General features: G+C 38.9%; 7 protein-coding genes and 2 pseudogenes across 8 annotated transcripts in view; 6 read left to right on the plus strand and 3 right to left on the minus strand.

Annotated features, from left to right (window-relative positions):
• Positions 1-17,150: 17,150 nt before the first annotated feature.
• Positions 17,151-26,011, plus strand: LOC111319693 (uncharacterized). Its single transcript, XM_088761305.1, has 3 exons — positions 17,151-17,279; positions 24,374-24,778; positions 24,997-26,011. The coding sequence occupies exons 1-3, from the start codon at positions 17,151-17,153 to the stop codon at positions 25,351-25,353; spliced, it is 891 nt and encodes a 296-aa protein (XP_088617431.1). The 3' UTR covers positions 25,354-26,011.
• LOC148730555 (uncharacterized) lies at positions 21,062-23,230 on the minus strand (annotated as a pseudogene).
• A 20,424-nt stretch (positions 26,012-46,435) lies between the features above and the next one.
• LOC148730556 (uncharacterized) lies at positions 46,436-53,292 on the plus strand (annotated as a pseudogene).
• A 20,341-nt stretch (positions 53,293-73,633) lies between these two features.
• On the plus strand, positions 73,634-74,281 carry LOC148730557 (uncharacterized). Its single transcript, XM_088761818.1, has one exon. It carries the CDS (start codon positions 73,634-73,636, stop codon positions 74,279-74,281), a length of 648 nt encoding a protein of 215 aa, XP_088617944.1.
• An 8,015-nt stretch (positions 74,282-82,296) lies between these two features.
• LOC148730558 (uncharacterized) lies at positions 82,297-83,806 on the minus strand. The gene is made up of 2 exons (XM_088762137.1): positions 83,559-83,806; positions 82,297-83,419 (listed from the first exon to the last, which is right to left on the minus strand). The coding sequence occupies exons 1-2, from the start codon at positions 83,730-83,732 to the stop codon at positions 82,343-82,345; spliced, it is 1,251 nt and encodes a 416-aa protein (XP_088618263.1). The 5' UTR covers positions 83,733-83,806; the 3' UTR covers positions 82,297-82,342.
• Positions 83,807-85,927: 2,121 nt separating this feature from the next.
• Positions 85,928-86,889, plus strand: LOC148730559 (collagen triple helix repeat-containing protein 1-like). The gene is made up of 2 exons (XM_088761819.1): positions 85,928-86,309; positions 86,533-86,889. Exons 1-2 carry the CDS (start codon positions 85,962-85,964, stop codon positions 86,887-86,889), a joined length of 705 nt encoding a protein of 234 aa, XP_088617945.1. The 5' UTR covers positions 85,928-85,961.
• Positions 86,890-87,445: 556 nt separating this feature from the next.
• Positions 87,446-90,440, minus strand: LOC148730560 (ubiquinol-cytochrome-c reductase complex assembly factor 6-like). Of its 2 annotated transcripts, XM_088761311.1 has the most exons (4): positions 90,300-90,440; positions 89,020-89,231; positions 88,585-88,627; positions 87,446-87,892 (listed from the first exon to the last, which is right to left on the minus strand). In XM_088761311.1, the coding sequence occupies exons 2-4, from the start codon at positions 89,125-89,127 to the stop codon at positions 87,852-87,854; spliced, it is 192 nt and encodes a 63-aa protein (XP_088617437.1). In that variant the 5' UTR covers positions 89,128-89,231; positions 90,300-90,440; the 3' UTR covers positions 87,446-87,851. The 2 variants fall into 2 exon arrangements, with proteins under 2 accessions (XP_088617437.1, XP_088617438.1); XM_088761312.1 differs by lacking the exon at positions 88,585-88,627.
• Positions 90,441-90,547: 107 nt separating this feature from the next.
• Positions 90,548-95,727, plus strand: LOC111325133 (G/T mismatch-specific thymine DNA glycosylase). Its single transcript, XM_088761307.1, has 7 exons — positions 90,548-90,703; positions 90,853-91,039; positions 91,246-91,315; positions 91,744-91,876; positions 92,436-92,518; positions 92,749-92,822; positions 94,181-95,727. The coding sequence occupies exons 1-7, from the start codon at positions 90,588-90,590 to the stop codon at positions 94,325-94,327; spliced, it is 810 nt and encodes a 269-aa protein (XP_088617433.1). The 5' UTR covers positions 90,548-90,587; the 3' UTR covers positions 94,328-95,727.
• Positions 95,728-98,936: 3,209 nt separating this feature from the next.
• Positions 98,937-107,500, plus strand: part of LOC111325125 (unconventional myosin-If-like) — a 13,109-nt gene continuing 4,545 nt past the window's right edge. Inside the window, exons 1-21 of the mRNA XM_088761471.1 lie at positions 98,937-99,425; positions 99,628-99,765; positions 100,169-100,402; positions 101,598-101,686; positions 102,271-102,361; positions 102,455-102,544; positions 103,173-103,250; positions 103,357-103,441; positions 103,782-103,888; positions 104,147-104,279; positions 104,709-104,772; positions 104,884-104,950; positions 105,030-105,095; positions 105,210-105,290; positions 105,733-105,819; positions 105,956-106,039; positions 106,144-106,230; positions 106,348-106,440; positions 106,540-106,625; positions 107,025-107,112; positions 107,296-107,402. Of these exons, the coding sequence (XP_088617597.1) occupies positions 99,658-99,765; positions 100,169-100,402; positions 101,598-101,686; positions 102,271-102,361; positions 102,455-102,544; positions 103,173-103,250; positions 103,357-103,441; positions 103,782-103,888; positions 104,147-104,279; positions 104,709-104,772; positions 104,884-104,950; positions 105,030-105,095; positions 105,210-105,290; positions 105,733-105,819; positions 105,956-106,039; positions 106,144-106,230; positions 106,348-106,440; positions 106,540-106,625; positions 107,025-107,112; positions 107,296-107,402 (1,925 nt within the window). The 5' untranslated portion in view covers positions 98,937-99,425; positions 99,628-99,657. The remainder of the gene's footprint in view (positions 99,426-99,627; positions 99,766-100,168; positions 100,403-101,597; positions 101,687-102,270; positions 102,362-102,454; positions 102,545-103,172; positions 103,251-103,356; positions 103,442-103,781; positions 103,889-104,146; positions 104,280-104,708; positions 104,773-104,883; positions 104,951-105,029; positions 105,096-105,209; positions 105,291-105,732; positions 105,820-105,955; positions 106,040-106,143; positions 106,231-106,347; positions 106,441-106,539; positions 106,626-107,024; positions 107,113-107,295; positions 107,403-107,500) is intronic.

Here is a 107,500-nt window from a genome sequence, read left to right on the forward strand (position 1 = left end):
ATGCGTAGAGGACAATTCCTTTGCACGATGAACCATTGTTTTGATAAGACACTTCTTGTAGCGCAAATCGGTGTGACTTTGAAAGTGAAGTAAAAGGCCCGTGTTCGTAGGTTTACGATAGACCTGAGTCTCCAGCTTGTTGCCGTTCTTTGTTATCAACGTTCCAATAAAAGGAATTGAATCGTTGTTGGAAAGTTCCATAGTGAAATGAATACTAGGGTGGAGTCCATTGAGTACATTGAGGAAACTTACAGCTACATCGAGTCCAGGCATTATTGCAAGCGTATCGTCTTCCTTGTGCACCGATAATTGGTTCAATTCAACGTACGATCTCAACTTACAGAAGGATCAGCTCACTCAACTTCTCAGAATGGCTTCCACTGACCAACTTTTCCAATTTGATGGTCAACTTTACGAACAGTGTGAAGGAGTTGCTATGGGGTCCCCCCTTGGTCCTTTGTTGGCGAACGTGTTTATGTGCCATCTGGAAGAAAGACTATCTGACGATGATTTAATTCCTTCTTATTACAAGCGTTATGTCGACGATACGCTTGCAATAATGCCTGGACTCGATGTAGCTGTAAGTTTCCTCAATGTACTCAATGGACTCCACCCTAGTATTCATTTCACTATGGAACTTTCCAACAACGATTCAATTCCTTTTATTGGAACGTTGATAACAAAGAACGGCAACAAGCTGGAGACTCAGGTCTATCGTAAACCTACGAACACGGGCCTTTTACTTCACTTTCAAAGTCACACCGATTTGCGCTACAAGAAGTGTCTTATCAAAACAATGGTTCATCGTACAAAGGAATTGTCCTCTACGCATCAAGCATTCGTCGATGAGTGTAGGCATCTAAAATCTATGTTTCATCGCCTTGGTTACCCTAGTTCTTTGGTGAACTTTATTATCGACAAATGGGATTATTCCTCTACACCAGATACTAAGACAAAATCTGTTGAAACTTTGAGAGTCAGTATTCCTTTCAAAGATCAAATCTCAGTGAACATTGCCAAAAGACAAATGCGCGATCTCAGTTCAAAAATTGGCATTGATGTACAACCAGTCTACACCAGTAAGAAACTTGAGCAGGACCTAAAGCTTAAAGAAATCAAGCCACGCATCTTAAATCAGCATAGTGTTGTTTACTGTTTTAAATGTGATTTGTGTGATTCAAATTACGTCGGATATACGACGCGTCATCTGTTTCAACGCATTGCTGATCATCGATACTCTGCCATTGGTCGCCACCTGAGAGATCCCCATGGGAACATTGACTTACTCAATGAGAGCCAGTTTAGAATGCTTAAAAAATGCGGCACGAAATGGGATTGTCTTGTTTATGAAATGTTGTACATAAGAACAATAAGGCCCAATTTAAACACCCAGAGCGATTCCATTAGGGCTAAACTCTTTGTTTAACTTTTAACGTTTTGTAATTTATTCACCGCTTCATTATATATATACTCTATTTTACTATTTTAGTTTACTTGATAATGACGTTCTGGAAACGTCGAAACGTCGTGTCATGCTTTATAATATTTTATCGCAGTTTTTCATTGTCAAATGTTTTACCAAATCTTTACTTATTCAAAATATGTAATATGGTGATTTTTTCACGAATCCTTATATCACCATCGTGCTTGGCAAAATAATATATTGTAAAACAGTTTTTGAACGGCTCCGGCCTATATCGGAGAAGCTTTTCAACTGCTGTAATTCTCCATCAAACTAGAAAGTGTGTCGATAGGAAATTAGACATGATTCTAAAATTTTTCTCCGTGGGAGCCCAATCGAATGCTAAGCTGAAAGATTTTAGACTGTGCCGGGAAAAATAGAGATATATTTCATGCATCCTGTTTGTTCCTGTAAGTCCTTTGGATTTAGCGGTACATCTGGGATTTCCGGTTGATCAAAAGTAAATACAAAATACTAAGGACCAGCAAGCACAGATAGCCCAAACTTGTAATCAACAAGAGCATTTTCTTTAGTCAAAACATGGGATGTGAAAAGGCAGTCTCATTAAGAAAAACATAACAACTTGATTTGAAGAAGGAGGCTTCGATCCAGAATACAGTGCATTAATACCGTAGGGGAAGACTAGCTTAAGCAAACTTGCTAAGCGGAAGGGACAAAGAGTCTTGAATCACAAGAGCTTCTTCCTTGATGTATCATGCCTTGTTGCTAGAACGTCTTCGGTATTTTCCCTCTGGTTAATTCCATCTCTAACTCCAAAATTAGACTATAACTCCACCTACAACTTATTTATATAAAAAAACGCTCCGTACTTTTGTTCTCATTTGCTTCTATTCTTCACCTTGTAAGGGGACACCACATCTAACAAATAGCAGCACATATGACCGTGTGATAGGCAATCTGAAACACTAAAAGTTAAAGTTAGTGATAACCTTTAAAATCTGAATAAACTCACAGATGTAAACCTTACGTTCATCAAAATGCTTCAAGTCTTCTGCAAATCTTTAAAACACTTAAAATAATGATGATCTGATAGAAATAACATATTAAACAACGGATCACATGAACCACAAAAAAATCGCTCTTCATTTTATAAACTACACAACACAAGTCTGCAATTTGTACCACCAAAACACATCGACTGCCTCGTGATAAGCGTGGACCAAACACACGGTGTTCAAAACGTTACGTGCTATTTTAGAATCGCTCTAGAATACATGAATACTGTAATCGACCAGAGTATAAAACAATGTTAGGACGCTAGGGGGAAACTACCTTAAGCAAACTCGTTAAGCGAAAGGCATGAAGAGTCTTGGATCACAAAGCACAAAGCTTTTCGTAATGTATCATGCTTGCTGCTTCATCGTCTAGTTTCTCTGATTAACTCAAACTCTAAACTCTTACTCCAATTCAACCTCAACTACGTTCGACTTCATTTGACTACTGACAGCTCCAACTACAACTTATCACCATCAACCTGCAAAAGCTAGGAACTATGTGAAAATAATTGGTCAAAATATTTAATACCCTAGGACATATAGGGTCCCCCTGGGAAAACCCCCATTTCCTGCTTTTTTTGCATAATTAATTTGCTAACTTTGCATTGCTGCTGACAAACTGAAAGTCCATCTGCAAATTCAATCAACTGGGTTGTATTCTATATCTATCAGGCTTAAAGAAAATTGAATTTTTTTTAACTTTTTCTTTTCATTTCTTCCCTTACCTCTCGGTAATAAGTAAACGACTTTTTCCAGTTTTGACAAAGTCCAAAAATTAAGGTATTTTAAAGCTCAATATCTCCGATGATCAACCACTTCTGATATTTATTCTTGTATGGGCAGTGAAAGCCATCACTGGACTTCCAAAATCGGTAATAACATTTTTGGGCAATCTATTTCATAACCCGTGCTGACGTGAAATCCACATCTACCTCCAGCTTTTTAGTCTAATCATCAAAATTCCGTACCCCACATCTCTGTTTTACTAACTTCAAATAACTTGAAATTTCCAAGAAAATTTGATGGATCAAGTATTACATCACTCGCAGTGCCTGTGGGCAAGATGAAGCAGATCCTCTGTTCTGATTGGCTACTCGAGTGGGCAAGATGGGCCCATCTTGCCCACTTAGGATTGCCAGCATTGAACCCACGCATGAAAAAAAAAATTGAATCAGAACTACGTTCATAATTCTTCAATTTCGGCGATGTAAACGCAAAAAAGTGGCAGAAGTTAGTTAAAACAAAGAAAACAGAAACGACTCTCTTGAGTTTGTTGTGCTACAAACATAGTTGGTTTTCTTTCCTGGCTATCTAAGTGAACAAGTCAATCTTAATTCGTAATAAAGTGAAATCTTTTTGCAATATAAAAAATCCTTTATCAACCAAGCTTGTTCAGTCACGATGGCTGGATATTAGCCTCATTCTTTTTCCACATTTTTATGGACCTTGACTTCGTCCCGGTTCATAAAAATGCAAAAAAGGAACTTGGCCAATATCCAGCCATCTTTACCTCGCGCTTCGATGTTAACAATGCATATATATTGGACAGTACACTCAAAGCAACCTTTAATAATATATTGAAGTTAATTATTCTTAAATGAGAGCTGCAAACATTTTATTTGATAACTTTCGTATTCATCTATGATGGTCAGGATCTGTTGGAAAAATAAACTGGATGTGTCAAAGAATTTTGAGAGATGTCTGATGTGAAGTTTTTCCGTTGCTTTGTATTTCTCTATGTGTCTGGGCGCTCGGTAATTTTGCTGCGTAAGTTTCCCTAACAGTAGCTCTCGCAGGGGCTTTTTTAATTTCAGTTCAGTAGTTTATGAACTGCTATTATCATCTGTTATGTCTGGATAGATGATGGACTTCATTGAGGGTGAGTTCCTTAAGGAGCAGGTGGAATCCATCGAGCAGTTCTCTGACTTCGTCACCAACTTGAAACGTGTTGGTCCAGGACTGGGTGAATTCCAGTTCGATAAGCTGACGCTGGGTGATGATGACTAAGGGTTGTCAGCAACGTCCCTCCTCAGACAGATGGGCTCTAGACAGTAATTCACTTAAACTGGATTTGCCGTTATGTCACCTTTTATTTCGTTGACTTTTTTTTTCTGTTTTGTATTTAGTATTATTTTTGTTTCATTTTTTTTTTCACAGTAAACATGTACATGTACTGGTCATGAAAGTTCCTGTCAATGAGAAGATTTTCGCCCATACGTTTGTCAAAGGTTGAACATCAAAGAAAAGAGGAGAGAAATCGTATGTGTTTGTCTACTGTATTCCCTTCACAAGCCGTACCTCTACAAGCAGAGTAATTTTTTTCCTTGTTCAAAAGGAAATCTGACAAGAAGAAATAGAGCGTTTTCACTCACGTAACCAAATGTCTTTATCGTCGTGGTAACCGACTTCATCCGCCATGTTGGTGTTCCATGATAATCAGCTGTGAGTATTGTGAGAGGAAACATTTGAAGCACATTTTACGGTTTTGAGAAGACAATAGTGTAATATTTAAATATTCTTTATCACGGTCCTTTGCCTTGTCATTAGCTGTGGGAACAAAACAGAGAAGAAGTGGTCTAACGTCGAAAAAGTAATGTTTTTTCGTGTCCCACGTGTTCAGTATATTCAAGGAGAGTACACCGAAGAACTTACTTCTGAGCGAAGAAGAATGTGGATCTGTGCGATAAGTAGAGATGGACTTAACGGATGATATTTAAGAACGCGATAGGGTCTGCAGCCAGCACTTCGTTTCGGGAGAAGCTGCGAGAGATTGAGATTTATTCAACGTAGACTGGGTCCCTACCCTCCATCTTGGGCATTCAAATATGCAGGTCCATTGCATCGGGCAACTATTTTATTTTCACTATAATAAAGTGGGTATTCTTTCTCTCCAAAAGGTTTTTTAACTGTAGATGTACCTTAAGCAGTCTAAAATTTAGGAAACATTTTCAATACACCAGATTTGAAAGACTGATATAAATGGTTTTTCATTTTAGGGACATCAAATTGCATTGTTTCAGGGTATATACCATGAGCAAGGCATGCAGCAAAGGTGGCAGCAAATACTCCACAGTCACTGCTATTTGTCTGTTGTTGCACAGGGACAACTTGAATGCTAGTAAAATTTGAACGTCCAACAAGATTGAGTACCTGCTATTGTACTTCATTTAGAATAATGTTATGATACAAACTGTCATACAAGTTGACAGTACCCTCTTCACACCCTACTGAGCTTACACATACCCAGTGGGCATTACCAGTATGCAGAATCTGAATAAATTCCCCAATAACCTGATTGAAGTTTCTAACAGGGCCCAAAGTTGGTCTCTGAAAGCCCTCCACATCTGGATTAATGTTTCTTAGACAAAAATGTACTTCATGGATAATATCACAGTCAAGCCAGCCATTGGGTGACGAAATCAATTGGTAATGCCCATCATTCAGCTTTGCAAGTGATGCTGACTTTTCTGAAGAGCACTTTGAAACACCAGTTATCACAACACTATCATCAGATGTATTGAAAGAGTCATAACACAGGGGCGTAGCCAGGATTTTTCAAAGGGGGGGGTTACAGAGGCTACTCACCATTTACACCGCTGCCCTCCCGCGTGTATCAGCTGGCTCAGTCGTATTATCGAGGCATGAAGGCCCATATTAACTAAGTACAGGAGCCGTTGACGAAAATACTTTACAAAAAAAACATTTTAAAAAAGTGGGCTTTTCAACAATGGCTTTTACGGCCAAGATATTGTGGCGTTTTCGCCACCTGAATATTGTAGGTTGTTTGCTCTAAAGAAGGCCTACCAAGGGGGGGTCACGGGCACCCCAGGACCCCCCTGCCCTGGCTACCCCCTTGTAATAACCTTTGTTCAGTTTTTTCTCCTGATTTACACACCATACATTCCCAAGTTTTCATTGCATTGTTCAGCATCTGCTTGAAGTATAAGCAGGGCAAATGAAAAAACTTTCTACCTCGACAAAATGGGTTGTGGCATTTCAGTAGTTTATCTGAACACAGTGGCTTCTGTTTGCATGTGCAGATAACATCTAATTTGAGAGCTTCATCCAAAATATCTCTCGTCTGTTTGCATTTTGATTTTTCATTTTTGGCTGCTGGTGTTTTTAGACACAGGGGACAAATCCACTTGTTAGGTATTTTTGTAATTTTCAAACAAGATAAATGAAAAGTAGAGATAGGACATGCTTGGTTTGTACATGTTACCACGGGCCCTCTAGTTCCCAGTCTGCAAAAACAAGCAGAATTGGCATCAGGAGATGAATGAGACAAACTTCACTTTTGAGTATACCACCTTCCCAAAATTTCTGGTAGCATACAGTATCTCCAGAAGTGATTAAGTTTGGAAACAACACAGTGCCAGTAGCTGACATCAGGAAAAATTCTTTCACAGAAGAGATCAATTTTCTCACGAAGACCACAAACAACAAAGTCACAATAAAGCTTTTCAGCAGTGAATATTTACTGCTGGATTTGGTAAAAGTAGGCATGCTCCCTTTTCAGACTTGAATCTCCATTTCTGACTTCAAACAAGAGTTGTATTTGTTAATATACTGCTCCAAGTCTGTATCCTTTAAACAATAGCGGCATTTGACCTCCCCACATCCATTCCCACAGCAATCACATCTACACAAAAAGTCAGGTGTGGCATGTAACCATGGATATTGTTTATTGATAAACGTGCCACATTTCGTTACCTGAAAGTTGATGTGCTTCTCCTTCATGATCTTTTCAAAAGTTTCAATAGCAACACTTTCATGTTTACAACCATGTTCTGTAGACTTCTATACGCCTTAAAATGGTCCTTACTGTAATAACTCGTGTCAAGCACCAAAAACAACAATAAATCCATCGATTCGACCAGAGGCAGGCACTCTGATCGTATTTTTTGTCTGATAACAAGAGAGGATCGATTCCAACACAAGAAATCTTCTCTAAATAACGTATTTTCACGTGGGGATCGAGCCTGTTCGCATAATCTGAGAGAGGATATCCCGCCATGTTGAAAAATGTGGAACACCAACACGGCGACTCAACTTTCCCGCGAAAAATGTGAGGTCACGTGAAAACGTTCCATAGAAACTTAGCAACTTTCTCCTTAGGCTTCACTTTTGCAAAGGGAATCTGATATTGCAAATAGTATTGACCCAGTATACCTGATGTTAACATCAGTATGCATATTCTCCATACTGTTCTCTGTAAGTTACAAAACGTTTCCCGTGTTCAGTCCGCGCGGGACTGGTAATTTACGTCATGTATTGTTCATATTATGGTATAAACCATGTGCTCGGACCTCCAGAAGTCAAAGTTCGGTCCTAAATGTCTGTTTGTTTTTCTCATGAATGTTTTCTTTACGTTTCCTTCGAGTCCACAAATCTTGTAAGTATGTTGTCACTGTAGTATTTTCATTCCGCTTCGTTTTGTTTACGTTTGTTTCCTTTTGTACAGTCAAACCAGATTTTCGTGAAATTAAAAACTTATTCGAGCATTCAAGTCTACATTCTCTATAAATTTCCTAAGGTCCTGTCAATTAGAATTTAGAAGGGATAAACAACAGGTTATTAGATAACAAGCCAACAACTCCTACATCGCTATATCATGTTACACCTGATTTCCACTATCAGTTCTTTCTTCAGGAGTATATTTCCTTGTTTTAGTCACATTAAGAGTCTTTACAGGAGGAATTTGTTTTTCTGAAGGTGGATGTGACAATGCCTTCAGTAAACTAAAGCGCCCTTGAGTCCCACTTAAGTACATTTGGTAGGACGACTGCTTGAGTATGCAACATAAATTGTCCTCTGTATATGTAGTTAAATCTAATATACATACTAAAAACCATCTCTTTGTCACGTGCATCTTCCGGAAAGCATGACCTTGAAACATGAGGATAACTTTATTTAAGGAGGGTAACGCATGACAGTAATTCAATTGATGAATTAGGGACCCTCAATCCTAAAAATACCATAATTAGAGTGTATATGAATTAATTTGAGGATTATAAACAGGTCTAAATAGAATGCAAGCTGAAAACTATAGAAAATAAACTATGCCACATGGGTTGGGTTAAAATACATTATGCTGCCTGGGTTGCCTCGGTTTAACGATTCAAACGAGGGCAGGTGAGATTTAATTTACAATCTCATTCCGACGGGTGTGGACAAAACCTGGCCTAGGCCATCGCCTACCCTGTGGCCTACCCTGTGGCCTACCCTATGGCCAACCCTATGGCCTACCGGTGGTCAGATTTTTAAGAACATGAAAATAACTCAGTAAGAGTTGAACGAATACGCTGGTGTACAATTATCTGTCTCTGAAAAGGGTATACTAAGAGGTCGCTAACACGATTTTCAACGTCCGAGGGAACGAAACGCTGCAAATATCACAGCACTCAACCATAACGGTAGGTTAAGGGGGAGGGGAGAGGAGGGGCCAATATTGCGTGGTCGCTAGGATATACAAAATGGCGGCTTTATGATGCAGACTGTCAGTCGGTAACATATAGTGGAGTGCTGGCGTAAAAATGTAATGAACGGCGTTGTATTGGAGGACATACATCTCCAGGTAAGAAAACGCAAACATTACGTGCCAGCCCAATTTTTTAAGTGCCCTCAGGTGCTGTAGAGTATTGAATTTGCAACGAGCATCCCCGGACACGCACGCATCGCCGTTGTAAACATTTCCCAAACTTTACTTGCTTTTCCAAAGAAAGGGCCAGTATTGCACTAATTTGAAAGGAGAGCTGATATGATGATGTTAGCCCAAAAGTTGCGTTTAACCGGCTTCTGTTCCTCGATTTCCTTATTCTATCAGAAGGTTAAGAAATTTTGATCAGAATGTGGCCGCCAAAACAGCAGAAGAAAGTCGTTGGTTAGACAGTACTCAGGAAAACGTTGAAAGGTTTCCAGCAATGCTATCCTTTTAAAAATCTGACCACCGGTAGGCCACAGGGTAGGCCACAGGGTAGGCCATGGCCTAGGCCAGGTTTTCGCCACGCCCCATTCCGACTAAAATGTTCTACTTCATCATAGCATTTTAGGAAATGTCTGTACAGGGCCTTTCTTTACGCAGCAACTGCTGTTGCCTCTTTCTAGGTTAGTAGGTATCTGGTTCCACAGCGTTATCTCGGATATGCTGAAGGTCCTCCCTCCCTTGGTTTTGCAATTGAAGTGAGGGCAGGCGAGGTTTAATGTACTAAAATGACCAGTTTGTGAGTGTGGCTCTGCATTAAATTTAATTATGTGATTGTGAGTGAATAAAATTGTTATTATGTACCATCACCCCTGTGTGTGAGGATTGTTTTACTTAAAATACCCCCCCACAACCAGAGATTTAAGGGGTGCCCACAAGTAACTCAAAACATTCTTAAAGGAGACACATTTCACAACACCAATTCTGTCTCCAATGAGACTGTCAAAAGTGGACAGTCAGCTAGCCCATTAAACCATAGCTAAACTAATCATTCAGCCACAAAACTAAAACTTCGACCAAAACATTGAGAATCTAAGACACAAATGAAATGTTAAGTGTCACGAAAATGAATATAAAACAACTTTAATGAAACATCCCAACTTGACTCTTACAATAACCTCTCCTCAGTTGTTAAAATCTTCCCCCGCTTCCCAATAACAGCGGTACCATCCAGCAGTACCTCAATTCCAACAGATGCAAGCCAACAGTAATATTTCTTTCATTAACACAAATGAAATGATAAACAATTTTTAATTAATCATATCAATATCATTTTTCTGTCCTTGCAGTCTCAGACGTTCTTTTTGGTAGCCTTGCAGTCAAACATATCAACTAGGATAGCCCTTCCATGGGAAATGACAAGGGTGTCTCAAAAACTCAGACCTAGAAAACTTAGACCCCAGACCCGAAAAACTCAGACCCTCTGGGTGTCTCGAAAACTCAGACCCGAAAAATAAAACATATTTACACCGCGTGAATGCCGCGAGCCGACTTGTTTACTGTTCGTCGATACAATGGCATTACATTAAAGACAACATGAACTTATTACTACCTCTTATCAGCAAAATCGTTAGAAAATCCATTGAAACTGGAGTCTTCCCAACTTCTTTGAAAACCTCACTGGTTCGTCTCACTGGTTCGAAGAAACCTAATCTCGAGCCTGATTTGTTTGCCAATTATAGACCCATAGCCAATATTCCATTTGTCTCTAAGATAATTGAAAAGTCTGAACTACCATGGACTATTTCCTTCCTTACAATCTGTATACAGGAAACATCACTCAACAGAATCTGCTCTACTTAGAGTTAGTAATGATATTTTTAGGATACTTGACTCTCAAGGCGAAGCAATTCTGGTTCTACTTGATCTATCAGCAGCGTTCGATACCATAGACCATCATCTTCTGCTCACGAGACTTAGGAAATACTTTAGCTTCACTGGAACTGTTCTTCAATGGTTCTCCTCGTACCTACTTGATCGCTTCCAGCAAGTGACTATTAGTGATTCTACATCCTCACCGCGATGCTTTGAATATGGAGTACCTCAGGGCTCGATACTTGGCCCATTACTCTTTACTCTCTACCTGGCACCTCTTCAAGAAGTTATACTTACTCGCGACTTAAATTGTATGTTCTACGCCGACGATACCCAAATCTACATCACTATTAAAGATCCTGAGCATTCTGCCGAGTCTGTAAATATTCTTCAAGCATGTGTAAATGATGTTTTTGCATGGTACACTCAGAACATGCTGAAGAGCAATCCAGACGAAACTGAAATTCTGCATTTCACCTCCCGGTTCAAGAAGCAACCGTCATTGTTGGAGACCGTAACATTAGCAAATAGTGAAATAGGAATCAAAGGAAAAGCTACGAATCTAGGCATTGTAATGGATAAAAATCTATCTTTTAACGATCATATCAATTAAACATGTAAAAAAGCCATTTTTGCTATAAGATCCACTGGACGCATCCGTCGATACCTTCCCAATGATGCGTTGAAGATGCTAGTCAACTCCCTTGTAATTTCTAGACTAGACTATTGTAATAGCATTCTATATGGAATACCAAAGTATCAAAGGGACAAACTACAGAGGATCCAGAATATCGCTGCTCGTATGATAACCGGAACACGAAACACTGACCATATCACACCTATTTTAAAGAATCTACATTGGCTGCCAATCAAAGCAAGAACTAATTTTAGGATATCACTTATAACTTATAAGATCTTATATGAGCAATCTACTAGTTATTTAGAACCTCTTATACAAGAATACCACCCATCAAGAACACTGAGATCATCAACTCGCTTACAGTTATGCAATCCCACCTATTAAATCCAATTCCTATGGTGGACGCGCTTTTTCAGTATCTGCACCGAAACTATGGAACTCAATTCCCGAATATATAAAAGAGCGGAAACAGTAGAAACATTCAAAACTAAACTTAAGATATTTTTGTTTAAAAAACATTACTGTTAATTAATTACTTCTTATAATAATCTGTTGTTAGGCGCATTCAGATTAGAATTGCGCCCAATAAGCATCTACTTATTATTATTATTATTATTATTATTATTATTATTATTACGTGCACTGATCATGAAAATTATCTGCCGAGAAAAGAAAAAACAGCTTGCAGTGTTAGATACGTGCAACGATCATGAAAATTATACTCAACATTCGTATAGATTATTCTTTTCTTTATCGTATAAGCCAAGTTTATATCCACAACGTGTCTTGTCGTTAGAAGCCATTCGCGAGGTGTGTTGCATGAGGGTTTCCTGTACAAATACAGGACCGGCGTCACGCGACAGTAGCGGAGATAACCTTTCGCGGTCCTTATACTTCGAGAAATTCTCGCGATTGAGTCTCCTGCATTGAATTTTGAGCAGAATAGACCATTAATGGTTGAGGAGAAGTCGTTTTTGTTAAACGTAAAATTTTCCGTTGTTTTCCCAAAAAAAAAAAACACTCTTTCTATTCGTTAATCATTAAAGTTCTGGTGACGTGTTTTCCCGCCACTCTCTCATTTTACATTTGATCATGAATGGCGGTCAAAGGTTTCAGGTAAATAATTCATAATCTCCGATTTAAAGATGGCTTTTAAGTCGCCTTATTTTACCAAGAAGGAAATTGTAAATAAGGTGACTGATTTACCGCAATTTCGGAATGAAGATTTTAAGGAAATTGGAATCGTCGGACGCGGTTCGTTTGGAGTTGTCGTCAAAGCTAAATTCCTTGAATTTGAATTCCTTTACCTCGTTGAATTCCTTTACCTGTGGTGAGTAGTCGTCCTTTTGCCTCAACAATGTTTTTTTTTTGAGCGATTTTGAATATGTCTGATTTCGACGTTAATGTAATGCATTAAAGGAAGACAAGGGTGGAAGCCTTGTTTTGAAAGGGTTCAAGCGCCCGAGCGATTTTGAACCCGAAAATCGCATCGCTCCGCTTTCAAACTTCGCTGCATCAAGGTCTCTGCGATACTAGTGCAGCGCTCTACTTTTTCAGGTCTGATTTTCGCTCTTGCTTAAATAGCGCTATCTACTGCGAGGATCGTGCATCATATGTATCTAATACCGCAGTACAAAATATATGAACTTCATATATTTCATTGTATCTCATTTATCACTTTCACGGGTTTATTACGAATCAACTTAACGGCCTGCTCACAGTTGGCTTGTTAGCTCAATTGGTAGAGCGCTGCACTAGTATCGCAGAGGTCAGTAGTTCGAATCCCGTACAGGCCTGATTTTTTTTTTTTTTTTTTTTTTTCAGGTTTGATTTTCGCTATTGCTTAAATAGCGCTATCTACTGCGAGGATCGTGCATCATATGTATGTTGGAATATGTATGTTTTGATTTTTCGCCGTTCGGTGATGACATCGATAAAAAAGGGCATAGCCTTCAAGAATTTCTGGGTTTCGTGGATAAACAAGATGCATTGGAAAGCTTTAATGAGTGTGGATTCGTCGCTAAGATTGCCAAAGATGTGGCCAGTGGCTTGCGTTACCTCCACAGTAAGGACATTACTGACATTGTGCATAGAGACCTGAAAACTGCTAATGTGTTGGTGAGTAACCAACATTATAGCAACATTACAAGCGAAGAAGATCTCTCCAAAGAACTGCAGGAAAACCCCAACATGTGCAAAGAAACAGACTTTGGGGAAAAATCTGATAGATTACCAGTAGTCAGTGGTGTACCGCAAGGGAGTGTACTAGGGGCATTATTATTTAGCATAATTTATGTAAACGACCTTCCAAACATGTCAGAATTGTTCAACTCAATGCTATGTGGACGACACAAAACTTCTATTATCCTTTAGTGCGAATGATTCTGCCAAACCTATAGAAAGAGTGAACTCTGATCTACAACGTATACGCGATTGGTGTTTCGACAATTGCTTAATGCTTAATCCTGAGAAGACTAAACTGATGGTCTCTGGCAGTCGAAGAATGTCTCGTAAAGTTCCAGACTTTAAGTTGTCCCTGCTCGGAAAGGAAATCATCCCACCTCAAACAGTCAAGGATCTTGGTGTTATTTTCGATCGCACACTATCCTTTGACAATCATATCTCTGCGACTGTCTCATCTTGCATGTCGAAACTATCCCAACTAGGTCCCATTAGATTCGCCTTTAACAAAGATCTGCTTGAAACTATAATTAACGCCCTCGTTTTTAGTAAGATGTACTACTGTTCGTCAGTATGGTCTTCCACATTAGCTTGTAATGTTCATAAGCTACAATATGTTCAAAATTTTGCCGCCCGAATTATTTGCAATGTAAAGAAGTACGATCATATTTCTTCCACATTAGGGTATCTATGCTGGCTACCGGTAAAAACAATTATCCTGTACAATCGTGACGCTACCTTATCATTCAAATATAAAACAAGCTAGCTAGGTCCCATTTTGATACCCATGGCTATTGGGACCTAGCTATGCCAATCTTTTTGTAGGTTTTGTCGAACACCAATTTTTCAGCCAATACAACGGCTCCAAACCTGAACTCTACCGGGTCGCTACATCGACGACTGTATCGGCGCCACCTTCTCTACCAGAGAGGAGCTGACTCAATTCATAACCGCAGTCAATTCTTTTCACCCGGCTCTTAAATATACCTGGGGAATTTCTGACAATTCTTTATCCTTTTTAGACATCAAAGTTTCAATTGAAGGCAACGGTTTATGCACTAGTGTGTATTACAAACCTACAGACTCGCATAATTACTTGTTGTATTCGTCTTCGCCGCATCCATCTCACGTTAAGAATCTATTCCTTTTTCTCAGTTTCTAAGACTTCGTCGTTTATGTTGTGATGACTCCGATTTCCACCACAAATCAGAGTCAATGTGCCAGTTTTTCGATAAACGTGGTTACCCTGATTCTGTCGTTCAAGCGGTTTACCACCGCGCCCAACTTATTGATCGACATTCAGCACTACAAACGTCACAAAAGGAAGATTCCGACCGCATTCCATTCACTCTCACGTTTCACCCTCATAACCACTCAGTTAAGTCCATCATTCTTAAAAACTTTAAATTACTTCAAAACGATCCAGAGACAAACACTATCTTTTCGCATCCTCCGCTCATTTCATTCAAACGCGACAAAAACATAGGCAATTTTTTGGTCAGAAGTTCTTTTCAGACTAATGACCAACCAGGCACTTTTAAATGCGCTCGTACACGATGCAAAACGTGTCCTTTCATTCACAACACTGAGAAAATATCGGGACCCAAACGATCCATTAAGATCACCGATCGCTTCACGTGCACCTCCGCCAATGTAATCTATTGCATAACTTGCACTTATTACAAAAAGATTTACATCGGCGAAACAGGCAGAAGACTAGGTGACCGATTCCGAGAACACCTTCGCGACGTGGAGAGGAATGACAAGGACACATCGAAACCAGTCGCTTGACATTTTAATTTACCTAACCATTCTAAGCAACACATGGCAATCTGCGGTCTTTCCTTACACTTAGGTAGCACGGAAAGCCGGAAAACTCTTGAACAAAAGCTCATCTTTCAAACCGGCAGTCTAAATTCCACAGGTATCAACGAACGCTTTTCATTCCACTAATTTATTCGTGTTTTTTCTCGTTGCCATGTTCCCACCAATCACGTAGCTCCTTTTTCTGCCTTTAAAAGCACACACAATCCACAGTTCCCCTATTCGCTCCGACGAAGGGCTAACGCTCGAAACGTCAGCTTTTATAATCGTAACGGTGGCCAATTTACCATTTCAACTTTGTTGATATATTCAAATTATTTCGTTACCCCCACCGACGCAACCCCAAACAGTTTCTTTAGAAACTATCAGCCTTTATTCACTTTCATAAATGGCTGCCGGATTATTATTCTTTTGTTTAAATTATACTAGCCCTTCTGGCCTCGCTTGAGATAATGTATTCTTTAGAATTTTGTACTGGAGAACGAGGCAAGAAGGGCTAATATAATTTAAACAAATTTAAACAAAAGAATATTAATCCAGCAGCCATTTATGAAAGTGGTCTATAAATCGTGCCAACAACTAATCACTGATCGTTGATAAAATAATTATGAAAACTTTTAAGTTAAAACTATTGATGAGCGTAATTATTGTTATCATCACTAGAAATTTCAAGAAAATTTTGTGTTTTAACTTCTCGGAATTAAGTTAGATTTTTAAATAAAAGCGGGTTAACTATGGAATATATTTAATTCCCTACTGTACCAGCCAGATCTGTGATTATCAATCTGCTAAATTCATTGTTTTCGAAGCACTTGGGACTGCTCTATATATTTAACTAGAAGGCAGTTATAGGCCATTGCAATAGTTTTCGAGAAAACGACCACCAGCCCCTTCTGGTGAGCACTGGCTACAAACAAAATGTCGCCAATTTTTAATGCGCATACGTTAGCGTGAAATTATATCTAGGAAGAGGTGAAAATAGAGCACTTTTCGCTAAAATGCGCTTCAGGTCTCCAGGAACACCAAAATTTACATCCGAAGGCTTTCCCGCTTTTTTCCTCCCACATTTTTCGAATTACAACACGGTTATCTGTGATATTAATAACGAGCTAGGTCAAACTAACTTAATCACCTATAGCTATTTCCTCATTCAGACACATTATTGTTTCAGTTAAACAAGATACTTGGTAAGACACGTCTGCAATGTGCACCTGATGATCAAAACACATTCATGAACGGAGTTTAAGGATTAAAACTATGATCTCGCCTCAGAGTGAATCTAACGCCAGCACGGCGTTTAAAACGTTTAAATATTGATGCAGACTACTTGAAACCGTCCAAAGACCAAACTAAGATCATGTCACACAGCATATCAAATGTCTCTTCCTCCTTAATATGTCACGTTTGATAAGAAGTGGAAACTTAACCACGTGGTCCAGATGTTGAGAGTAGTTTCTCTAAACTTATGGGGATTACTTGTCAATACGTGCTTGACCAATGAACGTGACAAGGATATCAGAATTAAGTTGTTTACCCGTGTGTGATTTCAAGTCGTTTCAGACTTCCCGTTATCATTAGCTCTGTCGCTTCCTTAAGTTCTAGATTTAGCGTGGTAACTAACAGTTTCCATTTCAAGGAAATTCTGTAGGATATAAAAATGCACACACGTTGGAAGATATTTCATAGCGAACATAAAGTATTCAAGCAAAGTAACCATCCGGGCCTAGTATGACGAAGCTTCTGATAGTCGCAGCTTTGTTATTTTTCTTACCCAAACCAGGAGTAAGTTCAATGGGAACAACTACCAGTCCTCAACAACAGAATCCTCAGGCTGACGCTGACAAAGAGCCATGTCAGGTAAACTTTGTGCTTTATTCTAGTAGCTCTCAAGAGCGGTTGAGACTCACGCGAATTAATTAAATCTTATGCTCTTCCGCTGAAACTATTATTTCTCACGCATTTAAGGTTTCTGATTAAATTCTGATTACATATAACGAACTCCTTGTTTCCTTTGTGCTCGCTTCGAACATTTTCTAATAGTGGGAAGTCTCGTTCAGAATAATGAAATGTACGTCTTAGCAACTAATTTATTTTTATTTATTCGTGTTTTTCTCGTTGCCATGTTCCCACCATTAACGTAACTCCATTTTCTGCCTGTAAAAGCAAACACAACCCACAATTCCTCAATTCGCTCCGACGAAGGGCTAACGCTCGAAACGTCAGCTTTTGTAATCGTCACGGTGGCCAATTTACCATGTCAACATTTTTAATATATCCAAATTATTTCTTTACTCCCACCGACGCTGCCCCCAACAGTTTCTTTCGAAACTATCAGCCTTTATTCATTTGTAATTTATTTTTTACTAAAAAATTTTACAGGGGAGCATGGCCCCATATCCCCACCTTCAGGTAAGTAATCCCTGCGGTGTCGCAATCGAATGCTATGCGGTCCAAATCCTCACTCTTTACCACCAACTCAACTTTAGAGCTCCTGAAAATAAAAAACCAACCAGGAACTAAAAAAAAATTACCACTCATGTCTGCCAAGCTGAGTGCAAGAAAAATCGTTCATCCATCATTAGCTTTGGAAAATTTGTTGATAGTCTCATAAACATTTGCATTTTTGTCACAGTGAGTTGCCTCGCCATTGAAAACTAAACAGGGGTAAATCTTCGTAGATTAATCCTCGATGGAAAGAAACAGTACACAAAAGATCGTAGTGAAAGTCATTTTACTAGAGTCTGTGTGCCAAACCAGCACTGTTGTTCATTTAAAAGTTTCATGCGCTTTTTTTCATCTGCGTTCTCTGACAAGCATCAGATGGTGACATATAGCAGTTTCATTCAAAAAATGTTTCAAAGTTTGCTTGAAAATCTTTTAAATTACATTTTTCATTATACGCAAATAAAGTAATATTCGGTGAAGCCTCTTTCTTTAATTAACAGTACCCTGTTTTCTATACTACCAATTCCCTGAATGATCGTTCTGTTTATGGAGGATTTTGCCGGACAGTGCCTGCTATTGCCACTGCGCACTCCATCTGCGCATATGCCATTGTCGTGCATGCTCAGGTGTAAAAACTCGTCTCCCCTAATGATCACGCAAGAGACTAACCGCAATGAAAGGGATGTTTAACCCTATAATTTACGGGTCAAATTGGTTTAATCGTGCTGCCTTTCGTTAAAACCGGAAAAGAAAATTTATTGGACCATTGGTCCCCATAAAAAAAAAGAGGAAAATGAGAAATACGGACATACCATAGAGTAGTCATGATATTTACTGGGCTGTGGAAAGGTCAAATTTTCACTAGGCCTTACTTGAAGTAATATAGTTCGGGTTTCACTTTATAGCCATAATTCGCATCGCACCTAAGAATCGGAATGTCGTTGATTCAAAATCTATTCCGTCGCTTCTAAGACTTTGATATCCATTATTTTCCGAACAGAGTATTCGATGGCATATTCACTCTTCATTTTGAGTCCCAGAAGTCAGAAAGGAACGAAAAATCCTATCTGAAAATTTTTTAAAGTCGGCTGCGTGGACTTCAGTTTAATCATTTTCCGGTTGTGATCGCATTAGTACTACTTACCCAGGGAAGGTAGGGGGAAAGTCTCTCTCACACGAGACAATCGCACTGCATGGGTGTCAATGTGTTTACTCATAGGGGAAGTGTTAGGAAAGCTTGAGCAAAATGTGAAGACAAACGAATGAGTTGCCAGTAATCGATCCTTGTGTTTGCGCAATGATTTCTGGGACCGCCACGGGGCAAACATGGCATTCATTCTTTATTCACACTTATTCTACTAAAAAATACAACAACGAGAAAGAGAAAAAGTAGAAAAAAAAAAAGAGAGTTCTAACCATACACGAGTTTACACAAAGCAGTGGAAAGAGTGTGTAGTAGCCAAAGGAGTCAAGCTTTCAAGTTGGCTACTACGAGCATCCCGCTAGAAAGAAATTATAGGAGAGAGGTTATCGCTCTTTAGCCGCTGTTTTATCAGAAATTGATTCGGGTCACGTTGATACAATGGAAGCGTAAGTTTTTGTTTGAACAGCTACGAAATATGTACTAAAAAATCGACCGATTTACTTTTCACCATGCTCAAGGTATATTGCGACATCCTTGATGGTCTCGAAATTTCGAAATATTAGCTATGAATCGCCAAGAAACAACTCGTTCAAGCCTTTTCAGTTTTGTTTAATTGTGTTAAGTGTACCTCTAACTATTTTTAATACAAAACAGCGCTGAAACAGCTACCTCAGATCAGCACGAGATTGAAATTGTGCTTGAGCATTAAATACCATCGTGATACGCTGAAGTAATTAAACACCTACATTGCTTAATTATTAGTTGTGATCTATAAGAACGAGCCAGTGACGATAATCGGCTAAAAACTGAACCTTTTCTTCTGCGATGATGAGTAGGTACAAATGGGTTGCTTAAGGAGCGATACTGAATTTATGTCTACAGGGATTACTGTAAAAGGAGCTGCTGAGGTTAAGGGATGTTTTAAATGTAATAGAACAAGATGCGATCTTTCTCGCAATTTCTTGGTTGAATCGAATTCACTTTAAAAGTTTTTAAACAGGCAAAAGTTACAACATACGATCGTAACTTTTCTGTGATTCTAAGAACATCATTTATTTGACTTCGTGCAAGAAATGTTGCCTACAATACACTGGTTCCACAACAGATGACTTAGACCTGGATGCACTAATAAAGACGAAATTCCTTTCCCTATAACATCTGCCTTACTACGAGGCACGAAGATTCGTATATAATCGCTGTGAAATTCAATATGCTTAGGAACAATATTGCATAATTCATCATGACGAAAAATCCTGCGAAAGCGAAAGAGCATAACGCAGCAATACGAAGATTCTTTAAATTGGCATCTTTCTTGATATGAATATCTAAAATACTCCTTATGATGTTTGTGGTAATAGGCTTCTTTTTCATAACTGGCTGTGACTTCTGGCGTTTAGCAGCTTCGATGATATTCCTGCAAAACTCACTATCTAAAGGATTACGATCCAAACCAGGGACAAAAGAATGTAACCATTTAAGGGCCGCATGGGCTAAAATAACTGAGGAACTAGAAGCGCAAGACTGCTGAACTTCAAATAGATATAGAGAAACAACACTAAGAGGAAAAGGTAACTGCATGTTGAAATGTCTACTTTTAGACCAGTCCAAAAACTTTTTGATAACACGAATGTAAGCTTTAGTAGTTGCATCCGCCCTGAACTTCAATATAACTTCTAGAACCTCGTAAACGTTGATTGAAGAAAATTGCTGAAAGCTTTTCCAGGAATTACTTGATAGCATTATCTAGAAAGACAAGAACAAAGCATAAATACTAAACGAACAAAAAAGAACAAAAGAAAAAACGTCCTTTAGAAACCGTTCAAAACTCAATCGTTGTTGGGGCCAGTGCCCCGTAAGACGATAGACTATCGTATGGGCCAGAGCCGCGTAAATCAACAACCATAGATTGGGCCAGCGCCGCATATATCAACTATACTCCGTTTAAGACAGCGCCACATGAAATGATAGGCTATAAGTGGGCCATTGCTTTATAGATGAACAGTACACTGCCTTGGCCAGCGCCACCAAATGTAAATAATCTTTAGGCTAGTGGACTCTCCGTCCAATGAATTACTCAGTAAATTTCAATCTAAAGGCAATAATATTTCCTGTGAAAAGATCAGACCCTAAGAGTGAATTAAGGTTTCTTCCGTGGGTTAGAACCTCATTCCCGATACGAATACTGTGAGCCACAAGATAACGACTATACTTGTGTGCAATTATAGGCCAGAAATGAGCCGAAGGCTAAAGAGGTACAACGAGCGTACCAATGGCCTGTTGGGATTTGAGATAATGCAAAACGCGTGGGATGATACCAACTGGAGGGACTACTAAACAATTTTCTCCCCGAAGAGATTGAAAGAAAAAATCAACCCCCGAGGTGTTGGGGTTCCAAACCCTGGAAAAATACTTGGGGAGCTTGTGATTATAATAATTAGCAAAGCAATCTACACTATGCGGGCCCCACAGGCCATCAAGAAAAAGAAAAAGTTCTTTGGTAATTTGCCAATCATCAGTGTCAATTAAACGACTTATATAATCAGCTTGCTGATTCGAAGTGCGAGGGATCCATTGCACTTCTAAATGAATTCCCGATCGAATACAAATATCAAAAATCCTTCGGGCTATTTTATGCAAATCTAATTTCATGCTGCCCACTTCAACAATCTTAGCAGCTACTTGGCTATCTGTGAACCACTTAACGTGTGATCCTTCCAACGCTGAGGCAAATGATTGTAGTGAAAACTCAATAACGGACAACTCCCTCCACGTTGAACTTTGACTTCTCTCGTTCTCCTACCACATTTTGTGGCACACAAAATCATTGTTAAAGTCAATAATTGCTCCACCTCCAGTAGCACTGGCATCCGAATAAACAAAATAACTTGGATCTTTACTTACAAAGCAATACCTAGTGTTGATATTAACCATATTTTCTTTCCAAAAATATAGTTCTTCCTTGCAGTAATCGTCGAGGAGGGATATAGAATCCCAATTATTCCTGCACAAGGTGGACAAGACACAATGCCTGGTCATTATCCTGCCGATGTTACCAACTACGGGGCCGGTAGAGATAATTTGACCTGTGAAGGAGGCCAACTCTCTGGCAGACACTTTCAAATCGGCTTCGATGATATGATCAATTGCATTGATAATCTTAACAATTCTTCTTTCTACAATTTTTAAAGCACCTAGCGCGGAATTCCAGGTTAAACCCAGCCAGTCCAATACTTGGGTGGGTTCCCATACCGATTTGTCTTCATTGACAACAAAACCCGCGTTACACAAATCCGCCCTTACGGCCAGGGCCTCAACGCGACAACTTTCGCTATTCTGAACAATCGCCCAACCGTCGTCCAAGAAGATAGCTAAACAAAGACCCTGTATTCTCCAATACTTTTCTAAAGGTTTTAAAACCTTTGTGAAAACATAAGGGGCAGAGGAAAGACCGAACGGGAGCAAAGTAGAGACATAAAATACTTCACTGATGGAATTAGGCGCCCGCCATGAAAACCTCAGAAAAGTTTGGTGCTCTTGGGCAATGTCTATATGATGATAACCGCTTTTTAAATCGAAGGAAAACATGTACGCGTCTTTCGCAAAATAATCGCTCGCCTTTCGCAAAATAATCGCCCCGATGAAGGGCTAACGCTCGAAACGTCAGCTTTTGTAATCGTTACGGTGGCCAATTTACCATTTCAACTTTGTTGATATATCCAAATTACTTCGTTACCCCCACCGACGCAGCCCCAAACAGTTTCTTTCGAAACTATCAGCCTTCATTCATTTCGCAAAATAAGACTAGCAATTTTCCAGTCCTCGTACTTAACACTTTGCTTAATTAAGGACTTATTGACGTGGCGCAAATCGAGAATTAATCTCTTCTTACCGCCTGGCTGCATAGAAACTGACAACGGATTTACAACAAAAGGCTGCTTATAAACCATACGAACCCGATCAGAATTGAGAAGCTCAAGAACAGCCTGGTCCACGAAATCAGGATGAAGTCGAGCTGACTTATTATTCTTAAGCTTTCCGGCCAACGGAAAAGTGACGAACGGCAGCCTGTAGCCGTTTTCAATAATAGACAAAATGAAATCCGGAGCACCTATAGATCTCCAGAACGCTAAACTATTCTTCAAATTACCCTTAACACTTAATGAATGTCCGCTTTCAAGTTCGTAATTCTGAGAAATTTGATCTACCTGCGCCAAGGCATCTTCATAGCTCTAGCTGAATTGGTTGGCCTGCGGTTGGCTTGCTGTAGGACATTCCAGGGAATGAATTGTACCTAGGGGGCTGGTAACTTCCCGGCCGGGCAAAGGATCTACAGTCCTTAGCCCAGTGTCCAAATTTGCCGCATTTGAAGCAGCGGAAGAAGTCGCCAGAAGTGTCTCTACGGCCTGAAAGCTGAAGGCAATGACGAAAACTAGGGTTAGGAGGTAAAAGGGAAGTGGGGGGGGGGGCGTAAACCAGAAACATGAATAAACTGTATTGGAACCGCAAGCGTGAATGGGACTCAAGAGACAGCAAAGAACTAACACCTGGCCAATCAGAAGATACATGTCAAACAGAATGTACAATAGTGGGTGCGGCAGGTGTGAAACGAAAGCAACTGCAACTAATTACTTGGAATAACAGCGGAAAATACATTATAGTTCGGGTTTCACTTTATAGCCATAATTCGCATCGCATCGAAGAATCGGAATATCGTTGACTCGGAAACTTATTCCGTCGCTTCTAAGATTTCGATATCCATTATTTTTCGAACAGAGTATTCGATAGCATATTCACATTTCATCTTGACCTCCAGAAGGTCTATCAAGGTTGGAAAGGAACGGAAAATCCGACCTTAAAAATTTTGAAAGTCGGCCGCATGGACTTCAGTTTAATCATTTGTTGTGATCGCATTAGTATTACTTAGCCTGGGGAGGTGGGGAGAAAGCCTCTCTCACACAAGGCAATTGCACTACGCGGTTGCCAATCTGTTTACTCACAGGGGAGGTGTTAGGACACCTTGAATTAAATGTGATGACAAATTAAAAAAAACCTGAAATAGCTTAGAAAACGTGTGATGACCCCTTTTTTATGGCACCGAACAACAGTTAAACCTCTACAAACACACAGTTAATTTTCCATTCAGTGAAAAATCTGTTTTGCCAGAATTTATGATTGTGTAAGTGAGAGTGATCAGTATTAAGTATTGAGTATTTTATTTTATTCTATGATTTTATCTTCTAAAATCCCCTGATGAGTGAGCAATCACGAAACAGGTTTGTATGGATGAAAGCGTAGTCTTTGTATTTTTCTAACTCAACACTCCATCTAGCACGTCGATCCAATTACCTTTTTTTCTTTCCAGAAATCCATCTTTGCTCGGCGATTTTCAGGGATTCCAGGATCGAATGGCATACCAGGAATGCCGGGAATTCCTGGGTCCCCGGGATTGCAAGGACAACAGGGAAAAGATGGAGCCAAGGGAGAGCCTGGTGTCAAGGGACCAAGAGGCATGATAGGGACAAGAGGAGAAAAAGGAAATCAAGGGTCACCTGGTAAAAATGGTGCACCTGGAATGATGGGAATAAAAGGAAATAAAGGCAATGAAGGGTCACATGGTAGCAGTGGACCGCCCGGAATGAAGGGTGTGAAAGGAGGACTGGGGCCTAAGGGAGAGAAAGGAGAAAGTGTGAATAGTGCAGTGTCACAGACCAACTGGAAACAGTGTGTGTGGAAAAAAGGTGATGACAGAGACAGTGGAAAGATCAAGGTATAGAAATATCTAAAAAATACCATAAAAAAATTTGGGAGTTAGATTAAATAAACATTTTTAAAATTTTAAAATGGAAGTTAACAAAATTAATTCGTATTCAATTCTGTGCTTCATAGCAGTCAGGAAAAGTACAAGGTCATTGAATTCTTCTCTAATGTGTACCATTATTTTAAAAGCTTTTTGGACTGATACTGTCTTCTTGTTATTTGTTCCAGGATTGCTCATTCAACAAGCTGCAGTCTGATACAGCCATTAAAGTCTCATTCCAGGGAAATATGAGAGTCTATGGCAGTAATCAATGTAACCGGTGGTTCTTCAAGTTTAATGGAAATGAATGCAGTGGACCAATGACAATTGAGGCTGCTGTGTTCAACTCTTGGTCATCTGGTAATCCCGATCTGCTTCACCACAGATCATTTGAGGGATTCTGTGAAAACATCCCACAAGGCAGGGTTACTGTGGAGTTGTGGGTAGGAAAGTGTTCCAGTGGTAACACACAGGGTGGTGCTTATACTGGATGGGAATCAGTATCCAGAATAATGATCGAGGAAGTGTCTCGAGCCCAGTCCTAATTACTCCTGTCGTTTTCATACAAGGAATGGTGAAGACTATTCCATTTTGTTTTTTCCGTCATCCTAGCTCGATCTCAAGATTTTCTCCTATTATCAAAGTCCCAAAGTAAATAATATATTCTTTTATGTCGCTGAAAATGTTTTCTCTGAAGATGTCCCCTACCTTTCGCGTGAATGAGATATAAGATAATTTCGTTTTATTAACAGAGTTAACAAGGTTGCTGATCTCTTTTCAGTCGCGTGCTAGACTTCGCCGAGATGGAGGGACTACTCGTAGTCTATAATTTACAAGTTTTCACCAAAGTGGAGGTGGTAGATGTTTAACGAGCAGTGAAGGGGTGGAGTAAATATCCACCCTACAATTGAAAAGTTATTTTATTATAGCACAAAAAGATGAATTTAACTCGTTTATTCCTGCAACGGTTACGATATTTTCGGGCGCAAATTTCGTGTGCGTTTCCAAGAGGTGAATATCAATAGATAATCGGAACTTGAGTAGTCAATCAGAGCGCGCCCTAAATGCTATCCAGTGTCTCGGTAAATACCAATAGCACTTATATTATTATCATCATTGTCATTGACAGTACTATTATTGTCATTAATGTTATTATCAAAGAATTCTTTTAAATAAAAGTTAATCGTGCTCGAACGTCCTGCAGGTACAAAGCTTATATTTCAAAGTCATATTTCAGCCATTATTCATTGACCGGCCGGCTAGATGAAGTGACATATATTGGTGGTTCCGTTCTGACTGATAGGAACTTACCTCAAAGAATTTGTCAAACTTAACATAAAATGTGCTATCAACCTCTTGGAGGCTAGATTTTGAACAGAAGCGCGGGGTCACTATGCTAAGTTTAGAAACGGACGAGTTGACCATGGAATACATGTAACTTCTTGTATCAGCCAAACCTGTAGTTATTACTCGGCTAAATCCAATACTTTCGTAACGCTAAGAAATTCGCTAGATATTTCACGCAGAGAAAACTTCTCTAATTCCAAAGAAGGCCTAGACCACAATGAAAATTAACAAAGAAATTAAAACTTGGCCGCTCTCTAGTAAACACCAGCTAGCTAGGGTCGGATAAATCATGGCGGCAATTTTGGGCATAATACTATGGTCAAAGTATCGAGCATAACGCCGGGATGATGACTTAACTTCATTTACAGTTAACTGTAGCCTGAGAATGTCAATGGTAAGCCTGGCCTGCTTTTCTTGTTTCCACTCTAGAAATTTGATGCAGTAAAACGTTGTGTTCTGAACTCTGGTAGACCTTTATTGTTAGCAAGGGGGAGGCGATCAGCTTTAGAAACTCTCTACGGTGGCCAATCAAATCAACTGATCAAACCAATTATCTTGCAATACCCCTTACTGATACAGCCCCAGGTTTCTTTAGAAAACTACCCTCTTTCAACATCGATGGACTTTTCCGCTTTTATCCTGCGCATGCCGGTTTTTCAAATTACAGCACTGTTATCTGTGATATTAACACTGAAGGTGGTAAAACTAATGTTATCAGTTATCTCGTAAATCAAACCGGTTATTGTTCCAGTTTTATTAGATACTCAGCAAGCCAACTTATTAGGACCTTAGGAGGGAAACTATAGCCTGAACAAGCACGCTGAGTGCAAGGCACCACATAAGCTCTGGAGCAGGGAGGGACGATGGGGGCTGTAGCCCCCTCCCCCTTAGAACAAAAATTTGGGGGAAAACAACCCCCTCCTCACGTTTTGGTGCCGAAATATCGCTTCAATCTCCAAAGTATTTAGTCTCGTGATTTTTTTCACAAATCCTTATATCAGCATCGTGCTTGTCAAAATAATATGTTGTAAAACATTTTTTGAACAGCTCCGCAGTTCAACTGCAGCAATTTCCGTTAAACTGAACAACATATCTATAGGAAATTTGGGAGCAAAATCGAATGCTAAGCTGAAAGATTTTAGGATGTGCTATTTTAGAATCTGTCTTGAATACGTGAACACTATAATCGACTGGAGTTCAAAACAATGTTGGGACGCTAGTAGGAAAGTACCTTAAGCAAACTCGTCAAGCGGAAGGCGCGAAGAGCCTTAGATCACATAGATCAAAGATTTTTCTTTAATGTATCATACCTAGCTGCTGCAACGTCTGGTTTCTCTCGCTGATTAATTCAAACTCTAAAGTCTTACTCCAATTCAACTTCAACCCCTGACTTTTGACTTCATGATAACTCCAAATACAACTTATCACTATCAATCGAAAGCTAGACGCTTATATTCTCACTTGGTTGTGTTCTCTTAACTTTGAAGGTTGACACCACACCTGTGATGTTTGCGAGCTAGTGGCATATATGACCGTGTGATAAGCAATCTACCGCATCAGAGGCTTAAATCAGTGATAAACTCCACGATCAGAAAACAATCACTGATGCTAACCTTACCTAAAAGAATATGAACAGTTCAAAGTTTCTTGCCTTACGCTGATAGCTAGGCGTTATTAATCAAGCTTGTTCGGTTAAGATGGCTGGAAATTGGCCGAGTTCTTTTTTCGCATTTCTATGGACGGAGACAAAGTCGAGGTCTATAAAAATGCGAAAAAAGAACCCGGCCAATATCCAGCCATCTTGACTGAACAAGCTTGGTTAATAAAGGATTTATTATATAACAAAAAAGATTTCGCTTTATTGTTTACTTCGAGAGCCGAGAAAGAGAAACAACTGTGTTTGTAGCACAACAAACGCACGAGAGTTGTTTCTGTTTTCTTTGTTGTGACTATCTTCTACCGCTTTTTGCGTTTCCATCGCCAAAATTCTCCGAGAATTACGAAAGTAGTTCTAATTCTATTCTTTTTTGTGTTTTTTTTTTTTTTTTTCTCATGCGCGGGATCAATGCAGGCAATCCCGAGGGGGGAAGATGGCCCCATCCTGCCCGATCGGATAGCCAATCAGAACACAGGATTCGCTTCATGTGGCCCACGGACGCTGTGAGCGATGTAATAATTAGTTCTTATTAACCGAGCGGGAGGTCTGTATGGGAGAATCTTGACCGAGGTCGCCAGTACAGACCGAACGCGGTGTGGTCTGCACCAGCGATCGAGGTCAAGATTCTCCCATACAGACCGACCTAGCTCGGTTAATAAGATGTTTATTATATGGCCGCGTCTTATATGCCAATTTTTTATATTCTTTGTACCTTTTATTTCTAGACCGGTCTAGATGCCGGTCTAGGTGGGAAAATCTAGACCGCTTTCAATATTGATTTCAGCCAATCAAATTCGTGAGTTAGGTAGTTCCCAGTCCTTGTGAGACACAGTCATACAATAAAGCAGCTTATTGCCTTATCTAGATAAAACACATAAGTTAATGATAATTGTAGAAATATCATAGTTGATAACGGATCAACAAGAACCATAAAAATAGCATCTTTAGTTTGAACTATGCAACACAAATATGCAATTTGTATCATTAACAAGTTTTGAAGATGAAATTCTACCACACTGCCTCATGATAATAGTTGATCAAACAGAAGGTGTTTAAAACGTTTTGTCCAATTTCAGAATTGATCCAGAATACATGAGTATCGAAATCGACCAAAGTACAAATAAATATGATATCGGACGCTTCAGGTCTGCTGCTTGCCTCAACACCTAAGTGACATAAGGACTTGACCACTTTTATCCCACCGCACATTGCAAACTACAACATTCTTAATTGTGAATAACAAGTCAAACTAACCTGAGTGTGCCATCACCCGGCCTGTTTCCTCAATTAAACACGTTATTAAATCACATGAACAGATTTTGAAGATGACGGTGTGGATCTAACACGCGATGTTTTATACTATTAATTTAGAATTCATCAAAAAAAAATACATGAAAAGACAAATGAACATCATAGCACAGACTACGTTTGAACAGAATACGAAGATGGCATTGCCCGTTTGTTTTCTAGAAGATTTAGATGAATCCATAGGAAACATTGGTCAGTGGGTGCTTCATTAAAGATGTTACCTGTCTCTTCAATCAAACACATCGTCATTTAAAAGACTTGATGTAATAAGTCTTGAATTGCATTATCCAATGATCCAGTTTTTAATAATAGCAATTAATATTAAAAACTGGATCATTGGATAATGCAATTCAAGACTTTTTATTGGCTTAGCCATTATGGTATACAAGCCAATACACCATAATCTAAAATCTGTACAATGTAACATCCGGTTTCTTCTTACAAAATAAAGTCGAGAAGATTTGTCTAATATCTTGGGAGTGTTTTTTTTTTTAATAAAACAATTATTCCACTCGCGCTTGTTGGATATGAGATGATTGTAGCCAACTCGGCGCTACGAGCCTCGCTGCCTATCATCTGTCTCATATCCAACGCGCGCTCGTGGAATAATTGGTAATTATATTATCATGATCATTTTTATTGTCAATACTATTGTTATCATTAATGTTATTATCAAAGAAATGTCTTTAATAAGCAATTACGAAGGAAGTGCCTATCCTTTGCTTCAACTTGTTCATGGTGAAACATTCTGCGGTATAAAGCATGGTGTTTCAGCCACTAATTTTCGACCGGCCGGCTAGATCGAGTGACAGATAATTGGCGTTTCCTTTCACTACTAAGAACTTACCTCAAAGAAATCGTCAGACCTAACACTGACAATGAATAAAGGCTGAAGGTTCCTAAAGAAACTGTGGTGCTGCGTTGGGGGGGGGGGGGGGGGTAATAAGATAATTGGTTATATCAACTAAGTTGAAATTGTAAATAGGCCACCGTAACGAATAAAAAAGCTGACGTTTCGAGCGTTAGCCCTTCGTCGTTACGGTGGCCAATTTACAATTTCAACTTAGTTGATATAACCAATTAACATACAATGTGCTATTAACTTTACGGAATCTTGATTTTGAAATAGAGGGAGAGGGTCACTTTAGAAAACAGACCATGGAATACATGTAACTTGTTACTGCATCAGCCAGATCTGTATTTATTACTCTGATAAAACTATTACATTCGTAGCACTGAGAAATGCATTATATATTTCACGAAGAGAAAAGTACTCTCGATTCCAAAGAAGCCTTTACGAGTAAATGACAACTTGTCCCCTCCGAAAGAGCACTAGTTAGCAAAGGTCAGATAAATTATGCCAGAATAATGACTTAACTTAATTCATTAGAACTCCCTTGATGTTACAGTTTACCAAGAGATAAATTCTGTAGCCCGAGAAATGTCAACATTAAGCCTGCTTATCATGCAATATCCCTCACTGACACAGCATCAGATTTCTTTAGAACATAACCTCCAGCTGCTCGTTGCTGATTACAACACTGTCATCTGTGACATTTGATAAAAGGGTCAAACTAACTAAATGGTATCACATTTCTTCTCAATCAGTGCTCCAGTTTAATTAGATACTCAGCAAGTCAACTTATTGGGACGCTAGGGAGAAACCATGGCCTGAATAAATAATGTGCCGCGTAGCACTATAAACACAAATGGTGGAACAGAGTTTTCAGAGTTAATTCTCTGTTCCACCATTATAGCCTGAATAAACAAGCTGAGTGCAAGGCACTAAATTGGCGCCGGAGTATGGTGGAACTTTGGGGGCTAACAACCCTCCCCTCCCCCCCCCCCCTGCACGTTTTCATGCTGAAAATATCGCCAATGCAGCATAAAATTGGCAAAATATGTAATATGGTGATTTTTTCACGAATCCTTATATCAGCATCGTGCTTGGCAAAATAATATATTGTAAAACAGTTTTTGAACAGCTCCGGCCTATGTCGGAGAAGCTTTTTAACTGCTGCAATTCTCCATCAAACTAGAAAGTGTGTCGACAGGAAATTAGACATGATTCTAAAATTTTTCTCCGAGGGAGCCCAATCGAATGCTAAGCTGAAAGATTTTAGACTGTGCCGGAAAAAATAGAGATATACTTTATCCTTCCTGTTTGTTCCTGTAAGTCCTTTGGATTTAGCGGTACATCTGGGATTTCCGGTTGATGAAAGTAAATACAAAATTACTAAGGACCAGCAAGCACAGATAGCCCAAACTTGTAATCAACAAGAGCATTTTCTTTAGTCAAAACATGGGATGTGAAAAGGCAGTCTCATTAAGAAAAACATAACAACTTGATTTGAAGAAGGAGGCTTCGATCCAGAATACAGTGCATTAATACCGTAGGGGAAGACTAGCTTAAGCAAACTTGCTAAGCGGAAGGGACAAAGAGTCTTGAATCACAAGAGCTTCTTCCTTGATGTATCATGCCTTGTTGCTAGAACGTCTCCGGTATTTTCCCTCTGGTTAATTCCATCTCTAACTCCAAAATTAGACTATAACTCCACCTACAACTTATTTATATAAAAATACGCTCCGTACTTTTGTTCTCATTTGCTTCTATTCTTCACCTTGTAAGGGGACACCACATCTAACAAATAGCAGCACATATGACCGTGTGATAGGCAATCTGAAACACTAAAAGTTAAAGTTAGTGATAACCTTTAAAATCTGAATAAACTCACAGATGTAAACCTTACGTTCATCAAAATGCTTCAAGTCTTCTGCAAATCTTTAAAACACTTAAAATAATGATGATCTGATAGAAATAACATATTCAACAACGGATCACATGAACCACAAAAAAATCGCTCTTCATTTTATAAACTACACAACACAAGTCTGCAATTTGTACCACCAAAACACATCGACTGCCTCGTGATAAGCGTGGACCAAACACACGGTGTTCAAAACGTAACGTGCTATTTTAGAATCGCTCTAGAATACATGAATACTGTAATCGACCAGAGTATAAAACAATGTTAGGACGCTAGGGGGAAACTACCTTAAGCAAACTCGTTAAGCGAAAGGCATGAAGAGTCTTCGATCACAAAGCACAAAGCTTTTCGTAATGTATCATGCTTGCTGCTTCATCGTCTAGTTTCTCTGATTAACTCAAACTCTAAACTCTTACTCCAATTCAACCTCAACTGCGTTCGACTTCATTTGACTACTGACAGCTCCAACTACAACTTATCACCATCAACCTGCAAAAGCTAGGAACTATGTGAAAATAATTGGTCAAAATATTTAATACCCTAGGACATATAGGGTCCCCCTGGGAAAACCCCCATTTCCTGCTTTTTTTGCATAATTAATTAGCTAACTTTGCATTGCTACTGACAAACTGAAAGTCCATCTGCAAATTCAATCAACTGTGTTGTATTCTATATCTATCAGGCTTAAAGAAAATTGAATTTTTTTTTAACTTTTTCTTTTCATTTCTTCCCTTACCTCTCGGTAATAAGTAAACGACTTTTTCCAGTTTTGACAAAGTCCAAAAATTAAGGTATTTTAAAGCTCAATATCTCCGATGATCAACCACTTCTGATATTTATTCTTGTATGGGCAGTGAAAGCCATCACTGGACTTCCAAAATCGGTAATAACATTTTTGGGCAATCTATTTCATAACCCGTGCTGACGTGAAATCCACATCTACCTCCCGCTTTTTAGTCTAATCATCAAAATTCCGTACCCCACATCTTTGTTTTACTAACTTCAAATAACTTGAAATTTCCAAGAAAATCTGATGGATCAAGTATTACATCACTCGCAGTGCCTGTGGGCAAGATGAAGCAGATCCTCTGTTCTGATTGGCTACTCGAGTGGGCAAGATGGGCCCATCTTGCCCACTTAGGATTGCCAGCATTGAACCCACGCATGAAAAAAAAAATTGAATCAGAACTACGTTCATAATTCTTCAATTTCGGCGATGTAAACGCAAAAAAGTGGCAGAAGTTAGTTAAAACAAAGAAAACAGAAACGACTCTCTTGAGTTTGTTGTGCTACAAACATAGTTGGTTTTCTTTCCTGGCTATCTAAGTGAACAAGTCAATCTTAATTCGTAATAAAGTGAAATCTTTTTGCAATATAAAAAATCCTTTATCAACCAAGCTTGTTCAGTCACGATGGCTGGATATTAGCCTCATTCTTTTTGCACATTTTTATGGACCTTGACTTCGTCCCGGTTCATAAAAATGCAAAAAAGGAACTTGGCCAATACCCAGCCATCTTTACCTCGCGCTTCGATGTTAACAATGCATATATATTGGACAGTACACTCAAAGCAACCTTTAATAATATATTGAAGTTAATTATTCTTAAATGAGAGCTGCAAACATTTTAGTTGATAACTTTCGTATTCATCTATGATGGTCAGGATCTGTTGGAAAAATAAACTGGATGTGTCAAAGAATTTTGAGAGATGTCTGATGTGAAGTTTTTCCGTTGCTTTGTATTTCTCTATGTGGCTGGGCGCTCAGTAATTTTGCTGCGTAAGTTTCCCTAACAGTAGCCCTCGCAGGGGCTTTTTTAATTTCAGTTCAGTAGTTTATGAACTGCTATTATCATCTGTTATGTCTGGATAGATGATGGACTTCATTGAGGGTGAGTTCCTTAAGGAGCAAGTGGAATCCATCGAGCAGTTCTCTGACTTCGTCACCAACTTGAAACGTGTTGGTCCAGGACTGGGTGAATTCCAGTTCGATAAGCTGACGCTGGGTGATGATGACTAAGGGTTGTCAGCAACGTCCCTCCTCAGACAGATGGGCTCTAGACAGTAATTCACTTAAACTGGATTTGCCGTTATGTCACCTTTTATTTCGTTGACTTTTTTTTTCTGTTTTGTATTTAGTATTATTTTTGTTTCATTTTTTTTTCACAGTAAACATGTACATGTACTGGTCATGAAAGTTCCTGTCAATGAGAAGATTTTCGCCCATACGTTTGTCAAAGGTTGAACATCAAAGAAAAGAGGAGAGAAATCGTATGTGTTTGTCTACTGTATTCCCTTCACAAGCCGTACCTCTACAAGCAGAGTAATTTTTTTCCTTGTTCAAAAGGAAATCTGACAAGAAGAAATAGAGCGTTTTCACTCACGTAACCAAATGTCTTTATCGTCGTGGTAACCGACTTCATCCGCCATGTTGGTGTTCCATGATAATCAGCTGTGAGTATTGTGAGAGGAAACATTTGAAGCACATTTTACGGTTTTGAGAAGACAATAGTGTAATATTTAAATATTCTTTATCACGGTCCTTTGCCTTGTCATTAGCTGTGGGAACAAAACAGAGAAGAAGTGGTCTAACGTCGAAAAAGTAATGTTTTTTCGTGTCCCACGTGTTCAGTATATTCAAGGAGAGTACACCGAAGAACTTACTTCTGAGCGAAGAAGAATGTGGATCTGTGCGATAAGTAGAGATGGACTTAACGGATGATATTTAAGAACGCGATAGGGTCTGCAGCCAGCACTTCGTTTCAGGAGAAGCTGCGAAAGATTGAGATTTATTCAACGTAGACTGGGTCCCTACCCTCCATCTTGGGCATTCAAATATGCAGGTCCATTGCATCGGGCAACTATTTTATTTTCACTGTAATAAAGTGGGTATTCTTTCTCTCCAAAAGGTTTTTTAACTGTAGATGTACCTTAAGCAGTCTAAAATTTAGGAAACATTTTCAATACACCAGATTTGAAAGACTGATATAAATGGTTTTTCATTTTAGGGACATCAAATTGCATTGTTTCAGGGTATATACCATAAGCAAGGCATGCAGCAAAGGTGGCAGCAAATACTCCACAGTCACTGCTATTTGTCTGTTGTTGCACAGGGACAACTTGAATGCTAGTAAAATTTGAACGTCCAACAAGATTGAGTACCTGCTATTGTACTTCATTTAGAATAATGTTATGATACAAACTGTCATACAAGTTGACAGTACCCTCTTCACACCCTACTGAGCTTACGCATACCCAGTGGGCATTACCAGTATGCAGAATCTGAATAAATTCCTCAATAACCTGATTGAAGTTTCTAACAGGGCCCAAAGTTGGTCTCTGAAAGCCCTCCACATCTGGATTAATGTTTCTTAGACAAAAATGTACTTCATGGATAATATCACAGTCAAGCCAGCCATTGGGTGACGAAATCAATTGGTAATGCCCATCATTCAGCTTTGCAAGTGATGCTGACTTTTCTGAAGAGCACTTTGAAACACCAGTTATCACAACACTATCATCAGATGTATTGAAAGAGTCATAACACAGGGGCGTAGCCAGGATTTTTCAAAGGGGGGGTTACAGAGGCTACTCACCATTTACACCGCTGCCCTCCCGCGTGTATCAGCTGGCTCATTCGTATTATCGAGGCATGAAGGCCCATATTAACTAAGTACAGGAGCCGTTGACGAAAATACTTTACAAAAAAAACATTTTAAAAAAGTGGGCTTTTCAACAATGGCTTTTACGGCCAAGATATTGTGGCGTTTTCGCCACCTGAATATTGTAGGTTGTTTGCTCTAAAGAAGGCCTACCAAGGGGGGGTCACGGGCACCCCAGGACCCCCCTGCCCTGGCTACCCCCTTGTAATAACCTTTGTTCAGTTTTTTCTCCTGATTTACACACCATACATTCCCAAGTTTTCATTGCATTGTTCAGCATCTGCTTGAAGTATAAGCAGGGCAAATGAAAAAACTTTCTACCTCGACAAAATGGGTTGTGGCATTTCAGTAGTTTATCTGAACACAGTGGCTTCTGTTTGCATGTGCAGATAAAATCTAATTTGAGAGCTTCATCCAAAATATCTCTCGTCTGTTTCCATCTTGATTTTTCATTTTTGGCTGCTGGTGTTTTTAGACACAGGGGACAAATCCACTTGTTAGGTACTTTTGTAATTTTCAAACAAGATAAATGAAAAGTAGAGATGGGACATGCTTGGTTTGTACATGTTACCACGGGCCCTCTAGTTCCCAGTCTGCAAAAACAGGCAGAATTGGCATCAGGAGATGAATGAGACAAACTTCACTTTTGAGTATACCACCTTCCCAAAATTTCTGGTAGCATACAATATCTCCAGAAGTGATTAAGTTTGGAAACAACACAGTGCCAGTAGCTGACATCAGGAAAAATTCTTTCACAGAAGAGATCAATTTGCTCACGAAAACCACAAACAACGAAGTCACAATAAAGCTTTTCCGCAGTGAATATTTACTGCTGGATTTGGTAAAAGTAGGCATGCTCCCTTTTCAGACTTGAATCTCCATTTCTGACTTCAAACAAGAGTTGTATTTGTTAATATACTGCTCCAAGTCTGTATCCTTTAAACAATAGGGGCATTTGACCTCCCCACATCCATTCCCACAGCAATCACATCTACACAAAAAGTCAGGTGTGGCATGTAACCATGGATATTGTTTATTGATAAACGTGCCACATTTCGTTACCTGAAAGTTGATGTGCTTCTCCTTCATGATCTTTTCAAAAGTTTCAATAGCAACACTTTCATGTTTACAACCATGTTCTGTAGACTTCTATACGCCTTAAAATGGTCCTTACTGTAATAACTCGTGTCAAGCACCAAAAACAACAATAAATCCATCGATTCGACCAGAGGCAGGCACTCTGATCGTATTTTTTGTCTGATAACAAGAGAGGATCGATTCCAACACAAGAAATCTTCTCTAAATAACGTATTTTCACGTGGGGATCGAGCCTGTTCGCATAATCTGAGAGAGGATATCCCGCCATGTTGAAAAATGTGGAACACCAACACGGCGACTCAACTTTCCCGCGAAAAATGTGAGGTCACGTGAAAACGTTCCATAGAAACTTAGCAACTTTCTCCTTAGGCTTCACTTTTGCAAAGGGAATCTGATATTGCAAATAGTATTGACCCAGTATACCTGATGTTAACATCAGTATGCATATTCTCCATACTGTTCTCTGTAAGTTACAAAACGTTTCCCGTGTTCAGTCCGCGCGGGACTGGTAATTTACGTCATGTATTGTTCATATTATGGTATAAACCATGTGCTCGGACCTCCAGAAGTCAAAGTTCGGTCCTAAATGTCTGTTTGTTTTTCTCATGAATGTTTTCTTTACGTTTCCTTCGAGTCCACAAATCTTGTAAGTATGTTGTCACTGTAGTATTTTCATTCCGCTTCGTTTTGTTTACGTTTGTTTCCTTTTGTACAGTCAAACCAGATTTTCGTGAAATTAAAAACTTATTCGAGCATTCAAGTCTACATTCTCTATAAATTTCCTAAGGTCCTGTCAATTAGAATTTAGAAGGGATAAACAACAGGTTATTAGATAACAAGCCAACAACTCCTACATTGCTATATCATGTTACACCTGATTTCCACTATCAGTTCTTTCTTCAGGAGTATACTTCTTTGTTTTAGTCACATTAAGAGTCTTTACAGGAGGAATTTGTTTTTCTGAAGGTGGATGTGACAATGTCTTCAGTAAACTAAAGCGCCCTTGAGTAACACTTAAGTACATTTGGTACGACGACTGCTTCAGTATGCAACATAAATTGTCCTCTGTATATGTGGTTAAATCTAATATACATACTAAAAACCTCCGTTGAAACTGGAGTCTTCCCAACTTCTTTGAAAACCTCACTGGTTCGTCCGAAACTGAGAAACCCTAATCTTGAGCCTGATTTGTTTGCCAATTATAGACCCATAGCCAATATTCCATTTGTCTCTAAGATAATTGAAAAGTCTGAACTACCATGGACTATTTCCTTCCTTACAATCTGCATACAGGAAACATCACTCAACAGAATCTGCTCTACTTAGAGTTAGTAATGATATGTTTAGGATACTTGACTTTCAAGGCGAAGTAATTCTGGTTCTACTTGATCTATCAGCAGCGTTCGATACCATAGACCATCATCTTCTGCTCACGAGACTAAGGAAATACTTTAGCTTCACTGGAACTGTTCTTCAATGGTTCTCCTCGTACCAACTTGATCGCTTCCAGCAAGTGACTATTAGTGATTCTACATCCTCACCGCGATGCTTAGAATATGGAGTACCTCATGGCTCGATACTTGTCCCATTACTCTTTACTCTCTACCTGGCACCTCTTCAAGAAGTTATACTTACTCGTGACTTAAATTGTATGTTCTACGCCGACGATACCTAAATCTACATCACTATTAAAGATCCTGAGCATTCTGCCGAGTCTGTAAATATTCTTCAAGCATGTGTAAATGATGTTTTAGCATAGTACACTCAGAACATGCTGAAGAGCAATCCAGATAAAACTGAAATTCTGCATTTCACCTCCCGGTTCAAGAAGCAACCGTCATTGTTGGAGACTGTAACATTAACAAATAGTGAAATAGGAATCAAAGGAAAAGCTACGAATATTGGCATTGTAATGGATAAAAATCTATCTTTTAACGATCATATCAATTAAACATGCAAAAAAGCCACTTTTGCTATAAGATCCATGGGACGCATCCGTCGATACCTTCCCAATGATACGTTGAAGATGCTAGTCAACTCCCTTGTAATTTTTAGACTAGACTATTATAATAGCATTCTATATGGAATACCAAAGTATCAAAGGGACAAACTACAGAGGATCCAGAATATCGCTTCTCGTATAATAACCGGGACACGAAACACTGACCATATCACACGTATTTTAAAGAATCTACATTGGCTGCCAATCGAAGCAAGAGTTAATTTTAAGATATTACTTATAACTTATAAGATCTTAAATGAGCAATCTACTAGTTATTTAGAACCTATTATAGAAGAATACCACCCATCAAGAACACTGAGATCATCAACTCGCTTACAGTTATGCATCCCACCTATTAAATCCAATTCCTATGGTGGACGCGCTTTTTCAGTATCTGCACCGAAACTATGGAACTCAATTCCCGAATATATTAAAAGAGCGGAAACAGTAGAAACATTCAAAACTAAGCTTAAGACATTTTTGTTTAAAAAACATTACTGTTAATTAATTACTTATACTTATAATAATCTGTTGTTAGGCGCATTCAGATTAGAATTGCGCCCTATAAGCATCTACTTATTATTATTATTATTATTATTATTATTATTATTATTATTACGTGCACTGATCATGAAAATGATCTGCCTAGAAAAGAAAAAACAGCTTGCAGTGTTAGATACGTGCAACGACCATGAAAATTATACTCAACATTCGTATAGATTTTTCTTTTCTTTATCGTATAAGCCAAGTTTATATCCACAACGTGTCGTGTCGTTAGAAGCCATTCGCGAGGTGTGTTGCGTGATGGTTTCCTATACAAATACAGGACCGGCGTCACGCGACAGTAGCGGAGATAACCTTTCGCGGTCCTAATACTTCGAGAAATTCTCGCGATTGAGTCTCCTGCATTGAATTTTGAGCAGAATGGACCATTAATGGTCGAGGAGAAGTCGTTTTTGTTAAACGTAAAATTTTTCGTTGTTTTCCCAAACAAAAAATAACACTCTTTCTATTCGTTAATCATTAAAGTTCTGGTGACGTGTTTTCCCGCCACTCTTTCATTTCACATTTGATCATGCATGGCGGTCAAAGGTTTCAGGTAAATAATTCATAATTTCCGATTTCAAGATGGCTTTTAAGTTGCCTTATTTTACCAAGTAGGCAATTGTAAATAAGGTGACTGATTTACCGCAATTTCGGAATGAAGATTTTAAGGAAATTGGAATCGTCGGACGCGGTTCGTTCGGAGTTGTCGTCAAAGCTAAACATCTCGTTCACGGCTACGTGTCAGACCACAGGGGGCCCATACAATCTGTTTGTGTAGCCGACCGTTGTTTTATAGTGAATGTACCAGATTTACCGTTTGCCTCACCTATAGTGATATATTGCATATGTGCACGATCCTTCGCAGTAAAGCACCATTTAAGCAATAGTGACAATCAGACATGAAAAAAATTCGGGCCTGTACGGGATTCGAACCACTGACCTCTGCGATACTACGACACTGCAAATGTAAAAATAATTGTAATGCAATGAAAAATGTCTGATAACTTTTAAGAGCAACACACACATAATGGTAAACAGAACTAGTGACTATACAACAACTAAATTTTTCGAGCAAAAAGTCTAGTTAAACAACAAACATATGAAATACATATATATAAACTGCGTTTAAGAAACGTATATGTGCACGATCCTTCGCAGTAAAGCACTATTTAAGCAATAGTGAAAATCAGACCTGAAAAAAATTCAGGCCTGTACGGGATTCGAACCACTGACCTCTGCGATACTAGTGCTTAAATAGTGCTTTACTGCGAAGGATCGTGCACATATACGTTTCATAACCGCAGTTCATATATATGTATTTCATATGTTTGTTGTTTGATTTATCATCTTACGGGTTTATGTCGAATTAATTTGATGGCCTGCTCCCAGTTGGCTTGTTAGCTCAATTGGTAGAGCGCTGCACTAGTATCGCAGAGGTCAGTGGTTCGAATCCCGTACAGGCCTGAATTTTTTTCAGGTCTGATTTTCACTATTGCTTAAATGGTGCTTTACTACGAAGGATCGTGCACATATACGTTTCATAACCGCAGTACATATATATGTATTTCGTATGTTTGTTGTTCATAGTGATATATTGCTGACTATGTACATAAATCATTGATAAATAAACGTTGAACTGCTTTACCTGTGGTGCATAGTCGTCCTTTTGCCTCAAAAATGTTTTTTTTTTGAGCGATTTTGAATAAGTCTGATTTCGACGTTAATGTAATGCATTGAAGAAAGACAAGGGTGGAAGCCTTGTTTTGAAAGGGTTCAAGCGCCCGAGCGATTTTGAATCCGAAAATCGCATCGCTCCGCTTTCAAACCTCGCAGCATTAAGGTCAAAAGATGCACGATTCTCCTCGTACCTTCCAATCGAAAATCCATCCAAACGGACTGGAGCTAGCCCTCGAAGAGAATCAAAATCCCACAGTATTTTAGCGTCTGCAATGCGTAGCAAGATTCTCATGTGCCAGCCAGAAACCGTCACGTTAATTTCTCTTTTCTGATTGGACGACGTTAAACGAGAACTAATTCAAAATATCTAACGAGGGTGGGGAACCAATGGCGTTTAGTAACCCCTCAACTGTTTACCCACCAGACTCAGGTCGTGTGTCTTGACGCTCACCGGAAGCAACTTACATTTTCGTCCATTGTTCGCATCTCCTTCATCAACTGCATCAAAAGTAAACAGGTCACCCGGCAACATAAAGAGGCCGAGCCAGGCTTTTGATGAAAGCATAGGAAACATCGCTGCACTTTCCCATGCGCACTTCTCGCAGACAAGCAACGAATAGCTAGGCCTTGTCACGGCGCCATCTTTACGGGTAGACAAAGCGGTCAGAAATTACAGTGTTTGTATGGGAATCCCATGGCAAATAACTTTTCCCAATATCAAATTTTACGCAATTTATGAATCGCAACGTTAAAACACTGAGCAGAAGATTGTATTCACCAAGTTTGAAGAATGTAGGTTGGATAGAAGACGCTCAATTAATTTTTCTAATTTTCCATACATTTGTCTGTAATTTTCTGCGCCGCCCCTTCTACCCTGCGAAAATTTCGGTCTGTGCATTCAAAGTCTTTTAACCGATCAGCCGGGATTGCAATATTTGAATACTAAACAATCTGTTTCCCTGTTCATTCATTGGCGAACGCGAACAATGGGCGAAAATGTAAGTTGCTTCCGGTGAGCGTCAAGACACACGACCTGAGTATGGTGGGTAAACAGTTGAGGGGTCACTAAACGCCAATGGTTCCCCATCCTCGTTACATATTTCGAATTGGTCCTCGTTTAACGTCGTCCAATCAGAAAAGGGAAATTAACGTGACGGTTTCATGCTGGCACATGAGAATCTTGTTACGCAAAAATACTGTGGGATTTTGATTCTCTTCGAGGGCTAGCTCCGGTCCGTTTAGATGGATTTTCGATTGGAAGGTACGAGGAGAATCGTGCATCTTTTGACCTTAATGCTGCGAGGTTTGAAAGCGGAGCGATGCGATTTTTGGGGTCAAAATCGCTCGGGCGCTTGAACCCTTTCAAAACAAGGCTTCCACCCTTGTCTTTCTTTAATGCATTACATTAACGACGAAAACAGACTTATTCAAAATCGCTCAAAAAAAAAACATTTTTGAGGCAAAAGGACGACTATGCACCACAGGTAAAGCAGTTCAACGTTTATTTATCAATGATTTATGTACATAGTCAGCAATATATCACTCTAGGTGAGGCAAACGGTAAATCTGGTATATTCACTATAAAACAATGGTCGGCTACACAAACAGATTGTATGGGCCCCCCTGTGGTCAGACACAGTGGTTGTGAAGAAGTTACTGGAGGACAGTGTAGACGACCAGCAGGAATTCATCAAAGAGGCTAGAATGCTTCATAACCTTCAGCATGAAAACGTTGTTTCATTCCAAGCATTCTGCCAACGCCTTGTGCTATCATGTTGGAATATGTATGTTTTGATTTTTCGCCGTTCGGTGATGACATCGATAAAAAAGTGCATAGCCTTCAAGAATTTCTGGGTTTCGTGGATAAACAAGATGCATTGGAAAGCTTTAATGAGTGTGGATGCGTCGCTAAGATTGCCAAAGATGTGGCCAGTGGCTTGCGTTACCTCCACAGTAAGGACATTACTGACATTGTGCATAGAGACCTGAAAACTGCTAATGTGTTGGTGAGTAACCAACATTATAGCAACATTACAAGCGAAGAAGATCTCTCCAAAGAACTGCAGGAAAACCCCATCATGTGCAAAGGTAACAGACTTTGGGGAAAATCTGATAGATTACCAGTAGTCAGTGGTGTACCGCAAGGGAGTGTACTAGGAGCATTATTATTTAGCATTTATGTAAACGACCTTCCAAACATCTGTCATAATTGTTCAACTCAATGCTATGTGGACGACTCAAAACTTCTATTATCCTTCAGTGCGAATGATTCTGCCAAACCTATAGAAAGAGTGAACTCTGATCTACAACGTATACGCGATTGGCGTTTCGACAATTGCTTAATGCTTAATCCTGAGAAGACTAAACTGATGGTCTTTGGCAGTCGAAGAATGTCTCTTAAAGTTCCAGACTTTAAGTTGTCCCTGCTCGGGAAGGAAATCATCCCAGCTCAAACAGTCAAGGATCTTGGTGTTATTTTCGATCCCACACTATCCTTTGACAATCATATCTCTGCGACTTTCTCATCTTGCATATCGAAACTATCCCAACTAAGTCGCATTAGATTCGCCTTTAACAAAGATCTGCTTGAAACTATAATTAACGCCCTCGTTTTTAGTAGGATGTACTACTGTTCGTCAGTATGGTCTTCCACATCAGCTTGTAATGTTCATAAGGTACAATATGTTCAAAATTTTGCCGCCCGAATTATTTGCAATGTGAAGAAGTACGATCATATTTCTTCCACATTAGGGAATCTACGCTGGCTACCGATAAAAACAATCCTGTATTATCGTGACGCTACCTTATCATTCAAATGTAAAACGGGCTAGCTAGGTCCCATTTTGATACCCATGGCTACTGGGACCTAGCTATGCCAATCTTTTTGTGGGTTTTGTCGAACACCAATTTTTCAGCCAATACAACGGCTCCAAACCTGAACTCTACGGTCGCTACATCGACGACTGTACCGGCGCCACCTCCTCTACCAGAGAGGAGCTCACTCAATTCATAACCGCAGTCAATTCTTTTCACCCGGCTCTGAAATAAACCTGGGAAATTTCTGACAATTCTTTATCCTTTTTAGACATCAAAGTTTCAATTGAAGGCAACGGTTTATGCACTAGTGTGTATTACAAACCTACAGACTCGCATAATTACTTGTTCTATTTGTCTTCGCATCCATTTCACGCTAAGAATTCCATTCCTTTTTCTCAGTTTCTAAGACTTCGTCGTTTATGTGGTGATGACTCTGATTTCCACCTCAAATCAGAGTCAATGTGCCAGTTTTTCAATAAACGTGGTTACCCTGATTCTGTCGTTCAAGCGGGTTACCACCGCGCCCAACTTATTGATCCACATTCAGCACTACAAACGTCACAAAAGGAAGATTCCGACCGCATTCCATTCACTCTCACGTTTCACCCTCATAACCACTCAGTTAAGTCCATCATTCTTAAAACCTTTAAATTACTTCAAAACGATCCAGAGACAAGCACTATCTTCTCGCAGCCTCCGCTCATTTCATTCAAACGCGACAAAAACATAGGCAAATTTTTGGTCAGAAGTTCTTTTCAGACTAATGACCAACCAGGCACTTTTAAATGCGCTTGTGCACGATGCAAAACGTCTCCTTTCATTCACAACACTGAGAAAATATCGGGACCCAAACGATCCATTAAGATCACCGATCACTTCACATGCACCTCCGCCAATGTAATCTATTGCATAACTTGCACTTATTGCAAAAAGATTTACATCTGCGAAACAGGCAGAAGACTAGGTGACCGATCCCGAGAACACCTTCGCGACGTGGAAAGGAATGACAAGGACACATCGAAACCAGTCGCTAGACATTTTAATTTACCTAACCATTCTAAGCAACACATGGCAATCTGCGGTCTTTCCTTACACTTAGGTAGCACGGAAAGCCGGAAAACTCTTGAACAAAAGCTCATCTTTCAAACCGGCAGTCTAAATCCCACAGGTATCAACGAACGCTTTTCATTCCACTAATTTATTCGTGTTTTTCTCGTTACCATGTTCCCAGCAATCACGTAGCTCCTTTTTCTACCTTTAAAAGCACACACAATCCACAATTCCCCTATTCGCTCCGACGAAGGGCTAACGCTCGAAACGTCAGCTTTTATAATCGTAACGGTGGCCAATTTACCATTTCAACTTTGTTGATTTATTCAAATTATTTCGTTACCCCCACCGACGCAGCCCCAAACAGTTTCTTTAGAAACTATCAGCCTTTATTCACTTTCATAAATGGCTGCCGGATTAATATTCTCTTGTTTAAATTTAAATTAGCCCTTCTGGCCTCGCTTGAGATAATGTTTCTTTTGAATTTTGTACTGGAGAACGAGGCCAGAAAGGCTAATTCAAATTTAAACAAAAGAATATTAATACGGCAGCCATTTACGAAAGTGGTCTATAAATCGTGCCAACAACTAATCGCTGATCGTTTATAAAATAGTTATGAAAACTTTTAAGTTAAAACTATTGATGAGCGTAATTATTGTTATCATCACTAGAAGTTTCAAGAAAATTTTGTGTTCTAACCTCTCGGAATTAAGTTAGATTTTTAAATAAAAGCGGGTTAACTATGGAATATATTTAATTCCCTACTGTACCAGCCAGATTTGCGATCATCAATCTGCTAAATTCATTGTTTTCGAAGCACTTGGGACTGCTCTATATATATTTAACTAGAAGGCAGTCATAGGCCATTGCAATAGTTTTCGAGAAAACGACCACCAGCCCCTTCTGGTGAGCACAGGCTACAAACAAAATGTCGCCAATTTTTAATGCGCATACGTTAGCGTGAAGTTATATCTAGGAAGAAGTGAAAATAGAGCACTTTTCGCTAAAACGCGCTTCAGGTCTCCAGGAACACCACACTTTACATCCGAAGGCTTTCCCGCTTTTGTCCTCCCACATTTTTCGAATTACAACACGGTTATCTGTGATATTAATAACGAGCTAGGTCAAACTAACTTAATCACCTATAGCTATTTCCTCATTCAGTCACATTATTGTTTCAGTCAAACAAGATACTTGGTAAGACACGTCTGCAATGTGCACCTGATGATCAAAACTCATTCATGAACGGAGTTTAAGGATTAAAACTATGATCTCGCCTCAGAGTGAATCTAACGCACGGCGTTTAAAACGTTTAAGAATTGATGCAGACTACGTGAAACTGTCCAAAGACCAAACTAAGATCATGTCACACAGCATATCAAATGTCTCTTCCTTCTTAATATGTCACGTTTGATAAGAAGTGGAAACTTAACCACGTGGCCCAGATGTTGAGAGTAGTTTCTCTAAACTTATGGGGATTATTTGTCAATACGTGCTTGACCAATGAACGCGACAAGGATATCAGAATTAAGTTTTTTACCCGTGTGTGATTTCAAGTAGTTTCAGACTTCCCGTTATCATTTAGCTCTGTCGCTTCCTTAATTAAGTTCTCGATTTAGCCTGGTAACTAACAGTTTACATTTCAAGGAAATTCTGTAGGATATAAAAATGCACACACATTGGAAGATATTTCATAACGAACATAAAGTATTCAAGCAAAGTAACCATCCGGGCCTAGTATGACGAAGCTTCTGATAGTCGCTGCTTTGTTATTTTTTTTACCCAAACCAGGAGTAAGTTCAATGGGAACAACTACCAGTCCTCAACAACAGAATCCTCAGGCTGACGCTGACAAAGAGCCATGTCAGGTAAACTTTGTGCTTTATTCTAGTAGCTCTCAAGAGCGGTTGAGACTCACGCGAATTAATTAAATCTTATGCTCTTGCGCTGAAACTATTATTTCTCACGCATTTAAGGTTTCTGATTAAATTCTGATTACATATAATGAACTCCTTGTTTCCTTTGTGCTCGCTTCGAACATTTTCTAACAGTGGGAAGTCTCGTTCAGAATAATGAAATGTACGTCTTAGCAACTAATTTATTTTTATTTATTCGTGTTTTTCTCGTTGCCATGTTCCCACCAATAACGCAGCTCCATTTTCTGCCTTTAAAAGCACACACAACCCACAATTCCTCTATTCGCTCCGACGAAGGGCTAACGCTCGAAACGTCAGCTTTTGTAATCGTTACGGTGGCCAATTTACCATTTCAACTTTGTTGATATATCCAAATTATTTCGTTACTCCCACCGACGCAGCCCCCAACAGTTTCTTCCGAAACTATCAGCCTTCATTCATTTGTAATTTATATTTTACTAAAAAATTTTACAGGGGGGCATGGCCCCGTATCCCCACCTTCAGGAAAGTAATCCCTGCGGTGTCGCAATCGAATGCTATGCGGTCCAAATCCTCACTCTTCGCCACCAACTCAACTTTAGAGCTCCTGAAAATAAAAAAACCAGGAACTAAAAACAAAATTACCACTCATGTCTGCCAAGCTGAGTGCAAGAAAAATCGTTCATCCATCATTAGCTTTGGAAAATTTGTTGATAGTCTCATAAACATTTACATTTTTATCACAGTGAGTTGCCTTGCCATTGAAAACTAAACAGGGGTCGTAGTGAAAGTCATTTTGCTAGAGTCTGTGTGCCAAACCAGCACTGTTATTCTTTGACTCTGACAAGCGTCAGATGGTGACATATACCAGCTTCATTCAAAAAATGTTTCAAAGTTTGCTTGAAAATCTTTTAAATTACATTTTTCATTATACGCAAATAAAGTAATATTCGGTGAAGTCTCTTTCTTTAATTAACAGTACCCCGGTTTTCTATACTACCAATTCGCTGAATGATCGTTCTGCTTATGGAGGATTTTGCCGGACAGTACCTGCTATTGCCACCATAGTTAGTAGAGGAGACTGGTTAGGAAACGCGGCAAACTTCAGTCGGATAGGTTATTGTTCGATTTTATCGAGGTCACGTGACAATGACCCTGCACACATAAATCCAAAATGGCGCCGCGGGCTTGTTTCGACAGTCACGTAGCGTTTAAGTTTTTGGATTTTCTCCGTGATCGAGCGACATCTTACCTTCAAAATATAGCTAAAAACATTAATCAAATCAGTGGACATAATGCCAGGTGAAAATTTTTCAGTATTTGGCTGTGGAACGTGTAGGAGAAGTAAAGGAATTGGAATCTGGAAGCTACCGGCGCCGCGAAACGCAGAATACGAGAATTGGCGAGAAGACTGGCTGAAATTAAATAAGTTACTCTATGTTAGATACTTTAACCATATAGCCTTTATACTCATTTTGTCTATAAAATAATCGTTAATGAGTAATATTTAATATGTTGCAGGTTGTAGCTACCAAATTAATCTTTTGTAATAAATTACTTATTGACAAATTGTGGTAGGCTCTTAATTCTAACTATATCTGCCTTTCTTGTTCTTTGCTGGCTCTACAAATTTCCTTTCGTAGTGTTTTTGTCTTCATTTGTTTACATTGAATTTTGTGTTTCTGTATAACATCTTTGACCGGTGAAAAACACCGTACAGTAACATATAAATGAATAATGCTGTCCAAAACATCTTTTGCAATGCTGTTATCTACCACTGTGTCTGAGTCCAACAACATGGTGTTATATGCTTAGACCAATTGAACATCACAAGCTGATTTGGATTCTATCTTGACATTGTCAATCTTCAGCTTTCCAGTTTTAACCAAACGCATATACATGGATTCTACTTCTGAGAAGTTCATATTTTCTTCATCCCAGGCAATCGTATATCTTCGTAGCTCTTCTTTTACGCTTGGAGGGTAGATTTTCTTTCAAGTTTTTTATCTCGTGCTTTCATTGATAACGCTTCGAAGTCTTCAGCAGTGAATTTGGCTTCTTGAGTCGGTTGATTTCCCCGCGCTTGTTCCTCCTTATGCTTTATTGTCTTATGTCTTTTTAATCAAGCCTTAGTCTTGCATTTCTTTTGGCACAACTCGCAAACAATTCCCTCTTCGTATTGAACCTAAAAATCGAAAGACTTTCATTAAAAAAATATGTTGTTGTACTACGACCGATGCCATTGCTAAGGGCATCAATAACTGCAAAGTTTTTGGGCGAAAATAACGTTTTAAAGGCTTCTAAAAGACGTACAGAGTCAGCTGCTTCGACAAAGTGCTATTGTAATTCTTCCTCGTTTTCCAAAGTTTCCAATATGGCATCAAAATCGTCGCCGAAGAAAAATAAGTCGTTCATGTCCTCCATGTTGTTTTGGTTCTGTGCAGGGTCATTGGTCACGTGACGTTCAAGCGAAGCTCAGAGGACAGACAATAGGCCAGCCCTTTGAAGTTTGCCGCGTTTCCTAACCAGTCCCCTCTACTAACTATGTTGCCACTGCGCACTCCATCTGCGCGTATGCCATTGTCGTGTATGCTCGGGTGGAAAAACTCGTCTCCCGTAATGATCACGCAAGAGACTAAGCGCAATGAAAGGGATGTTTAACCCTATAATTTACGGGTCAAATTGGTTTAATCGTGCTGCCTTTGGTTAAAACCGGAAAAGAAAATTTATTGGACCATTGATCCCCATAAAAAAAAAACAAGAGGAAAAAATTAGAAATAATATTTTACCCATTGACTTCAATCAAACAGCACTTTACGGACATACCATAGAGTAGACATGATATTTTCTGGGCTGTGGAAAGGTCAGATTTTCACTAGGCCTTACTTAAAGTAATATAGTTCGGGTTTCACTTTATAGCCATAATTCGCATCGCACCTAAGAATCGGAATGTCGTTGATTCAAAATCTATTCCGTCGCTTCTAAGACTTTGATATCAATTATTTTCCGAACAGAGTATTCGATGGCATTTTCACTCTTCATTTTGAGCCCCAGAACTCAGAAAGGAACGGAAAATCCTATCTGAAAATTTTTTTAAGTCCGCTGCGTGGACTTCAGTTTAATCATTTGCCGGTTGTGATCGCATTAGTACTACTTAGCCTGGGGAGGTAGGGGGAAAGCCTCTCTCACACGAGACAATCGCGCTACATGGGTGTCAATGTGTTTCCTCATAGGGGAAGTGTTAGGAAAGCTTGAGCAAAATGTGACGACAAACGAATGAGTTGCCAGTAATCGATCCTTGTGTTTGCGCAATGATTTCTGGGACCGCCACGGGGCAAACATGGCATTCATTCTTTATTCACACTTATTCTACTAAAAAATACAACAACGAGAAAGAGAAAAAGTAGCAAAAAAAAAGAAGAGAGTTCTAACTATACACGAGTTTACACAAAGCAGTGGAAAGAGTGTCTAGTAGCCAAAGGAGCCAAGCTTTCGAGTTGGCTACTAAGAGCATCCCGCTAGAAAGAAATTATAGGAGAGAGGTTATCGCTCTTTAGCCGCTGGTTTATCAGAAATTGATTCGGGTCACGTTGATACAATGGAAGCGTAAGTTTTTGTTTGAACAGTTACGAAATATGTGGTAAAAAATCGACCGATAAACTTTTCACCATGCGCAAGGTATATTGCGACATCCTTGATGGTCTTAAAATTTCGAAATATTAGCTATGAATCGCCAAGAAACAACTCGTTTAAGCCTTTTCAGTTTTGTTTAATTGTGTTAAGTGTACCTCTAACTATTTTTAATACAAAAGAGCGCTGAAACAGCTACCTCAGATCAGCACGAAATTGAAATTGTGTGCGTGAGCATTAAATATCATCGTGATACGCTGAAGTAATTAAATACCTACATTGCTTAATTATTAGTTGTGATCTATAAGAACGAACCAGCGACGATAATCGGCTAAAAACTGAACCTTTTCTTCTGCGATGATGAGTAGTTACAAATGGGTCGCTTAAGGAGCGATACACAACTGAATTTATGTCTACAGGGATTACTGTAGAAGGTGCTGCTGAGGTTAAGGGATGTTTTAAATGTAATAGAACAAGATGCGATCTTTGTCGCAATTTCTTGGTTGAATCGAATTCACTTTAAAAGTTTTCAAACAGGCAAAAGTTACAAGATACGATCGAAACTTTCCTGGGATTCTAAGAACATCATTTATTTGGCTTCGCACAAGAAATGTTGCCTACAATACACTGATTCCACAACAAATGACTTTAGGGTTAGATTTCGCAACCATAAGTCTGCTATGGTCACTAAGAAAAAGACCTGTGAAGTAGCGGTACATTTCAACAAAACACCACATGATTTAAGCAATGCATTGATCAAGTGCAGGCGACCGTAAACAATTCAGGTAACATCGAGAAACTTTTAATTACCAAACATGCATATTGGAGCGCACAGTTGTTCTTTCTGGCACCTTTCAGCTTGAATAAGCGCCAGGAATTTCACTCCGAAAAAAGAATGAACTATGATTAATGTGGAGAATTTTTTCAAATTGGGCGGGCTTGTGACACTGCTAAAATATTTGACAACAAAGGGCAATAATTACTGAAAAACAATAGCAATTTCGCGTACGATGCCTAAATCAAAATCAAAATTGTTAATCGTGCTACCTATGGTCAAAACTGAAAGAAAATCTATTGGACAATTGGTTCCCATACAAAAACAAGATGAAATGAGAAATGATATTTTACACATTAACTTCAATCAAACAGCACTTTACGGACATACCATAGTGTAACCATGATATTTAATTTACCGGGCTGTGGAAACGCCAAATTGTCACTGGGCCTTAATTACTTAAAGTAAAGGCTGATAGTATACTATAAAGTAGTATAGCTCGGGTTTCACTTTATAGCCATAATTCGCATCGCATCGAAGAATCGGAATGTCGTTGCCTCGGAAACTTATTCCGTCGCTTCGAAGACTTTGATATCCATTACTTTTCGAACAGAGTATTCGATAGCATATTCACTTTTCATTTTGAGCTCCAGAAGGTCTATTGAGGTCGGAAAGGACCGACCTTAAAATTTTGAAAGTCGGCCGCATGGACTTCAGTTTAATCATTTGTTGTGATCGCATTAGTACTACTTAGCATGGGGAGGTTGGGGGAAAGCCTCTCTCACATAAGGCAATCGCACTACGCGGTTGCCAATGTGTTTTCTCACAGGGGAAGTGTTAGGACATCTTGAATAAATTGTGATGACAAATTTAAAAAAACCTCAAATAGCTTAGAAAACGTGTGATGACCGCTTTTTTAAGGCACCGAACAACAGTTAGACCTCTACAAACACACAGTTAATTTTCCATTCAGGGAAAAAACTGTTTTGCCAGGATTTATGATTGTGTAAGTGAGAGTGATCAGTATTAAGCATTAAGTATTTTATTTTATTCTATGATTTTATTTTATAAAATCCCCTGATGAGTGAGCAATCACGAAATAGGCTTTTAGGGATGAAAGCGTAGTCTTTGTATTTTTTCTAACTCAACACTCAATCTACCACGTCGGTCCGATTACCTTTTTTTCTTTCCAGAAATCCATCTTTGCTCGGGGATTTTCAGGGATTCCAGGATCCAATGGCATACCAGGAATGCCGGGAATTCCTGGGTCCCCGGGGTTGCAAGGACAACAGGGAAAAGATGGAGCCAAGGGAGAGCCTGGTGCCAAGGGACCAAGAGGCATGACAGGGACAAGAGGAGAAAAAGGAAATCAAGGGTCACGTGGTAAAAATGGTGTACCTGGAATGATGGGAATAAAAGGAGATAAAGGCAATGAAGGGTCACGTGGCAGCGGTGGACCGCCAGGAATGAAGGGTGTGAAAGGAGGACTGGGGCGTAAGGGAGAGAAAGGAGAAAGTGTGAATAGTGCAGTGTCACAGACCAACTGGAAACAGTGTGTGTGGAAAAATATGAATGATGACAGAGATAGTGGAAAGATCAAGGTATAGAAATATCTAGAAGATGCCATAAAAGTATTTGGGAGTTGGATTAAATAAACATTTTTAAAATTTTAAAATGGAAGTTAACAAAATTAATTTGTATTCAATTCTGTGCTTCATAGCAGGGAGGAAAATTACAAAGTCATTGAATTCTTCCCTAATGTGTACCATTATTATAAAAGTTTTTTGCAAGGATATTGTCTTCTTCCCATTTGTTCCAGGATTGCTCATTCAACAAGCTACAGTCTGATACAGCCATTAAAGTCTCATTCCAGGGAAATATGAGAGTCTATGGCAGGGATCAATGTAACCGGTGGTTCTTCAAGTTTAATGGAAATGAATGCAGTGGACCAATGACAATTGAGGCTGCTGTGTACAACTCTTGGCCATCTGGTAATCCCCAACTGCTTCACCACAGATCATTTGAGGGATTCTGTGAAAACATCTCACAAGGCAGGGTTACTGTGGAGTTATGAGTAGGAAAATGTCCCAGTGGTAGTACACAGGGTGATGCCTACACTGGATGGGAATCAGTATCCCGAATAATGATCGAGGAAGTCTCTAGAGCCCAGTCCTAATTACTCCTGTCGTTTTCATACAAGGAACGGTGAAGACTATTCCATTTTGTTTTTTCCGTCATCCTGGCTCTCAAGATTTTCTCCAAGAGCCATAATTGGGACTAATTATGGACCAATTATGGCTCTTGTTTTCTCCTATTATCGAAGTCCCGAAGTAAATAATATATTCTTTTATGTCGCTGAAAATGTTTTCTCTGAACATGTCTCCTACTTTTCGCGTGAACGAGATATAAGATGACTTCATTTTATTAACAGAGTTAACAAGGTTGCTGATCTCTTTTCAGTCGCGTGCTAGACTTCGCCGAGATGAGGGACTACTCGTAGTCTATAATTTACAAGTTTTCACCAAAGTGGAGGTGTTAGATATTTAACGAGCTGTGAAGGGGTGGAGTAAATATCCACCCTAGAATTGAAAAGTTATTTTCGTATAGCACAAAAAGATGAATTTAACTCGTTTATTCCTGCAACAGTTACGATATTTTCGGGCGCAAATTTCGTGTGCGTTTCCAAGAGGTGAATATCAAAAAATAATCGGAACTTGAGTAGTCAATCAGAGCGCGTCCTAAATGCTATCCAGTGTCTCGGTAAATACCAAAAGCAATTATATTATCATTACCATTGTCATTAACAGTACTATTATTGTCATTAATGTTATTATCAAAGAATTCTTTTAAATAAAAGTTAATCGTGCTCGAACATCCTGCAGCTACAAAGCTTGGTCATATTTCAGCCATTATTCATTGACCAGCCGGCTAGATCAAGTGACATGTATTGGTGGTTCCGTTTACTGATAGGAACTTACCTCAAAGAATTTGTTAAACTTAACATAAAGTGTGCTATCAACCTCTTGGAGGCTAGATTTTGAACAGAAGCGCGGGGTCACTATGCTAAGTTTAGAAAGACGAGTTGACCATGGAATACATGTAACTTCTTGTTGTATCAGCCAAATCTGTAGTTATTACTCGGCTAAATCCAATACTTTCGTAACGCTGAGAAATTCGCTAGATATTTCACGTAGCGAAAACTTCTCTAATTCCAAAGAAGGCCAAGGCCACTGAAAAGTAACAAAGATAAATCATGGCGGCAATTTTGGGCATAATGCTATGGTCAAAGTATTGAGCATAAGGCGGGATGATGACTTAACTTCATTTACAGTTAACTGTAGCCTGAGAATGTCAATGGTAAGCCTGGTCTGCTTTTCTTGTTTCCACTCTAGAAATTTGATGCAGCAAAACGTTGTGTTCTGAACTCTGGTAGACCTTTATTGTTCGCAAGGGGGAAGGGATCAGCTTTAAAAACTGTCCACGGTGGCCAATCAAATCAACTGTTCAAACCAATTATCTTGCAATACACCTTACTGATACAGCCCCAGGTTTCTTTAGAAAACTACCCTCTTTGAACATCTTGCCCTCTTTTATCCTGCGCACGCCCGTTTTTCAAATTACAGCACTGTTATCTGTGATATTAACACTGAAGGTGGTAAAACTAATGCTATCACTTATCTCGTCAATCAAACCGGTTATTGTTCCAGTTTTTATTAGATACTCAGCAAGCCAACTTATTAGGACCTTAGGAGGGAAACTATAGCCTGAACAAGTACGCTGAGTGCAAGGCACCACATAAGCGCTAGAGCAGGGACGATGGGGGCTGTAGCCCCCTCCCCCTTAGAACAAAAATTTGGGGGAAAACAACCCCCTCTCCACGTTTTGGTGCCGAAATATCGCTTAAAATTTCCAAATTATTTAGTCTCGTGATTTTTTTCACAAATCGTTACATCAGCATCGTGCTTGTCAAAATAATATGTTGTAAAACATTTTTTGAACAGCTCCGCAGTTCAACTGCAGCAATTTCCGTTAAACTGGACAGCACATCTATAGGAAATTTGGGAGCGAAATCGAATGCGAAGCTGAAAGATTTTAGGATGTGCTATTTTAGAATCTGTCTTGAATACGTGAACACTATAACCGACTGGAGTTCAAAACAATGTTGGGACGCTAGTAGGAAAGTACCTTAAGCAAACTCGTCAAGCGGAAGGCGCGAAGAGCCTTGGATCACATAGATCAAAGATTAATCTTTAATGTATCATACCTAGCTGCTGCAACGTCTCGTTTCTCTCACTGATTAATTCAAACTCTAAAGTCTTACTCCAACTCAACTTCAACCCCTGACTTTTGACTTCATGATAACTCCAAATACAACTTATCGCTATCAATCGAAAGCTAGACGCTTATATTCTCACTTGGTTGTGTTCTCTTAACTTTGAAAGTTGACACCATACCTGTGACTTTTGCGTGATTTTATGACCGTGTGATAAACAATCTACCCCATCAGAGGCTTAAATCAGTGATAAACTCCACGATCAGAAAACAATCACTGATGCTAACCTTACGTAAGAGAATATGAACAGTTCAAACTTTCTTGCCTTACGCTGATAACAAGGCGTTATTAATCAAGCTTGTTCGGTTAAGATGGCTGGAAATTGGCCGAGCTCTTTTTTCGCATTTCTATGGACGGAGACAAGGTCGAGTTCCATAAAAATTCGAAAAAAGAACCCGGCCAATATCCAGCCATCTTGACCGACCAAGCTTGGTTAATAAAGGATTTATTATATAGCAAAAAGATTTCGCTTTATTGTTTACTTCGAGAGCCGAGAAAGAGAGCCAACTGTGTTTGTAGCACAACAAACGCACGAGAGTTGTTTCTGTTTTCTTTGTTGTGACTATCTTCTGCCGCTCTTTGCGTTTCCATCGCCGAAATTCTCCAAGAATTGCGAAAGTATTTCTAATTCTATTCTTTTTGTGGTTTTTCTTTTTTTTCTTTTTTTTTTTTTTCTTTTTTTCATGCGCGGAATCAATGCAGGCTATCCCGAGGGAGCAAGGTGGCCACATCCTTCCCGCTCGGATAGCCAATCAGAACACAGGAATCGCTTCATGTGGCCCACGCACGCTGTGAGCGATGTAATACTTAGTTCTTATTAACCGAGCGGAAGGTCTGTATGGGAGAATCTTGACCGAGGTCGTTACTACAGACCGAACGCAGTAATGTCTATACCAGCGACCGAGGTCAAGATTCTCCCATACAGACCGACCTAGTTCGGTTATTAAGACGTTTATCATATGGCCGTGTCTTATATGCCAATTTTTTATATTCTTTGTACCTTTTTTTTCTAGACCGGTCTAGATGCCGGTCTAGATGGGAAAATCTAGACCGCTTTCAATATTGATTTCAGCCAATCAAATTCGTGAGTTAGGTAGTTCCCAGTCCTTGTGAGACACAGTCATACAATAAAGCAGCTTAATGCCCTATCTAGATAAAACACATAAGTTAATGATAATTGTAGAAATATCATAGTTGAGAACGGATCAACAAGAACCATAAAAAATAGCATCTTTAATTTGAACTACGCAACACAAATATGCAATTTGTATCATTAAGAGGTTTTGAAGATGAAATTCTACCACACCGCCTCATGATAATAGTTGATCAAACAGAAGGTGTTTAAAAAGTTTTGTCCAATTTCAGAATTGATCCAGAATACATGAGTATCAAAATCGACCAAAGTACAAATAAATATGATATCAGACTCTTCAGGTCTGCTTGCCTCAACACCTAAGTGACATAAGGACTTGACCACTTTTATCCCACCGCACATTGCAAACTACAGCATTCTTAATTGTGAATAACAAGTCAAACTAACCTGAGTGTGCCATCACCCGGCCTGTTTCCTCAATTAAACACATAATTAAATCACATGAACAGATTTTGAAGATGAAATATATTTACACCGCGACGGTGTGGATCTAACACGCGATGTTTTATACTATTAATTTAGAATTCATCAAAACAAAATACATGAAAAGACAAATGAACATCATAGCACAGACTACGTTTGAACAGAATAGGAAGATGGCATTGCCCGTTTGTTTTCTAGATGATTTAGATGAATCCATAGGAAACATTGGTCAGTAGGTGCTTCATTACGGATGTTAGCTGTCTCTTCAATCAAACACATCGTCATTTAAAAGACTTGATGTAATAAGTCTTGAATTTCATTATCCAATGATCCAGTTTTTAATAATAGCAATTAATATTAAAAACTGGATCATTGGATAATGCAATTCAAGACTTTTTATTGGCTTAGCCATTATGGTATATGAGCCAATACACAATAATTTAAGATCTGTACAATGTAACATCCGGTTTCTTATTACAAAATAAAGTCGAGAAGATTTGTCTAATATCTTAGGAGTGTTTTTTTTTTAATAAAACAATTATTCCACTCGCGCTTGTTGGATATGAGATGATTGTAGCCAACTCGGCGCTAGCGCCTCGCTACCTATCATCTGTCTCATATCCAACGCGCGCTCGTGGAATAATTGTTAATTATTAAAAACTGAATCATGGCATAATGCAATTCAAGACTTTTTATTGGCTTAGCCATTATGGTATATCAGCCAATATACCATAATCTACAAATATGGCAAGCGTACGCGCCAGCTTAAAATCAAAAGGGAGCTAAAAAATCCATTTTCTTCTTACAATATAATAATTTCTTGGGGACGTTTTTAATAAAACAATTATTCCACTCGCACTTGTTGGATATGAGATGATTATAGCCAACTCGGCGCTACGCGCCTCGTTGGCTATCTATCACCTCATATCCAACGCGCGCTCGTGGAATAATTGTTAATTATATTATTATGATACTTGTTATTGTCAATACTATTGTTATCATTAATGTTATTATCAAAGAAATGTCTTTAATAAACAATTACGAAGGAAGTGCCTATCCTTTACTTCAACTTGTTCATGGTGAAACATTCTGCAGGTATAAAGCATGGTGTTTCAGCGACTAATTTTCAACCGGCCGGCTAGATCGAGCGACAGCTAATTGGCGTTTCCTTTTACTACCAAGAACTTACCTCAAAGAAATCGTCAGACCGAACACTGACAATGAATAAAGGCTGAAAGTTTCTAAAGAAACTGTGGTGCTGCGTTGGGGGGGGGGGGGGTAATAAGATAATTGGTTATATCAACTAAGTGGAAATTGTAAATTGGCCACCGTAACGAATAAAAAAGCTGACGTTTCGAGCGTTAGCTCTTCGTCGTTACGGTGGCCAATTTACAATTTCAACTTAGTTGATATAACCAATTAACATACAATGTGCTATTAACTTTTCGGAATCTTGATCTAGAAATAGAAGGGGAGGGTCACTTTAGAAAATAGACCATAGAATACATGTAACTTGTTAGTGTTTCAGCCAGATCTGTAAATCTGTAATTATTACTCTGATAAAACTATTACATTCGTAGCACTGAGAAATGCATTATATATTTCACGAAGAGAAAAGTACTCTCGATTCCAAAAAAGCCTAAACGAGTAAATGACAACTTCTCCCCTCCGAAAGAGCACTAGTTAGCAAAGGTCAGATAAATTATGCCAGAACAATGACTTAACTTAATTCATTAAAACTCCCTTGATGTTACAGTTTACCAAGAGATAAATTCTGTAGCCCGAGAAATGTCAACATTGGCCTGCTTATCATGTAATACCCCTCACTGACACAGCATCAGATTTCTTTAGAACATAACCTCCAGCCGCTCGTTGCTGATTACAACACTGTCATCTGTGACATTTGATAAAGGGGTCAAACTAACTTAATGGTATCACATTTCTTCTCAATCATTGCTCCAGTTTAATTAGATACTCAGCAAGCCAACTTATTGGGACGCCAGGGGGAAACTATATCCTGAATAAATAATGTGCCGCTAGCACTATAAACACAAATGGTGGAACAGAGTTTTCAGAGTTAATTCTCTGTTCCACCATTATAGCCTGAATAAACAAGCTGAGTGCAAAGCACTAAATTGGCGCCGGAGTAGTGGTGGAACTTTGGGGGCTAACAACCCTCCCCTCCCCCCCCCCCATGCACGTTTTCATGCTGAAAATATCGCCAATGCAGCATAAAATTGGCAAAATATGTAATGTGGTGATTTTTTCACGAATCCTTATATCAGCATCGTGCTTGGCAAAATAATATATTGCAAAACAGTTTTTGAACGGCTCCGGCCTATGTCGGAGAAGCTTTTCAACTGCTGCAATTCTCCATCAAACTAGAAAGTGTGTCGATAGGAAATTAGACATGGTTTTAAAGTTTTTCTCCGTGGGAGCCCAATCGAATGCTAAGCTGAAAGATTTTAGACTGTGCCGGAAAAAATAGAGATATATTTCATCCATCCTGTTTGTTCCTGTAAGTCCTTTGGATTTAGCGGTACATCTGGGATTTCCGGTTGATGAAAAGTAAATTACTAAGGACCAGCAAGCACAGATAGCCCAAACTCAGTTGTAATCAACAAGAGCATTTTCTCTAGTCAAAACATGAGATGTGAAAAGGCAGTCTCATTAAGAAAAACATAAACACTTGATTTGAAGAAGGAGGCTTCGATCCAGAATACAGTGCATTAATAACGTAGGCGGAAACTAGCTTAATCAAACTTGCTAAGCGGAAGGGACAAAGAGTCTTGAATCACAAGAGGTTCTTCCTTGATGTATCATGCCTTGTTGCTAGAACGTCTCCGGTATTTTCCCTCTGGTTAATTCCGTCTCTAACTCCAAAATTAGACTATAACTCCACCTACAACTTATTTATTAATATAAAAAAACGCTTCGTACTTTTGTTCTCATTTGCTTCTATTCTTCACCTTGTAAGGGGACACCACATCTAACAAATAGCGGCACATATGACCGTGTGATAAACAATCTGAAACACTAAAAGTTAAAGTTAATGATAACCTCTATAATCTGAATAAACTCACAGATGTGAACCTTACGTTCATCAAAATGCTTCAAGTCTTCTGCAAATCTTTAAAACACTTAAAATAATGATGATCTGATAGAAATAACACATTCAAGAACGGATCACATGAACCACAAAAAATCGTTCTTCATTTTATGAACTACACAACACAAGTCTGCAATTTGTACCACCAAAACACATCGACTGCCTCGTGATAAGCGTGGACCAAACACACGGTGTTCAAAACGTTACGTGCTATTTTAGAATCGCTCCAGAATACATGAATACTGTAATCGACCAGAGTATAAAACAGTGTTAGGACGCTAGGGGGAAACTACCTTAAGAAAACTCGTTAAGCGAAAGGTATGAAGAGTCTTGGATCACGAAGCACAAAGCTTTTCGTAATGTATCATGCTTGCTGCTACATCGTCTAGTTTCTCTGATTAACTCAAACTCTAAACTCTTACTCCAATTCAACCTCAACTACGTTTGACTTCATTTGACTATTGACAGCTCCAACTACAACTTATCACCATCAACCGGCAAAAGCTAGGAACTATGTGGTCAAAATATTTAATTCCCTAGGAGATATAGGGTTCCCCTGGGAAACACCCATTTCCTGCATTTTTTGCATAATTAATTAGCTAAATTTGCATTGCTGCTGACAAACTGAAAGTCCATCTGTAAATTGAATCAACTGGGTTGTATTCTATATCTATCAGGCTTAAAGAAAATTGAATTTCTTTAACTTTTTCTTTTCATTTCTTCCCTTACCTCTGGCCTACGTAAAGACGACTTTTTCCGGTTTTGACAAAGTCCAAAATTTAGGGTACTTTAAAGCCCAATATCTCCGATGATCAACCACTTCTGATCTTTATTCTTGTATGGGCAGTGAAAGCCATCACTGGACTTCCAAAATCGGTAATAAAATTTATGGGCAATCTATTTTATAACCCATGCTGACGTGAAATCCACATCTACCTCCGGCTTTTTAGTCTAATCATCAAAATTCCGTACACCACATCTTTGTTTTACTAACTTAAAATAACTTGAAATTTCCAAGAAAATTTGATGGATCAAGTATTTGATATTATTACATCACTCGCAGTGCCTGCGGGCAAGATGAAGCAGATCCTGTGTTCTGATTGGCTACTCGAGTGGGCAAGATGGGCCCATCTTGCCCACTTAGTATTGCCAGCATTGAACGCACGCATGAAAAAAAAAATTGAAGCAGAACTACGTTCATAATTCTTCAATTTCGGCGATGTAAACGCAAAAAAGTGGCAGAAGATAGTTAAAACAAAGAAAACAGAAACGACTCTCCTGAGTTTGTTGTGCTACAAATACAGTTCGTCTTCTTTCCTGGCTATCTAAGTGAACAAGTCATTCTTAATTCGTAGTAAAGTGAAATCTTTTTGCAATATAATAAATCCTTTATCAACCAAGCTTGTTCAGTCAAGATGGCTGGATATTAGCCTCATTCTTTTTCCACATTTTTATGGACCTTGACTTCGTCTCGGTTCATAAAAATGCGAAAAAAGGAACTTGGCCAATATCCAGCCATCTTTACCTCGCGCTTCGAGGTTAACAATGCATATATATTAGACAGTATACTCAAAGCAATCTTTAATAATATATTGAAGTTAATTATTCTTAAGGTAGCTCGTACCGGTTTTCGTCTTTTTGATGGTTTCTAACTTTGAAAGAATACAACAGAAAGACTGACCAAGGCCAGTTGAACACTTTTACGGGGTTGAATTATATAATCATTGGTTATCCAAAAATAGGTGTCATTTCGTCACAAGCAGTTTCCATGGCAACGCTTTCATAGGCTTATTCAGACGTATTTTTTAGCTTGTAACTTAAATAATTCGAAAACTAACCCGGTGGCCCAATGATTTTTTTTCAGTGATTGCTTTTGGCACTTGAAAAGGAAAATACACAAAGATTTTAAAAAAATTCTACGGAACGGAATTTCAGAAAATCTAGAAAAAAGACAATTTTCAGACAACGCAAATTTCCTTCCGTAGAGTTTTCTATTTTTTTTTTTCTGATGATTCCTTTCGACGTTATTATCATATTGGAACAATAAAAAGAAGGGGTCACCGGACTTGTTTTCATGCAATAGCTTTCGTGAGTTTAGCAGTTTCCACGCGCGTTCTCGCGCATTTAAAAATCTGGATTCTATAAGATCGACATTTGCTCATGATCTGTTATAGTTACCGCTGACAATTGCGTGTGCTCGCGCGCGCGCCTACGATCTGATGTTTACAGACGTTTACAGCTAATTAAGAAAATCATTAAACAGCTGTCAAAGATAGCCTCCCGGGCTCATCTTAAAAATCCTACACACGACTTCTGGCCATGTCATATTATTCTCCTTTAAGTTTCAAAGTCTTCCTCCACTTCAGGTAGATTATCCTTCACTGGAGTTCTTCTTTTTTCGCCGTCGCAAGATTTCATATCGCTTGAATATTTCTTTTAAATGTGAAGTGAAGCAACCTTTACTTGTCCAAAACTCGTTTTCTGTATCTTAGTTTCTATCTCCTGCATTCACAGAAGTCGCTTAACACATCAAATACAAGCTCTTAGGTAAACTTCTCACAAAAGTAGAAAAAATTCCACGCGCCGCCATTTTTGTTTTGAATTTTCATCTTTTGATCTCGCGCTTCTTTCGCACGTTTCTCTCGCGCGCGTCACGCGTCCCGCGTCCCGCACGAGGAAACTGGTACGAGCCACCTTAAATGACAGCTGCAAACATTTTATTTGATAACTTTCGTATTCATCTGTAATGGTCAAGATCTGTTGGAAAAATAAACTGGATGTGTCAAAGAATTTTGAGAGATGTCTGATGTGAAGTTTTTCCATTGCTTTGTATTTCTCTATGTGGCTGGGCGCTCAGTAATTTTGCTGCGTAAGTTTCCCTAACAGTAGCCCTCGCAGGGCTTTTTCAATTTCAGTTCAGTAGTTTATGAACTGCTATTATTATCTGTTATCTCTGGATAGATGATGGACTTCATTGAGGGTGAGTTCCTTAAGGAGCAAGTGGAATCCATCAAGAAGTTCTCTGACTTCGTCACCAACTTGAAACGTGTTGGTCCAGGACTGGGTGAATTCCAGTTCGATAAGCTGACGCTGGGTGATGATGACTAAGGGTTGTCAGCTACGTCCCTCCTCAGACAGATGGGCTCTAGACATTAATTCACTTAAACTGGATTTGCCGGTATGTCACCTTTTTTTTCGTTGACTTTTTTTTCTGTTTTGATTTAGTATTATTTTTGTTTCATGTTTTTTTTTCACAGTAAACATGTACATGTACTGGTCATGAAAGTTCCTGTCAATGAGAAGATTTTTGCCCATATGTTTGTCAAAGGTTGAACATTAAAGAAAAGAGGAGAGCAATCGTATGTGTTTGTCTACTGTATTCCCTTCACAAGCTGTACCTCTGCAAGCAGAGTAATTTTTGTCCTTGTTCAAAAGGAAATCTGACAAGAAGAAATAGAGCGTTTTCACTCACGTGACCAAATTTCTTTATCGTCATAGTAACCGACTTCATCCGCCATGTTGGTGTTCCATGATAATCAGCTGTGAGTATTGTGATAGGAAACATTTGGAGCACATTTTACGGTTTTGAGAAGACAATAGTGTAATATTTATATTTTCTTTATCACGGTCCTTTGCCTTGTCATTAGCTGTGGGAACAAAACAGGGAAGAAGTGGTCTAACGTAGAAAAAGTAATGTTTTTTCGTGTCCCACGTGTTCAGTATAGTAAAGGAGAGTACACCGAAGAACTTACTTCTGAGCGAAGAAGAATGTGGATCTGTGCGATAAGTAGAGATGGACTTAACTGATGATATTTAAGAACGCGATAGGGTCTGCAGCCGGCATTTCGTTTCAGGAGAAGCTGCGAAAGATTGGGATCGATTCAACGTAGACTGGGTCCCTACCCTCAATCCTGGGCATTCAAATATGCAGGTCCATTGCATCGGGCAACTATTTTATTTTCACTATAATAAAGTGGGTATTCTTTCTCTCCAAAAATGTTTTAATTGTAGATGTACCTCAAGCAGTCTAAAATTTATGAAACATTTTCAATACACCAGATTTTAAAGACTGATATAAATGGTTTCTCATTTTAGGGACATCAAATTGCATTGTTTCAGGGTATATACCATAAGCAAGGCATGTAGCAAAGGTGGCAGCAAATACTACACAGTCACTGCTATTTGTCTGTTGTTGCACAGGGACAACTTGAATGCTAGTAAAATTTGAACGTCCAACGAGATTGAGTACCTGCTCTTGTACTTCATTTAGAATAATGTTATGATACAAACTGTCATACAAGTTGACAGTGCCATCTTCACACCCTACTGAGCTTACACATACCCAGTGGGCTTTACCAGTATGCAGAATCTGAATAAATTCCCCAATAACCTGATTGAAGTTTCTAACAGGGCCCAAAGTTGGTCTCTGAAAGCCCTCCACATCTGGATTAATGTTTCTTAGACAAACATGTACTTCATGGATAATATCACAGTCAAGCCAACCATTGGGTGACGAAATCAATTGGTAATGCCCATCATTCAGCTTTGCAAGTGATGCTCTCTTTTCTGAAGAGCACTTTGAAACACCAGTTATCACAACACTATCATCAGATGTATTGAAAGAGTCATAACACAGGGGCGTAGCCAGGATTTTTCAAAGGGGGGGGGGGGTCACAGAGGCTACTCACCATTTACACCGCTGCCCTCCCGCGTGTATCAGCTGGCTCAGTCGTATTATCGAGGCATGAAGGCCCACATTAACTAAGTACAAGAGCCGTTGACGAAAATACTTTACAAAAAAAAAACAAATTTTAAAAAAGTGGGCTTTTCAACAATGGCTTTTACGGCCAAGATATTGTTATGGTGTTTTCGCCACCTGAATATTGTAGGTTGTTTGCTCTAAAGAAGGCCTACCAAGGGGGGGTCACGGGCACCCCAGGACCCCCCTCCCCTGGCTACGCCCTCGTAACAACCTTTGTTCAGTTTTTCCTCCTGATTTACACACCATACATTCCCAAGTTGTCATTGCATTGTTCAGCATCCGCTTGAAGTTTAAGTAGGGCAAATGAAAAAACTTTCTACCTTGACAAAATGGGTTCTGGCATTTCAGCAGTTTATCTGAACACATGTGCATGTGCATGTGCAGATAAAATCTAATTTGAGAGCTTCATCCAAAATATCTCTCGTCTGTTTGCATTTTGATTTTTCATTTTTGGCTGCTGGTATTTTTAGACACAGGGGACAAAACCACTTGTTAGGTACTTTTGTAATTTTCAAACAAGATAAATGAAAAGTAGAGATGGGACATGCTTGGTTTGTGCATATTACCACTGGCCCTCTAGTTCCCAGTCTGCAAAAACAAGCAGAATTGGCATCAGGGGATGAATGAGACAAACTTCACTTTTGAGTATACCACCTTCCCAAAATTTCTGGTAGCACACAGTATCTCCAGAAGTGATTAAGTTTGGAAACAACAGAGTGCCAGTGGCTGACATTAGGCAAAATTCTTTCACAGAAGAGATCAATTTGCTCACGAAAACCACAAACAACAAAGTCACAATAAAGCTTTTGAGCAGTGAATATTTACTGCTGGATTTGGTAAAAGTAGGCATGCTCCCTTTTCAGACTTGAATCTCCATTTCTGACTTCAAACAAGAGTTGCATTTGTTAATATACTGCTCCAAGTCTGTATCCTTTAAACAATAGGGGTAGTTGACCTCCCCACATCCATTCCCACAGCAATCACATCTACACAAAAAGTCAGGTGTGGCATGTAACCATGGATATTGTTTATTGATAAACGTGCCACATTTCGTTACCTGAAAGTTGATGTGCTTTTCCTTCATGATCTTTTCATAAGTCTCAATAGCAACACTTTCATGTTTACATCCATGTTCTGTAGACTTCTATACGCCTTAAAATGGTCCTTACTGTAATAACTCGTGTCAAGCACCAAAAACAACAATAAATCCATCGATTCGACCAGAGGCAGGCACTCTGGATCGTATTTTTTTGTCTGATAACAAGAGAGGATCGATACTAACACAAGAAATTTTCTCTAAATAACGTATTTTCACGTGGGGATCGAGCGTGTTCGCATAATCTGAGAGAGGATATCCCGCCATGTTGAAAAATGTGGAACACCAACACGGCGACTCAACTTTCCCGCGAAAAATGTGAGGTCATGTGAAAACGCTCTATAGAAACCTAGCAACTTTATCCTTAGGCTTTGCTCTTGCAAAGGGAATCTGATATTGCAAATAGTATTGACCCGGTATACCTGATGTTAACATCAGTATGCATATTCTCCATACTGTTCTCTGTAAGTTACAAAACTTTTCCCGTGTTCATGATCAGTCCGCGCGGGACTGGTAATTTACGTCTTGTATTGTTTATATTATGGTATGGACCATGTGCTCGGACCTCCAGAAGTCAAGGTTCGGTCCTAAATGTTTGTTTATTTTTCTCATGAATGTTTTCTTCACGTTTCCTTCGAGTCCACAAATCTTGTAAGTATGTTGTCACTGTAGTATTTTCGTTTCGCTTCGTTTTGTTTACGTTTGTTTCCTTTTGTACAGTCAAACCAGATCTTCGTGAAATTAACAACTTATTCGAGCATTCAAGTCTACATTCTCTATACATTTGCTAAAGTCCTGTCAAGGAGAATTTAGGAGGGATAAACAACAGGTTATTAGATAACAAGGGATAATCAACAGGTTATTAGATAACAAGGGATAAACAACAGGTTATTAGATAACAAGCCAACAACTCCTACATTGCTATATCATGTTACACCTGATTTCCACTATCAGTTCTTTCTTCAGGAGTATACTTCCTTGTTTTAATGGCATTAAGAGTCTTTACAGGAAGAATTTGTTTTTCTGAAGGTGGTGGATGTGACAATGCCTTCAGTAAACTAAAGCGCCCTTGAGTCCCCCTTAAGTACATTCGGTACGACGACTGCTTGAGTATGCAACATAAATTGTCCTCTGTATATGTGGTTAAATCTAATATACATACTAAAAACCATCTCTTTGTCACGTGCATCTTCCGGAAAGCATGACCTTGAAACATGAGGATAACTTTATTTCAGGAGGGTAACGCATGACAGTAATTCAATTGATGAATTAGTGACCCTCAATCCTAAAAATACCATAATTAGAGTGTATATGAATTAATTTGAGGATTATAAACAGGTCTAAAAAGAATGCAAGCTGAAAACTATATAAAATAAAGTATGCCACATGGGTTGGGTTAAAATACATTATGCTGCCTGGGTTGCCTCGGTTTCACGATTGAAACGTGGGCAGGTGAGATTTAATTTACAATCACATTCCGACGAGTGTGGACAAAACCTGGCCTAGGCCATGGCCTACCCTGTGGCCTACCCTATGGCCTACCCTATGGCCTACCGGTGGTCAGATTTTTAAGAACATAAAAATAACTCAGTAAGATTCGAACGAATACGCTGGTGTACAATTATCCGTCTCTGAAAAGGGTATACTAAGAGGTCGCTAACACGATTTTCAACGTCCGAGGGAACGAAACGCTGCAAATATCACAGCACTCAACCATAACGGTAGGTTAAGGGGGAGGGGAGAGAAGGGGCCAATATTGCGTGGTCGCATAGGATATACAAAATGGCGGCTTTATGATGCAGGCTGTCAGTTGGTAACATATAGTGGAGTGCTGGTGTAAAAGTGTAATGAACGGCGTTATGTTGGAGAGCATACATATCCAGGTAAGAAAACGCAAACATTACGTGCCAGGCCAATTTTTTAATTGCCCTCAAGTGCTGTAGAGTATTGAATTTGCAACGAGCACCCCCGGACACGCATACATCGCCGTCGTAAAGATTTCGCAAACTTTACTTGCTTTTCCAAAGAAAGGGCCAGTATTGCACTAATTTGAAAGGAGAGCTGATATGATGATGTTAGCCCGAAAGTTGCGTTTAACCGGCTTCTGTTCCTCGATTTCCTTATTCTATCAGAAGGTTAAGAAATTTTGATCAGAATGTGGCCGCCAAAACAGCAGAAGAAAGTCGTTGGTTAGACAGAACTCAGGAAAACGTTGAAAAGTTTCCAGGAATGCTATCCTTTTAAAAATCTGACCACCGGTAGGCCACAGGGTAGGCCACAGGGTAGGCCATGGCCTAGGCCAGGTTTTCTCCACACCCCATCCCGACTAAAATGTTCTACTTCATCTTAGCATTTTAGGAAATGTCTGTACCGGGCCTTTCTTTACGCAGCAACTGCTGTTGCCTCTTTCTAGGTTAGTAGGTAGCTGGCTCCACAGCTTTATCTCGGATATGCTGAAGGTCCTCCCTCCCTTGGTTTTGCTATTGAAGTGAGGGCAGGCGAGGTTTAATGTACTAAAATGACCAGTTTGTGAGTGTGGCTCTGCATTAAATTTAATTATGTGATTGTGAGTGAATAAAATTGTTATTATGTACCATCACCCCTGTGTGTGAGGATTGTTTTACTTAAAATACCCCCCCCCCCCACAACCAGAGATTTAAGGGGTGCCCAAAAGTAACTCAAAACATTCTTAAAGGAGACACATTTCACAACAGCAATTCTGTCTCCAATGAGACTGTCAAAAGTGGACAGTCAGCTAGCCCATTAAACCATAGCTAAACTAATCATTCAGCCACAAAACTAAAACTTCGACCAAAGCATTGAGAATCTAAGACACAAATGAAATGGTAAAGTGTCACGAAAATGAATATAAAACAACTTTGAGGAAACATCCCAACTTAACTCTTACAATAACCTCTCCTCAGTTGTTAAAATCTTCCCTCACTTCCCAATAACAGCGGTACCATCCAGCAGTACCTCAATTCCAACAGATGTAAGCCAACAGTAATATCTCTTTCACTAACATAAATGAAATGATAAACAATTTTTAATTAATCATATCAATATCATTTTTCTGTCCTTGCAGTCTCAGACGTTCTTTTTGGTAGCCTTGCAGTCAAACATATCAACTAGGATAGCCCTTCCATGGGAGATGACAAGGGTGTCTCAAAAACTCAGACCTAGAAAACTTAGACCCCAGACCCGAAAAACTCAGACCCTCTGGGTGTCTCGAAAACTCAGACCCGAAAAATAAAACATATTTACACCGCGTGAATGCCACGAGCCGACTTGTTCAGTTACTGTTCGTCGATACAATGGCATTACATTAAAGACAACATAAACTTATTCCTACCTCTTATCAGCAAAATCGTTAGAAAATCCGTTGAAACTGGAGTCTTCCCAACTTCTTTGAAAACCTCACTGGTTCGTCCGAAACTGAAGAAACCTAATCTCGAGCCTGATTTGTTTGCCAATTATAGACCCATAGCCAATATTCCATTTGTCTCTAAGATAATCGAAAATTCTGAACTACCATGGACTATTTCCTTCCTTACAATCTGCATACAGGAAACATCACTCAACAGAATCTGCTCTACTTAGAGTTAGTAATGATATTTTTAGGATATTTGACTCTCAAGGCGAAGCAATTCTGGTTCTACTTGATCTATCAGCAGCGTTCGATACCATAAGAACATCATCTTCTGCTCACGAGACTTAGGAAATGCTTTAGCTTCACTGGAACTGTTCTTCAATGGTTCTCCTCGTACCTACTTGATCGCTTCCACCAAGTGACTATTAGTGATTCTACATCCTCACCGCGATGCTTAGAATATGGAGTACCTCAGGGCTCGATACTTGGCCCATTACTCTTTACTCTCTACCTGGCACCTCTTCAAGAAGTTATACTTACTCGTGACTTAAATTGTATGTTCTACCCCGACGATACCCAAATCTACATCACTATTAAAGATCCTGAGCATTCTGCCGAGTCTGTAAATATTCTTCAAGCATGTGTAAATGATGTTTTTGCATGATACACTCAGAACATGCTGAAGAGCAATCCAGATAAAACTGAAATTCTGCATTTCACCTCCCGGTTCAAGAAGCAACCTTCATTGTTGGAGACCGTAACATTAGCAAATAGTGAAATAGGAATCAAAGGAAAAGCTACGAATCTAGGCATTGTAATGGATAAAAATCTATCTTTTAACGATCATATCAATTAAACATGCAAAAAAGCCACTTTTGCTATAAGATCCATTGGACGCATCCGTCGATACCTTCCCAATGATACGTTGAAGATGCTAGTCAACTCCCTTGTAATTTCTAGACTAGACTATTGTAATAGCATTCTATATGGAATACCAAAGTATCAAAGGGACAAACTACAGAGGATCCAGAATATCGCTTCTCGTATGATAACCGGAACACGAAACACTGACCATATCACACGTATTATAAAGAATCTACATTGGCTGCCAATCGAAGCAAGAGTTAATTTTAAGATATTACTTATAACTTATAAGATCTTACATGAGCAATCTACTAGTTATTTAGAACCTCTTATACAAGAATACCACCCATCAAGAACACTGAGATCATCAACTCGCTTACAGTTATGCATCCCACCTATTGAATCCAATTCCTATGGTGGACGCGCTTTTTCAGTATCTGCACCGAAACTATGGAACTCACTTCCCGAATATAATTAAAGAGCGGAAACAGTAGAAACATTCAAAACTAAGCTTAAGACATTTTTGTTTAAAAAACAGTACTGTTAATTAATTACTTATACTTATAATAATCTGTTGTTAGGCGCATTCAGATTAGAATTGCGCCCTATAAGCATCTACTTATTATTATTATTATTATTATTATTATTATTATTATTGTTACGTGCACTGATCATGAAAATTATCTGCCTAGAAAAGAAAAAACAGCTTGCAGTGTTAGATACGTGCAACGACCATGAAAATTATACTCAACATTCGTATAGATTTTTCTTTTCTTTATCGTATAAGCCAAGTTTATATCCACAACGTGTCTTGTCGTTAGAAGCCATTCGCGAGGTGTGTTGCGTGATGGTTTCCTGTACAAATACAGGACCGGCGTCACGCGACAGTAGCGGAGATAACCTTTCGCGGTCCTTATACTTCGAGAAATTCTCGCGATTGAGTCTCCTGCATTGAATTTTGAGCAGAATAGACCATTAATGGTCGAGGAGAAGTCGTTTTTGTTAAACGTAAAATTTTTCGTTCTTTTCCCAAAAAAAAAAAACACTCTTTCTATTCGTTAATTATTAAAGTTCTGGTGACGTGTTTTACCGCCACTCTTTCATTTTACATTTGATCATGCATGGCGGTCAAAGGTTTCAGGTAAATCATTCATAATTTCCGATTTGAAGATGGCTATTAACTTGCCTTATTTTACCAAGTAGGCAATTGTGAATAAGGTGACTGATTTACCGCAATTTCGGAATGAAGATTTTAAGGAAATTGGAATCGTCGGACGCGGTTCGTTTGGAGTTGTCGTCAAAGCTAAACATCTCGTTCACGGCTACGTGTCAGACCACAGGGGGCCCATACAATCTGTTTGTGTAGCCGACCGTTGTTTTATAGTGAATGTACCAGATTTACCGTTTGCCTCACCTATAGTGATATATTACGTATGATGCACGATCCTCGCAGTAGATAGCGCTATTTAAGCAATAGCGAAAATCAGACCTGAAAAAAAATCAGGCCTGTACTGTATCTCATTTATCACTTTCACGGGTTTATTACGAATCAACTTAACGGCCTGCTCCCAGTTGGCTTGTTAGCTCAATTGGTAGAGCGCTGCACTAGTATCGCAGAGGTCAGTGGTTCGAGTCCCGTACAGGCCTGATTTTTTTCAGGTCTGATTTTCGCTATTGCTTAAATAGCGCTATCTCCTGCGAGGATCGTGCATCATACGTATCTAATACCGCAGTTCAAAATATATGATCTTCATGTATTCATTGTATCTCAGTGATTTATTGCTGACTATGTACATAAATCATTGACAAATAAACGTTGAATTGCTTTACCTGTGGTGCATAGTCGTCCTTTTGCCTCAAAAATGTTTTTTTTTTTGAGCGATTTTGAATAAGTCTGATTTCGACGTTAATGTAATGCATTGAAGAAAGACAAGGGTGGAAGCCTTGTTTTGAAAGGGTTCAAGCGCCCGAGCGATTTTGAACCCGAAAATCGCATCGCTCCGCTTTCAAACCTCGCAGCATTAAGGTCAAAAGATGCACGATTCTCCTCGTACCTTCCAATCGAAAATCCATCTAAACGGACCGGAGCTAGCCCTCGAAGAGAATCAAAATCCCACAGTATTTTAGCGTCTGCAATGCGTTGCAAGATTCTCATGTGCCAGCCAGAAACCGTCATGTTAATTTCCCTTTTCTGTTTGGACGACGTTCAACGAGAACCAATTCAAAATATCTAACGAGGGTGGGGAACCATTGGCGTTTAGTGACCCCTCAACTGTTTACCCACCAGACTCAGGTCGTGTGTCTTGACGCTCACCGGAAGCAACTTACATTTTCGTCCATTGTTCGCATCTCCTTCATCAATTGCATCAAAAGTAAACAGGTCACCCGGCAACAAAAAGAGGCCGAGCCAGGCTTTTGATGAAAGCATAGGAAATATCGCTGCACTTTCCCATGCGCACTTCTCGCAGACAAGCGACGAATAGCTAGGCCTTGTCACGGCGCCATCTTTACGGGTAGGCAAAGCGGTCAGAAATTACAGTGTTTGTATGGGAATCCCATGGCAAAGAACTTTTCCCAAAATCAAATTTTACGAAATTTATGAATCGCAACGTTAAAACACTGAGCAGAAGATTGTATTCACCAAGTTTGAAGAATGTAGGTTGGATAGAAGACGCTCAATTAATTTTTCTAATTTTCCATACATTTGTCTGTAATTTTCCGCGCCGCCCCTTCTACCCTGCGAAAATTTCGGTCTGTGCATTCAAAGTCTTTTAACCGATCAGCCGGGATTGCAATATTTGAATACTAAACAATCTGTTTCCCTGTTCATTCATTGGCGAACGCGAACAATGGGCGAAAATGTAAGTTTCTTCCGGTGAGCGTCAAGACACACGACCTGAGTATGGTGGGTAAACAGTTGAGGGGTCACTAAACGCCAATGCTTCCCCATCCTCGTTACATATTTTGAATTCGTCCTCGTTTAACGTCGTCCAAACAGAAAAGGGAAATTAACGCGACGGTTTCTGGCTGGCACATGAGAATCTTGCTACGCATCCCAGACGCTAAAATACTGTGGGATTTTGATTCTCTTCGAGGGCTAGCTCCGGTCCGTTTAGATGGATTTTCGATTGGAAGGTACGAGGAGAATCGTGCATCTTTTGACCTTAATGCTGCGAAGTTTGAAACGGAGCGATGCGATTTTTGGGGTCAAAATCGCTCGGGCGCTTGAACCCTTTCAAAACAAGGCTTCCACCCTTGTCTTTCTTTAGTGCATTACATTAACGACGAAATCAGACTTATTCAAAATCGCTCAAAAAAAAAACATATTGAGGCAAAAGGACGACTATGCACCACAGGTAAAGTAATTCAACGTTTATTTATCAATGATTTATGTACATAGTCAGCAATATATCACTCTAGGTGAGGCAAACGGTAAATCTGGTATATTCACTATAAAACAATGGTCGGCTACACAAACAGATTGTATGGGCCCCCTGTGGTCAGACACAGTGGTTGTGAAGAAGTTACTGGAGGACAGTGTAGACGACCAGCAGGAATTCATCAAAGAGGCTAGAATGCTTCATAGCCTTCAGCATGAAAACGTTGTTTCATTCAAAGCATTCTGCCAAAGGCCTTGTGCTATCATGTTGGCATATGTATCTTTTGATTTTTCGCCGTTCGGTGATGACATTGATAAAAAAGTGCATAGCCTTCATAAATTTCTGGGTTTCGTGGATAAACAAGATGCATTGGAAAGCTTTAATGAGTGTGGATTCGTCGCTAAGATTGCCAAAGATGTGGCCTGTGGCTTGCGTTACCTCCACAGTAAGGACATTACTGACATTGTGCATAGAGACCTGAAAACTGCTAATGTGTTGGTGAGTAACCAACATTATAGCAACATTACAAGCGAAGAAGATCTCTCCAAAGAACTGCAGGAAAACCCCATCATGTGCAAAGGTAACAGACTTTGGGGAAAATCTGATAGATTACCAGTAGTCAGTGGTGTACCGCAAGGGAGTGTACTAGGAGCATTATTATTTAGCATTTATGTAAAACGACCTTCCAAACATCTGTCAGAATTGTTCAACTCAATGCTATGTGGACGACACAAAACTTCTATTATCCTTTAGTGCGAATGATTCTGCCAAACCTATAGAAAGAGTGAACTCTGATCTACAACGTATACGCGATTGGTGTTTAGACAATTGCTCAATGCTTAATCCTGACATAGTTAGTAGTTCGAATCCCGTAGTAGTCCCCTCTACTAACTATGATCCTGAGAAGACTAAACTGATGGTCTTTGGCAGTCGAAGAATGTCTCTTAAAGTTCCAGACTTTAAGTTGTCCCTGCTCGGAAAAGAAATCATCCCAGCTCAAACAGTCAAGGATCTTGGTGTTATTTTCGATCCCACACTATCCTTTGACAATCATATCTCTGCGACTGTCTCATTTTGCATGTCGAAACTATCCCAACTAAGTCGCATTAGATTCGCCTTTAACAAAGATCTGTTTGAAACTATAATTAACGCCCTCGTTTTCAGAAAGATGTACTACTGTTCGTCAGTATGGTCGTCCACATCAGCTTGTAATGTTCATAAGCTACAATATGTTCAAAATTTTGCCGCCCGAATTATTTGCAATGTAAAGAAGTACGATCATATTTCTTCCACATTAGGGTATCTACGCTGGTTACCGGTAAAAACAATTATCCTGTACTATCGTGACGCTACCTTATCATTCAAATATAAAACGGGCTAGCTAGGTCCCATTTTGATACCCATGGCTACTGGGACCTAGCTATGCCAATCTTTTTGTAGGTTTTGTCGAACACCAATTTTTCAGCCGATACAACGGCTTCAAACCTGAACTCTACGGTCGCTACATCGACGACTGTATCGGCGCCACCTCCTCTACCAGAGAGGAGCTGACTCAATTCATAACCGCAGTCAATTCTTTTCACCCGGCTCTGAAATATACCTGGGGAATTTCTGACAATTCTTTATCCTTTTAGACATCAAATTTTCAACTGAAGGCAACTGTTTATGCACTAGTGTGTATTACAAACCTACAGACTTGCATAATTACTTGTTGTATTCGTCTTCGCCGCATCCATCTCACGTTAAGAATTCCATTCCTTTTTCTCAGTTTCTAAGACTTCGTCGTTTATGTTGTGATGACTCTGATTTCCAGCGCAAATCAGAGTCAATGTGCCAGTTTTTCGATAAACGTGGTTACCCTGATTCTGTTGTTCAAGCGGGTTACCACCGCGCCCAACTTATTGATCGACATTCAGCACTACAAACGTCACAAAAGGAAAATTCCGACCGCATTCCATTCACTCTCACGTTTCACCCTCATAACCACTCAGTTAAATCCATCATTCTTAAAACCTTTAAATTACTTCAAAACGATCCAGAGACAAGCACTATCTTTTCACAGCCTCCGCTCATTTCATTCAAACGCGACAAAAACATAGGCAATTTTTTGGTCAGAAGTTCTTTTCAGACTAATGACCAAACAGACGCTTTTAAATGCGCTCGTGCACGATGCAAAACGTGTCCTTTCATTGACAACACTGAGGAAATATCGGGACCCAAACGATCCATTAAGATCACCGATCACTTCACGTGCACCTCCAACAATGTAATCTATTGCATTGACCACTTTCAAAAATGGCTGCCGGATTAATATTTTTTTGTTTAAATTTAAATTAGCCTTTCTGGCCTCGCTTGAGATAATGTAATCTTTTGAATTTTGTACTGGAGAACGAGGCCAGAAAGGCTAATTTAAATTTAAACAAAAGAATATTAATCCGGCAGCCATTTATAAAAGTGGTCTATAACTTGCACTTATTGCAAAAAGATTTACATCGGCGAAACAGGCCGAAGACTAGGTGACCGATTCCGAGAACACCTTCGCGACGTGGAGAGGAATGACAAGGACACATCGAAACCAGTCGCTAGACATTTTAATTTACCTAACCATTCTAAGCAACACATGGCAATCTGCGGTCTTTCCTTACACTTAGGTACCACGGAAAGCCGGAAAACTCTTGAACAAAAGCTCATCTTTCAAACCGGCAGTCTAAATTCCACAGGTATCAACGAACGCTTTTCATTCCACTAATTTATTCGTGTTTTTCTCGTTGCCATATTCCCACCATTCACGTAACTCCTTTTTCTGCCTTTAAAAGCAAACACAATCCACAATTCCCCTATTCGCTACGACGAAGGGCTGAACGCTCGAAACGTCAGCTTTTATAATCGTAACGGTGGCCAATTTACCATTTCAACTTTGTTGATATATTCAAATTATTTCGTTACCCCCACCGACGCAGCCCCAAACAGTTTCTTTAGAAACTATCAGCCTTTATTCACTTTCATAAATGGCTGCGGCTTAATATTCTTTTGTTTCAATTTAAATTAGTCCTTCTGACCTCGCTTGAGATAATGTATTCTTTTGAATTTTGTACTGGAGAACGAGGCCAGAAGGGCTAATTTAAATTTAAACAAAAGAATATTAATCCGGCAGCCATTTATGAAAGTGGTCTATAAATCGTGCCAACAACTAATCACTGATCGTTGATAAAATAATTATGATAACTTTTAAGTTAAAACTATTGATGAGCATAATTATTGTTATCATCACTAGAAGTTTCAAGAAAATTTTGTTTTATAACTTCTCGGAATTAAGTTAGATTTTTAAATAAAAGCGGATTAACTATGGAATATATTTAATTCCCTACTGTTCCAACCAGATCTGTGATTATCAATCTGCTAAATTCATTGTTTTCGAAGCACTTGGGACTGCTCTATATATTTAACTAGAAGGCAGTCATAGGCCATTGCAATAGTTTTCGAGAAAACGACCACCAGCCACTTCTGGTGAGGACTGGCTACAAACAAAATGTCGCCAATTTTTAATGCGCATACGTTAGCGTGAAATTATATCTAGGAAGAGGTGAAAATAGAGCACTTTTCGCATTCAGGTCTCCAGGAACACCACACTTTACATCCGAAGGCTTTCCCGCTTTTGTCCTCCCACATTTTTCGAATTACAACACGGTTATCTGTGATATTAATAACGAGCTAGGTCAAACTAACTTAATCACCTATACGTATGATGGACGATCCTCGCAGTAGATAGCGCTATTTGAGCAATAGCGAAATTCAGACCTGAAAAAAATCAGGCCTGTACGGGACTCGAACCACTGACCTCTGCGATACTAGTGCAGCGCTCTAACCAATTGAGCTAACAAGCCAACTGAGAGCAGGCCGTTAAGTTGATTCGTAATGAACCCGTGAAAGTGATAAATGAGATAGAATAAATATATGAGAATCATATATTTTGAACTGCGGTATTTGATACGTATGATGGACGATCCTCGCAGTAGATAGCGCTATTTGAGCAATAGCGAAATTCAGACCTGAAAAAAATCAGGCCTGTACGGGACTCGAACCACTGACCTCTGCGATACTAGTGCAGCGCTCTAACCAATTGAGCTAACAAGCCAACTGAGAGCAGGCCGTTGAGCTAACAAGCCAACTGAGAGCCGGCCTGCTCTCAGTTGGCTTGTTAGCTCAATTGGTTAGAGCGCTGCACTAGTATCGCAGAGGTCAGTGGTTCGAGTCCCGTACAGGCCTGATTTTTTTCAGGTCTGAATTTCGCTATTGCTCAAATAGCGCTATCTACTGCGAGGATCGTCCATCATACGTATCAAATACCGCAGTTCAAAATATATGATTCTCATATATTTATTCTATCTCATTTAATCACCTATAGCTATTTCCTCATTCAGACACATTATTGTTTCAGTTAAACAAGATACTTGGTAAGGCACGTCTGCAATGTGCACCTGATGATCAAAACACATTCATGAACGGAGTTTAAGGATTAAAACTATGATCTCGCCTCAGAGTGAATCTAACGCACGGCGTTTAAAACGTTTAAGAATTGATGCAGACTACGTGAAACCGTCCAAAGACCAAACCAAGATCATGTCACACAGCATATCAAATGTCTCTTCCTCCTTAATATGCCACGTTTGATAAGAAGTGGAAACTTAACCACGTGGCCCAGATGTTGAGAGTAGTTTCTCTAAACTTATGGGGATTATTTGTCAATACGTGCTTGACCAATGAACACGACAAGGATATCAGAATTAAGTTTTTTACCCGTGTGTGATTTCAAGTAGTTTCAGACTTCCCGTTATCATTTAGCTCTGTCGCTTCCTTAATTAAGTTCTCGATTTAGCCTGGTAACTAACAGTTTACATTTCAAGGAAATTCTGTAAGATATAAAAATGCACACACATTGGAAGATATTTCATAGCGAACATAAAGTATTCAAGCAAAGTAACCATCCGGGCCTAGTATGACGAAGCTTCTGATAGTCGCTACTTTGTTATTTTTTGTCCAAACCAGGAGTAAGTTCAATGGGAACAACTACCAGTCCTCAACAACAGAATCCTCAGGCTGACGCTGACAAAGAGCCATGTCAGGTAAACTTTGTGCTTTATTCTAGTAGCTCTCAAGAGCGATTGAGACTCACGCGAATTAATTAAATCTTATGCTCTTGCGCTGAAACTATTATTTCTCACGCATTTAAGGTTTCTGATTAAATTCTGATTACATATAATGAACTCCTTGTTTCCTTTGTGCTCGCTTCGAACATTTTCTAACAGTGGGAAGTCTCGCTCAGAATAATGAAATGTACGTCTTAGAAACTAATTTATTTTTATCTAAAAAATTTTACAGGGGAGCATGGCCCCATATCCCCACCTTCAGGAAAGTAATCCCTGCGGTGTCGCAATCGAATGCTATGCGGTCCAAATCCTCACTCTATGCCACCAACTAAACTTTAGAGCTCCTGAAAATAAAAAAAAACCAGGAACTAAAAAAAAAATTACCACTCATGTCTGCCAAGCTGAGTGCAAGAAAAATCGTTCTTCGATCATTAGCTTTAGAAAATTTGTTGAAAGATAGTCTCATAAACATTTACATTTTTATCACAGTGAGTTGCCTTGCCATTGAAAACTAAACAGGGGTCAATCTTCGTAGATTAGTACTCGATGGAAAGAAACGGTACACAAAAGATCGTAGTGAAAGTCATTTTACAAGAGTCTGTGTGCCAAACCAGCACTGTTGTTCTTTTAAAAGTTTCATGCGCTTTTTTTCATCTGCGTTCTCTCGTTGACAAGCGTCAGATGGTGACATATACCAGTTTCATTCAAAAAATGTTTCAAAGTTTGCTTGAAAATCTTTAAATTACATTTTTCATTATACGCATAGAGTAGACATGATATTTACTGGGCTGTGGAAAAGTCACATTTTCACTAGGCCTTACTGTAAGTAATATAGTTCGAGTTTCACTTTATACCCATAATTCGCATCGCACCTAAGAATCGGAATGTCGTTGATTCAAAATCTCTTCCGTCGCTTCTAAGCCTTTGATATCCATTATTTTCCGAACAGCGTATTCGATGGCATATTCACTCTTCATTTTGAGCCCCAGAAGTCAAAAAGGAACGGAAAATCCTATCTGAAAATTTATTAAAGTCGGCTGCGTGGACTTCAGTTTAATCATTTGCCGGTTGTGATCGCATTAGTACTACTTAGCCTGGGGAGGTGGGGGGAAAGCCTCTCTCACACGAGACAATCGCGCTGCATGGGTGTCAATGTGTTTACTCATAGGGGAAGTGTTAGGAAAGCTTGAGCAAAATGTGACGACAAACGAATGAGTTGCCAGTAATCGATCCTTGTGTTTGCGCAATGATTTCTGGGACCACCACGGGGCAAACATGGCATTCATTCTTTATTCGCACTTATCCTACTAAAAAATACAACAACGAGAAAGAGAAAAAGTAGAAAAAAAAAGAAGAGAGTTCTAACTATACACGAATTTACACAAAGCAGTGGAAAGAGTGTGTAGTAGCCAAAGGAACCAAGCTTTCGAGTTGGCTGCTACGAGCATCCCGCTAGAAAGAAACTATAGGAGAGAGGTTATCGCTCTTTAGCCGCTGTTTTATAAGAAATTGATTCGGGTCACGTTGGTACAATCGAAGCGTAAGTTTTTGTTTGAACAGCTACGAAATATGTAATATATAAAAAATCGACCGATAAACTTTTCACCATGCGCAAGGTATATTGCGACATCCTTGATGGTCTCGAAATTTCGAAATATTAGCTATGAATCGCCAAGAAACAACTCGTTTAAGCCTTTTCAGTTTTGTTTAATTGTGTTAAGTGTACCTCTAACTATTTTTAATACAAAAGAGCGCTGAAACAGCTACCTCAGATCAGCACGAGATTGAAATTGTGTGCTTGAGCATTAAATATCATCGTGATACGCAGAAGTAATTAAACGCCAACATTGCTTAATTATTAGTTGTGATCTATAAGAACGAACCAGCGACGATAATCGGCTAAAGACTGAACCTTTTCTTCTGCGATGATGAGTAGATACAAATGGGTTGCTTAAGGAGCGATACACAACTGAATTTATGTCTAGAAGGGGCTGCTGAGGTTAAGGGATGTTTTAAATGTAATAGAACAAGATGCGATCTTTGTCGCAATTTCTTGGTTGAATCGAATTCACTTTAAAAGTTTTCAAACAGGCAAAAGTTACAAGATACGATCGAAACTTTCCTATGATTCTAAGAACATCATTTATTTGACTTCGTGCAAGAAATATTGCCTACAATACACTGGTTCCACAACAAATGACTTTAGAGTTAGATTTCGCAACCATAAGTCTGCTATGGTCACTAAGAAAAAGACCTGTGAAGTAGTGGTACATTTCAACAATACACCACATGATTTAAGCAATGCATTGATCAAGTGCAGGCGACCGTAAACAATTCAGGTAACATCGAAAAACTTTTAATTGCCAAAGATGCATATTGGAGCGCACAGTTGTTCTTTCTGGCACCTTTCAGCTTGAATAAGCGCCAGGAATTTCGCTCCAAAAAAAGAATGAACTATGATTGATGTGGAGAATTTTTTCAAATTGGGCGGGCTTGTGACACTGCTAAAATACTTGACAACAAAGGCCAATAATTACTGAAAAACAGTGAGTCTGGGTTTTGTAAACATTTGAGTGCTGGTGATCTTGTTCTGGCAGACAAAGGTTTTCTCATCAGCGATGTAGTTCCAAGAGGTGTTTCAGTGAACATACCACCATTTCTCAACAATGGAAAGTTTACAGAGAGTGAGGCAAGGGCGACAAAATCAATAGCTCGATGTCGCATCCACGTAGAGCGTGCAAATGCAAGACTTAAGAGTTTTCGCATCCTTGGCTTCATCCCAGCATTTTTGAGGTGCCATGCTGACAAGCTATGCCAACTGTGCTCAGCTCTTGTTAATTTGCAGTATCCATTGATCAAGGATGGCTGCAAAGACTTTGAATTTGACTGAATAGAACTTTTTTTCAACTAAATTATAGTACAATGAGTTTTTAATATTATTTTTGTATTACAAGAAGCCCCACTGTAACAGATCAAATGGTATTGACATAGCTTTGGTCAAAAATATGATGTGGTCAGTTTTACATTTTTCTGATATTCATCACCTTTATGTTCATTAATACAAACTACTATGTGTTCTGTGAAAATAGATTATAATGAAATCCAGTGACATTCTTAAATTGTCATTTCAACTAAATCCAGGTCAGGGGCATGTGACCAGTATGGAATTCTTTTGTCCAGTAGTTCCAAGTGTGAAAGTCGTGCTGGCTTAAAGGTTTTACTTTTGTGTCTGTGAAGCTGGGAGCCTGAGTCCAGGTGTATAAAACTAAAGCCACACTTAAATTAGCTTAAGGGATGGTGAGAGGTAGTCAGAAAAAATAACCTGTGTCTGCATGGATTTTTTTTTGGCTCCCTCCCCTTCCCTTTGCATTGCTATGCAAGCCTACTTAAGCGTGGCATAAGTTGGTTGCAAAAAAAAAAATTGTTTAAGCTTGCTTTCAGGAAGAGTGTAATTTATTATTAAGTTACTATGCTAAATGGAAAAATGTGGGTTCTTTATCTTGTGTCTCTATCTGAGTGTAGAATATGTAATGTTATATTAAGAAATTAAAGTATGAAATTTAAAAAAATACCTTTTAACATTAGCTATTGCCTATTTACATTAGCTCCCATTCCCCCCCCCCCCCCCCCCCTACTATGATTATGTCCAGCATCTGTGCACCACTTTTCAAAGTTCTCCCTCGGTAATCTTTGGGAATAGTTGATGAAAGTAAAAATCACTCAAGATAGTAATATTGTGCTCCCAAGATTCATCTCGTTCAATCTTGATAACTACACTATCCTTTGTGGTCCATACAACAAAGTAGCAGAATTTGCGCTTTGTCAGGAACATCTGGCCTTGACAGTGATGCCAGTAAACATGTGTGGTAGACAGCGTATAATTCCCTTCCTTCTCCTCCAAGTAAAAGTCTTTGTGCCCACAAGCTTCCTTGATTGTTGCATTTCGATGTGTGTAGGGGCACTTACACTCAATCACCGAGTCGTCTCCCACAAGTCCATCAGGGAAAGCACCCAGAACTCCCGACTCGTGTAGCCAAAGGCCGGTCTGTACAGGTGTAAAGTTTGTGATGTTGGTGAAGGATTTCAGGGCCTCAGTCTCATTGTCCTGTCCCCATGCAATTGCTTTAACTCCACTCAAGTTGTATTCCCCAAGTAGTCGCTTGATAAGAGACGGTGTAACTCTTTTTGCCTGGAGGACGGAGCCAAAATTACTGGCATTCAGGCGGCCTCTACGAGCTTGGTGCCATGCAGGGCTGTTTCGCTGGCCAGCTGTGAGGGTGCTCACAACATTTATGGTTCTCTCCTCTACTTTGGCATTCTCAATCAAGTACTCTAATTGTTTTTCCTTCGTAGATGCCATAAGGAAACCTTCTGAGTAAATGATATCTTCAATCGTCTTGATCGGGAGAGGGGTAGCAGGTTGTGGTTCGGGACTCAAGATCCAGCAGGTCCCTGTAAATTTGCCATAGCGCTTTAGTTCGCTGTACAGCCACATCCGATCTTCTCGGCTAGGATCGCGCGCCAAAGGGCTGTAATCCTTCTTCTTCGGTGGCGCTGGAAACATCTGGCTTGCAGACTGTACGCTTTCTGCCTTTCGCTTTCGTTTCCATTGGCATTCCAGGTCCGTCCTGCTAAGGTTATGGATGCCATAAATAAATATGGCTGCCGCGTGACTGCACTTGAACTCGCCGCGAGGACACTCGCATTCTGTGTTTTTTATTTCAAGGTTTTCATCGAGATAAATCTGATAAAAAGATAATTCGAAACAGACACGTAAGTTGCAATATATATTCCGCAATATAAACGTTAAATTGGAGGTGAAATCGGGGTTGGGAGTTCTTCGAATTGAACATACGTGTTGTGATCCCAAATTGGCAACTTACTGTGACTTTGTAGTCCTTATTTTTCATGCTTGCTTGGACTTCACCTTTGATGACTCCCCTGGAATAAATAAAGCTTTGGACATGGTCGGATTTGAAGTGGTTTTCTCCGCGATCAAGCGATTTCCGCTCTCCAGAAAAGAAAGAAACGAGTGAGCATATCGGTAAAGACGCCATGTTTGAAGTATGAGTTTAAACTGTTTAGACCAGAAAAAAATGCTGTCATGGCAACGTGACGTCACACTTTAGGACTCAATAGCAATTCCGCGTACGATGTCCAAATCAAAATCAAAATTGTTAATCGTACTACCTATTGTCAAAACTGAAAAGAAAATCTATTGGACAATTGGTTCCCATAGAAAAACAAGATGAAATGAGAAATGATATTTTACTCATTAACTTCAATCAAACAGCACTTTACGGACATACCATAGTGTAACCATGATATTTAATTTACCGGGCTATGGAAACGCCAAATTGTCACTGGGTCTTACTTAAAGTAGTTACGTTCTAATTCGCTTCGCTCAAACAAACGTAAATTATTTTACCCTGAAATTCCCGTAATATTAACAGATCACGCGAGAAATATGGTAGGATGCGCAAGCGGATCCAAAACACATATGAACATACAAAGTAAAGAAGCTCTTTTTTCTTACCACGAAAAAGCTGATTATCAGCGCCCAAAGCAATTCTTGGTTTCCACGATCACTGAAGAGTTGTTCCTTTTGGCGTCTCTTGCGGCTCGCGGCCTCCCTTGCCTTCTCGAGACGTTTTTCATCTTTGGAGCCGGATGCAAGTTCGTCTGACTCGTACTCGGCTACAACCTGCCAGCCGTCCTTGCTTTTAGCAGCAATTTTTATCAGCTTCTGCCGCTTTCGAATACGTTGCCTGCCTTCTTGGGAAAGTTTCTTGATTTGCGACAAATTTGGTTGGGTACTTTCACTTTCTATGCTTTCAAAAATGGTATCAAATTCAGCATTAAGCTCAAATTGTTTCTTTAAACATGGAAAAGACTTGATCAACGGCTGCTGAGTTTCCTCCACTCTCCCCTGAAGACGTTTAGCCTACTTCAGGCGGAACAAACGAACCCTCACTCTGTTTCTGGTCGTTGGACATCACACGAATAGGAGAGCGTAAACCAGAAAGATGAATAAACTGTATGGAACCGCAAGCGTGAATGGGGCTCAAGAGTCAGCAAAGAGTATAAGAACTAATACCTGGCCAATCAGGAGATACATGTAAAACAGAGTGTACAATTGTGGGTGCGGCAGGTGTGAAACTAAAACAACTGCAACTAATTACTTGGAATAACAGCGGAAAATACATTATAGTTTCGGTTTCACTTTATGGCCATAATTCGCATCGCATCGCATCGAAGAATCGGAATGTCGTTGACTCGGAAACTTATTCCGTCGCTTCTAAGACTTCGATATCCATTATTTTTCGAACAGAGTATTCGATAGCATATTTACTTTTCATTTTGAGCTCCAGGTCTATCGAGGTCGGAAAGGAACGGAAAATCCGACCTTAAAATTTTGAAAGTCGGCCGCATGGACTTCAGTTTAATCATTTGTTGTAATCGCATTAGTACTACTTAACATGGGGAGGTAGTAGGAAAGCCTCCCTCACACAAGGCAATCGCACTACGCGGTTGCCAATGTGTTTACTCACAGGGGAGGTGTTAGGACACCTTGAAAAAAATGTGATGACAAATTAAAAAAAAACCTGAGATAGCTTAGAAAACGTGTGATGACCCCTATTTTTATGGCACTGAACAACAGTTAGACCTCTACAAACACATTAATTTTCCATTCAGTGCAAAAACTGTTTTGCCAGAATTTATGATTGTGTAAGTGAGAGTGATCAGTATTAAGTATTAAGTATATATATCTTATTAACCAAGTGCGAGAGCCGTACTGGGAGAATATCGGCCCGAGGTCTTGACAGTACGGACCTCGCTGCGCTCGGTCCGTACAAAAAAGACCGAGGGCCGATATTCTTCCAGTACGGTCCCGAACAAGCTTGGTTAATAAGAGATTTATCATACGACTGAAGTTCAAAGGGACACAAGTGCGGTATCATTCGGGGCCATTCGGGACAGTGCCCGGTCCAATACTGAGAGAATATTGACCGGCAATAGAGCATTTTGATTGGTTGATTTTTGTTATGGCCCTCTGACTGCCCGAGTCGTGTAATAATTTATCTTTTTCTATGATTTTATTTTATAAAATCCCCTGATGAGTGAGCAATCACGAAACAGGTTTGAAGGGATGAAAGCGTAGTCTTTGTAATTTTCTAACTCAACACTCAATCTAGCACGTCGATCCAATTGCCTTTTTTTCTTTCCAGAAATCCATCTTTGCTCGGGGAATTTCAGGGATTCCAGGATCCAATGGTATACCAGGAATGCCGGGAATTCCTGGGTCCCCGGGGTTGCAAGGACAACAGGGAAAAGATGGAGCCAAGGGAGAGCCTGGTGTCAAGGGACCGAGAGGTATGACAGGGACAAGAGGAGAAAAAGGAAATCAAGGGTCACGTGGTAAAAATGGTGCACCTGGAATGATGGGAATAAAAGGAGATAAAGGCAATGAAGGGTCACATGGTAGCAGTGGCCCGCCAGGAATGAAGGGTGTGAAAGGAGGACTGGGGCCTAAGGGAGAGAAAGGAGAAAGTGTGAATAGTGCAGTGTCACAGACCAACTGGAAACAGTGTGTGTGGAAAAAAGATGATGGTAGAGAAAGTGGAAAGATCAAGGTACAGAAATAACTAGAAAATGCTATCAAAATTTGTGAGTTGGATGCCATTTTTGGCATGATGTACCTCTGAAAATTATTTTCGAGAAATGCCAGTGAACTGACTAGAGATGTTAGTTATCTTGTAAACAATTTGGCAGGAAAAGTAAAGGTCATCATCAAATTAATTCCTAATAAATCAACTTACTCTTTGGCAGTGACTGTCCTCTTACCATTTGTTCCAGGATTGCTCATTTAACAAGCTGCAGTCTGATACAGCCATTAAAGTCTCATTCCAAGGAAATATGAGAGTCTCTGGCAGTAATAAATGTAACCGGTGGTTCTTCAAGTTTAATGGAAATGAATGCAGTGGACCAATGACAATTGAAGCTGTTGTGTATAGCTATTGGCCATCTGGGAGTCCCAATCTGCATTATCACAGATCACTTGAGGGATACTGTGAAAACATCCTACAGGGCAGGGTTAATGTGGAATTATGGGTAGGAAAGTGTTCCAGTGGCCATACACAAGGTAATGCTCACACTGGATGGCAATCAGTATCCCGGATAATGATAGAAGAAGTGTCTAGAGCCCAGCCCTAGTAAGCCCTGTCATCTTGACTCGAAGAATGGAGAAAAATATCTTTTTCATTCATCCATTATTTTAGTTTTTAAGGTTTTCTCTCATTTTCAATATCCCAAAATACTTAATGTATTACTTTTTGTCGCTAACAATTTTTTCTCAAAAAACTACCCTTGTTATGTATGAAAGGAAAAAGGGAACTTAAGACTTCAGGCTTTAGCATTTTGAGTGAGTTGATGGTAGGCTTCCAAATGTATGGTTTTAAGTTTTAAGAGTGAGGCTTCAGGGAAACATTTTCATTTGTGCAATGGTAAAGGTAATTTAAAAGGCCTCCAAGTAAACTTTGGAACAGTTTTGTTTCCAACTATCTGTGCATGTACACTAGTGTTCAACAGTACTGGTATGAAGTCCCTTCTCAGCTTTTGTAGTTATTATCCCCCTATTCTGCATAAAACAAAACTAATTTTTTGACTCCTCTTTTTACTTTGAACTACATTGACAATTTGTCAATCTCCTTAAGTTTTCCTGCATTATTTTTAAGTTTGTTTTTACATCACAACAAAACTACTTGACATGTGCAGAGTTCTAACTTTATTTCAAGCACAACAGGCTGCAACAAAAGACCACAGGCAGTAATTTTTGCTGGTTAATGTCTGAAAAGGAGAGCAGTGAATGTGTCAACTAAATGACAGTTTTTCTTAATAATTATTGTAACAGCAGAACATGCTTCTTTTCATTTTGGTTACTAACTAGAGAGGATACTACTGTTCTCAATCATTTCCATCACTTTTTCTTAGTCCTTGCTGATTAAGTCTTGAAACTCTTTAAATATGTTAACTGAAGACAACAGATTTGCCACCTGAATGAAAAATTGAAGGAAAAATGTTTATCATAGAATCTCACAACAGAGTCAAACTTTTTTTGGTTGAATTGTATTCACTAGTCTCTTTTTATAGAAATATATTTCCTCCATCCTGTTTGCTCAGGTAAATCCTTTGGATTTGGTGGTACATCTGGGATTTCCTGTTAATAACAATGCAAAAAAAAATTGATTGAGTACAGATATTCCACAAAACAAGAGTATATTAGAATATTATTGTTCTTCTTACTTAAGATATGAGATGTGAAATGGCAGTTTCATCATGTAAAATATCAGTCTTGCCTTGCAGAAGAAGGTTGCTGTATAAGAGGGTTTAAAAATATCTTGTAGAGTTTGAAGAAAAGTACAAAGTTTCAGTCAGTAAAGAGACTGTGAACTTCTGACAATAAAGCAAATTCTCTCCCCTTGACCTCTTTGTACTGTCTTTCACTTGATCTCATTTGTCAGATCTGAAGCAAAATGTCTTAGTTATCAGTTATTAGTATAATTTCAGAGCTGAACAAAGAGTTTCCAGCAATCTGATTGGTCGAGCGGTTCCTTATATGACACTATATAAACCGCTCCGCGCAGTTAATATAAAATGTTAAACTAAAATGTTAATAAATGTTACTAAAGTGTTATGATTTTAGAAATTTCTCTGTTGTTCAGCTCTGAAATTATACTAAAACAATTATTCACCTCAGGTTCAGTGAATATTGTCGAATAATCCCCTTGACTTCGTCTCGGGGATTATTCGACAATATTCACCTTGCCTTCGGCGAATAATTGTTAATTACAACATATCATTCCCACTAAATTCCTTCAACCGGCCAACTCATTCCCAGTCCTTACTCACTTTTTAGAACATGGGGCAGAGGAGCACTTAGCTGAAATCTGACCTAGTAATTCAAGAAAAACAGCTTGGAATACATCACTTTTGACAGAATCAAAACTTTTTACAAAATTGGTGAAAGCTGTAAGTTTCAGTTTCATAATAAATATTCATCCTTTTCATTAAGGTTTCCATGCATTACAAATGTTGTATATAGCAGGAAGAAGGAAGGGTAAACACAAGAAATCTTGAGAATAAAAAAGTGAAGGTCCTGGGACATCAACCAACAAATTGATAAATCAAAGCTGATTTTTTTTAATCAAGTTTTCAGAACTGTGACAGGTTTAAAAGGAAACCTTGCTGAAATGTAGATAAATTAAAGGGTAGTTTAGTCTGTCAAGATCTGCTATCTTCTAAGTCCATAAACCATAAAATAAAACACAAGGAAAAAAATCTCACCAGATTGGGTCTGTAGTATAAATGCACCACTTGACTTCCTGTCAGGCAAGTTGCTAAACTGACTGCAAAGAAAGTTAAATATTGAGGCCAGGATACCCCAGCAGGCATCCTCAAAACTTATGCTTCTACACTCCACTGTTTATTTGTGTTTTCTTGCTCCTGTTTTCTTCTTTCTAGACGTCTTTCTGACTCTTTTCTGACATAGACTTCATCTGTTGGACATACAAGTGAGAGGTTTAATCTTCATTTCTCAATTTTTTTTGGTAAACATTTTCACTCCCAACATCTCAATAGTCTCCCATACATTTCTTGTGAAATGAGTTTGGAGAAGTTGGCATTGGACTAACTAATAATCCATATACTTGAACTATATATTCTCATCACTTGTCTGCTTTATATTGTATGGATATTGTAAGGAGAAATTTTTTCTCGGTCACTCACAGAAATTCAACGGTTGACAAAAGTTTTAAACATAACTGATCACTTTGGTTTATCCTTTTACAGCTGCAGCTGATTTATTGAAATCAAATTTATATCAGAAGAAAAATATGTATTTCCAATGCAGATAGATTAATTAAAAATAAGAGAAAAGGAAACGCTCAAAAATGTAAGATTTTCAAACATATTTTGACTTTTCCAGCTTAGCAAATGCCAATGTTTCTGTAGTTAGGTGGAATCAACTTAAGCCTATGTTACCTTGTGACTACAGTTTGCAGACATTGGTAAGATTTCCACTCAGCCCCATACTTTAAAGCAAGGCCATATAGTCCCAAAGGCGATCTATTGCTTTGCCATTCTTTTCTTTTTCCAAGAACTGTATGCATATTGAAGTATGGTGCTGTGCATATAATGCCTATTATAGGAATACTTTTCTATAGTTTTTTGCTTATTCATCAATACTACAATACTTACAGGCCGGCGGGAGGTTTCAAATTGCAATCTACCATAGCGCCTCATGTGACAAACAAAGTCTTACTGTTCATGAATAGTTCATAAGGAATATTATGTAACAAAAATTTCTCACTTAAAAGAAATTTCGGCAAGACTTTCATATAACCCCATACGTTAATTATGCATAGAGTGTTGCAAAGAAACCTTTATGTTTATAAGTCTTTACGAAGTGGAATGCATAATTAGTGTATGGGGTTACATGGAAATCTTTCCGAAATTTTTCGCGTTATCGTTAAAGCTTTGATTAAAAAAAAAAACAAATATTAATAAAAGACGATTGTACATTTACCAGATCTACAAGATTAATTAAATGAATTCAGCTCACTTACAGAAAGTTTCCTTTCCAATGCGAACCTTTATCATAAATAGCTCAATGCCAGCTCCAGCAACGAAAAACAGCGGCAAGAATCTATAGACACCGAGGCGCCGTTTAATTGTTCTTATTTTTTCTTGAAACATGGAATTCTCAAAGGTGAAAAGGCATACTGCATTGTCAAATGGCCGCCATATTAATAATCAGCATACTTGACTTAATATTCATTTAAATTGTTTACCGCCGGTCTGTTTATTTACGGGCGCATAACTTTCTTTGTAAACAGAAGAGAACGGACAAGAGAATGATGTTTAGTGGGTTTCGGTGCAGGTGTGTATGTAGTTCACGACTAAAACTTAGCGCGATAACGGATTACAGAATGCAGAATCAAGAGGAATCCCTTCGTTACAGCCCGTACTTGTAAGTTGTAGTCATATTTCTGCCTTGACTGAACTAGATCACTTTTGTGCCACTCCGCACTTATAGAAGCTTTAAGAAAAACATGTCAGCTGTTGATGTACACTTTTATGGATAAGGCATTTTAACAAATCGACTTTCTGATTTCACAGTACAAAAAAATCAGGAGTTTGTGATGAAGCTAAAGGAACAAACACGTCGAAAGAAGAAAGCAAAAACACAGGGAAAAGTCCTAAAAAGCCAAGGCGTCTAGTAAAAAGATTCGGAGAAATGTCTGAAGAAGATGTGTTGAAACTAAAGCTTCCAGAGCATCTAGACTACAATCTGGATATTCTTTTTGTAAGCATATTGATGTATTTTATATGACATTTTGGAAGTGATAAAACAAAGAGAGGATTAGAAACATTTTCATTTCAGAACGAGAGTCTGTGATTTTAATTTTCCAAGTACCGTAGCGTTACTTTAGGTGTTATTTCAGATAATTATTGGTTGCTAGATTGATGAAAACTCAGTAAGTAATGAGTGTATTGGTATTTTCTTTACAGGTTGGAATAAATCCAGGCTTGATGGCGGCCTACAAAGGACACCACTATGCAGGAGCAAATAATCACTTCTGTAGGTAAATTATTTACTTGCCCATGAAGATTATTCATCACTAGCTCGTGTAAACTGATATCAAAGGCATTGTAGTCTTCTCTTAGAGTGGAATTACTTGAAAATGAAAGACAGGGAAGTTCATTCTAAGATTTCCATTAACTTTCATTTCAAACTAAAACTTAAGCTTTACAAACGGAGGTCCAAGTTACCAACAATTTTCTGCCCTCAAAAAGAACTGATATATGCAAAGGTGTGCCGAAAACATTGATTTTAATCTCCCTCCAATAAAAAACCATTGGTCTGCAATAAACTCTCTTTGTTATCAGGTTATGTGTACATGTATTCATTTGATACAAAGCACATGACTGAAATAAAAAAAGGAAACTCCAGATTTATTTTAAGAAAATGAAGAGTAAAACCATTAAATTCCAATGTTCCTGTTGCAGGGCCTTGTTTGTATGAATCAGGGCTGGTTCCTGAGAGGCTTACATACCTGGATGATGTAAGATGTCCATCATATGGTATAGGATTAACAAATATGGTGGAGCGGACAACAAGGGGAAGTGCAGACCTCTCCAGGTTAACAAAGCTTTATCATTATGTGAATGGTTAGGTCTTGTTTAAAATACATTGACAGGAACTACAGATTTATTTAGGTATGCACCAATTGTTTAAGCCTTAATTAATTTACACCCCAGTAGTCATATTCTCTATACTATTCTCTATATATTTCTTAAGGTGCTGATAAGGAGAATTTGTTTAACAATCATTTTCTTTATTCTCGTGCCTTAATGCATGATTCAGGGGTGACATTTTAGGGAGAAATTACATGGCAGTCACTTTAAGGGATCAAAGATTTACAAAATATTTCTGGCAAAGTTGAGTCATGAGACTTTCCTTCATATTGGTAAAATGTTAGAATTGCGCTGAGGATCAAAACAAATTATTGCTATATGTAGAAGGGAGTTTGCTTCAGACTCTGCATTAAAATAGAAAAATATATATTTTTTAAGCACTGGGAAATCATTTAGTTTATTTCTTCATGTTGAGTTCTACATAAATGAATTTTATGGTTGAATAAGATCATCCACGGAAATGTTTATCTGAAAATTACTCAATGCATCTTGGTATTTTATAGACAGGAAATGAGAGATGGAAAAGGTGAGCTCATACGGAAAGTGGAGCTGTACAAGCCATTAATAGTCTGTTTTAATGGAAAAGGTTGGTACATAAATGGAATTAATATCTAAATGAAATCTCTACATTGAACTCCAAAGTCTGTCAAGGAGTTCTTAATATGCAAACTGTCAGTATCGATGTTAAAAAGTTAGATTTGTATAATAGGGACTTGCAGCATTTCAAAACTAAGGAAAAATTAGCGTGTCTTAGGGGATCTGCATGCATTTCCAAGAACTTTACTAAAATGGAATTAATTCTCTACACCCCTTCAGTTATATATGAGTTATTTTCTGGATCCAAGTGCACAGTTGGCCGACAGAAAGATCCTATACCAGGAACTAATACGGTAAGTTTCTTCTGATTTGGCTTCTTCTTCATTTTAACCTCTGTCAGAAGCCTTCATTTGTACTGTTTTGAATTGATTGCTGGCGATTAACAGTGACCTGTTACTTATATTGAATAGATGTCTTCTGCACATACCCCTAGGAGTACTCCAAACTGTGTCTTAGATCAGATGTGACAGCTTAAAAACCGATGTGGTCTTGCTTGAGATTTAAAGTGCACCTACACCCAAAAATTTTTTTTCGCTTAACGAAGTAAGCTTATTTTTTGGAGTATTTCTGTGCAAAAATTTTTTAATTTGCTCAAATCTTTAATTTTCTATGCCCACGACCGAGTTCAAAGAGGAATGGCTCTAGTGGGTAATGTGACGTCAAATCGAGAACACAAAAGTCTGCATTTCACACATTTTCACTTGTTTGGGAAGGTTGTAGTCGATAATTGTCCGAAAATATGCCGACTAAGTGTGTTATAGAAGGATGTAGCAACGTGCGAAATTTGCAAGAGGGTATCGCGCTTCATACATTCTTCATACAACACACCTAGTCGGCATATTTCGGACAATATCGACGACAATCTTCCCAAACAAGTGAAAATGTGTGAGATGCAGACTTTCGTGTTCTCGATTTGACATCACATTACCCGCTAGAGCCATTCTTCTTTAAACTCGGTCATGGGGCAAGATGGCGGCCGATTTTCCGTATTTTGACTGGGCATAGAAAATTAAAGATTTGAGCAAATTAAAAAATTTTTGCACAGAAATACTCCAAAAAATAAGCTTATTTCGTTAAGCAAAAAAAACATTGGGGGTTTAGGTGCACTTTAATGATACTTGGGCAAACTTTAGGAACTATGTGTCCCCCCCCCCCCCCCCACCCCATTCAGCAGTAACTGAGCAACTGCACAGTCAACTGATAACAATTTAGGGTGCATGTTGGGTCAGGGGAGGGATTGGTATGGGGATGCTCTGATACTGAAATTAATCCAAACTTTGAACCTGGTTTGTAAAATTAATAACAAAAACAGTCAGTAGCAAACAAGTATCTGATGATGGCAGTTTCATTGGCCAAACACACAAAAACTTGGTTGACATAGTTCCAAGCTGCAGAAAGGAAAACACCACAAAAAGCTCCCTTTTTTTTCTCTTTACTCATAACTCTCTTTCACTCAGTGTATGGATATTTCTGATGAGAATTTAAATTGCCTACAGTAAATGCTACTTTTCAACAAAAACTCTTTCAATTATGGCATTTTACGTGATGAAGAGGTAAACTCAAGAGATACAAATGCTGAGTAGTACTACAGAAGCGCAGCTTTGAGCAGCACTAACTCCACTTAGTGTCTTTTCTTAATTGTCCTCTGCAGGTTGTGTATGTGATGCCTTCCACATCTGGTAGAACACAAACCTATCCTCGTGCCAGTGACAAAGTTCCTTTTTTCTTAGAGCTTAAAGCTCTTCGTGAAGAAGTGAAACAGAACTCCGTGGATACTTCCTGTTCAGATGTACAGTAAAAATATTTCGGAAAACGTATATCACATTTATTTTAGCTGGTCAAGGTCAATGAGCATTTAGGTAATTTAATTTTGAACAAATCTCTGAAAATATTGGTCATTAGGGTAGCCGTTCAAGTCGCCCGAAAGTCATTCTGCCTGAAGTCATGTTCCCTGAAACAGGAGTCATGTCGCCCGAAATTTTAAGACATGTTGCCTGAAATCCCAAGTCATGTCGCCCGCAGAAACAGTTACCTATAAGATAAAATAGGAAATACAGTTGAGTAATCTTTGTCCCTCAAGCAGTGCTCGTTTCTGACAACACCATGAAGATGATCAGATGGTCAGAACTGAAATATGTTTGAGTAACGATTCTAAAAGCGTTGTTCGTTTCTAACAACAAAGTGAAGCGTCGTTCGTTTGGTATGCAGTCGTTTCGTACCCACGGACGTGATAAAAGGGAAAGGCGACACTATTTAAGATTTCGGCTGAGATGACTTTCAGACGACTTGACTGTGAACTGCCTTACCGTCAGGGGTAAGGTAACGAATCTGATCCAACCGACGCGTCGGCCGACACGTTGGCCGGACCTTATAGAAAGACTCTGCCTCGCTGGTACTTTCGCTTGGCTCCAAACTTCGACTCGTCGATCTCCACTGTTTTTCCTACACCTCCGATCTTCATGTCAGCGTTCATAATTTTCGTCGAACATGCCGTTCGTAAGTCGCTCAGCGCACGGATCACTGTAGGCTTTGAAAGGCTAGTCAGTCTGGCGATGTTACTTCCAGAAGCCTTGATAGCCCACAGGAACATTAGATGAAGCCACGTACTCAGCGGGATGTTGGAACCTTCGAAAAACGAGCCTGACCTTATAGAAAGCCAGGTTCGACAGCGGCTGTTTGTACAGCATCGGTGGTGTGTCGGTAGTGTGTTGGCCGACGCGTCGGTTGGATCAGATTCGTTACCTTTACCGCCTGTCAGTGTAATAACATAACAACAAAAATTGTGACTTTTTTAAAATGTCAGTGTGAACTCAGCTTAATTACTTAAAACCACTGATCGCAGTTGCATTTTTCTCATTACAATAGAAGGGAAAAGTATTTTAAAATCAATACGCCTATCATAATTTCTATTTTATAAACAAATTAATGTAAAATTCATTTTACAAGTGTCAGTTTATTTGTGTATAATTTTCCGATTTGTCTTCTTTACCGTGGTTTCCTTACATTTTCAAAAAAAAAAAAGCGATGTCAGCACGGAATTCTTTTTACAGTGAAAACTATTTATTGTAAATTGTATTATTTAAAATTTATGATATACATGTTCGGTCTGATGAACACCAATAACTAACAAAAATTGCACTGTACAACATTAGGAGTTTCAATAAAAGCCAGTTCCCAGCGGTTTACCGCTGCCTGTTAGACTTCGTACATCGTCTGTTGAGCCTGCACGCGGGCTCTCTTATTTGGATTTCGCCTGACGGCACTTTTTTGGCACATCTACCCATTAGTTACACCATTGGCCTCCGCTTATGGCAAAAAGTTATTGAAAGCCCTGTATCATATACTGGATTCGCCCGGACGAAGGGCTAGTGCAAGAAATGTCAGCTTTGGAAACTCTTTACGCGGGAAGCCAATTACATTCACCATTGATAAAACCAAATCATCTTGCATTGTAATCCCTCCCTCCCCACCCCACCCCTCCCCTTCACCGGCGCAGCACCACGGTGTTTCAGAAACTCACCCCCTTTACACGGAATTTGTATCGACCAGTCATTTTTTAGACTGCTAAAGAAGTGGGATGGGGGCTTAATTCTTCCATTTGTTAAGCCACTAAGTCAAAATTTTTCAATCTGAACTTTTTAACACAGCTTATGACAATTAAAGATATTGAAACATTTTCACATACGAGCAAGCACTATATTACGCGACCAATTGTGCGAAATACTCAAAATACAGGTGTATTGTGTAGTTTATGTATCAACACACAAAAAAAGCGGAAAAACATAAGTACATAACTAGTGACACTGTTTTCCTGAGCTTCTAACTTGTTCGCGATGCACTCCATGCGCGTGCAGTATTGTCAGGCAAATCCTCGGTGACATGGTCAGTCTAACTCTCATTCTGAACCAGATTATATTGTTTGAGCCAGCTAACCACAGCACTGTAATATCTATTTTCATACGACACGTTTTTGTGGTTGACCATCAGAACAAACACTACTTCTGTTTGCTGCGTTCACGACGTCGTCGAACAGTTATCATTATTATCGTCCACCTTTATTACTTTTTTCATCGCTTAGGAAGAAGCAGCTTGTTCTCTTGTCGCTTCTTTTCCAATTCGCCGTTAGTTAAATACCTCGGGATTTTTTTAATTCTGAAATTGCAGCGGTGAAAGTGGAGTTGGTAAGACTACATCTGCACGGCACGTGATCCTGATTGTATCATGATGAAGTTTCTGGCCGAGGATCCGAAAGAATACAGGCAAATATGCCTTTAGCTCTGTGACTGCTGATTATTTTTTCTCTTAAGTAACCACGGATACTAAAGAACCTCTTTTATTTGTTTTCTGTTTGGCAAATCAAGAACATTTTAACTCTAACGTTGTGCTGGAGGCGTTCGGGAATGCAAAAACCGTAAGGAACAACAACTCAAGTAGATTTGCAAGTTAACTTCAATTCGTACCAAAAAAATACAGACTGCAATGACGCAGAAAATTGATTACATGGTTCTCTTAATAAATCAATAGGGAAAATACCTTGAGGTGCAGTTCAACCAGAAAGGGCAACCAAATGGTGGAAAAATCAACAACTAGACTTTTTACTAGAAAAATTTAGTTGTTGTATAGTCACTAGTTCTGTTTACCATTATGTGTGTGTTGCTCTTAAAAGTTATCAGACATTTTTCATTGCATTACAATTATTTTTACATTTGCAGTGTCGTGTGACTCACTTGACACAAAGCGAACGTAACTTCCACGTGATTTACCACTTGCTATCTGGCTGTACGAACCAGGAAAAAGGTAAAAAGTTTCTTTTTCATAGACATTTTAAATGCTGCTTTGCACCCAAGCATTTCCCTAAGTGTGAGAAAATAGCTCGAACACTTTTTGATCGAGTGTAATAAAACAAAATGCAACACAACGGCCGATCAGAAGAGTGGGAAATACCTTGAAGAGCCAGTGAGAACTCAAAAAAGAAACAACCAACTGCCTAAAGCGCGGGAAAGCGCGGGCGACCAAGTCATGATTGTTTTCACTTTTGTAAATTATTGGTCGAGAGAGTGGCGCGAGTTTTTCCGATCAATCACAAGGCGAAGTAAAGCAAGTGTACAATCTTTGTTTTTCAGGTCAGTTTGGTCTTCAAGGAAACGCTGAGGACTATTTCTATTTAAATCAAAGTGATGTGTACACGATTGACAGTAAAAATGACAAGAGAGACTTTTTGGAAATGAGGGTGCGTATAGAAAGAAAGTTCTGCATGATTAAGTTAGAGAATAGTGCAACTGCCGTTAAATTTGGAATTCTATGGGCACTTCTTCTCAGTTAGCTTTCTATGTCGTGTGGACAGGATAAGATAAACCTTACCCCTAAACCGACATTTTTTAACTTCTAATAGAAAAAAATAATAATATTAACGATAAGCTGTAAAGCGATCAAAGTACAAATTTCAGTATAAATAATATATATACTGAAATATATAATATATATACTGAATAATATATATAATATATAGAATGTGACACTAAACGTGACTCATTGTCTTTCTTCAGACTGCACTGGAAATGGTCGGCGTAGACACCGTGAAGCAACAGATAATTTTTAAGGTGCTGTCCGCCATTTTAACTCTTGGCAACATCGAGTTCAAAGAAACTGAAAATGTGGCTTGTCCAACTGAACAGAAAAGTAAAAATTTTTGGACTGTCTCCATCCCCTGAAACTTTTGTCATCTTAAACATCACTTTTGATCATGATCTCAAAGCGTCTTCAAGGTCACAAAGTCGTTGTTTCTTAGTTTTCCCTTTTATCTTCCTTAGCTGCCTTATTATAGTTAACAAACTAATCCCTCTGTCTTGCACAAGAGTCTTTCAGATCGTAATACTCAAAGTGAAGTGTGAATTAGCACAATAAAACTACACTGAAAATCGCTTTCACGTATCTCTATCAGTCATTTTCTCTAACGAGCTACCTTAACTGCAAATCGAAAGAAGTGCTTTGAATTTCAGTTGCTTCGTTTGCTCAAGAATTTATAAAGACATAAATTTGATTTCTTCCGGTTCAGCTGATTTAACTTTATTACAGCTAACTAGACTTTGATTAGTTTTGCTTCTATTTCATCAGTGCTGGATTGCCTCTCTAAACTGCTCGGAATTAATAGAGAAAATATGGAAGAGAAACTAGTCAGGTATGGAAATAACAAACGAAGTGAAGAAAGGATGTAGCCATGTTGTGTCATGAAGTAAACACCTGTGGTTGAAATGACCCCCAGCGATTTTTTAATGAATTTTCTTGTGTTTAAAACAGTGTCTTCATGGAAACTCGCCGAGGCGGAAGAGTTGAAATAACAAAGAAAACTAACAACAATTGTCGGGTGGGAATCATCATATACCATTATTTCGTTTCTGTCTCGTTCTTTTTGCCATATATTGCCATATCTTTGTACATTCACAGTCAGTGGCAGCTCGTGATACTCTGTCTAAAGCCTTATACTCACATTTGTTTGATTACCTTGTCCAGGTTTGTAAAACTTATGAATTCTAGCTATTGGATTGTCAAGAAGAAAGCCACTACTTTGCTCCTATACAATAAGAGAAAGCACAGCATCTCTTTCACCTACGAGCAAGCACCATATTGCATGACCAATTGTGCAAAATACTTAAAAATAGAGGTGTATTATTTTGCAGTTAAAATATCACAAAAAAAGAAAAACAGAAAAAAAGACACAATTACGTAACACTGTTTTCCAAACCTTGTAACGTGCTCGCGCTACACTCCATACGCGTGCAGTATTGTCACGCAAATCTTCGGTGACATCATAAACGCAAACTTCATTTCCAAAGCTGAGAAGACGCGCAAGACTGTGCGGAATCTTGACAGTAAATTTGTGGAAGTTCTTGCATCAGGTAGACATTTGATTTTGTATAGTTGTGATGGTTGTTATTTGTAAACAATGGGGCCTTTCTCTCTGTTTGAAATTCAAATCCATCGCTCTTAGCGATGGCGCGTTCCGCCTTTGTTTTCGAATTGACGACTCCAACCGTTTTCTGAAAAAGAAAGTGAAAGCCATGTTTTTAAGTTTTTTTCTTCGTCTTTTTTATTCGTTAGATATAATTGTATATCCATTTTAGTACGAGAATGTGGTCCAAACAAGTTGGTGAGGATGATATGACCATGTTACAAGATGTTTCAGATGAAGCTATCGCTGAAAACCTTAAACATCGCCTAGATGCTGGAATTATTTATGTAAGTATTCAGTTCAACATTTTGCTTACCTTGCGCTTGTTTCTTTCTTCTTTTTTTTTTTTTTTTTTTCGCTTTTCATTTCACCGAACGTATATCAATGAACCATTCTTTTAAAACATTAAAGGCCTTAAGCACGTCGATTGAAATTTAAAATGAATTTGTAAATTTCTTGAGGATTTCGTTAGTGGCTAGAGAAATGTTTACCATCTCTAAGGGCGCCAAACTAGTTTCAGTTCCAGACCACGCAAATTGTGATGTCAGTTTTCGCGTTGTCGCTTTGCAGAGGACGGATAAGAAATGTGAAAAAGTTTTAGCGAGGCTTTCGTTGCCTTTCAGTTACTGTGGTTGATTGCTAAGGTCCTTATTAAACTTAAACACATTATCAGGTGAATTTGTTTTGCAGACATACATCGGTCGTGTGTTGATAGCTGTCAATCCATACAAAGCCCTGGATATTTATGGTGCAGATATTCTTGACGTTTATTGTAAAGATGGAAGTAAAGTTGATGAGCTTGAGTGTGAAATGAGAGCAATCACTGTACCTCTTCACAGAGATCGAGTTTCACGCTGTTCCACAGCCAAGCTGCCAGCTTTTGAGCCTCACAGAAAATATTTAGAAAATCTCTATACACATGAGGTAAAAAGTCATCCAAGAATTCATATATCTTATTAACCGAGCGCGAGGGCCGTAGTGGGAGAATATCGGCCCGAGGTCTTGACAGTACGGAGCGAGCGCAGCGAGGTCCGTACAAAAAAGACCGAGGGTCGATATTCTTCCAGTACGGTCCCGAGCAAGCTTGGTTAATAAGAGATTTATTATACGACTGAAGTTCAAAGGGACACAAGTGCGGTATCATTCGGGACCATTCGGGACAGTGCCCGGTCCAATACTGAGAGAATATTGACCGGCAATAGAGCATTTTGATTGGTTGATTTTAGTTCTTGGCCCTCTGACTGCCTGAGTCGTGTAATAAAAACTTTTATTAATCCCCGATACATTTTAGGGCTTTTTTTTATATTCTCCATCCTCGAAGGGACTCTTAATTTCCCCATTTCCAGTTTCTAATTAATTCAAGACCAACCCAGTTCCTTTCATTGACTTCCAATATAACATCGTTTTTACTTTGAATTTCTACTTAAAACCTACTTTAAAAAGTTCTCAGTAGTTTGGCACCTTCGTACATACGCGATATTCTTTCACCTTATACTCCAAACATCTTTTTGTTCCACCTTTCGTTTAAAAGACATACCGCACAAGATCCTTCTCCGTGCCAGCCCCAACACTGTAGAATGCTTTGCCATATAAGGTCAAAAACAGTTCGCAAGTGTCTGTTTTTAGACAATTGAGAGGTTTCTTTTTGAGCAAGCGTTTTCATAACTTTTTTTATCTTCATTTTTTGGATCTTTTTAATATTGTGTAGCGCCTTTGAACATCAGGATTTATCATCGTCGTCATCATTTATAATTTGAATATATCAACAAAGTTGAAATGGTAAATTGGCCACCTTTACGATTATAAAAGCTGACGTTTCGAGCGTTAGCCCCTCGTCGGAGCGAAGCCCTTCGTCGTTAGCCCTTCGTCGGAGCCCTTCGTCATTCGCTCCGACGAAGGGCTAACGCTCGAAACGTCAGCTTTTATAATCGTAACGGTGGCCCATTTACCATTTCAACTTTGTTGATATATTCAAATTATTTCGTTACCCCCACCGACGCAGCCCCAAACAGTTTCTTTAGAAACTATCAGCCTTTAGTCATCATTTATAGATCATTATCGTTTATTGTAGACTGAACAGGAGAGACAGCTAATTGTTGTGGTTTGTTTTTGTTTACAGGGACCTAAACCTCCTCATATTTATGCACTTACAACTGATATGTATCACAATATGATGATAGAGAAAGAAAACCAATGCGTCATAATAAGGTGTGTGGATTGATTAACAAAAAACTTGCTTTCAGAGAGTATTCCAGGAGAATTCGTTTGTTAGGAGAGTGGGACAAAAAAATAGTGTGTTCCTGATTAGGAGACAAAGCACAGACTTTTAGAGGTTGTACCACGTCTAGCTCTCTCATGAACAAGGCAGTACGATGTAAAATGCTGCTTCAGAAGTAGTTTTCCTAAATTCAACCGTGTTGAAGTGCGAGGAGACCTCTAAGAAACCACCAGGCTTGCAGGGAGCTTACAGTTGATAATAAAGGAATATGGACTGTCCTGATCATGACACGTGTTAATCTAGCTGTAACGTTCAACTAGATAATATAGTTTGGGCCAGCGAACCACAGCAATCTAATATCTATTTTCGTGGGATACGTTTTTGTGTTTGACCATCAGAACAAACACTACTTCTGTTTACTGCGTTCATGACGTCACCGACCAGTTATCATTATTATTGTCCACCTTTATGATTTTTTTATCGCTTAGGAAGAAGCAGCTTATTCTCTTGTCACTTCGTTTCCAATTCACCGTTAGTTAAGTACCTCGGGATTTTTTTACTTCTTGAACTGCAGCGGTGAAAGTGGAGCTGGTAAGACTACATCTGCACGGCACGTGATAAATTGTATCAATGAAGTTTCTGGCCGAGGATCCGAAAGAATAAAGGTAAATATGCCTTTAGCTCTGTCACTGTTGATTTTTTTTTCTCTTAAGTAACCACAGATACTAAAGAACCTTTTTTATCTGTTTTCTTTTCAGCAAATTAAGGATGTTATAACTCAGTCTAACGTTGTACTGGAAGCGTTTGGGAATGCAAAAACAGTCAGGAACAACAACTCGAGTAGATTTGTAAGTTAACTTTGTACCCCAAAGAAAAAAGACAGACTGCAATGACGCAGAAAATTGATTACTCTAACCCTAACTATAATCAAAACTCCAACATAAAATTAGCAATTTAACCCTAAACCCTTAATGCTTCGCCCCCTCTTTCTAATAGTTACTCTTAGATAATATTTTAACTTCATTTTATTTTATTTTATTTTGATTTTATTTACTTATTTATTTTTTTTATTTTAATAATATATAACATATATTTTTTACAATTTTAAATTGAGTTTAGGAGCGTGCTGTTGTTACAGAAGTCGCTCCCTCAATTTTAACACCTAACTTTTATGTTCATTTTACACACTCATTCCCAACCTTGCATACGCTTTGTTCCTTTTTTACCCACTGATCACGAGTTTGCTCATCAGTGGAGTGGGAACCCATTTTCATGGGTTCCCATACATCAACACCAAGGGAAGCCACAAAGGTTGCTAGTGAAACTACTGGTTAATATATTTAATACTATACAAGCAAAAACAGTCAGGAACAACAACTCGAGTAGATTTGTAAGTTAACTTTGTACCCCAAAGAAAAAAGACAGACTGCAATGACGCAGAAAATTAATTACGTGGTTTTCTTAATAAATCGACAGGGAAAATACCTTGAGATACAGTTCAACCAGAAAGGGCAACCAAACGGTGGAAAAATCTACAACTTTGTGCTAGAAAAGGTCAGCTGTTGTATAGTCACTAGTTCTGTTTACCATTATGTGTGGGTTGCTCTTAAAAGTTATCCGACATTTTTTCGTTGTATTACAATTATTTTTACATTTGCAGTGTCGTGTAACTCACTTGACACAAAGCGAACGTAACTTTCACGTGTTTTACCAGCTACTGTCTGGCTGCACAAATCAGGAAAAAGGTAACAAGTTTTTGATTTCAGAGACATTATAAATGCTGTTTTACATCGAAGCATTTCTCTAAGGGTGAGAAAATAGCTCGAGCACTTTTTGATCGAGTATCATGAAAACAAAACGTAACCACAACGGCCAATCAGAAGAATAGGAAATACCTTGAAGAGCCAATGAGAACTCAAAATAGAAACAACCAACGGCCTAAAGCGCGGGAAAGCGCGGGAAAGCGCGGGCGACTAAGTCATGACTGTTTTCAGTTTTGTACCTGATTGGTTGAGAGAGTGGTGCGAGTTTTTCCGACCAATCACAGAGTGAAGTAAAGAAAGTGTACAATCTTTGTTTTTTCAGGTCAGTTTGGTCTTCAAGGAAACGCTGAGGACTATTTCTATTTAAATCAAAGTGATGTGTACACGATTGACAGTAAAGATGACAAGAGAGACTTTTTGGAAATGAGGGTGCGTATAGGAAGAAAGTTCTGCACAATAAAGTTGGAGGATAGTTCAACTGCTGTTAGAAAGTTTGGAATTCCATGGGTATTTTTTCTCAAATGTTTTTTATGTTGTGTGGACAGGTTAAGATAAAGCTTACGCGTAAACCGACATATAAAAAAATAATTATATCAACGATAAGCTATAGAGCGATTAAAGTACGAATTTCTTTTTATATAATAGTAGAATGTGATACTGTAAACGTGACTCATTGTCTTTCTTCAGACTGCACTGGAAATGGTCGGCGTAGACACCGCGAAGCAACAGATAATTTTCAAGGTGCTGTCCGCCATTTTAACTCTTGGCAACATCGAGTTCAAAGAAACTGAAAATGTGGCCTGTCCAACTGAACAGAAGTGTAAGCATTTTTGTTTTCATCCCCCCCTGAAACTTTTGTTTTATTAAACACCACTTTTGACCATGATTTCAAAGCTTTCTTCAAGGTCACAACGTCATTGTTTCCTAGTTTTCCCTTTTATCTTCCTTAGCTACCTTATTACAGATAATAAACTAATCCCTCTGTCTTGCACAAACGTCTTTCAGATCGTAATACTCAAAGTAAAGTGTAAATTAGCACAATAAAACTACAAAATCGCTTTCACAAATCTCTGTCAGTCATTTTCTCTAACGAGCTACTTTAACTGCAAATCGAAAGAAGTGCTTTGAATTTCTGTTGCTTCGTTCGCTCAAGAATTTATAACGACATAAATTTCATTTCTTCAGTTCTGCTGATTTAACTTTATTACAGTTTACTAGACTTTGATAAGATTTGCTTCTACTTCATCAGTGCTGGATTGCCTCTCTAAATTGCTTGGAATTAATAGAGAAAATTTGGAGGAGAAATTAGTCAGGTAAGAAAATAACAGACGAGGTTTAGCCATGTTGTGTCGTGCGGTAAGCACCTGTGGTTGAAATGACCCCCAGCGATTCTTTAAAGAAGAATTTTTTTGTGTTTAAAACAGTGTCTTCGTGGAAACTCGCCGAGGCGGAAGAGTTGAAATAACAAAGAAAACCAACAACAAATGTCAGGTGGGAATTATCTTATCCCATTATTTTTTTTCTGTCTTGTTCTGGTTGTCATATAGTTTATATCTTTGTACATTCACAGGCGGTGGCGGCCCGTGATACTCTGTCTAAAGCCTTATACTCACATTTGTTTGATTACCTTGTCCAGGTTTGTAAAATTTATGAATTCTAGCTATTCATTCTATCCGTCCATCTTTCCGTTTATACTTTCTTACCATTTTTTTTCAAACTTCTTAATAAATGACATTGACTTCGAGAACAGGTTATCAATGGTGCACTGAAGAAATATAAGGACTATTTATCCATCGGAATACTGGACATTTATGGATTTGAATCGTTCAAAGTGAGTATACTTCTTCTTCCCTAATATTGCGCTATTAAGTGACTTTTGTGTCCGTACCTTAAGAGCAAAAAGTAGGTAAGGTCTCTACTTGAGTTAAGTGGCACACCCAGCCAGAACTTATCTCGGTTTACTTAGCTTGAACGGAATAGGAGTATTACTACTCCCCCCTCCCCCCCTGGGTGGGATGCTAGTCCATCACAAGGCTATCGCCCAGAATTTCATCATGTTTCTTAAGCAATTCGCCAGTACCCATCTATACTGTTACATTGGGTGAAGAGAGGCCCGGTGATATAAAAGCTTTTTGCCCAGGAACACCACACAATGATCCACACAGGTCTCGAACAAGAACCTTTCCCGTTGAATTCAGCACACAAACTGTAGGGCTATCAGGTCTACTGCGTTCTTATCAGGCAAAATGTGCTTTTTGACTCATTCAACTCAGGAAAATAGCTTTGATCAATTTGCCATCAACTACATGAACGAGAAACTTCATCAAGTTTGTGTGGGATTTACATTCACAATTGAACAGGTAATGGCGCCACTTCTAAATAGGAATTTGTTATACAAATTGAGGTGTTACCAGTTAACATGGTTGCTATTTGAAGGAATGAAAACAGTTTAGTTTTAACGTCTCACTTATACGAAGCTAACCTCTAACTTATCAGGAAGAATATATCAGAGAGGGTATTACCTGGAAAACTGTGGATTACTTCAATAATAAGATAGTCTGTGAACTCATCGAAAGTAAGGTATGCTTGAGAACCATCTTGCTCACGATCTCAGTTTGCCTCTCAGTGTTGGTCATAGTTTTGTATCCAATATGCATGTTTGAGACGTTTTTCTTTCCCCATAGCGCCCTTCGGGAATCATGTCAGCCCTAGATGAAGTATGCTGCTCTGTAAAAAGTAAAAAAGAGGGACTCGAGAGGACTTTTATACAGGTTAAACGGAAATTGCCTAAACCTAGTTTTATCACATAGCTCAGATATCTATATTTGTTGTTTCAGCTTTTATCACCTTTTCCTCTGCAATTGTTATTTAACAATATTTCTCTTCAGAAAATGAGGGAGATTGCTGGTTCCAATAAAGCTTACCTGGGATTACTTCAAGTTCACGATGACTACTTTAAAGTAAAACACTTCGCAGGAAATGTAAGTTTGTAAAGCACTCGCAATTCAGGATCACTTCACGGAATTGTGTCATTCTCTGTATGAATACTGAGATAATGATTTTTTTATTGTTTGAAATAGGTTGTGTACGAATTCGGTGGTTTTTGCGAGAGAAATAAAGAGGAACTGTCAAATGATCTAATTTCTTTGATGCAGTCAAGTGAAAAGTACGAATACTAGTCATGTATCATTGCGCTGTTTGTAATTTGACCGTAACGTGAAAGGAACCTCAAACTTGCTTACACCATGTTACTTACACCGACGAGTAATGAAAGAAAGTAACAAATATTGAATTCATTCTAAAATTTATGGACAACAGGCTTCAGAATATTGTCACTGTTGCTATCTTTGCTTCACGGTATCTGAAATTGAACTTACAACGTAAATTCGCAGTCTCAAGAGTTTTTTTTTTTTTTCAAGCAAAAGTGAGTGCCCTTTGAATGACAAAAAAAGAACAGAGATTGATAAAAAGAATAGAACCTTCAAAATTTCGAGTCTTAATTAATTTCATATCAGTACTCTGTAATACTTACGTCGGAAACCGGTTCTTTGTTATTTTTTCGTAGTTCATTTGTCAAAGACTTGTTTCCTGAAACAATTTATGCCGGAGGGCAAGGGGGACAAAAGACAAACACCAGCTCTGCTAAGATAAAGGTCAGCAAGCAAAACCAAACTAAGAATTTATATAAATCTTTATTTTTTTCCTGTCGGCAATTTCAAACTACTTCTTTTACAATTTTAGCTGCGACATGCTCTATTACTGCTAATTTTCCCCCTATCCAAAAACTTGTCCCAAATCCCAACGCAGAAAATAAGATTATTTTGTTTCATATACAGTTCCAGACAAACGGTGTGATTGGCAAGATTATGGCCTGTAGTCCACATTACGTTAGATGTATCAAACCATCAGAACAGAAAGCACCACTGGCCTGGAACCAACAAAAGTACGTGACATATAAACCTTCAAATCTACTTCTGAACTAAACGATTGGACTTGCCAGAGGAATAGCGTCTGAAAATTTCTTTAGAATGCACTCATTTC

The sequence above is a fragment of the Stylophora pistillata genome, chromosome 5 (assembly GCF_964205215.1).
Source record: "Stylophora pistillata chromosome 5, jaStyPist1.2, whole genome shotgun sequence".
In the NCBI taxonomy this organism is placed as follows: Eukaryota; Metazoa; Cnidaria; class Anthozoa; order Scleractinia; family Pocilloporidae; genus Stylophora; species Stylophora pistillata.

Coding starts and splice junctions, on each gene's coding strand:
- LOC111319693 (XM_088761305.1), top strand. CDS start 17,151: ATGACGAAGCTTCTGATAGTCGCAGCTTTGTTATTTTTCTTACCCAAA. Junction 17,280..24,373: donor CTGACAAAGAGCCATGTCAG/GTAAACTTTGTG, acceptor TTTTCTTTCCAG/AAATCCATCTTTGCTCGGCG. Junction 24,779..24,996: donor GAGACAGTGGAAAGATCAAG/GTATAGAAATAT, acceptor TATTTGTTCCAG/GATTGCTCATTCAACAAGCT.
- LOC148730557 (XM_088761818.1), top strand. CDS start 73,634: ATGGGCCCCCTGTGGTCAGACACAGTGGTTGTGAAGAAGTTACTGGAG.
- LOC148730558 (XM_088762137.1), bottom strand. CDS start 83,732: ATGGCGTCTTTACCGATATGCTCACTCGTTTCTTTCTTTTCTGGAGAG. Junction 83,420..83,558: donor ATAAGGACTACAAAGTCACA/GTAAGTTGCCAA, acceptor TCTTTTTATCAG/ATTTATCTCGATGAAAACCT.
- LOC148730559 (XM_088761819.1), top strand. CDS start 85,962: ATGCCGGGAATTCCTGGGTCCCCGGGGTTGCAAGGACAACAGGGAAAA. Junction 86,310..86,532: donor GAGAAAGTGGAAAGATCAAG/GTACAGAAATAA, acceptor CATTTGTTCCAG/GATTGCTCATTTAACAAGCT.
- LOC148730560 (XM_088761312.1), bottom strand. CDS start 89,127: ATGCCTGCTGGGGTATCCTGGCCTCAATATTTAACTTTCTTTGCAGTC. Junction 87,893..89,019: donor TATACTACAGACCCAATCTG/GTGAGATTTTTT, acceptor TGTTATTAACAG/GAAATCCCAGATGTACCACC.
- LOC111325133 (XM_088761307.1), top strand. CDS start 90,588: ATGATGTTTAGTGGGTTTCGGTGCAGGTGTGTATGTAGTTCACGACTA. Junction 90,704..90,852: donor CTTCGTTACAGCCCGTACTT/GTAAGTTGTAGT, acceptor CTGATTTCACAG/TACAAAAAAATCAGGAGTTT. Junction 91,040..91,245: donor ACAATCTGGATATTCTTTTT/GTAAGCATATTG, acceptor TTTTCTTTACAG/GTTGGAATAAATCCAGGCTT.